We start from the raw sequence: 121,896 nt of genomic DNA, 5'->3' as shown, positions 1-121,896 counted from the left end.
ATAAACTGTTCACACAGCAGGCAAAACAAACAGCTATTTGAATTCCTGGCAAAGCCTTACGTGAAATAAATTCTCATTCATACAATATGGTAAAGGTTTTATTATTCCTTTTTGTCTGATTCTTCTTTAGAACACCCACCTCACGTATGAGAAAGTGACACCAGTCTCGGTTTGGAATCTCAAATTGTTGAGTTGTGTATAAAAAGTTAATAGTTTTCAGAACGGAAGATCTGTCTATTTCTGTTAGTCATTTAAAAAATGTTATATGTCACTATGAGCATACTGCAATTTGCTAAAAATACAAACAAAAGCAGGGTTGTATTGCACTTTATCATAACAGCACTCTTTTATATTGTGCCAGATTCAAAAGCATCGATTTGCCTGCTTATACTCTATCAGGACTGTGACAAACAATGTTGTGGTAGTTAAATCCTAAACCACACAACAAGTTACTACAGTTTGCAGATTTATAACGTTATTTTGATTAAGCACTACTTCATCCATGCACAATTCAATGCTCATTTAATTAAAATACCTACACCCATTTATCTCTATAAGAGCTTCTTGTTAATTGCTATACATTTTTTGTATTTATTCTATACAATCATTAGCCAAATACATGATTCCAACACAAACTCATTCACACCCTCCAGGACTTCCCACTACTAGTCTAAACAATTATACTTTGATCTGAAATGTAGATAATGCCAGTAGTTACAGTATCTTGAACATAATTGTTGTTCACACAATCTCCTAACTTCATCAAGTATGAGATTATAATTAAAGAATAAAAACATAAGAAAATAACAATTTTACAGTTCTCATGTGACCCTTGTCGATGTCATTCAATTTGAAAAATATATTTAAAGATCTGGTGATTTCTTTTCAGCCCACCTACACAAGGATGGTTCTATGTGGGCATGCAGTCCCAGAACTCATGACAAATGCACTGACAGAAGCCGTAGACCATGATCAAAACAAGGCTAGTGGGGACTAGGCTAACCAAGAGCACCCCTAGAATTGTCTTCTGCATAATGAGCAAGTAGACTCCCATTGGCAGGGAGCTGAAGTAGAGCAGTCCTAAGACCCACACCAGCGCCCTTGCCGAGGTCTGACACAGGAGGGCAGCGCAGTTCCACACAGTGCACCTCTGGGTGACGGACGCCATGGAGTCCAAGCTGGCGGAACGGTAATCCCTGCCCTGGATTGTAGCCACTCCTGGGGGGTGAGAGAGGGGCAGGTGATGTACATGATCTTGGGGCGATGGAGGAGGGTGCTCCATGATGGTGATGACCACAAAGTTAGGCGAGCCACGGATTGAAGAATAAGTAGTCGAGGTAGACAAGGAGGGGGATGCACTGGGACTGCTTCCCATCAGCGAGCTCAGTTGCCTGGGGCTGAGGACCAGCTCAGTGGGGCTATCATGGTGGTAGTGGATGTTCCTCTGGTTCCGGTTCTGGAGGGAAAGTGCTGCTACCAGGTTGCAGTCATCCGGTAGACTGCTCACCACCTCCCCAGGCAAACCGGTGATGTAGCGACAAAATGGGCACACCACAGCATTCGGGGGTGACTCACCAAGGTCTAAAATCTTGGTCAGACACTTGGCGCACAGACGATGGCAACACTCAAGTACCTTGGGCCGCCTCCCCCAAGGCTATAGGCACAGTAGCAGATCTTACACTCTAACTCTTCTGCATTGAACCCTTCCACTATACCCCCATCCTCTGTATTCCGTAACTGCCCCATCATCCTTTCTCTCTCTTGGTCGGTGTCTTCTTGTTCGTCTACACGTTTTGGTCAACAGAAAGCCAGATCCCAGGTCCATGAAATTCAACATTGAGAAACATAATGAGCAGGAAGCAGCAGTAGATTCCTGTCGATTGAGGTAAAAATAGCATTCCACCTCAGAGAAAGTTCTAGTTTCAAACTGTATGTCCAGGCTCCTCCGGGTGTGACTGTGTGTCAGAGAAAGTTATGTGGGAATTTGTGTATGTGTAGGGGGGCCCTAGTGAGTTCTATCCATGGGGGTGCGCGCATTGGAACATTTGGGCAAACAGTGTTTCGTGCTGGGCCGAAAGCCTTTCATAAATCGCATGGTGAGAGAGAGAGGGAGAGGTAGAGATAGAACGGAGAGGCAGAAAGAGAGAGGGAGAGGCAGAGATAGAGGGGAGAGGCAGAGAGAAAGAGGGAGAGGCAGAGAGAGCGAGAGAGAGGGAGAGGCCGAGACAGAGAGGCAGAGAGAGAGAGAGGGAGAGGCAGAGAGAGAGAGGCAGAGAGAGAGAGAGAGAGAGAGAGAGGGAGAGGCCGAGACAGAGAGGCAGAGAGAGAGAGAGGGAGAGGCAGAGAGAGAGAGGCCAATGGTGAAAAACAGATAACTGTGAACACAGCATTAGAAGAGAACAAATACAGGCAATGGGACAACAAAGCAGAGCTTGTACAGACCAGGGCTGGAATTTTCGAGCCTGGCCTTTTGTTGCCCACTGAAATTCAGTCCAATTAGTGAGCCCCTCCCCTCCATTTCATTTTTGTGCTTTTTTCTGGTCTGTTAATGGTGTGTGTGTGTGTAGTGTGAGTGAGTAAGTGAGTGAGTATGTGTGTATATGTGCGTGTGTGTGTGTGTACAGTAGATGCAAGTCGTTTTTGTGTATTTGTGTGTGGCAGCGTATAATACTTGTGTAAATTGCAGTCTGTATGCATTTCTAGAGTGCAATTAAAAAGTGGAACAGGTTATTGTTTAGGGATCATAATTTGGCATTAAACTGTGCTTTTGATTAAAGGCCAAAGCAATGGGTTCACAGTTTAATGGGAAAAATGGGTCATTGTGTCATCCTTATTCAGTCTCTTTTATGTCTTTCAAAAGCCCATCATGAAAAGCCCCAACGGTATACATTGCCTTGACACTGTCATTTTAGATTAGAATAATTGATTATAATATTATTAATTATTATAATAAGATAATCATGTATTCATTATTACTGTTAATGGTGAAAATACAAATATTCAAAATAGGAATTGATAGACATTTAGTTAATTGTAGTAAAGTTAGGCTAATAGATTACCGATTGATTTGTGGTAATGATTGACCCACACCATTCCAAAAATGCATCCATAGTGTCATTTTGCAATGCCACCCACTGGTGAGAACTGGTACTTAATTCACTCTCAGGACATACTGAATCTCCTGGGGAACGACAGACCTAGGAGAAGGAGCCAGAAGGAATCCAATTTGAGAGCTCACGGGAAGCCTATATTGTCTGTGCCACAGCACTTTTTAACCTCTGGTATTGAGAACATATATAACCAAAATAGTATGAAGAGCAACAGTTGGATAGCTGGGAAAAACTAATGTTATTACTAGATTCCGAATGCCAAATGTAGCTTAACTGTATTCTATGCAAATAATATGCACCTTCAATTGAAACCTACAGTAACGTGGTGCTGCTTCAACAAAGCCTCGAGGGCGTCTGCTCCCGTCTCTGTACCTTTACAGCAGTGACGTCATTGCCCCTTACGACCCCGGCAGTCTGTCAATGACGTCGAAGACAGAACAACAACAAAACAAGCAGCTGGACTGCCGACAAGGAGCAAGCAATAGGGGTACGTTCATATTCCATGGCGAGTAAGGTTGGAAACGACACTGAAGATGTTCTGACTGCGGTGCCGTCGGCGGGCGTATGTGCATCGGTCCGGTCTAGTGACTCAGGTGGGGCGATGGCGGCGGGGCAAGGGGATGAGCCAGCCACAGTAAAGCACTGTCCATATGCCGGTTGTTCAGTGTCTGGTTGCATCCTTAACATTGTCAACTGGAAAAGGCCATTCAGAACAACGGCACTTTTTGCTGCCATCAATTCTTTATTCTGGTGAGTATGACGCAGCGATTTTCTTCTTACTTTCAAAAACCTGTATCGTAAAAATGTTGTCGAATAATTCCATCATTAAAAATATAATAAATAATTGCTAATATTTTGTAAGTGACATACAAGAATCCAATATGACTAAAGAAAATCTGACCAATTGCATGCTCATTTTATGGATTTCGGTAGGCTTTAGGCTGTATATGTGTGTGTGCGTGTGTGTGCGCGTGCATGCGTGTGGGTGAGTGTGTGTGTGCTTAATAGCAAAGAAACTATACAGCATTACTTTTTTCAATGTAAACATTGAAGTCCTGTGTTTCCACTCAAATAGGCTTAAAATGTCCTGGATTTGAGTGAGATTAGACGCTGGGTTATGATTACTGCAATTAAGCTCACAAACTGTAAACAATGTGACAATGTGAAAACAGAATGCCAGGAAAATGTGACAGAAATGTGTTGGAAATAATTTGGAGAGGAAAACTGTTAAATACAGACAGACTTAAAAGCTGTCTGAACTGATGTTCATGTTCATGTTGGAACTAAAATTGAATCTAATGTCCAATCATTTTATTGTACTACTGTACCTAAAACAATATGGAAATGTGCACACATTCCAACAACGTAGGCCTATGTAAAAGAATGACATGCATCAAAGTATGCAGGAGGGTACTGCTCCAAAGGACATGCACGACACTATGTGACACACAAATACTGTTTCACCCTACAGGTTTGCAGCCCTAAGTTCCTACAGAGCTTACTGTCTTCTTGCCCTATTCATAGTCCTGATGGTGACAATAGTGACAGTCAAAGGCGTAGCTCTCTCCAGATCTAAAGGTGAGTCCATATCTGGTTGAATACAATATATCATACAATTTTATAAATGACTTGCGTGAGTGGACATCAACAACAAGATGGTGATATAAGCTCCAATTCAGCTGGCTACTGTACTCCCCACTATTTACATATTAGTTCAGCTGGTAAGTAGACAGCCTGTTATTCAGTAGCAGAATCCAGTACTAGCTACCTGAGAATAACAACCAGTTTGAGAAGTAAGCCCTTTGTCCAAACATTTGGCTGTCGCCCCATATCACATACTTTGGTAATCTCTCCCAGGTGATCACCTTTAAGCCTGCCATTGCTATTGTAACACAATTGGTTTGAGTCATGCTTATGTACTGAATTATCAAATCAATGCCTACTCATTAAACAGTAGGCTATAGCTCTATGGGCTGGTGACCAAAATAAACCAAACCGATGGGTCTGTTTTGGTGTGTACCACTTGAAAAACAACATTGGAGAACTGTGTGTCACTTTCTCTTTAGTAAGCAATTACAAGATCATTGTGACTATACCATTTTTCTGTGTGCCACATTTCATGTTGAATCAGTCTGATTCCAGCCAATATGCGACCAGGCGCAGGCAGAACCAGTCAGATGACTGTCTTAACAGACTTAGTTAATTGATAGCTCAGTGGACCAAAGTTTGACTAATAAAATTTTTTCTTTCTTTCGTAGGGGCCCACTTATGGCATAGTATGACTGGAAGGTAAGACAAGACGGGGCAGGGCATGTTTGTAAGCATGTGTGTGGATAAGTGTGACAAGAAATGGCTCTTGTTTTCTAGAGAACACGTTAAACCCTAACCCTTATCAAATGTAAATGTTTTTATGATTTCCCACCAAAAGATTATAAGAGATAATTTATGTGCAAAGGTTATTTCTTGCTATGCACCAGCAAATTATGGCCCTAGTTTGTTTTTTACCAGATTGAACAGCCAAACTGAATATTAATTGCAACCACAAATGTCTCCATACTAGCCCTTGTGGAAACCATCATCCATCACCGTTAAAGTCAAGCAATCAGCTATCAAGTAATATGTCCTTACTTATGCCCACAATTCACACAAGTCACATATCATGACGTGGCTTCAGCCTTAATGGGACATGTGTTTACCTTATCCTCTTTGTTCAGCTGCCAGGCAAAGCACTTGTTGCTCCTTATAGGTCTTTGTTGATGTGAGTATCAAACCCATCGGTCTGCTATCATATGCTGGTGCTTCAGCGGTTGTAGGTCTAGTGGTGCCTGACACATCACACACAAACCCTGTTCTAGGTGACGGGGGCTGGGTTGACAGCCATTTTCCTTGCTCGTTGTCAGCAGTATGCTTGGCTGACATATCCCATTGGTTGTGGAACATAGCAATGTTGCTGTCAAACTGAGGAAGCACCTCATGGCCTGAACATCAGAAAGCAGTAGATTTTAGAATGTGGGTATGATAGTTGGGACATGGTAAACATTTTACTAGAACATTTTGATGGGTTATTTCAGATGTTATTTTAGGATATTTTATATTCTTATATATGTATATACAGTATATACAGTAGACTATACAGTAGAAAATGTCGGCACTAAACGATACATGCTGTGTAAGCAGTCATGTGTTTTAAAGTGCTGAGAATGAGCAATAGAAAAGAAAGAAGTGCACCTGCTGTTTTTTTATTTGATTATTTTGCCATGTGTTTTATATGTGAATGTAACTGTTGTTTGTATTTCGTTTATTGTAGGTTATGGTAATCATAACTTCCTGTGTTTTAAAAATGTTGTCATCCCCAAACTCTTTACATAAATTATAGTGAAATTACATCAAAATGTCTTCTACAACGTCAGTTTATTCTTTCCAGTGGCATTTCTGGGGCACCATTCCACCAGCCTAATAAGAGGAAGAATCTCAGATCCCCCATGTGAGATCACATGACCACAACATGGGGTTGATCCACCATGTGAGGTCACATGACCACAACATGGGGTTGATTGAAGACATACACTGTACTAATCCAGTCAGAGAGCCAATAATCCAACATTTGGGTGTTGGTATGCCAGGCAGGGCATTGTAATTTACTGTTTAGTGTCTATACTGTATTTATATATTTATAAATTTATAGAAGCAGAATATTGAAAAATATATAAATAGGTTAAACAATATTTAAATAAAACCTTGCATAGAAAACACAAGCAAAAGTTACTAAGCAAGTTCATTTCAAGCAAGCTTGGAAAGACTGTTGTTCAACAGAGAATAGCATTGACCAGTGCCCCAAGGGACAGCTGATTATCTTTCATTTAGCATTTTACCACCTACTTGCCATGCCTGGATCTGTCAGATTCCTTCTTAATGCATGATCCACGTGATTACGTATCATGAGACTGTCATGTAATTAGACAACTATTACATCCATAAAAATTTAATAACGTGGCCCATTCAACCTTTGTCCTCAGGCACTCTTATACCATCTAATATTAAGCCAACTTTAGTTTACCCTAACTAATAATAGTTAATATTGTAATTAAATAACATGAATACTAATATACTGTATGTGTAGTCTACTAAGAAGTTTCAGTCTACATTCAACCCTATAGACAAAATGCCACAGCTGGCATAATGTTTGTGCCAAACTGGATGCGGTTCAAAAGCATTGTCTAACTTAAGCAAACTGAGATTAGTATAAAATATGTACTAAACTAGGACAAGGTCGGTCAAGGTGGCACATCACTCATGAGATTAGTTATCATTTGTTTTATTATGTTACTATGAAGATTGTGATATAGGATCAAATATGATTTCAGTGAAAATAATGGGATCAGGAACTGATTCCAATGAATGCTTTATGAATTTGGAGTTGAAGCCAATTCTCACCAACTGTAGCAGATTCAATATAACAGCAATAATCACAATGCATTGCCTCGTCTGTAGTCCAGACTGTCTGTATCTCTGATGATTGCTGCCCTCTGGGCTTTCATCTCTGTGACTCTCCCTTCCATGTGGTTTCTGGGCTGGAGACAGGGAGAGGGATTGTGTTGTTGTCATCTGCTGTTGTCTGTCAGGAGTGTCTTGTGGGTAATTGTGAGGCTGACTCCAGGTCTGGCAAGGGCTTGCAAGGGAGATTAGCCGACCCAGAATGTGTGGTGACAGCTGGGTGTCTGAGCCGACAAGGGGACAAGGAGGATCCAAAACAGACCGGCCTGGGATCAGCTTTCCCTTTGTAAATCACCTACTAACACACCTTTGTTAATACACATTGGTGAACTGGTTGTTCGAGTTAGCTCTGTTAGATGTTTGCCAAACTTGATTGACTATATTAAAGCATTCTCTTTATGCTTTCCTTGCTAGTCTGATCCCAGATATGTACAGTATAGTTATTTATCTCTCGACACAAGACTTCAGTGCTACAATGATGAGGCACCTTTTTCTATTTCCGTTTAAGTTGTCATTAGTGGTTTTGTAATCATGTCCAGTAGTCTTGTGATTCACAGGTATGTTATTTCTGAGTTGGATGGATTGGTTATGTCTTTCTAATGAACCTTTAGCCCTCTCGACAATCTCAGTGAGACTAACTGGCATGAATAAAGTGTGATCAATCTTATAAAAAAATGTAAGTTAAGGATGAGACTATACTTAATTTAAAAATGTCTCAGAATTCGCTGTATTAATTTGACAACAATAAATCTAGCTACTTCAAAATACATTCATGTATAGTTACAGATACCTAGCTCTATTACAACCTTTGAGGAATATTATGTATGCCACACTGTAATTTAAGCTTATGGAGCAAACATGCTGTTATGAGCCTTAATAGAGCTAACATTTTCAAAACGTTTCTAGCAACCTAGAAATGACCTGAGGTGGCGTCCACACAGCAGAGACAATGATGATAGACAAGAGATACAATCATCAAATACTTGGTATCTATTTGGTATCAAGAAAAATTTGTCATATTATTATTACTGGTTGGCCAGTTGGCCCTTTAGAAAGGACACACGTGTTGTTTGTTTTCACGACAACAGAGACGTTATGCTATGGGGTTGTGAAACAGGTTCTGTGTGGGGAAGAGTGTGTGTAATAGATAGGATGACACAGCATTTCTATGGTTCCGGAACTGATCCCAAACCAGCAAACCTTACAGTTACTCACAATCTCAGACATGCTGGCAAGAACCAATCAGATTACTTGACGCAGAGAAACAGGGGTGTGCTTCTGAAGAAAACTTCTCATTGGACGAGGTCCTACTAAAGTGGGCAACAGAGATGCTTCTTCAGTTTGCACACCAATAAACTAGTTATGTGACTTCTTCGTCACAGTCAACTGATTGTTATGTCATTTGTCTTAAAATAAAAATGAAGTGACTTTGACTACTGCTTTATTTACTGATTTATAACACCTAAATCTTTTAATTGGAATACAGGTTCGATTAATTGAATATATATAAAAAGAGATTTTAATATATTTTAATATACATTAAAAGGCTAATTTAAGCCTAGCAACCACAATCATTCTAGCTCTAACAATTACGTAACTTCTGAGAAAGAAAGTATCATATAATTTGTCTAATATGTCATCACATGGTAAGGATAACAGTAATATGTACTTGTTTTTTGACACTTACACACGTAAGAGATACAACCTTAGGAACACCCCCTGGTTACTGTGTGTAGTAATGAAATGAGTGTCAACAATACTGTCAAAGTGTGCGTGTGTGTGTGTGTGTGTGTGTGTGTGTGTGTGTGTGAAAGAGGGTTGTGGGTGGGAGTCAGAAGTGTGAGGGCTGACACCAGAAGGGTGTTCCTACATCTGTTGTATTGACATGTCCCCACCTCCACCACCACCTAGCCCCCTCCCACCCCTCACCACCCCTTAGCCCCTCCACCCCCGCCTCTGTCCCCTCTATAGTTGCCTGATGGAATGCTTCATGACCTGGTTATTTTTAGATGGGCCTGGTTGAAATAGCCAAGCTCAGGCCTCATGGAAGATAAACACACGCTGGTCTCTGCTGAGTTTGTATCTCAACGCAAGCATTGGCATTAGATTTTTTTTTCTGTGAAAGATTAAGTCCTCATCTGAAATCATATAATACTGTAGTGCTAGAACTGAACTGACAGAACCAACTGAACAAACCAAGATGTCGCCTGAAGACCGTGGAGCAGGACTGAGGTACTAAAGAGTCTGTCATTAGATGGTTCCCTTTGAACGACTTAATGCCAATTATTTGATTTGATATGATCTTTACTTTATTGGTTGTATATGTTTTTTGTTTCTAGTAACCAGTCCATGTTTTTTCATGTAACTATGAAGATCTTCCATTTTGTTATATAATCATTCAACAGACCTATAATTTTAGCAGAACAGGCCTTGTAACAAAAGCTAAAAAAAAGCTGTAAGGTTTAACTGTGTACTGCGGTAAAGACAATGCTTGAAAGCTGGTTTGTAATGGAAGTCACATGTTATAGTCTAGACTGGGGCTCAGTGTGGCACCTTGCATATATACAGAACATATTTTTCTGCTTGAAACTCAATAGTTACGATTGTACACTCGGAGCAGAAACACATATTTACTCTCTTTGTTTAAGAGTATTTAAATTACCTGGATGTTTTTGATGCCATCCCACACATTGTTTGCCTATTTATAAATACGTTGTCACTGGCCTGGTTAAAGGCTCAAACATGTATCTCCCTATGTTGTTGTAGAGATTACCAATTAGAAATGCCATGTCGCCCATACAGCTGCTTTGTGTGTCCAGCTGTCCTGGTCTTTAGTATGATTGTTGTCATTGAAGGAGTCTCTTGCCTTGTTTTTAAGAAGTGTGAATAACCAACAAATAGCAGCTTGGTTCTGTTATGAATATGTTCCTGTCTCTTTAGTAGATTTAGGGAGGTAGCTGAATGTGGTCAGAAAGTAAGAAAAACAAGTGTCAGGATCAGGTTTGAGCTAGAGATGAATATTGGATATGACATGTGTATACTCTGTGTAGGTACCAGATCCAATATACAAGCAGTGTAAGTAAGACTGTAATGTGTGATGGCATGACAGTCACAAGGGAACTTCAAAGAGTCTGAGAGATCATGTGACGAAACCGGTGTGATCCAATGTCTGTTAAGCGGAATGGAGTCAGATGTTACCTCTTGGATTTTACCCCGAGATGGAAACCTGTCCCATGCCCTGATATTTCTTAAGGGCAATGTTACTTGCTTTCCCTCATTGTATGTTATCACTAATACCAAGAACCAGAACTTTTGCCAAGGCCTTTACACTTAGCACTGTCCTATGAACCAAATTGGCACACAAGGAAAAGTACTTGTTTCTTTAATACGCGTATTGCTGAAGGCTATTCTGAAGAGCAGCAAAACTTGATCTGTCACCCTATTTTGGCCCTTTGTATTTACTGTTGATTGAACACCCTTTCCCTGTAACTTTCAAATACCAATATGTTTTGTTTTCTGTTTTCCCTTATGTAAAGTTGTCACCCAAGGAGATTGCTGACTTTAGAACTTTTACCAGGAATTTACCAGACCTCATATTATAGGACTGCCTTATTAACCAATGGCACACCTGTCTTGCGTTAGTCTCAATTTGGAACTCTTGATGCTTTCCAATGGAGCAGCATGGGTGGTCAACAAGGAATGAAGAAACCCTCATCTGAGTCGATTGGCTCACAGATACAGTGTCACACGCCAACCAACACCTTTCCCATCTCCTTGGAAAGCTTTTGCCTGTAATATGAGAAGGGAATGGCAAGCTGATATTTTGTCACGTGGGGGGTGACGGAGGAATATTGGCCCATGTCTGGAAATGGTAGGGGAGCCTATTCAGTGGATATCTTGTTGTAGTGTTAAACTCCAGTCTAGAGGCCCCAAATGGGATGAATGAAAGGGGATTGAACAACGCCTAAACGGGTAGTTGGCAAGTCTAAGGGAAACTAGATCAAACAGCTGTGTGTTTGGAAAGGGGGCAAAGCGAGGTAACAATGTGGGGAAGGCCACCATTTGAGACAACTTCCGTTAATAGATGCCTCTGACCTGCAAAATAATTCAGAGTTTTCCCATACTGAAAGCCAAACCTTTTCCTTGAGGCTGAGGAGTAGCAGGTAATGCATTCATCAAAGGTATATAATGTTTAAGGCAGAGAAAATGCATTCTAGGTACAGTAGACTTTGATTCCAATTTTAACCCCCCTCGTCTCTATTTATTGGAATGGGCTCAACACAAATACAGTGCAATACAGTTGTCAGCCCTTGCAAGGTCACATGAGATTTAGTTTCAAGCACCTCATAAAGTTTGACCTACTTGCATGTCATTTGAAAAAGGCAATTAAACGGATTGAGTGTTGTTTCAAGCCAGATTGTGCTTCCTAAGCTCATCTGTCAACACAGTAGGTGTTTAAGGATATGGCATTGGTGTTAATGGGAACAAATCAGATTACTACCAGTTATGTTACTCCCATGATATTCATTTTTAATTTGGAAGTCAGAATGAAAGCAAAAGTTAATTAAATTAATTGTGGATTTTTTACTTTGAACTTTTTTTAACTATAAATGATTGGGGTCAGCTGTTTCAGCACCGTATGGCAACATTGCAAGGAACTGAAAGGTCTTAGGGATTGTACAGTGAGGCAGTGGTAGTGGCAGAAGGACTTCATAGCTACATTGTTCGTAGCTATTAACTTCATAGCTTTGTCCCATTGTACAGTGGGAGTGGCAGAAGTAATTCATAGCTACATTAATATTGTATGTGAAAGAGATGACTGCACACAGTTGGTTTTGTTGTACTCTCTTGAATTATTCCACAACCTCATTTTGATAGAAATGTTTGAACTGTATCAACTGTTCACTTTCTGCCTCCGTTTTGCAGCTGGGAGATAGTGGACTCTGGACAGGACAGCAGGGCTGGGACTCAGTTCACCGACTCCTGGATGAGCTTCAAGCTCTTTATACAGGAGACGTCCTCTTTCAAGCAGCAGAACCCAGGCAAGGTAATACAACAAAAACAACTTTTGGGTAATCATGCTAAATCGTGTTTTTATATAGTTACCTGTTTTAATGGACAGAATACCTTTACAATCCATTCGCAGAATCTATTTGAATGAATGGATTTTACAAGTTAAAGAAAGATTGACTGTTTCACTTTATTTTTGTGATTTGTGCCATTAAGGCTATTTGTTCAAATGTTTTCTATGTTAATAAGTTATTTTGTTTGTTCTCCATTTTAGTTTTGCTTGCTGGTTTGCAGTTTATGCACCTTCTTGGCTGTCTTAGGACGTTACATTCCAGGGGTAATCATATCATATGGTTTAGGTGAGTTTCTCTTTTGTTTGCCTTTGTAACATGAATAAATCAGAAGGGAAGTTCTGATTTTGACACATGAAATGAAGCGTGTTTACACTACCTCTCTTAAAGCCCCTTAAAAGGCAACCAAGGTGTGGAGCTGATTTGGGTCATCTGAATTACAAGCATGTGACCAGCAACCAAAACAATAGCTTGGCAATTTAAACAAAAGCTAGCAAGTTAATGCAATGATCGGCAAACCAGACTGTAAGCCTACTGCTGGTGCAGTAATTACTCAAAACTAATTTCACAAAATATTTGTATAAAAAATATATGATAATGCAGTGTTAGCACAATTCAATTGGTCAGTCTTTGTCATAGAATGTATCATGAGTGCTTGGCCATAGTGTTGCGTAATCACAATGCTGCCATCAAAGTGTTCCCGCCAAACAGAAAAGACTAAGGTTCCAGAGTCAGAATTTCCCAGGAGTCACATGATTGTGGGTTCCTGGAAATGCTTAACCCTAAATAATTTGTAGCCTCCGGTTGCACTTGTTGCCCATCACTTAACAAGACACAATATGGGAACACACTGGCACAGACATGTTAATGGTAAACAATGAGTCAGTTGAGTTATTACCACCGCATCCTGTTATCTTTCTTCCTTTCCCCAATTCTGCTCCTCAGTACTTGCCATTTTCCTGTGGCCTCTGATGTCATCACATGAGTTTGGGTTGTGGCTGGAGCCAGTTCTGCAGAAGCTGGACTTCGGAGTCGGCGAGTTACTTCAGAAAATCAAAGTGAATCATGGTAACTAACTACATAGTGGCTGACTACAAACATCTAAACACTACTTGCATGGGTTTTACCATGGGAGGCCTGGCATGTGAAATCAATCCATTACAGATTTTTGATTATACACTAAATGTTGTCATCAGTAACATCTGTTGACCAACTCTATTTAGATGATCTGATGTACTTTTGGAGTATTTCACCATTAAATGATACAAAAGGATATCTGTTTCCATTCTAAGATAAACATGCAAACACCCAATTGTACAAGTATCAAACATACTACATAAACAATCACATTCAGGGCTGTCATTAATTGGTGGTGTAGTCAATTGTATACAGACACCATGTACAAACACATGCATCAAACCTAACCTAATCCAGTCTCTAAATATGTGTGTGGAAAGGTATTCAGAGCCATAGCTACACTACAAATGATGCACAACTGATCTTACATGCTCCCTGCATGGTTCAGTGCATGGTCAACTACATGTATGGCTATGACAGAGGCTATTTGCAAAAGTAACTTGATTCTGGTTTACATTATAGAAAAAAGACTTCTTGAGGCCCAAACTGAGAGAGAGAACATCGAGGCTGACCTCTCCTCCCTGTTCCCCAAGGTTAGTTTGAATCTAATTAAGTTGATTGGCCCTTTGCTTGAAATTCAAAGCTCATGACCTGCATCTGCATTCTTGCTCAGGCCAGATTGTTAGGATGTTTGTAAAAAGTATCAGTTTTCCCCTTAAACACTGATTATGTTACAAATTTAGTTTGCAGTGATTTTCTGAGATGTTCTTCACGCAGGTCATCATGTTCTGCCAGTTTTTTGAGGGCCCGCATCCAGTCACCAAATTGATTTTAACCAAGCATCGTTCCTAACCAAAACAAAACAACAAAAAAGAGAATGCCACATAAACAGACAAGAAATGCATGTAGTGTTCGCAGGCTCTGGGTGGTTATGATGGTCGCTATCCACACAAAGTATTTAAATGACTGCTAATAAGATGTACTGTTAAATTATCCAGGACACAATGTTTAATGGAGAGGGAGAACTGTTATTTTTGTGCGAAAGTTTAGTAGGTAATTAAATGGCTTAATAATGCATTAATATTTACAGGAAAACTCAATTTCCAAGAGTCCCTTTTTGAATGTTAAAGTTTTTTTGTTTTTTTTACTTATAATACACCTTCCACCTTTCTGTTTATCCATTTATAAAAGATGGATTCTACTGTGTGTAAGGAGATGTCAGTATCAGACACAGATGTGTCAGACATCACATGGACGGAGAATGGAACTTTCAATCTGTCAGAAGGACACACACCCCAGACAGAAAACTCAGAGGGTAATTTGCTACTGTGATGCCACTGTAATCAGTACCTCACCTCACATACACACAAGAAGTGTCATAAGTACTTAAGATTCATTGTAAAAGAGAACACTTTAAAGTTGTTCTGTTTTTTCATAGAAGATGTCAAAAGTGATCTCACATACATCATTATCTCAATAGATAAAAAGGAAATTCTCTCATTTTTCACCACATGTGCAGACCTTGACCGGGAAGAAGTGTTTATTGGAGGCCTCCCAGAATTCCCCTCTGTTGACAATGGCATGGGGACAAATGGTGAAGATGATGATGATCTCAGCATTGGTCTCCCCACCCCTCCCCCACATCCTCAGTATCCAATCAGTTCCAAAGGGGAAATGCTGGTACAGCCAGTTGATGCTTCGACCCAAGCGTTGAAACTTGTTAACAAAATGGCCAGCGATGCCATCACTGCTGCTGTTACTGCCGCGATCCAGGAGAGAATAGAAGCTGCCATGGGTGTAACTGCTGTGGAGCCAGTGCGGCCAAGAATGCCTGACCCTGTGACCTTGGCACCCCTAGACCTGGCAGAGGACTCAGAGAGTGAAGTAGAGGACTTTGAGCTGCTTGACCAATCAGAGCTGGAGCAACTGGAAGGGGAGTTGGGTCTAGGGCAGAAAAGCCAGACCAAAGTTGAAGCCAATCCCAAACCTAGCAAGCCAACCTCATCTGGGGGATTCTTCTCAAAGCTCCTTGGGCGCCGTTGATTGGAGGAGCCGGAGGGGTTGTTATTGGCCATACTTATTGAGGACTGTGGGGTTTGGGGAAAAATATGACAGTATTTCCAGATAACCTTTTCAAGTTGAACTGCTGTAGGAACACTCCTTCTACATATAATGTATAGAAAACGATCCATCTGTATGAGAATCATTAACGTGGGATGATGGTCAGAGTTATGCACTGTGGTTGCATGGTAAGGCAATGTTTAGGTCTGTAGTGTTATGTGGGCAGGAAATAAGTGGGTCTTCCAGATTTTGCTGCCAAAGTATTTTTTTTTCTTCAGATTTGTCCCATTCACTAATCTGTCATATTTATACAGCCTTATTTGACCAGACCCAAAGATAACATGACAATCACCTGTGCTTTCAGTGTAGCTTATTGTACTGTATGTCTACGTGTAATATTAGTTGTCATGCACATTTAAGTCAGGCAGTAGTAGGAAATAGTTAACCAGAACATGCAACAAAAGATTACACATAATTGCTATAGTCAACATATTTTGTATCCTTTTTTTCTAATTTTGTATATTTTTTCATGAAAGACATACATAGTTGATGGACTTGATCTTTTGTTATGACATGCAGACAAGCAATATTATGCATGGATATCTCAGTTTAGAACATTTTAGAGGTCATGTTTTACTTATAGTGCATTGACATGAATGCTGACATAAGATTGTTACTGGCAAAAATACCTCTTATAACACACAACTGCTGTTCACGATAAACCCATTTTGAAATTGTGACATGTACCATAGTGATGCTTCTGTTGTTATTAAAGGGATAGTTCAACATGTTCAGCGTTTAGTTTTATCTTGATCTAGAAATCATCTGATAAACTTGAAGTAAAATTCCCAAAAAAACTAAATCAAGAACTAAAATTGGTTTCATTTGATCCATTGTTAAAGTAGTTGTTTCAAATAGGCTTGCAGCTGCCACAGCTTGGTTATTCACAGATTAATTGATTGTGCACCGATATTTGACAACAAGTTAAGTTTTGTCTTAACTGTCTTGAACTTTAGCAAACAATTATTAGCATGACACTTTTTGTAGGCCAACTATATTTCAAACATTCAAGCCAGCTAACCAGAAAGTTAGTTATTTTCTAGGCTTATATATTTGATTAAAAAGCTGACTTAAATGAAAGAACATAGTTAACTATCCAAATCCTTAATATTGGTTGCTTGAGACATAATTCAGAAAACAAATAAAACAAATTCAGCTTCTAGATGTTAGTTAAACCGAGCTAAATGTTAAAGATGTTTCAATCTCTTTAACACATTTTATTGTTTTCTTTCAGCTATTCAGTGGGATGGCTTTTTGTATTTGTTATTACAGTATCCTTCACGGTGTTGATAAATGTTTTATTTGAATTTGCACCGTAATTGTTAATAAACAACTAGACACTTGAAAACATGAAATAATAACCTAAATGTATCTACTCGAATAAACGATGTGTATTATTACATTTGATTTTCTTTATAAATAAGAATAATAATAATGGCACAAAGGTTATTAGGTTAATGAAAAGCTTTAAATATACATATTATTTTAAAAAAGGTCAGAACTACAAAATCTAGGAACAATTTGTTTTGTTTTGGAATGGGTTTGTTCAGGGGGAAGAAACTACTGATAGAAATACAGTATTTCCTAAGGGACATACATTTTGCTTTGCAACAAAAAGGCTTTTATTTCAGCCTTGCAACAATCTAGACTTTAACCCTGTTTTAATCCCAGTAATCCCAGTAAACAGAAACTCATTGTAAACTTGTTGGTGAAACTGGCTCTTACCAAATCCAGTCAACCAAATCATTAAAACAACATGTAAAAATCTAGAAATGTCAGACTTAATTCTAGCCAATGCACGGTGAAGTCAATATATTGAAATGCTTTAATATATGGAACATTATAAAACAATACCAATTTAATATAAAGATTTCAATAAATCTGAACTCCTGTCCTTACAATAATGACTGGTAGTGTACTATCCCCACCTAATGATTATCAGGGGTTATAACCATTTGGCTGAAATTTGACATATTAACATGTAAATAAAGGTGTGATATAGTTATAATAAAAAGTATTATTGCATTGCATTAGTGATACACTGTTATTAAAAAGACTGACATTCATTACAAAAGTACTTTTTAACTGGCATGAAACCTTACGCTACAAAGCTGTGTGACAAAAGTCAAAGAGTGTCATATTACCCTCAAAATCTGGGATTTAAATTCACTTCAGTACTATCATTTCTTTTTTTTCTTTTTTCTTTACACAAATTAAGAAGAAAAAGTCACTAACATGATGCAAAATAATTAAAAAAAAGAAAAGGTGAAACAATGAGATCTGCACGGATGGAGTGTAATACGTTTTTCATAAGCTTCATTTAATTCACAACTTAACAGTTGAATTATCAATTTAATGGCTGTCTTCACAATTTGCTATCATTGTTAGACTACACCAATGAATGAAAAATCACAGTTCACCCAAACATGTATGATACATATTTGTCCTCTACTTGTAGTGCTATGTGTCCATTTAGATGGATACATGATGTTGTGAGTTGTTATGGAGATGTTTTTTAACTCAACAGAAATGTATTTTTCTGGTTTCTCAAGATAATCCACAGGCTTTGGGTGATCAGTTTCATGCAGTAAATTAATTTGAAATAAAATAAAGCCTACGTGAAACTGCTCAAATTAAGGTAATTGGATTATCTTGAATAACCGTTTTGGGTCAACTGTCCCTTTAAGATGATTATTGATTATTACGCAGATGATTATTATTTGTAAGTTTACGGTGTAAGAGGGTTTCATGTAAGTGTGCACTATGCAGAGTATACCGACTTGTGTCTGGTGAACAATAATATAGCTCAAATGTAGAACAATCTGGTATGTTATGAATGTATGCTAAAAATTGTATGTGAACTCACTTCAGTCCAGAAAGATGTGAGTCTGAGGCTGGTGCTGGGTCTTCTGATGTAGGATTGATGCACTGTTGTATTGGAGGGAACTTGTTGCCATGGTCACCAGTAGCCACTGATTTTTGGATCTGCATCTTGTTATGAATCCTGAATTGTGTAAAATCTCTGAAAGAGTCATGGGAGCCTGTAACATTTGTTGTGCCTGTGACATTTGACTTTAACGGCAACAGTAAAATCAAATAAAGTCCTTATAATACAATGTTGTTCTTAACTCTTTTCAAGAAACACAAACCAGTGTTGTAATCTGAAAAAACCCATCACTTGTTAACACCACAATCCATCCATTTGAGGTTGAGCAGTATGAGTGTGCGCCTGTGCAGGAGAGAAGAGTTACAAGTTATCTGTCTACACCACATAAAACCACAGGGTGGCGTTTGTTTGACATTTACACTTTAAACGCATCAGCCAATGGGCCAGAAACTACAACTATACAAAAGGAGTGCTCCCAGATATTTAATATATCACCTCAATGAAAAAATAATTTATGAATAATTCCATTATTAATCTGCTAAATCAACAACACACTCATTATAAAATTTCCGTCTTTGTTTATTTAAAGTTCAAAATGATGACAGAAAATCCAGTAGTGTTTATGGGCTCGATCTCTGATGTCAAGGACCTCCAATTCAGTAGGTGGCGGTAATGTGAATTTCATGTAACCTTCTGCCCTGAAACTTTAATAAAGAAGGAGAGATAACCCAAGAACTAAACCTCGTGTACAACCATCCTGTATTTGCAAATAATTTGTGAAACAGGGATTGGGCTGGTGAGTTAACTCATTTTTGATGCACACCATGATAGCCAGCTAAATTTGAGAAGTAACAAGCCAGCGCAACGTTTATCATATAGCTAGCTTCTTGCTGTCATTCGTTTGCTTACCACCACCAATACCACTACCACCAGGCTGATGCGCTGAAGTTAGCTAGAGCTAGCTTGGTAGCTAACTGTTAGACTATTTGAGGAGATACAGAATGGCAAATATTGTCGCTACCACTTTTCTGTCTCACGATTGTTTGATAAACATAGCTAACGTAGTCCACACTATGCCAAATATTGCCCTTTATTCCCATAATATACTTAGATGTTTTGAAACATATACACCACACTGTATGCTCGCGACCCACGAATCGAACTTACTCTAAATAACTAGGTAGCTTGCTAAGGTACATTCACCCACAGCCAGTTGTAAACAAGCACATTCTCATGTTTCACTGTAATACATGTAGGATTTGACTTTCGTTCGGGTAATACTAAGGAAAATGAACAGACCAAACCACCAGAAGAAAACTTTAGGTCTACTTGATGAATTTCCTTAAGCACAACAATATTTGGAAAGTATGTATAATATCTCAAAACAACCAGAAAAAAGGAATTAACATGTGTCAGTAAGGCTGTTGTGATAACAAATATTTTTTGTGTCTATTGGCTCTAACTGTTTATCCTATTTGGAATATTGTGGTGACAGTCATTTGCCTGGCATTGGAGTGACAGGGCCATAACAAATAATTTAAGGTGTAGATCAAACTGTGGAAGACTAGCCACTTGATCTCATGAACCTAAAGACCTTTCATGTGTGATCTTTGCCAAACATATCCTAATAAGTAAATGGTGCGTTTCCATTTCTCAAGTGCTAGGGTAAAAACACATTTTCAAAATTAATCTCTCTTGGCCCTTATAAAAAGTGAAAATGTGCAAATTATGTAGGGTTTTTCCACATTTGCATTCAATTAGACAGATGTTGCTATGGTATTTCATTGTTGCTAATATCAGCCCCTATCCCTATGATCACATCCATTTGACCATGTGGTTCATGTGGTTGATCATGTTCCCTACAGCCATGTCGTCCTACACCTGCATCAGTTGCCGCGTGGCGTTTTCAGATGGTGAGGTGCAGCGTGCCCACTACAAAACAGACTGGCACCGCTACAACCTCAAACGCAAAGTGGCGGAAATGCCACCTGTGACCGCAGAGAACTTCCAGGAGCGCGTTTTGGCCCAACGGGCCGCCGCCGAACAGCAGGTGAACGGGGCAGCGGTTAGCGAAGGCTGTACCACGTGCAACAAGAAGTTCTCCACTGCTAATGCCTACCAGAACCATCTGCAGTCACACAAGCATCAACAGGCGGAGAAGCAAGCTTTGTTAGTGGCTCAGAGGAAAGTGCAGAAAATGAACGAGAAGAACCTGGAGAAGGGACTGGGAGAAGATGGGAAGGTGGACCACAATGCCAGGAACGAGGCTCTCCAGCAGGCCCTGAAGGAGCAGAACAGAGCCAGTCCTGCCGTGGCTGGAAAGGCCCAGGCCGTGGGACAGGAGGAGGCAGCGGAAAGGCCCAGGGCAGAGAAACCAGAGAAACCACCCAGGCTTCAGTGGTTTGAGGAGCAGGCAAAGAAGATCGAAAGAGAGGAGGGGGCTGAACCAGAGGAAGGTACGCTACCAAAACCAAAGTCATGTATCAGTGTAGGACTTGTGTATGCAACCTGCTCGATTTGACTGAAAATTCTAAGAGGGGATACCCTGTGATGTGTGATTGATTGCTCTTCCTGTTTTCAATGTCGACTGGGTTGAAATGCATTGTTTGGATGTGACCCCATGACTTCAGACTAAATGTAGGGTCCATACTTCCGAATCTCCCTTGCAGAGGACTGGGAAGACGTGGATGACGACGACATGGAGGAGGACGACGAGGAGGATGAAGAGGAGACGATGGAGCAGGAGGAGGGGGGGGGCGGCACGGCATCAGCACCCCCCCACCACGCCCCTCCCCCCGGGGCCATCCCAACCACAGACTGTCTGTTCTGTCCTCACCATTCCCACTCGCTCATGAAGAACATGGCGCACATGACCCACGTCCACAGTTTCTTCGTCCCCGACCTGGAGTACCTGATAGACCTCAAGGGACTCATTCGTTACCTGGGTGTGTAATGGTGTCGTTGGGAAAAGCCCAGCACAGATCTTTTAATTGTGTTACTTTTTGGAGGAGTATTTGTGCTACAGTTTTGTCCTGTTTATGTTGATAAAAAGTCTGAATGCTCCATGACGAAGCTTTGATTTACATGAGTTGAAACTTTAAAAGACCCTTCATGCATTTATTCAGGTTCAGACAGATGCTACATATCAAGAGTCCGTTAAGGGGGCGGAAAGGGAATGCTAATCCTTGTACTGCTTTTCACAGGAGAGAAGGTTGGCACAGGTAATGTGTGTTTATGGTGTAATGAGAAGGGGCGGTCGTTCTACTCCACGGAGGCGGTGCAGGGTCACATGACAGACAAAAGCCACTGTAAGCTCTTCACCGACGGAGACGCTTCGTTGGAGTTTGCAGACTTTTACGACTTCAGGTAACGGACAATAAAGCAGAACTCCCAACAACCTACAAAATCTGCTCAACATTCAAGAAACGGAGTAAACTGCCATTGCCACATCATCAGCTTGGTTACCAACATTTGGTAATGTCTCGCCCTGCTCAACCAAATGTTCTTGTCTCCATTGACTACACAGGAGTAGTTACCCAGACCAGGTGGGAGAGGGGGCTGAGGCGGAGGACAAAGAGTTGCCCGACGATAAGAACCTAGAGTTTGATGACGATACGCTGGAGCTCACCCTCCCCTCAGGTAACAGGACCCAGTGATGACATTGTGCCTTGGTCAAAGAAACGAAATGCTTGTAGAAATAGTCTGGGTGTCTAGGCTGCATCCTGGGCACGAGCCATACAAAGTACACGGTGCACAAAAGGTGGCGTATGAACAGATATGTGTATTGTCGTCTTTACACGCTGACCTCCCCCATATCTCTGTCCCCCAGGTGCTACGATTGGCCACCGGTCGCTCATGCGGTACTACAAGCAGCGTTTCGGCGCACCCAGGGCGGTGGTGCTGGCCCACAACAGGCACGCTGTGGGCCGGGTGCTCCGGCAGTACAAAGCCCTGGGCTGGGGCGGAGACATCGGTAAGGCTCGGCCAGGGACAGGCGTTTGATTCATTGTCACGATGCATTCCCTTTTCCTTCACTCCATAGTTTGTCTACACTGACATGCTAGCTCTGACTTGAATGCACCTGTACATCGACAGATTTGAATTATCCTAGCCCTGATCTGCTATTGGCACGAGACATTAGATTGTGGTACTGTAGCAACATTACCTTTTAAAAGACAGCAGCATTATTGGTTTTAGTTCGATTTCTTGAGGATTTTTGGCAGAGAATATAGGAATACAGTTTTAGGTGATTGTTCAAGGTGTTTGGTCCAAAGACAAAGCTGTGTTAGCTTTCTCACTCATCACCAATACCTCCACCTGGCAATTTGTACCTCCACCAAGCCACTCAAAGCTAAATTGGTGGTTCAAATGCTTGTTTTGGGATTAATGTATACATTCACAACCACTTACCATCATGTTCCACTCCTCTCCCCTCCCAGGAAAGCCTGCCTTCCATCAGACCCAGAAGGACATGCAGTATGTCCAAAGGATGAAGTCCAAATGGATGATGAAGATGGGCATGAACCACAACGCTACCAAACAGCACCACTTTAGGTGCCAGGTTCTGTTCTAGTCCTGGCCCTTTTTGATTATGAATCATTAGCATTTTGAATCAGTGAACTGTTCCCACGGTCGCTTTTGAGCCAACCTCTCAACAAATAAAGCAGCCAGTTATCTTTGGCGGGTCGACCTTTAATTCAAAAGTATTTCAGTGCTATATAATTATGGTGTCTGAATATTGTTAGGGAAATACAGAGGTGTGTGTACTATTCTGCACTGTTCATGATCTGGATTTGAACAATGCAAAGGTAACAGTTTAGTATGTTCAACAAATATGTATATTTCACATGCAACTATTGAATTCGGATCGAGAAATCAGATTTCCGTATATTGAATCTCAACTTAAAATCAATTTATGAAAAATAAAATGTACTATATGATATGTAATAAACATTGTATGAATTACATTTTCTTGTGAGGAAGAAATGCAGACATTGCTTTAGTAGTATTGAAATACATTTTGATCAGTAACATTTTGCAGTAGCATATTTGATATGCTGCCTTGCTAATGAAGAGAATAACACCCTAATAGGTACCACAGGGTTCCATCTTTGAGAGCCAGTGTCAGAAATGATGAGCAACACATCTTTCTGTCACTCCTAGTACATGAAACATGCAACATTTACACAATCTTGGTGTTCCCCTCAAAACCTCACAACGTGTGTACACCACTCCACCTCCATTGTATTTTCGGTGGCTAATATGTGTTATTAATACACTTAAAAAGCAGGGTTACAGTAATATATCACATAAGCAATATACACTCCTAGGATGCCATGGCTAATATCGGCCAATACTGAGGGACCAATATACTGTGCACCCACTGTGTTATGAGTCTTTGAATTGTTCTTTCTGGTTCTGAAGCAATGATGTCATGAAAAGCCCTGCTGCAGAAAGAGAGAGGATGCACATCAGCCCCTGTAATGAGCTCACTGTCCATTTGTCTGTGGTCCTCTCTTGTCTTCTTGGCAGGCTTTCTACTTCCTTTATAAAAGATCCAGAGTGTGTTTGTGGCTGAATGGATTTAGGTTTGGGGCACTCTGTCTATAGCACTCGGTCCACTTGACAACTCACACGTAGGCAAGAGAGGAAGCCCAACAGACTAGCATGCAGGGGGGAAAAAGCTAATTGATTTCAAGGACATTAAGATAGTGGAGATGCCTGCAAGGCACCATATCCACAATTAAGTAATCAGAGGCGATTTTTATGTATGGCTCGAATGTATGGTCAACACAGAAGTATCTGGCCTATGACCTGTTGGTCCTCACTGTACCCATTCCATTGTACAACTTAATTATATTATAATTCAGTATTAGGAAAAGGGGTTTTGTCCCTAGTTGTTAAGCATAACACAGACAAGGCTAAGGTACTCTAATGTCTGGGAAACATTGCAACTGGCCAAACACATTTACAATAGGCCAAACAAGATCTCTCATATATCGGACTGACCTAACTTTATGGTAGGCCTGCCTTCCTGATTTTTAATGCCCTCTTGCATCATTCTTATTTGTGGGGGTCAATCTCTACTGTTATAATGGTCTTTAACCCCAGCAGCTATGCTAAAGCATAGTCTACTATCACCAATTCTGAAATGATTACATTGATAAGTTTATAGAAATGAAAGCTGCTAAATGAGTAGATGGTGAGAGTTAGCCTTTCCCTTTGACCAGATAGCAGTAATTACCTAACAAATCTCAAAGAGTGTAGCCTACGTGATATCAACGTCAATATTTATTCTGATTGTTGGAATCTTAGATGTTTGGGGTGACCCCAGTAACCCTCGCCCTGGGTCAAGCCTACAGTACATGCTAAAATACACATTGTTCAGCTTCATAGCTGGGGTTCTAATCTAATGATGGCTCTGTGTAAATCTGAAGAATTTAGAGACTATGGTAACCACAATATTTGACAGTTTGTTTTGTTTTTTACCAGAAACCCCCTTTACCCTCTTCCCTTTTAGGCCTTCCCCCAATCTCCCCCAGTGCCTCCGGAGCCTGGTATTGATCTGGGACTTGTAGGTAGTGATTGGACATGAGTGGTAATTTCCTTTGTTGCATTAGTATCCATTACTGCCACTCCTTGGAAGGCGCTACACATCCTCAAAAAATAGCAGATTCCGCTTGGAAAAACCAACCTCAGACAAATTGCTCTCAAAGGCTCTTACTTGTCATAGAAATACTTAGTTGGCATATTCTGGAGAGTATAAGTCAACTTAGTGAAGTATGCTGATGTTACTGTTTGTCTGTTTGGCATTTTGTTAGTAATGGGATTCACTTTGGTTTGTACCTGACCATTTCCTGAAATGTGTCACATTTCATTTATATATTTGTATTTCACCAATAGCTTACCTTGCATCTTAAGCAATTAATCAAACGCCACACTTTCATCATAGCAAATGGTAGCAATTCCATGGTGAGTAAGGGATTTATCTCATCTGTGCACATTGCCCTGTACCGCATACCCCAAAGCAACCGTTTATTCGTCCATTAATCATATTGCAACGTTTGCTTTTGGCGACAGTGCAATAAGGCATCATTTTCGATGCGTGGCTATTGCCCCATGTCTGTGACTCGAAAGTTTATCGTGCGTTTATCAAATTCTCAGTTTCCTTGGAAACGCCAAATAGGTAGGAGAACATTTACGTTTCAAGCTCTTTGGTGTCTTCGGGGAGTCTCTTCCATCACAACCAGACTGTCTGTTAGGGAATGCTATTTTCCGAGCGCAGCTAGCCTTCTTCACGACCTGCATCACGGGCAGAGATAACCGACAACTTTGTCAAACTGCCATCCTAACCTCATAATTTGGATTTACCGGTCAACACTGGATGTTTCTAGTTTCAGCTTGTTTTGTTTAATCATGCAAACACAAGCGTTCTAGGTCTAGTGCTAGACGGATTGTCTTTCCCCCGGCATTAGCTCTAGCTATCAGCTATATTTATGTCATTTTATTTCGACTTTATGTTATTATGACCGTAGAAGATGGAGAGGCGGGTCCAGTTTGCCAACAGACAGGGGGTGAACCACGGGGAGGCGCTGATACCGAAGGACGCAGCCAGTCCGCGGAGAAGATCCAGGAGAATACAGGACATACAAGTGACAAGTCTCAAGGTATTGTTATCGGAGGGACGCATAGCCAAAACAATGTGGCCAAGAATGGCGAAGAGGGCACGTCTGATGAAAAGAGTACGACCTGGGAAGAGAGGAAACAAACGATGCACTCAAACTGCAGCAGTGAGTGTAGTATCCTAACTCCAAGTTGCCGAATATGCTTCCAGGGTGCAGATCAGGTAGGTTAAGTTGCCTACTAGTCAAACTGGTTAGATGCAATAGCCTCTATGTAATTTGATGCGCGCAAGTTTGTTGGTCAGCACCACGGACAGCGGCTACAGACGTTGGAAGACCAATGAAAAACGGAGTAAAAATGTGCGTACTTCTACATACTACTGCTTTACTTGTAGTTTAAAGCAGCATTCTGTATGCAAGCCAATTACTTTATTGCCATGGAAAGTTGACGAGGCATTTAGCCTTGCTTGCAGCCTTTGGCATCTTGCTTTGTTCATGATTGTGGAATCTTTGAAATCCTCAAAGAAGCACGACGTCATACATTTTGCGGCAATGGACTATTCAACATGCAGGTGATAAAGAGGTGAAGGTGGTGTTTCAAACCTCACCACTCTGTTGTATCTAAACATATCTAAACAATGCCAATAAATAGCAATAATATTTAGTTTGTCACTTAACAATATCTTAAATCTGTAGCAATTATGCCCCACTCCCTACAGGCCAGGTGGTGCTGATGTAGCAAATGTTGCGAGCTACTTAATGTTTTGTCCAATGCAACACAAATAGCCTACCATATGTCATTCTTAAATGACTATAAATGACTATAAGTAAAGGCTTGTCTCTTGGGCCATATTGGCCAACAGAACATCACAGTTAGGCTACATGCAATTAAAAGTTGTTTCCTTTCAGAATTTCAGAACCCCTTAAGTACTATGGTGCAGTAGGTAGGGGCATAGGTTTGTTTTGAAATGTGTTTGGGGCAGCTTTTTAATAACTGAGGTAACATTACATATCATTTACTTAATAAAAAGTGGGCGTGTGTGTGTTTGGTGGGGAGGGGGGGGGGGGGGGGGGGGGCAGCTAGCTCAACAAGTAGGCTTAATAGCCGAGCTAGATTTGCTGATTGTAATATTTGCAACAACAAAAAAACGAAATACATGCTATAAATCTCAAACCTTTTGCTCTTTCTGTCTTGTGCAGTCTGTCGATTACCATATAGTTGTGACAGCTAAAGCCAAATATTTTGAGGGAGTCTATCCAGTATCCACTGCAGCAATACTGCTTTGCCATACTGTTCAGCAAATGTTGGAGCCCTAAGCTAACCCTAACCCTAACTTTAGCAAGCCATTAGAACAGCGACCCCTGGACACAGTTTTCAATAAGTCACTGATTTCTGTACAACACCCGAAACAAAGCAATTGAACTTGGAAAATCCCCCAATGAATCGTATCAGTTATCCCCAATGCCCCTCGCGTGAATTGACCTATTCAGTGAGCTTCCCAAACTTGAGAGATGGAGATAAATTGTTCAATTCCGCTTTTATAGATATTTACTCAGGCTTCAATCATGTTTTTTCTACCGTGTATGTGATACAGGCCTACCCACTCACTGCCTACTTCTTTGAGCCTTTGTCCTCCTGACCTTTGACACGTTTGCTTCAAGGGGGACCTTCTGAACCCCTGTCGCTGTGACGGCTCAGTCCGCTACACTCACCAGCAGTGCCTGTTCAAGTGGATCAGCGAGAGAGGCTGTTGGACCTGTGAGCTGTGTTCTTACCGCTTTGATGTCATCGCCATCCATATGAAGAGACCAGGGCAGGTATGCTGAAGGCCAGGGGTTCCACGCTTGGTTATTTTCAATATTCACTTAATTGAGATAAAAATAGCTGCTTTAAACATGTCTACTGTGCATGACCCTGTTTTAGGATCCATTTAAGATCAAAGGAAGTGTTAAATGTCATAGAAATGGGTGCAGCTGGGGCAGGATATTTAGATGTGTGTATGTGTGTCATCATAAAGGTAGCTGTGGTCAATGGTATTATGAATGCACTAGATATTCTGTCTTTGACTGCGGATTTCGTTGACTATGCACTGCTGCTTTCCAAACATATTAATATTGGTCTAATTATGTTGAAATCTATAAACTGGTTGATTATTGCAATGTATTCATGTCAAAACACACAACCTATGGTTGGGGTGCTGCTGCCTGATCTCATTCAGACCTAATGTCTCCCATAGTGGCAGGCCATTACTATCACACTGGTGGAGAAGGTCCAGATAGTTGCCGTGTTCCTGGGCTCTCTTTTCCTTGTGGCCAGTATCTCCTGGCTGCTATGGTCAGGCCTCAGCCCTCAGGCTGCGTGGCAGCGCAGGGACATCCTCTTCCAGATCTGCTACGCCATGTACGCCTTTATGGATCTCGTCTGTATAGGTGAGGATTAGCTCTGGACCTTTTCATTTAGACATGGGAGGCAGTCTCTGCACCCACCACTTGGGAAATGTGAGCTGGTCATTCTCACATTCTTTGGGGGCAATGTATGGGTGTTAAGTGGGGGGAGCATAGGTGGAATAGCATAGCCTCTGCATAGGTGGAATATGCATCATGTGGGAATCATAAAAGGTTATTTATTTTGGGGGGGTTAGGGTTCGCTATTCTCTCTGTGGACATGAGAAAGTGAAGATCATATGTGTAGTGGCATGTTCTGATCTGAGTAGAGCTTTTTTCTCGGGAAATGTATAGAGGAACTCAATGTATCAGCTTGAACAGATTCCACGTTTTTATAGATCCAATATCAAAATCGAATCTATCCATTTTGTGTTTGTGCGTGTACAGGTCTGATTGTCCACGAGGGCGCAGCGGTGCACAATGTCCTCATGCGCTGGCGAGCGCTCAACCTCCACTGGGACGTCCAGAACTACGACAAGGCAGCAGACATGGAGGAGGCTGCCAGGGCAGAGACCACATTGGTTCCCAGAACACTCTGGCTTCCCCTAACTATCATGGGGTCTGTAGGGCCTTTGCAACCCATTACCCAGCTCGGACCCCCACAGCTGTGGGCTTTTCTCTGTCTCCCCCCCTTGACCCTCTGCTGCCCTCCTCTGGCTTCCCGAGGCACTCTCAGCCAGGACAGGAACTCTGAGGTGGTCGTAACATCTGTGTGACGGTGTTGACACCCTTCCATCTTCCCAGATATACTCCAATGAGGCACTGCTGCATGCTGGGGCAAAGGGACGGTATACGTATGGCTCTGGACATGGGTCATTTGACTGTGTGTGCCTTTGGTGACGGATTGACTTGCGTCAATCTAAGTCGAGATCACAATTTAGAAGCTGTCTTGTCAGGTATCTATTTCTGTTAAATGGATATGTTGTAAATCAAGATAAATGACTAAACAAGACATGATGAGTAGCTATCTGGTTACAGAAGCTTTACCAGATGAATTTATACCAGAAATGATAAAGAAGCCAGGTGCATCACTCCTGACTGAGTTACATTCAGGGGTGTTGCTTAGTAGACTAGAAGGGGCTGTTAAAACATTAATGGTTGCTGGATTTGGCCATATACTGTATGCTTCATTTTAAATAAATATTGCACAGTACTTATTTGATTTGTAAAAGGTCAAGTCTAGGTGGTGGTGTGCATTTTGAGGCAAAAAAGTTAGAAATAAAGAAAAACCAGAACATTTGGAGAAAGAACAGGTGTGGTATTTCACAGTACAGCCTCATACTAGGCATTCAAAGTCAAACGTCAAATGTGAATGAGGACCTGTCAAAATATACTATTCGTGTTTGTATTTGCTTTGAATAAAAGTGTCTGCCCAATTAAATATGAATGTAAAAATGTACATACATGTGAAAATGGACCCTCATCTAATGGACAGTGCAATACACAGAAATGAGTCAACTATTTGATGACACCTGTTATAACATTAAGCCATTTTGGTGACTGGATACAATCCCTGAAGAAGGAATGACATGGAAGTCTTATGTCCTTTTATGGACAAAAATGGCTCAGGCGTCAATACATCACTGACCAGTGGACGTGTGAGCTCTCATAGCGCCACCTGGTGGACTCTGGAAAGGCAGTTTAGGCTGCAGATACATACCAACCTGGTAAATATGGTAAACACACATCTGACCCTTGATATCTAATGTGGTTTATACTGTTTCATAGAGGAATTCATCAATAAATACAGGATTTCATGTCATAATTCAACACAACTAATATGTTTATAGTTTTGTTTTCATGGTTTATTAACTATTTCTTTTATCACAAAGAATGTCTTTGAAATGCAGACTAGATTTTATGTATATAAACTGTACATAGAAGCAAGGCACTATACATTCAGATTCATCAAGTATCTCTCTTTCTCACCAACCATGCCTTTAAAATACATCCACAGTCATCACTTGGGGTGGGGGTGTGTCGTACTAACTGGTACCATCACTGAAGGCCAGTGAAAGAAAAGGTATATACTTTATGACCCCTTTGAGACACCATAGACACAAGGAAAACACATTTAAAAACATGATACACAACACTTTCAAGTGAACACAATGAACAAGTCATCCTACAAGTTTTGTTTTACATAAATAGAAATTCATACTTTACAAACACACACAGCATAATTGCACCACCAAATTATCGACACGTTTTTTTCTTCTCAAAATTCCACACTGTGACCAAGGACATAAGTGCTTGTAGTAGACTGTTACAGAACACACACAGTTAAACGACTGTAGGAAATCTGCGCAAATGAGATTCAGGTGTGCACCTGATCAAAGCAACTTGTATACAATGTCACGCACAGCCAATTTCCCTACGTTATGACACTGCTGAAAGGTAAACCGCAGTTCTGAAGCTTGTTCACCTTGGCAGACTATGGCCCCAGTCTCCCACCCGCCATCCCACTCAGAGTCAGTCCCTGAGCTGGTGGGTTCAATAAACCACACAACAAGGAACGATTGGGGGCTGGGGCCCCTTCCATCTTAAAGTCCAATCCACAAACCATCATCAACGTTTCCTAAAACAGTCCTTTGGCTTTCTTTAAGTTTACTTGCTTCCACCCTGGAAGTCCTTCGTATTCCTCTCTCTTCATTTCCAGCGCTTTCTGCAAGGAGGTCAAGAGGCATAGGAGTTAATTATCCTTAAAATCTTTTTTCGTTACGTAATCGACCCCATGACTATTTTGTTCATTAAGACAGGCAGTGTGGCATTCCATGGGAACATTGGGTACGCTTCATTTCAAATGCTCCTGTTATATTCAGTTCAGTGGGTGAAACCCTTAACCACAGTATGTAAAAGCTGAGATGATCTACTCTACTGGATACAATGCTGCAAAGAACGAGAGAGAGGGTGATTGGATGTTCTGCCAAGGTGTACAGAGAGGATTGGTGGAGAAGAAGTGGGCAAACAAGCAAGGCAATCCAGAGAGAAACTTATGGAACAGAGGGGATAGGTGAAGAGGACGTGTGCTGCAGAGGAGGTAAGTGACAGTGTTCATTCACCATAAACAAGACCAGGAGTTGAACAATCCTGACCAGAAGAAAAGTCAAAGCCTCATATAGTATCACTTACCTTACCTTAGTTTCCCTATAAACCAGTCTGTAATGTTAAAATGACGAGTTAGATTGGATTCATAACCCAGGTAACATTTACAAGTTCATGAAAGTAATGACAGCTCTGCCAGATCTTGGATGTTTAACAAAGAAAGGACGGCAGTGTACCGGCCCCTCGAGGGGCGTGGCCTCACCTCAAAATCCTGGTCTGATAGGTAGATCTCCAGTCGGAGGGGGTCGACGCCCTCAGGAAGTGGGCGTGCCAGCAGCACTGACAGGTCATAGTTGTTCTGGCACAGCCTGGCAAGCACATCCTCCACCAGGATGATCTGGTTACACACCTCTGCCTCCTGGACACACACACACACACACACTCACAAAAGTTACTTCCAGTGCACAAAATACATGAATTTAATCATTCATAAAAACTACGTGTGTGTGTATCCCTTTTTTATGTATGATGACTGTTTTCTTCAATGCGTGTGTCTGAGCATTGAGTGTGTATGTGTGTGGTTCTGTTTCTAAAAGGGAGCCATGAAGGGTTTGCGCGTGTTTGTTAGAAAGTGTGTGTGAACACGGCTCACCCTCTCGGTGATCTCAGCAATGTCCTCCCTGTGCTCCCAGCTGGGGAACATGTTGGTGAAGGTGAGGGGTTCCAGACCAGCATGAATCAGATAAGACTTCTGAGGCTTCTTCTCATTCTTCTCTGTCGGAGCAGAAAAACTAACACTCATCAGCGCTTTCTGTATCCAAACAGTCCACATGAGCCGCACAAGCAACTTGCTGACCAATCAAAGCAGACTGTGACCTCACCCCGCTGTGCCTTACCTCTGCAGTACTGTAACACGGTCTCCATTGCACACTTCCTGTCTGCATCCCAGCGGATGCGCGCCGAGCCGGGGCTCTCGCTGTCCTGAGGCCACCAGCCCTGCCACAGGTACACCTCCTGGAAGTTGTCCACCAAGAACAGAGCTAGCAAAGGCAAGAGGAAGTGATGTCACATAAGGAAGGTTCCCCGTCCGTTTCCCTTTTAAAAACGTCAAGGTTTCTAGGTGAGGCTTTGGAGCCGGTCGATGAGCGTTAGAGGAAGATGGTGTAGGATCTGCAGCGTCCAGTAGTTGTTCCTCACCAGGCTGCGGGGTGTTGTAGAGGTCCTCCTGGAGGAAGGGCAGGGAGCTGACCAGGTCGGGCGCTCGGTAGAGGTGGAAGAACTCTGTCGCTACAAACTCCCCTGAGGTGCTGCTCAGCTGGAACAGCCGGGGGGTGAAGTTGAACTTGCCCGGATCTGAAAAAACAAAACAAAAGACGCCGCCTTGGAAAATGGGACATTTTCGAAGGTCCCTGCGTGGCTATGTCAACCTTCGTTTCCATCAGGAGATATGAAAACGACATGGACCTGCAGCTGCATATCCACAGGTGCGTTGAAAGCTCGCGTTGAGCCTTGTTACAACAGATCATCTGTTTCCACTCAAAACTCCAATGTTGCCTACGTGAGGGATCTGATGACTCTGTGTCAATGCGCTGCCTCTGGGTGGGTCGGTGTACAGTACCTTGCAGCATGCAGTCGTACGCCTTCCTGTCCTTCCTCCCAAGCGCTTCCCAGAAGCCCACAGGCTCCGCCCCCTCTTCACACTCGTGGATGGTCACCTTGCTGCTGCTGTGGAGCCCCGCCTCGAGCGGACATCTTGGGAAGGACAGACATAAATCAGACCCCCTCCTTTTAGGCGGTGGCATTCTCTAACGTAAACAAATAAAAGATCATGCTCAAAGCTATGTAAAGGATGCTTTGCAGCTTAACAAAGACTGCTTCCATCCACCCCCTTCCTAAACAAACGGTGTGGTGTGACTTGATTTGGGACGGCGTGGTCGCGGAACACGCATGCATGTTTCCAACCGGAACCGAAATCTGTGATGCGTGCGGGAGAGGAAGATGCATCTCTTGATGATTCCTCCTGAACTCACTGTTCCTTGATCCTCTGCGCGGCAGTGCGTCCCACGGCGTGCGTGTGCGGCTGAGACTTGCAGCCGTGCCACAGGTACAGGATGGCCTTGGTGACGTTCAGGAGGATCATGGAGGTCCGAGAACGCAGGCTGCTGCAGTGACACGCCACCTCCAGCAGGTGGCCCTCGACGGGGACCTCCCCGCGGACGCAGTACAGGCGCCACTCACCTAAAAAGCACACGAGGAACAATCAACATGAAAACAGGTGGTCGTCACACGTAGCTTTGGAGCTGGATCCCCCCTGTTGGAAGATCGTCTAGTTTACGGGACATCATCCTCATCCTGGACCGTTTCTCAGTTGTGCTACTGAGCAGATAGACGGTATCCAAGCCCTGTAACGTGCACCTGGGTGGGTGAGGCAGCTGTGTCGAGAGTGTTACTTACTCTGGGCATTCTCCTCTTCCTCCTCTCTCTTCCCAGAATGAATGATCATCCCCCCGTTGAAACTCTGCAGGAAACACGGAGGCTCCTTCCCTTGCTGGACCTGCACCTGTTACCACAAACAGGGTTGCACTCCAGCTGAGGTAAGTGGATCAGCATTTTGCATTTTGTTTACGTGGCAGACGCCCTTCTCCAAAGGGACATATATGGTGCATGCTGGATAGAGCAGGACATCCAGGAAGTGCATAGTTCTAACAGTGTGTCAGTGGTCAGAGACTAGGAATGGTCTGTATTCATCAGACACGGTATACAAACTATAACAGAGTGTCTACTTGTTAGCATTGATCAATGAGTATAACTGTGTTTATAGTTTATAGCTGTGGTAAAATTATTTTAGAACAGAGTATAGATTTTTTGTCCAGTTTTTATCGCTTCAATAAAACGGAATTGTTTTATAAATGAGATGAGAAATGAAGGAACTCTAGCTATACAATGGAATCATTTGATAGCAGGACCTGTAGCTGTGTATGTGTACCTGTGCGCCTCTCTCCTCATCCAGCTCCACGGTCATCAGCGCTGACGTTCCTTTCTCGCTAACCGTGGAGTTCCTGCCTTGCCAGAAGAAGTAGGAGCACTTCTCTTTACCGGGACCTGCGCTTCTCGCCTCAGGGTTCTGCCTCCTTCCAACTGTGTTAGACACACACGCATGCTCACATATTCAAGAAACTGCCGTTGTTTTCGATCCAGATGTTTATTTATAGCGCTCGAGTGGACGTGGAGAAAATGTGACGTAGACCAGGGTGAGAAACTGCTTCCACGGTAGCAAACTGCACCTTGGAAGTCGTGCCGCATTTATTTACGTTCGTGGACTGTATGTCGTGAAGGCATGTGCTGACCGGATCCATACTGACCTGCGGCGCTCACCATGTACTTCCACTTGACCACGTAGGCGTCGCCCTCGTGGAACTGGCCGATGCTCTGGCGCGGCAGGCGGCTGTAGTCAAACTCCAGGATGTGCCACACGTCCACGGAGACCGTGCTGACCTCCAGCGTTCTGAGGCTGTCCTCGCCGCCCTCCACCTGCCCGTGGCCCCGCCCCACGTTGACACCGTCCAGCACGGTGCTGACAGCCGTCTGCAGCACGGGTAGCATGAGGGAGGCGTCGTACGGACGGCACTCCCGCCCGCCTGGCTCCTGAGGGAGGGAGGAGAGGGAGGAGAGGGAGGGAGGGGAGGGAGGGAGGGAGGGAGGGAGGGGAGGGAGGGAGGGAGGGAGGGAGGGAGGGAGGGAGGGAGGGAGGGAGGGAGGGAGGGAGGGAGGGAGGGAGGGAGGGAGGGAGGGAGGGAGGGAGGGAGGGAGGGAGGGAGGGAGGGAGGGAGGGAGGGAGGGAGGGAGGGGAAACATCACGTATGGAAACATACTGTGGAGTTTGCTGTGAGAGACAAAGGTATAAGATGTCAACTATGCGTTTGTAGAGAGAGGAAGACATACTTTCTGTTCACTGTCTTGTTCGTTGCCATTCTTTGGTGTTGGCTTCTGAGTGTCTGTCCAGTCCAGAAACTTCTCTTTGAACAGGGTTGTCTCATTGTGCTCAGTTAGCCTGCCAAATATTGCCCAGTCAGGACGGCCCTGACCCTTCCTAAACACAAAAACACACATTCATACAAAGTTTGGGCATTGAAAGAACAAGACAAACATTCAAAGAACAAAATTGAATGAACCTGAAAGGAAATAGTCCTTCAATAAACATTGCATACTGTAGGCGTTTTGTAAATGTACTGTTAAGATGATCCTTCCATATTTTGAAATGAGAGTGCAATGTGAGCTTGTGCATGGGCCTACTTAAAATAAGTTTATTCCACATAAAATATTGTGGCATACAGTGTGTTTGGATAAACTATTTAATATGCTATGCAATAGCCTTGCTACTGTATACTGTACATTGATACTGTACATTGTGTGTCTGCATTTGTGTGTCTGTGTGCTAACTTGTAGCCCATATGTATGTCTGTCTGTGTGCTAGCTTGCCTAGGAATGAGTGTATTGCACCCTCCCGGGTCCAGGGGGTTGATGTCGCAGCAGGTGTAGTCGAAGGTGCCGTTCCACAGGTGCTTGGCCAGCTGGAAGGCCACCTTCCTCTGTGCCAGTGTCACCTCCTTGCCGTGCCACACGTACACCTCGCTGCCAAAGTCAAACACCAGCACCTGCAGGGCGGCACAACGTTCGTTCGTGTGCTGAGTTTCGTACCAACTGAGCTAGCTCGGAGAGTCAGGTGGCTGAGCGGTTAGAGAGTTGGTCTAGTAATCAGAAGGTTGCCGGATCGATTCCCGGCTGTGCCAAATGACGTTGTGTCCATGGGCAAGGCACTTCACCCTACTTGACTCGGGGGGAATGTCAATGTACTTACTGTAAGTCGCTCTGGATAAGAGCGTCTGCTAAATGATTAAATATAAATGTAAGCTCAAGCGTCAGTTGCGGCGCAATGATGTATTCACCAGAAGCGTTTTCAAATCATACATAGCGGTCTTCCATGGGAATATTGAGCATTTGGACATTTCCATGAGTACCTGACTATAGGTAAGTGCTTGAAAAAGAATGCTGCTTGTATCCAAAATTATATTCATGGTCAATTCAGGTAGCTAGAAATTGTCCAACTTATTTTTACATATGCATGTACATATTCAGAAACAAATGAGATAGTCTAACTGTGTGGGGTAACCCAACAACCAACCTCTTTTGGCTCCAGCAGAGTGCAGCGAGGGACCTTCCCCCACTCGTCGTCGTCGGGGACGAGCTTGTCATCCAGCAGGCGGAAGATACAGTTGGTCTCCACAATGGCGCTCTCAAACTGTTCATCCTCCTCTGGAGGGCCCGCCGCTGTGGGGGTACGCACACAAACAAGCACACGCACGTGTGAACACAAACACGTGACACACGTGCACAGATACCGCATGCACACATAAACACACAGTAAGTATGCAAAGACTTATGGTCTAAAGCACATTTAATGACAACTTTGGATATGAATTCCCAAGTCTCTTACACTGGTAGGTGGCCTGTCCCCCTAGAATCTTCCAGAACTCCTGGGCAGCAGGACCCTGGGGGTTGACCCCCTCCTCGATGGTCTGGATCTGGCTTGCTCTGCAACCCAGGTCCCTCTTAGTCTGGATAAACGCTGCCAGCTCTGAGGCCTGGGACACACAAACACACACACAGACATAAATCTGGTGTTAAATCTTGTCTTGAGTCTTGTTAAAGCACCAGTATTTATGAGTTTTATTTTTATATAAATGTGTATTGTGTGATATAGAAAATAACCTATTTTTCTATGTCAGGACAAGCTGCTCTCCAAAAAAGACTGCAGGCAAGTGTGTGTTTGCTTCAGGAAGAGATACCACTCTCTATGACAACAAACGAAGCAGTTTGTGAGCATGTGGGTCTTGGTTTAATTGGTATGTTTGCATACTAGTTCTTAGATGTTCATGTGTTTGTCTGTCTTAATGTTCTTTCGTTTTCAGTTAGTTTCTGAAGCTTTCGTCACATAAATGATCCAAAGTCCCAACTTGGAAATCTTCTCCCCAAATGTTAATATCAACTCTTCCAGCTTGATCCCCTTGATCTCGTAAACCCAAATTACAGCAAATATCGTCAATCGGGGAGATTAAAACACAGGGGACTTAATCCAGGAAGTACTGAATGAACATACTGTGCCAGCAGAGGTCACTCACTTTGGCTCTCTCGATGACGTTGGAGAACTCTCCCATCCAGACAAAGCAGTGCTGGGGAGTGACCAGGAGGAAACAGTCTCCACTGTTCAGGGACGAGACTCTTGGCTCCACTAGTCTGGTCTGGACGTGTCGGCGACCTGGCAGAACCAGTTTTTGATTAGACATGGGCTCAATTCGTTCACAAGAAAACAGCAAACAAGGTCACAACAGTGAGGTTTGGCAATAAGTTCAGCAATAGAATAGCTGTTGATATGATGGCTCAGAGAACTGTAGCCTTCAACTCACATGTACTCTAACGCTAAATGCAGTTGTCCTGAAAAAATACTAGGGTTTCACAATGGAGAGATGATTTTAAAACTAAATGTGAAATGTTGCAAAAAAAATGTTTACTATAATGTGTGCATCTACAATTAAATCACTATGTTTAAGTGTGCTGTACGTGATTGTGTGTATACTGCATGTGTTGCTTTGTGTATTCCCAGTTCTCTGAGTGCTGTGAAGGATATCTGTGAGTTCTCAGGTTCACAGTGCCCCCCCCCTCCTCCTACGCATGGCCGACCGTATTATACATGTTAAATCAGATTTTGCCAAGTAAACATGATTAAGCTCGGTAAACTGGACTTATTAACCACATTCCTTTTTTTTCTGACTGGTAATCAACTTCCGTATCCATCTTTACCACGTGGCTGTCCTTAATCTTTCGTGCTCTCTAGCAGAGAGACTGAATGACAGTCGGAAAGAGACAAGACCTTCATTCAACACAAACACACACACACAAACCAGACTGCTACAGTATCTGATGGATAATTCATCTCTTCCTCAGCAAAGCCTAGTCGATGACTGACATTTGAAACTGAAATTATAAAACAAATCTACCACAAAGGTGCATGCCTTCCTTTAAAAACACAACCTGTTCTAATCTCAAAAATGACTTGTGACATAATACTTTCATACAACTCTGTTGGGACATCTGCTTGTTATTTAAAAGTCCACCCTTCGCCTAGTCCCTGACTTATCAAAGTTATATTCACGGGCTATATATTGTCCAGTACAGTTTGATACGGTTTAATGTGGCATGGTATGAAACTGAACAGTTTAGTGTGTCATTATAAAGTATGGTATTGCACCATATGGTACAATTTAGTAAAATATATAATACATTTTGATAGGGTTTAGTGTACTGGGACTGCAAATTCTCTTCCACCCTGATACCTTTTTAATGCAGTATAGCCTAATAGTTTGGTACAGTGTGGTATGTTATAGTACAGGTCCGTAGGTGTTAGGGTTATACATTGGAGCCATGCAGTGGGACTAACCTTTGACCTGCATCAGCATGAGGTTCTTGTAGGGCACGGCGCTGTTGTTGGACATCTGCTCTGAGATGTTGACACTACGCAGACTCACGTTGCTGAAGTTCTCCTGACTGGCCAGACCTGCGAGGGCCGCGTCTGAGAACTCTGACGTCTTACTCACTGAGACACAGGAGGGGCACACGGGAACAACATCAAGCAAACAGTCATGACCCTCGTCACCACGCAGCACTAGTTCTACACTGTACACATCGCTTGGTAAACTGCATTGGCAAGTCAGTTTGCCATGCTTGATACATGTGTGCAAGCCTTTGTATTATTTGCATGGTGTATGATATGACAGTGTGAAGGTAGGGCTTGCAGGGCTAGAGTCATCTCCTGTATGTGGAGCCAGGTGGTTGGCTCACTCTTCTCTGCCTTCATCCTCTTGCTCTCCAGCAGGCCCACGTTGAGCCTCTGCTCCGTGTACTCGTGGCGGATGTCCTGCCGGGCCGCCAGCATCTTCACAGGGTTCTTAGAGGACTGGACGTTCCTGGACGGACGGACTGCACGCCTGTGCTGCACCATGGCCGAGGTTAACCTGGGAGGGGGGGGGGGGGGGGGGGAGAGAGGGAGGTAGAGGGTGTAAAGAGTGAAGAGGTCTTTCAATGAACAAATGCTGTGAAGTGGAGAGGAAATGTTTGTAAAGAAGGAATATATTTGGGGCATTATGTCATCTGGAGAAGGCATAAGTTAGCTGTTGTTCCATAACCAAATACAAATTTGGGAAATTGTTTATTCACAGCAAACGTATCTTCGGGGTTGGGTAGTGTTGGGTAGTGGTTATTCCACCCTAAGACATCAAATAGGTTTACTGTAAGTCTTCTGCTTACTTGGGTGCCTGAGTGCCAAAGATGGCGTCAAAGTCCTGGTCCATGTCGATCCTGCTGGGCATACGGGGGAAATCTGCCACGTGACGGTAGAACTTGGAGAAGATCTCATCGTCCAGCTTCATGACCTCTTTCACCGCCTTCTCTGTCACCGTCAGAGTTGTCTCCTGAAGACCTGCCACTGAAACAAGACAAGAATGGCAATATTTAGTTGATATAAAACGGTCACTGAGTCAGAAAGAGGCACTATTTCAGATATACTGTATGTACAAGTATGTACAACTGTGTTTTTATTTGTTGTGTTACAATATATATTTTTTTACCATCATTTATCAAATGAGGATAAGATGGGATTTAATATAGTATAAGATAAGGTAAGATAATATCCATAGGAAAACAGGATTATGAAGTGTGAAGAACCGCCAATGAAGTGGAGAAAACTTGTTAACACCAACCTTTGCTGTTCAGACGTCCTAAGAAGCTCTCCAACTTATCCAGCTTTTTATCAGACTCCATCTCTGGTTTGGCTTCAATTTCTAGTTAGAAAATCACAATCAATAACAACAACAAGACATTGTAAGAAAGCAGCTTTATTATCAGCCCTTTGGCACTCGCCAACAAACTGCACTGAACATAGTTGCTTAGACCATGGTTGCAATGATCAATGACTGGACAGTATTTTTCCCACAGATAACATACACTATATATGGGATTTGTTTCTGTTCACTGGAGTAACATGTGAATCTCACCATCCTGGGGTTTGTTGATGGCGGTTACACTGCTCCTGAGCTTGGTGGTGACAGGAGACAGGATAGGACTGATAACTGAGGAGGAGGCAGCCAGCCCTGAGGTCGCACACACACAAGCACACACACACAGGGTCATGACACTAACTGTTTCTTCTGCCACTGTGTGAAAAGCAGATCATGTGAGAGGACCATAACAGTCCCGGAAGGATCCGGGTCCTGACCTTTCTTGACCATGCGCGCTGCCACAGTGTACTGATTGGAATCGTTGGCCACTCCTTTGCCTTTGGAAATCCAGGCCTCCTCTCTGGTGGAGATCATCTGCTTCCTCTCCTCGATGGACATCTGGGCCTCAATCTCCCCTCCCATCCTCTGGGCATACACACCCACACACAAACACACAGAGGAAAACCATCCACAAAAAAGAACGTTGTTTTTGCGAAAATGTAATTGTGTTGTAAAAGGTATCCAACCAATCTGTGGTATTGTATGTTGAACATAGGCACAGTACTGCACTGTCAGTAATGTCACTGTAATGCAGCAGTAATCCCCAGACTGCTTTTTAATACCAACACACCACACACACACCGAGGAAGAATCCCTCGAGCAGAAACGGAGCACTGCATGTGGCCAACTCACATATTCTACTTGAGAACACCAACCGACAAAATCAGTTGCACACACATTGCAATTAGACAAAACCAGAAAGAAACTGGACATCCCCAGTACAACCAGTGGGTGGGCACCAAGGGGGTTTGAGGGCATCAAACCAGATTATACAGAAAGAACATTCCCGCACGCAGGTTTACATCCTTACCTGACTATGAGGGTCAATATACTGACACTTATGACCAAGGGAGATAGGAGGAGCATAGGTGGAGGAGAAGACAGGCTCCTGGGAACAGAGTGACTGGATAAGTGGAAGGATGGGAGGTGGAGAGGAAGACGGGATGAGCATGCAAGTAGAGGACGAGAGGGGAATGAGGAAAGGGGGGGCGGGGGGGCTGCGCGGGGGGGGGGGGGGGCAGCAATACAATCTCAAACCAGATCAAACAAGACGATGGACTGGGGCTGTTTAATGCAACCCACTTAGTTTTGTATCCAGCTTGATACAAATCACATTTTGCATGGGCTGCAGAACATTACGACATCATATTTTGTTCCCTTATCTGACAGAAAAGGTTCATTTTGAAGTTTAAGTACACAGCAAAATAAAAGCGACATTCTTCCAGTTCACAAGGGAAAACAGATAAACTCTGTTTCTCCCATAGTTCATTCACACAAAATGCAAAGGCATGCGGTCAAGCTTTTAGTTCTGTCTGATACTTGCACTAATGGTAAAGCAAGAGCTAATGGATGATGCTAATGCTAGTGTAAAGAGTACATGCACTGTGGTTGTGGACTGCTCTCTAATTCAGGTAAATCCTGTATCCCAATGTTGGATTGTATACTTACAAATAAGAGCACTTCCTGTAGATATTGTTGCTTATGGCTTAGCTACCATTATCTTATGCTTTAGATTCCATAACATATTTATTACATCCTTATAATTTCAAAACCACTTAAAGGACAGGTTTTGTACACAAAGGCAAGTAGTGGCACAAAATGCATCCCATACAATTGTGTACATGTTGACTTCCAAACCAGCCAAAGTGTGAGAAACCTAAGAAAACAAGCAAAGCACCGCCAAAGCATCCACCAGCCACCAAACATCAGTACAGTGCACAACCAGTACGAAGAAGTGACCAGTAGTCTGGTCGAGGCAGAAAGCCCCACACAAACGACAAGGTACGACATGTCTCATTCAAAGCCATTAGGACGACTGTTGGTGTGGGAACATATCGTCAGGGCTTACCCACAGTTGGTCAGACACAGCGGTGTACTCATGAATGACCACCGCTTCCTCCTATACAGGTCCAAACAGAGGGAAGAGGGGCACCAGACCGTCAGTGGCCAGTACCACCCAGACGTACCACATTTACACAACGGTGTAGGCTACATGCACCATTTTATCACGTGTCTGACATTACAGCTGCTCTCTATATAGGCTGATATGACCCAGATTATAGAATCAATCGTGTGCACATAAAGTATAGTATGTTGAAATGATAACTTAATCAATTTGAAATCAAAAAAAAAAATCTTCCAAAGAGTATTTTCTGCTTTTGGACAAAGTGCTGATGCAATGTTGAAATATTTCTTACAGAACAGACTGCTTTGACAAAAATTCCCTGGACATTGTACATCAAACAATACTGCTACGATTTTGTAAATTGAACTTTCCATGAGTCAATATATTTTAGTTTGCGGTGAAACCTAATCTGCTGAGTGTACAGTTTGCATTTATAACAGCCTAAAGTAGATTTCTCCAAAAACCCCAGACTGCTAATTCCTCTGGGAGACCGGCCCATATGCTGCTGCAACCTATGTTTGCATGGATCTGGGGGGGGACAAGACTGAAAGAGCACTTAGCAAGAGGGCTGAATACCAAACCCCAACAAGGCCAGAGATCACAAGATGACTTTCTGGACACTTTAGTCAGTGTATTATTTCAATTGTAATAAAATAAATGAAATAGATAGAATTTGTAAAATAAAGTTACAAAGTATGTAACAAATTATACATTCTTATGTATTTTTAATATGATATGTGACTATCTATTCATCTTAAGTATATATACTATCTAGGTTGGTTTGGTCCGTCACGATTTGTTAGAGGCCCCTTATCAGACATGCAGTTCTTGGTTGGGTAATTGGTGGTGATGTCACAAGTCATATGTCATGTTCAGTTGAAGCATGCCACCCTACTGTTAGGCATTGGAGCTCAACAGCACTAATCATGGGTTGAGGATGAGGGTTTGAAGTTGGACGGTGCTCATAATACAGAGCAGCACAGTCTCTGTCTTTGGACCATTGCAAGCATGTTAGCGCATCCAGCTAGCAGTCCTGGAGGTGCACGGTGTGGGTGAGGCTCACCTTCTTCTTGTAGGACTGCTCCACTTCCCAGACCTGGGTGTGCTGCTCGGCCCCTGCCTCCTGCACCACCTCCTGCTTCTTATTGATCCTGTTCCTCCAGTCCTCCTCGCCACTCTTCTTCAGCAAAGCCAGTCTGATACAACGGACACACACATTCTTAGTTCTACACACAAGTCATATAACGTAATACAAATTACGAGGGTAATAGCGCAGACTTTTGATGGAGGAATAGAACAACGTGCAGGACCAAGTAAAGTATTATAAACTATAATTAATTATTATGAAAGTGGTATAAACTGGATTTATAGGCTGGATTCATGTAAATTCAAGCATGGTGGGGAAAAAACATGTCCGGCATTAAAGCTAACAGCCGAAATGAGAGCAACATCTTTTAAACCTCCAAAATCTCTCAGGATTTCTGGAGACAGCTGCTCTCCTTCCACCTCGTCGTAGGGCTGAGGGAAAATGCACCATGTCTTGAAATAACTCCCCTTCACCTAAATAAAGGTAAGTGGGTGAAACAAGACCTATATTCCACAAGGACACGCGAAAGGAGTCTCAGTCACCAGGCCTTATACAATGCACACATGATTCCTCATAAGCCATGATAAAACATCAGTATAACCACTTACAGAAGAAGCCAGACATCAAACTCAACAAATCAACATGAAAACATCTCATGCAACTTTTGTTTATGCCTTAGAAAGACTGTATTGTGAGATGAATTTGTTTCAGATGAAAATGTTGAGGAAATTTTGGAAGGGTCTAAGACTGTCATCCTTTATCAAATACCACACCATACAGCTATTTTCGATAGTTCTAAGCTTCTGCAGACTGACCTCTCTTTGATAGACATCTGTTTGGCCGACATGCTATCTGATAATTCGTCCCCAGAGTCAGTAGGCGACAGCAAATCAGTGTGGAATCTTGGTCTGGCAAAGTCTTCACTGTGTTCCAAGGGCAAGGACTGGGACTTAACCAGGGACTGGGGAAAGGACTGGGGCTTGGGCAGGGTCTGTGGGGGAGCTGGAGGGTGGTTTGAAGGTTTGGGCTGGCTTTGAGGGGCAGTATGGGAGTACGGCTTGGGCAGAGGCTGGATGAAGGTTTGGGATTTTGGTTGAGTTTGAGGATAAGACTGGGTGAATGGTTGGGACTGGGGTTTTGGCTGGGTCTGGGGCGGAGGCTGGGTCTGAGGCCTGGGCTGGGGTGGTGTGAGGGGCTGGGAGGGTTGCGGAGGAGGGAGAGGCTTGGGCAGGGTCTGAGGGGGCTGGCTGAACGACTGAGGCTGCTGCTGATGCTGCTGTTGCTGGGTGCTGGAGGCGTGTGACACACTTCTGGACGACACGGTCGCTGTCGTAGCCCTCAGAGTACCAGGATGATCTGGAGGATCTGAAGAGACATTGGCACACACACACAGACACGCACACACGCAAACACACACACACACACACACACAAATACATTTCAAGTTCCATGTGTGCTATAAATGAATGCCCATATTGCACTGAGAAACACACACGCACACAGGCACACACTTTATCCAGATGTTTCACACGACTCAAGGCTTTAATGGTCGGCACATCCACGCTCCCACGGCGTACCGTGGGCTCTCTCCCTCTTCCTGCACCAGTAAATAAAAGCCCGGAGCTGCAGACAAGCCTCCCATTGTGTCCTCCCTGCCCTCTACCTCGCCCGTTCACGCACGGCCAATTGTTCTCCTGTCCCTCTCCTGAATGTTTCCTTCATCCCTGTTGTACCGAGTTCCAACACGCACAGGAGAACGACCCCCCCCCCCCCCCCCCAGACACACTGTGTTGTCGTTAACACTTTCACCCGGCATGTTGCCGGTCAAGCCCGTAATCTGCTGCTGTACGATCACGGCACATTGTGTTTGAATCCCATAGCTCCTCTTTGACATTTTTATCGAACACACACACCCTCCCACGCACACACACGGTTGTAAAATGTTGATTTGTTGTTGCTCGCAGACAGCGTGTCAGGGAGAGGGCTCCCCCTCAGCAGACAAAGAGAGCCCAGGGGGTAAATGCATGGAAAAACATGCTAATTAGATTCAGCGGAAGCCGTCTCTCTCTCTCTCTCTCTCTCTCTCTCTCTCTCTCTCTCTCTCTCCCCCTCTCTCTCTCTCTCTCTCACTCACTCTGTCTTTCACTCTCTTTCTTTCTGTCAGTCTGTCTCCCTCTGTGATAAACCCAGACCGGGCATTAACCCTAATGTGCAGACAGTCAAAAGCGTGCCAAAACACATGCTTCATGAGACAATAAGATTTCCCTTTGAACACATCTTTACACTCTCTCTCTTATTTTCTTTCTGTCTCTCTCTTATTTCTTCTCTCTGTCTGCATCTCTCCCTCTGTGTCTCTACTCCTTGCCTTATGGTCTTTCTCTTTCTCCCTCTCTCTTGTCTAATCTTTCCTATCTCTCTTGTTCTCTCTCTTTCTCTCTCTCTCACTTTCACTCTCTCTCTCTCTATGTCACTCTCCATCCCTCTCATATACCTGAGACCAGCTCCCGGCTCCTGCTGCTTCTTTCCCGGTCTGCAGTATCCTCTCCCGGTCTGTCTCTCAGGTAGCCCCCTCCTCCACGCTGAGCCCTCCTCTCCTGAATGCAATCTTTCTCTCGGTCTCCCTCCTCGTCTCTGTCGAGCTCTCTGCCGCTCCTCCAGTCCACCGCCTCGCCCCTCCCTTGTCTTCCAGAGGAGGGGGGATTTCCGTCTCCCGCTGGCCACTGTCTGGGGCCCTCAGCTGGGCTTGGGGGAGAGGCTGGGGGGCGGGTGGGGGCTGGTGCAGCTGTCTGCTCTCCCTGTCCCTTTCGGGGGAGTGCAGCTTTGCCTTGCCGCTGCGAATCTCCTCTCTGGCGCCTCCCCACAGCCTGTCTCCCTCCTCCAGCCCCTCCTCCTCCCGCTGCTCTGCCTGCAGCCTGGAGTGGGCGGGAGGGGCCTGATGCTGCTGCTCTGATAGGGGAGGGGGGGAAACCAGCTCCAGCTCAGGGGCAGAGGAGTCTCCGCCCTGGGTCATGGCAAAGTACCTCACCCCCTTCTCCTGGTTGGAGCTGGTTGATGCTGGTTGCTGCGCGGGACTGTAAGGAACAGTAGTGGATTTCTCCTGGTGGAGGTTACTGTGACTGGACACAGCTGTCCCAGTTACTGTGGAGACAGATGCCTGGGAGGTGACAGCCGCTACGGAGCGGACCAATGATGCTGACAGAGGCTCCAGTTTGACCACGCCTCCATTCTGCACCTGCAGGGATTAAAAGGAAGGAAGGAAGGAGAAGATGGAGAGATAGCAATATGATAGAATAGAAGAGGTAAAGAGATGGAAGAATCAATGGAAGAAAGGATGTGGAAAAAAGTGAAAATGGGTCAGCTGAGGAAACAAGATGCCAGGTGTCCAAGTTTAAGAAATCAAAGACTTATCCACAGCCTGTGTCAAACTACTAAAGTTTAGCTAATACTTTACAAGTGTTTACATTTCTACCACTCAGCATTCACCCTACTGCCTACAGTCTACAGTACACAAGTATTGCCATTGTCCATGAAGTGCCAGTGTTGTTTGCAAAAAACCTACTACAGCAAGCACTATGTCGAAACCATGGCAAGCTGATGAAACCTGATTACATTGAGGGTCAGCATTAACGAAGATATAATAAGAGGGTGCATTTCTGCAGGATCATTTGCAGAAATGACCGTTTTAATAACCGAGGATCTTCAAATCAACAGTCCAATATCAGCATATCAACAGCATCCAGCCATGTAGAAGTGCTTCTAGAGAGACATTACAAGCCTTAAACAAACCTTAAACAAGCCCACAAGCGCATGAGTCTCCATTAACCAATCAGAGCCCGTGCAGCAGCTAACAACCTATCAGTAGCTCTGCAGATGTTGCAGGTGCGCTTACTTGTTCTGTGTGACTGAGCTCTAAGGCCCCATTTGCCACAGGAGAGGCATCCACAGGACCAACATCCTGTGTGGACACCAACATTTACAACAACTCACAGGAAGGGGAATGGTTGAGGCTAATATGATTTTTTAGTTTGATGCAGTTTTTCGGAATAATAGCTGACAACAAAAGGGGGATGCTGCAGTCTAAAAGTATAGACATGAATAGGAAACAAAGTCTGTAGAGTTGTGGGGCACATGCCGTGTTTACAAACTGGAGAAGGCAACTTCTTTGACCCCTTGATCAACTGAGACAGAAACTGGTCGTTGTGAATAAAATGGTGGTTCATTTGCAGCAAAGTGAGGAAAGGGGACTGAAACTGAGAGTCTATTTTTTTGGTGGCGATGCAATAATCTAAAAAATATTGCATTGGTGTGTAGTCTGTGACCCGTGTGACCTTATGGGTTCATCATTCGGGGCGTGGCCGCCTACCTTTTCCACCTCTCCTTGCGTGATAGGCTGGGTCTGAAAGCGGGCGTTGGCCCTGCGTTGACGCGTGTCCCCCTTGACCCCTGACCCTGACCCCGCTCCGTCCCCGTCCCCGCCTTCAGCAGGCTTGGCCGAGGACTGGGCCAGACGGTTGAACAGCGCCATCTTCTCTGCCAGGCTGAGGGTGGAGAGGTCAGGCTCGTCTGGGCCAGCCTGCTCTCCTCCTCCACCCGCCAGCTCTCCCCCAGGCGCAGGCTCCTGGCCTGCCTGCTGCTGGGGCACCCTCTCTGGCTCCTGCTGCTCTGGGGCAGGATGCGAGGACACCTGCAGGCTGGGAGGGGAATAGCACACAGGGGACAGATTAGCGGTTGGGATGTGTGCCGTTTAAACAGTACACAGTTTGAGTAAAATCAGGGAACTGGGCTTTGCTAGGCTTGCTGGGCCATAATCTTATGCTAAGAATATACAGCTTCTATAACGTGCATGAAGCAAAGCACATAATGTTTGTATTATTAACTTTTTTTTTACAATGTCATATACTATGTGTACAAATGTTGGGTCGGTTCTGGATCACAGTTGAAGTTCAACTCAGTTCACCATTTTGGACAATTATGTCACTTATGCAAATGCACTAAATTAGTTAAATTAGACTGTCTACTGTACAAGCACAAATTCAGTAGGTTGGTACCCCTGTACTTGTAATAGTCTTTGTTCTAGTAATTTTAACATTGACTATTTAAGGTGAGATTTATACTAATGGCAAATGACTGGTGTTATCATTCCAAGGGACTGCATCCAAGTTGTAAGTGAATGTGTGTGTACAAGTGTTGCAGATAATAGTTTTCACATTCAGCTGCCTCCACTGTGCCATCAAGTTTCTCGTCTGTAAACAAATTAAGAGTACACATGACCAATCAGAGAGCTTAACTGGGTTGACCTTTGACCTGCCTATATGTTTAGCTGTAAGAAAGTGCAAAGCTTTTGAGTAAAGACTCATGACATGTCCGTAGATGGTACAGTGCCTCACAGCTAATCCTGTAAAGCAAGCAGCAGCAGCAGCAGCATAAAAAAAACATGGTAATGTCAGTCGAACTACAGAGGGCACTGTGGAGCACAAGTCTCCATGTATCTACATACAGCATCAGAGAGCTAGGAAACAAACAAGTTGCAAGTACACTCAAAATTCTGTGCAATATCACGAGTCAGTTCCAAATTAAAGATAAATATGAAATAGAGTTCTCGTAAAAGAATAGGGAGAGGTGGCATGCAAGCTGTAGTTACGTAAGCGCAAATCTATATTTCTGTCAAATGCTAGCACATGCATGCATGTATCACAGTGTGTACCTGGAGCTAGTCATGGTAGTTCTGACTATCGTGGGACTGGGGACAAGGGCAGCTGTGGAGCTGACCGTCACAGCTTGTGAGGACACAGCAGGGACACTTGAGTGTGCAGGGGACAGATCACATGTGCCACACCACGGGAGTCACAGAGAGAGCAGAGTCAAAGAGAAAAAGGTGTCAAAGGGCCCATGGGGTCAAGAGGTACTGTCAGACTTGAGAAGGGAGGCATTCGTGACATCACTTCTGCCCGAGAATATTAGAGCTACATGATACTGAAAGGAATGCGGAAGTTAAGCCCTGTCTTAAATCAAACAGCCTTGAGGGAAATGGACGTACGTGGTGGCGATGTCAACTTCCTCGCTGGTGATAGGTTGCGTGTGCGCGCGATCCAGGGCTCTCCTTAGACGCCTCTCCACGGCGGCGTTCCGCGAGCGAGGCTTGGGAACGCCTCCTTCCGTAGTCCTCTCCAGCTCCTGAGAGAGAAGATCGCACAGTCAGTTAGAAGGAGGTAGACAGGTGATATGGACCACACTGAGATATATTTTAAAAAATAGATCACTGACAGCATTTCAGTGCCAGAACAAGTGACATTAGGTAGTGTGATTCTGTACCCTGAAGAGGGACCTTTTGGCCGCCACACTCATCTTTGCCCTCTCATCCAGCTTTTCTTCGTCCCCTGGAACATAGAAGGATAGAGAATACAGGTTGGAGCCTAGAAAACTTTTATCTTCAAGTTCTATAACTGTGCGGTATGACAATGTATTTATACAATGCAAAAAACAAATTGGTATTTCAAGACAGAGAAGAACTAAACTACAAATTGTACTCCTCACTCGTGTCCTACTGTATATTAGAGGTCACAAGGTCAGGGCTAAAAGTGTATTTTTCCTGCTTAACTCAAATGTGGTTGCATGGCCCTGGCTAATCTGTGACACTAACCACTGTTAGATGTTGCAAAACTGTTAGAGCACCTTCAAGTCCTTGACGGTCTGTTGCACATATTATATTCTCAATTTAAATGCTGCTTTGTACAGAAGTGTCTGCTAAATAAATACATGAATACATGTATTGTATTCATGTATTGTATTATTGATTCTATAGACACATAATCACGATTCACCAAACATATTCCTTTAATCCTTCAATTTTGTCCATTGGGAAACAACCAAAAACAATAGCATGTTCATACAAACAGAGTTATACTGTATTCTTAGCATTCTCTGTAGGAAACCTGTATTGATAGATAAAGAACAGTTTGTTTTTATTTTAGTTTAGTAGTGGGGATGCAGGGTACTTGCCTTCAGGGTTTACTAGCTCTGTTGGACTCAGATGCCTGAGAGAGAAGAACAAAAATAGAAATCCATCAAAATACTTTATCAAAACACACTACAAATAATAATTTGGGAAGGATTTGAAAAGAACACTTCATTGTTTAATATGTGTAAAATTACCGTGATCTCGTAAAAACCAGCAAAGAATATGAACCACCAGCACAGCGCTCCATTGTGATATTAAAAACCAGCCAGTCGTAAGAGATATACAAATATGTTCAGTAAAACTTTTGTTCCTTTTTTGAAAACCCGGGTCTCGTCAGTACCTATCGGACTCCAGCCGCTCTGCAGAGGTGATGGGCTGGGTCCTAAACCTCTCGGAGGACTTGCGGTTGTCCCCTGGGGTGATGTAGCGCCGCGGCCGCCGAGCCCCCTTGTCCCGCTCCACGCCCCCTGCTGGGTCCACTTCCACCGCCTCTACTTTAGTCTCCCTTTGAAGGGTCGCGTATCGGAGGAGGAGCGCCAAAACAACACAACACAGAGAGGGACAGCTTGAGATGACCTCATACGGCCTTTCGCTTTCCATTTTAGCGGGTTACGTCTTGTGCGGCAGGGTTGGTGTTAGAAAGGTTGGTGGCTCACACATTCAAAATCACGCCAAACAAGCACATCCCAACACTGAACGGAAGGCCAAAGTGACTTCCACTGCAATCAGTGTGTTTTCCACTGCAATCCATTTGTGGAGCCACACAATGTCACCTACCACATGCAGCCACAAACCATTCAAGTTTATCTGCAGAAAGGCAACATTGCCCATAGCTTGTGACTAAAAAGCAATACAATTCCAACATGCCCACCAAATCAGATTAACGCCACCATCTTCGCATTAAAACACCAATATTACTGCATTACCGATTGCGCCAAACAAACTTATTAAGCCGTAATATTACATTCTTTAGTATTAGAATCAAAACAGGCGGACGGCAAGGTTAGAAGGTAGAGTATCTGGCGGTAGGCAAAAATGATAGCCATGCCCGTCCACCTACGGCTCTGGCTTCCTGTTGGCGTTCTCCAGGTACGAGTGCCTCAGCTGAGCCACGGAGACCCTGGTGTCCAAGCCCCCCACCTCCCCGTTGGCCAGCCCTCCATCCCTGGCATGGAGACCGGCCATGGCCGTGTCCCTGCTGGCCTGCCGCTCCATGGACCGGTACATGGAGGACCGCTGGCTCACGCCGATGTCCGACATGGAGCGGGTGCGGATCTTGAGTTTTGGAGCTCCAGAGGCTACCTCCGCGCTCCCGTGTCTGGCCTGGGGCAAGGGCACGCCGCTCTGGAGGTAGACGGCCGTGTCGCTCCTTTGTTGTCCGCGGAAGAGGTGAGCCTCTTGGGGTGGAGGTGGTTGGGGCGCCTGGGTGTCTGGCTGGTGCTCTTGGGGCCTTTGCTGGTACTGCTGTGGTTGATGGCGTCTTTGCGGCTGCTGAAGGTACTGATGCGGAGCCTCTGAGCCTTGGTGGTGTCTGGGTTGGTGGTACTGGTGCTGGGGGGGTTGTGATGCTTGGAGGGGACCCATGGACCTGGCCATCTCATCTTTCTGGATGTCCTGGCCTGACCAGCGTTGCTCTCTTTCCCTTTCTCGGCTCTCTCTTTCACGCTCTCTCTCCCTCTCCCTGCTCTCCCGCTCTCTCTCCCTCTCCCTGCTCTCCCGCTCTCTCTCCTTCTCTCGGCTCTCTCTCTCCCGCTCTCTGATCGTTGTTTCCCTCTCCGCATCCCTGGTCTCCCTTTCCCTGCTCTCTCGTTCCCTCTCTGTGCTCCTTTCTCGGCTCTCTCTCTCGCTCTCTCGACCTCGCCCCCTTTCGCTGACTTCTCTTCCCCGTTCCACCCCCCGGTCCCGCGACCTCTCCCGTTCCTCCTGGGGGCGGTGGGTTCTCCTCCCTGCTCCTCCCCCTCCTCCGCCTCCTTCCCCCCACCACCTCCTCCGCAGCTCTCCCACTCCGTGTCCTCCTGACGCCCCCTCTGCGGGTCGTCCACGCTCTTCTCGCGTCGGCGGATCTCGGACGGGAGCACGGCCTTCCTGCTCTTCAGCAGGCCCACCGTGTGGACCTCCTCCCTCAGCGCCTGGCGGCCCTCCCTCTGGGGGGCCTGGGTCAGCTCCCCGCTGACCCTCCTCCGTGGCTGCACCTCAGGCGGAACGCTCCCCAGCTTGGATGTCGTCGGAGCGGGCATGGCGAGGTAGGCTTGGGGCTCTGCGGGGAGACCGGGGTGGGGGGCTGTGGCAGGGTACGCCACGTGGCTGTGCCCGTAGCTTGGCTGGCGAGGGGGCGGGTTGGGCTGCTGGGAGTTGGGGGCAGTTCTTGGGTAAGCCGGGGGGTCGGCGCGCTGGGGCATGTAGTGAGGTGAGTTGACCTGAGGACGATGCCTGCTGGTGGGGGAGGGGTCAGGCCCACGCTCGGGGGCTCTGGGGGTGCTCTCGTCTCTCGACATTCTCTCTCGTACTCTGATTCTTAGAAAGGGAAGAAGAGATTCGAGAGCTCTTAGACTGAGGAGGACCAGCTTGGATCAACGTGACTCAGAGTCTTCAGAGGGATTCAAAGCAATACAGCATGCAAAAAGACACTGGGGCCAATATACAGTATAGGTCGAGTAGCGCCCTCCATGTTTCAGATGAACCCTAAAGCAGTTTAAGAGCAGTCCAACTGTGTGTTGTCTGCGTGCCACGAAATCAATCTAAATCTAGTTCTAATCATGGACCTTTCCACCCCTGTAATCTCATTGTGATTCACTAAGCCTATCCTAATTGACTGACTGTTGATTCATTCAACATGACATGGCATGAATGGTTTAAATAGCTCACACGCTACCTGAGACCATGCATTTTCATTGTTCCTCAATGCTAAGTGCACATGGGTTCTGCACTCACAGTAGGAGGGAGATCCACACCTGTTGGGCCAGCTACTGTACATCGCCTAAGTAAAGTCAAGAGTAAATAAGGAGCCATGCATCAAACCATTCTATAAAAAGTGACCCAGATAACGAGGTGCGCTAATGAAACAATCATGTTTGACAAGCTTTGCAGGTTTGGGCTAGGTAGGCTGTGGCTGATTCACCTGTCCACAGCACTCACACGGTCTGGCTACGGGCCTACCCACTCTCTCAACCCTCTCGGCTGACCAGCTATGCAGCCTATTTGGGACAAGCTTCAGTCCAAAAATATACCCGGCCAAGTCCTAACCTTTTTCACTCCAGGGAGGCAATGGTAAGATCTAATAGCCCTGATGTGGGAGTTCTCAGCGTTGCTCAGTTGTGAAGATATAGGATAGATATGACACTAAAGAGAGTTTTGTTTCTGTGACAAGAACACACTCGGCCCCTTAAGTCATTTCTTCAGATGCATTTTGGGTACAGCCATGAAAAATGTGCAGATCATTCATTCATTCGATGTTAGGTTAGAGCAGGTGATTGGATGGGTTGTATGCAGAAGGCAGCGTGTGGAGGCGAGATAGCTAAGATAGATACTGTATGAGACTTGGCTGACAAGTGCTGAGTCAGGGGACATGGCCTTCCTGGGGTCAGGGCATGGACTTGACAAATGTTCTCACTGAGACACCTCCTCTCCTTAACACACTCCGGGTCAGACACACACACACACACACACAAGTGTACACTTCCGCACACAAGCACATACAGCACTGTATGTGGATACAATCCCTCTCACTTTCAGGTAGACCTATAAATAGTTGACATCATCCATAACCTCAATGCACGACCAAAGATGTCAACATCTCTCATCCAGGGTCACTCATCCAGGATGAAGCACCCGGAACTCTGACTGCAACATTAGGAGGGTGGGAGGGCAAGCATGTCAGGGAAACAACTGCAAATCAAATCTCACTCTGAGGATTTTAGGAACGCAAAACACCTGTTAATCGGGGATGACAGAATTAGCAACAGGAAGTGTTACTCACTCGGTCCACAAAGGGACCTGGAAATGGGAGATATTACTGAATAATGATGAGGTGTCTGTTGGGGGGAGGGGTTACATCTTCGGTTAGGGAGTTGTCTACAAGTTGGACACACCCACATCCACTACATCCAGCCAATTGTGACCGTACCTGGAGGGCCAGCTGATGACAGACTGGGTGTCACCTTCTGAGTCTGCCTGGAGAGACCAGTCGCTTTTGGACAAGGCCACCAGGCTACAGGACAATATGGTGGAAATGACAACGTTTGAGTTACTCTGACTCTGATTATGAGTTGTGTCTCATAAATAACAGCTAAGTAATATCGTTTGATGTTTTAGTAGCTTGATTTTTGTTCTCCCACCAATTAACTTTTGATTATTGTACTGTTGCTGTAGAAACCTCATAGAAATCAAATATGTATCACACGGAAGTCATCAATATTCACTGGACTCATTTGTACGATGTCTGCAAACCTAAACGATTATCTAGACTCGGCGCCCTTGCATGCTCAGAGGAGATGAGAAACCACACAGCCACGTTCTCAGCACCCATCCCCACCCCCACCGCCATCCCCACCCCCACCCCCCAGCCCCATCTCCCTTAGACCCCTAATGAGATCTCCAGAAGCTTCTCTCTCTAGGCGAAACCAGACTGGTTCTAGCGTGACTGAGACCCGACCCGGAATCTAGAGAGAAGCGTCCCCAGCGTACTGTTACTGAAAGCAGAACCCATGGGCATCTGTGGGCCAGAAGGAGAGACAGATCCAGGCTTTACAGCTCTGTGCTATATGTCACCCTGTTAACAGTCTGAAGAGTCTGTGTATGTAGGTTGGAACTGTGTGACCGGAGCAAATGCAATGTTGATGGAAGTGTTACCTAAAACCTCTGTATTTATAGATGGTGGATGTGTTAACCAGGGGGCACTGGACACTAGGCTTTGATCATTTCAAAATAGCAGGTTTCACTTGGTTCTTGCAATGGAGCATGTTTTATTGGGTCGTTTGGTCCCAACACCAACAGACTCCGCTCCAAAGCAGCTGTCACGCAACAACCAGAACATGAGCTCCACTCACCCCTGTCTGCTGAGGATGTTCTGGGCTTGCTGCTCGATGAACAGGTCCCCTGGAGAGATGCCGTAGCGCGTGGAGGGCAGTGAGGCCCGGCGGGCTGTCCTGGGCGAGCTGGGGACTGCCGCCACGCTGTAGTCCCTGATGGACGAGGCCCTGGAGGAGGGAGGGCTGGACTCCTGGGGCCCAGCCTGCTGCTGGGGGGGCTGTGGGTGGTGGTGTGCAGCCTGCTCCTGAGGCCTGGTTCTGGGCCCGCCCCCTCGCTCGGAGCCCCCCCTGCGGTAGTTCTCCACGTTCAACATCCTCTCCCGTTCTGAGAACGTACTGGCCCTCTCTCGGGTGGGGGGCGGGGCTTGGGCCGGGCCAGGGGCCTGGGCGGAGCCGGGCTCGGGGTGCGCTTGCATGTAGACCCGCCCCACCCCGGAGCTGTAGGGCGCCCTCCGCCCTTCCCGCCCCACCTCCTCTGCATCCTGCCGCTCGGCCCGCCGCTCTGCAGCCGGGGCCTGCCTGTCCGACGAGTCCGACTCCCGGCGGGAGCGCGAGTGACGTGGCGTGTAATCCAAGTCCACTTCCTGGTCCAGCAGGATGCCGTAGCGCTCGGAGAGCTGGCGACGGCGTTCGGCCTTGTAGCGGGCGATGCGTTCGGCCTTGGAGCTGAGGCTGGCGGGGTCGCTGGGGCCCGTGGTGGAGGAGGCGGAGGCGGTGGGGGTGGAGGGCAGCTCTGGTCGGCCCCTGCCCCTGGAGGACCTGTCTGGAGATGACACCTGCATCTGGGCGGGGTCCATTTCTTCTCTGCTGTAACGTCTCACTGCGCGAGGCCACGGGAAACATAAAGTCACATCAAGTTCCAAACCATTGTTGCTGACATATAATATGTTGCTTTAAATACAATACAATATGTTTCATGCATGACCAGCAGAGGCTAGACTGGTCAAGCAAGCTCACAAACTCCTTAAGTAACACTGATACACTACTTAATCACTAGTTTACGAGGGTCCAGCAAGCTGTACATTGTCCTGTAGGCCTGCTCGTATATGGAGTGAAACACAGTATAGATCACTATTCCTGAATAGATTCCACATTACTGAATCACCAGTGCACACTATAGTATACTATCACGTGCTGTAGTTCTACTGTGAGCATACTAGCCCCATGCCAGTGTACAGTGTGTGTGATGCCTACTGTACCATGCAGTGCTATGCTTACCCATGACACATGGCTCACGAGGGTCCGAAGCGCGGGTGTAGCGTGGGGAGTCTTCCTCCAGCATACGGTTGGCCACCAGGCCTGGGATGAGGCTGGGCATCAAGGCAGGGGGCGCGTCACTCTCCATGCCCTCCAGGCGGCGGGCTATTCTATCCTTTCTGCTCAGAGCAGGGGTGAAAGGTCAAAGGATCACTGAGATTTGGTCTTTCAGATAGGGTTTTTTCTAATTGTCTACAACAGCCCAAAATTAGTTTTTTTTTCTGCACAGTGAGATTTTATCATTTGCTATTTTAGAAAATTAAGTAATGAGAGGGAATGGGGCAGCAATCATCCCGTTTGAAAATGATATGTGAAACTAAATCAGAGGCGTTGTTAGACTTAAACTCTACTGGGGCATAGGCCCCTATTCACATCCCTTTTTTCTTTCAAGCTTGCTGCGCACAATGCACTACTAGGCTATAGAAACTTCCCTTGCTTAACCCATGATACAACAGTATACAATGCAAGTTTGATTTCAGCTTTGGCAGGGACATCAATAGTTAATGCGAGCGCGCAATTTTTTTTCGCATTCATCTGAGCGCAAATACTGTTATTTTGAGCTTCACGTCACAATGTTTTTATGTTTCAGTCAAAATAAGATGATCGGTAGGCCTCTCATTTAGAAACTATCTGTAGTTCTGTCGTGGTTTCTCAGCCTCCCTCAATTCTGTGTGCCGAGTCACCTGGACTTCTGTGAGCGAAGAACGCGCTGACATGGAATTCTGCGTGCATCAGTTTGGGTTTCTAAACTAAATGAATGCACTGACTAATAAAGTAAATTGTTAAAACTCAAACTTTTCCTTTCCTTTCTACATTTTACTGGGGCACAGCAGATTTATACTGGGGCACGTGTCCCAGTAAAAAGGGTCTAACGACTCCCATGCATAAAATGTACACCCTCACATGTTGGTTTTAAAGGACACACAGTTTACCTGTTCATTTCAAAATCACTTTGGACAACTCTCTCAAACTGCTTCTTCAACTCTGAAACTGGAGGCATGAAATACATACATTTTTAAACAGTCTGACATTAACAAATGAATACATTTTTACAATCATTTTCAATACCAGTTATGGGAGACCTCACCCTTGGGTAGCACTGCCAGTAGATTGGCATCGATATCTGTGGCACTTTTGACCAAGCCGGTCTTTTCCCCCAATGAAAAGTCACTCTGGAAGCTGAAATGGAATACACTTCATGAAGACAGTTTGGAATTTGTGACATTTTCAATCAACAATTCAACCCTGTACATTAAGGTTACATTTACATTGACATTTTCTTACCATAACAAAGCAGCATCAGCAAGATAAAGCTGAATGTCAGTTTCTGCACATTACGTCACTGTTACATTCATGCATAATGCACATCATTTCTTTCCAATGCAGGTTAACAGCATGCTGTATGGTGCTCAAGATCATTTGAGGATCACCATGCCTCACTGGATTTAGCAGGAATCAATGTCTCCCACTGGACCAAGTTAAGCAGGCCTGTCCTGACCCAGCCTGCAGTTAACCCCACTGCTGTGAAATAGAACTGTCCTGTGGCCTGCATACTTCAATCTTAGAAATGGTCACATTGTGTCCAGCTCCACTGGATACTGTTTCCTAGCAGCTGCTTTGATACGTGTTATTCCTTTCATATCACACATTAAAACTGGGGATCGTTTTTCAACGGGACAAATGACGCCAAATAACAACCAAAATAAGATTCATTAAAAAGCAACTCTAAGTATTTAGGATAACGCTTACCAGGCAAGATGACTTAAGCCTGTCTCAGATATTGTACCTTTATCCTTATATATCCCCTTCTTGATGATGTGGCAAATACAATAGGCTACTGTGTGTCTATCACAGACAGACACACACATACACATACACAAACATGATGGCATTAGTTACCTCAAGGTTTCTGTCGGGAGAGAAGCTGATGTGTAGAGCTTGGTTGGAGGCTCAGTTCCAAAGCCTACACAGAAACCACAGAAAATGAACAGAGTACTACATACACAAATGAAATGTACAACTAATTTGTTTATATTTCTTCACACTTTAAGGTATCTACACTGCATACAGTTGAATAAAAATGACAATATCATGGAAAATATTAGGAACAAGACTTGGTCAAGAAGATCTGAGTAAAACTGTCACTTGTCACACATCCAAAGGTAAACCAACAATAAAATGTTCCCTTATTGCAATGTAAATAATATAGCAATACCAGTGATAGCAACATTTGAAGTACAAAAACTGGTGTAGTTAGTCACTACATAAGTAGTGGCCAAAGCATTTACATAGCGGTCCTATGTAAAAATGTAACAATGTTGTTACTGCAAGTATTCATGCGTAGTAACAGTAATTCATGGACACTTAAGTTGTGCAAACTATCAGTACGTAAAGAGTGGGTCAACTTGGGTGTTTTGAGCAGTCCAACAGAGTCCGTGTTCTGGGTAACTAACACCATGGTAAAGCTTTTAGACCTACAGCTGGAGAGTGTTGTAAAGTTGTACCCTAGGATAGAGCCTGATCGTGTTACTGACTCCTCAGACTCCAGCCTACAGGGGCCTCCAGGTTATTTTGGCCCTTAAAGATGGAGCACGATGACTGGGTTGGGATGATACAGGAGAGAGGGTGTGGGGAATGGATTAGGGCTAGGATGTGTGTAGCTGTGACTGTACGTTGTGTGTGTTTGTGCGCTTGTGTGCATGTCGGTGCGTGCGTGGATGCGTGCGGACGCTGTTTTCAAAGAGGTAAGAGTCGGTCCTGTTGGTAAATCCACCTAGCAGTTCTATCCTAGGAGCGTCCGGGTTGCCAGGTTGGTTGGGGATGTCTATGGATGGAGGTGGGGGAAGGACGTGTCAGAGAGCAGCTTAGGATGCTGACTGTCAAAACTGCACAGGGTAAAGAGAGGGATTTTCTATAAATACACAGAGGGAAGGACAAGGTGGAAAATAGACTCTGCTAAACAGCCCCTCGCCCACATATTGGAAACACACAAAGTGGAAAAAGAGAGTGAGAGAAAGAATGATTTGTTCAGGAAGGTAAATCAATAATGATCTCTCCCTCCACAATCAGTGCATGGTATTTGCACGTATGTGCAGACTCATGCCCTCAACCGAAGGGCCATGACAGAGGTGACCATGTAAAGAAGAGATTTGCCTATTCGGCTGCCCTTGCCCTAGTCTTTAGCCTTTTAGCCCCCTATCCCTCCAACTACCCCCACACCCCACCTCACACACACACACACACACACACACCGGGCTAGTCACCGAGCCCCTTCTCCCACTGGCCCCGTCTGTCCTTACCTTGCGCACAGTATTGGACATGGCTCAGGTAGTTAGTGATCCATGGGTTCCGGTACATGTTTGTGGTGAGCCGACAGACAGACGTTAGCAGACCAGGCCCAGCAAGATGAGCTAAAGCAGGGGGGCAGCAGTGGAAGAGGTGGAGTCCCCCCCCCCCCACACACACACACACACACAAAGTCGGACACTCGGGTCTGACTGCCAGCAACACACACACACACAGCAGGAGAAGATTCCCAGAGCACGCAGAAAGAAGCAGTCCTGAGGAGACTCCTAGCGTGTGGTCAGCAGGGAGCTCAGCTGGGAGAGAGAGACAATGTCTGAATGAAAGAGAGAGAGAACAAGACAGAATGAGAGACAGAGAAAATGAGAGAGAGACAAAGAGAGAGAGAGAGAGAGAGAGAGACGGAGAGAGAGAAAGAGAGAGAGCCTGCGGGGTGCTAAAGCAGCTCAGCGCTCCTAATCAGATTACAGGCAGAAATTAGCCCCAATGATAAAAACGTCGGATGGGGATTGGAGGAGGAGTGTGGCAGCAGGCAGAGGGGTGGAGGAGGGAGGGGCCTCAGGTCTGTCTGTGCATCCAGGAAGTCAGATCGTAACCTGCCCTCACCACCCCACCCCACCCCACCCCACCACCCACAAACACATACACACAGTACACATGAGAACACTTTCTCACACCAAAACACACACACTCCACTTAGTGCACAATATAGTGTAGCACAGACAGGGTGCATCTCCTCTACTGGAGGAGAAATATGACTTGTACAATGTGTGTGTGTGTGTGTCTAAGTGTGAACAAAGTAGATTAAACGGGCTCTCTGAACTGTAACGTCCACTGTCCACTACCACCACGTCTATCTGTCTTCAGTAGTAGAAAAAGGAGAAGGCCTTCAAGCCTTGTATGTGAGTACTCAAAACAAAGAAAGGTTTCGATGCCATGCTCACTCACCACGCATATTGTCCAGCATACAGTATCTACGTTTTTAACACATGACCCAGTAATGTTATAATGTGCAAACAGAGGGTCCTTCAGCTGCTTATGGTATAGGAATGCAACTGCCACACATAACTTGAATAAGGGTTAATAGGTTAAGCAGACATGCAGTGTGCTTTCTGAGTGCCCTGCTGACACGCACACACACACACAGTACACCATGCTGTTGTTAGCCTAGAGTCTATTAGCTTGTCTACCTTGTACAATATGCAGACTTTATGATGAGGCAATTGTTTCGGTGTCTATCCACTCAATCTGGTAATCTGCTTTATCCACTGTTGTCAAAGCAGTTGCGTTGTTGGCTTACTTTTGACACTGACACACACACACACATACACACAGGCATCCATTATCTGCAACACCATGCTGAACATCTCTTGTTCAGTGTCAGTGAGGGTTGGCGGTCGGCCTAAACCCCAGTGTTAGTGGCCAACTGAGAAAGATATTGTTAAGTTGACTGAGAACTGATGCGATAGCAGCAGTGCTGAGGGAGGCTTTACACTGTGACACACTGACAACAGGAAACAATTGCTCAGATAACACATAAGTACACAAGTACAGTACCTAACACACAACCCTAACCCTAAACCCTGACCCATCTTTATAACAATAAACTAAACAAAGATGTACAGTACCTAGTGCAGAGGCAGAAGACAGTATTGTATACTGTCCCCTTTCTTCTCTGTGATTTGTATTGACAGTATTTACTTCACATAACTACATCTCTCAATCAACACTCAAGCTCACACACACACACTCGGCACTCTTGGCCCTACCCTAGTCCGCCTCTACTCCCTGCAGACATTCCTAATAAGGCAACGTGTTAGCTGAGTGGCTGCCTGAGGGATAGGAGCCCCAGCCAGACAGACAGCTAGTGTTTACCAGGGTCCTGGCTTCTGACGCGAGTGCTGCTCTCTCACTCTCTTTCTTTCTTTCTTTCTCTCTTTCTCTCTTTCTCTCTTTCTCTCTTTCTCTCTTTCTCTCTCTCTCTCTTTCTCTCTCTCTCTCTCTCTCTCTTTCACTCTCTCTCTCTCTCTTTCACTCTCTCTCTCTCTCTTTCACGCTCTCTCTCTCTCTCTCTCTTTACTCTTATTCTCTCCCCAATTACTATTCCACACATCTATCTATCTACAGCATCTATGTATCTTTCTATATATATATATCTATCCATCTATCTGTATATCTACTTATCTATCTACATGTATCGAGATATACATATCTATTACTATCTGTTCATCTATCTTTCTCATTTATTGATCTTTCACACAACCACTTGCTTTGTTTCTCTCTGAGCCCCAACACTGACAGACACCCCCCCATCAATGTACAATTTCAAAACTTTGCAGTCTTTGCAGGCCAAGCAGTTGGTGAAGTTATTCTTAAAAATCAATCACCCAAATGTAACCCCTGTGTCTTATTTTTTCACCTCACAAGACCAGTTGGCCCCCAAAGGAAAACACAAGGAGAATACTCAGCACCAAGTGTGTGTGTGAAGACCCTGAGCTTGGTTAACAGTACTGCTTGCCTATTCCAGCATGGGTGTATGTGCATCTGCTAACTGTCTGCAGTGAGACAGGTATAGAATACAGACTGACATACCGAAGACTGACCAGAATAATAAGACCAAATCATGTCAAAGTAAAAAGCTGAATTCATTTGTCCAACCAGTCAAGGGTTAAGCCTTGGGAACCAGCTGCAAGATGTGAAAGTTGAAGTGTTGTCCTTCATCTACAACTGGGCCTCTTCAGATGGGTCTTTGTACGTGTGAATCACAGGCGACCCCAACATCTCGATTGCAGTATCATAACGTCAACCTCCGGTCTCAGGGAAACACAACTTAGGTTCCTCCAATCCAACTTTTCTTTCAGAAAGCTAGACGTCACTACATCAAGCTGATGTCAAAGCGATCCCACTGCCACGTCATGCAGACCCACACACTGCACTGGTGATGGACCATGTGCTCTGGGCTCTGTATGCCTGTTGATCACTTGCACCGAGTTTCAATGTCAATGGCCTCGAAAGGTCTAGATAAGACACTGAAGTGGGATACGGAGAGGTATGAAGACAGTTCATCTACAGTAAACATGATGTATCACACAGTAAACGTGGGCTACAAAGGTGTCATGTTGTTGATATAGGGCACAGCTTATTCCCTCAGCTACAGTGCAGTGTGGACAGGCACTTACTCAGCTCCATATGACTCGTCAGAGAATATGGGGCAGCCCCTTGTCTGGGAATACACTCTGTTGTCACAGGCTGAAACAACAAATGAATGAAAAATGGAAAGAGGATCTAGTTTGCACTTGCTTCATTTCCATGAACTGTTCTTTGAAATGAGATTGTGTTGAGAGTGCCACCTGCACCTGGCCCCTCCTTCACTGCACTCAGTAGCAGAAGGTCCAGAAGGCTGGAAGACAGCAACCCCTCCCAGTCCTGCCTTTATTAGGAGACAGTGGACGACCTGCTTCGACCTCGCTCCGGTTCTGACCTCTGTTTGGGTTATCTTGCACAAGTGCGCACTCACGCACACACGTGAGCACTTTCCGGCTTGCACACAGACCCGTCCAGAAGCGCATGCTGCACCTACACAGGCAACACACGCGAGTCCCGGGTTAGGTTGGCCTGGGCCTGTCACGGTCCATCCTCCTCCGGAGTCCTCCTCCCTGGAGATGTTTACTCTGGCCTCCACAAACACAGTTCCAGAGCCAGGTCCCAGCGCCTCCTCTGGCTTACGTCAAGCGCAGACTAAAGCATACAGCCTGTCGGCGTGCAGGTCTGCTTGTGCCGTGCTCTTATATGGGTATTGATGAGTGAAGAAGGGTTAGGCTGGCGCTGCAGATGGACTGACGAGCTAGTGTGGGCAGCGAAATCCGGCCTCGCCGTGTCAATCAGGCCTCGCTGAGGCAACATCAGGACAGACACACAGACAGGCAGGCTGGCAGACAGAAGAAGCAGACTGACAGAGCTCTATGAGCTCCTCTTGGTATCCCTGCCCTCCACATCCACACAGTCTGTCATGGTCTGAAGATCGTGGCTAATTAAGATTGCACGCCATTCCACTAATTGAAGCAGTGTGTGATAATGTGGTGTCCTGTCATGTACAGCTTGACCAAGCGAGAACAGCAGTCCCCAAGGGCTCTTGACAAACCCTGGGAAGCTGCTAGGAGACTGGTGAAAGCTCGCCTCTCAGACACGCTTGGTGGCCCCGGTGCTGATGGTGTTGGCGGAGTGTGTGTGTGTGTGCTACAGATATCAGAGAGAGTGCTGAGTGCAGGACATGGGCTAATTAGCGGGCATGGATGAGATCAGAGCTGTAAGCGGCTGGTAATGGGGGGAAAGTCAGGGTGGACTACGAACACACACACAAGCACACGCACACATGAGAGGCGAGGTACAGAGGGCTTCTGGGAGTTAGAGTAAACTAGACCAGGCAGTACACAAATTACGGTAATACAAGAGAAAAACATCAGTGACCCCCATTACAAAGAGAAGGACAAGGTGTTAACTTTCTCACCAACATATTCTTCCTAATATGGCTTCACAAGCCACGACACCGCTGACGAGAGCTTGTGCATTGTGTGTCCAGTTGCTTGTGGCCTGATAGTGATTCGGGTGACGTTTTGAGCACACTTGGTATGGTTTAATTCATAAAAATGTCCTACGTCTCACAAATGTCAAAGAAAGACGTTGTCACTGTCTGACACACTGTCTGACACACACTTGGAGAGTCTGCGGAGGAGGAACTGTCTGGACTTCATGTTTCAGTATGTATGAGCTGATACCTTTAGCAACCCACAGATATGCCTGTGTGTGTTTGTGACGAAGCATGTGCCTTATCATGTGCACAGAGAGTGGTCATGTCATGCAGTGTGTTTATTGCATGTTATTGCATGGGTGGCAGATGTGGAACACCAAACAGCTGTAAAACGCAGCCTGGCACAGCCCCTCACACTCACCATCCTAACCAAGCTGAGTGGACATGACACCGGCGTTCTACTTCTCTCAACCAACAGGCTACTACAGAACAACACGCCACTCAAACGTGGTACTGAAACCTGGGCTTTGCTAAGAACTCCACAACTCCAACCCCATTTTAGCATTTCATAAACCCCAAGCATCTTACTTGAAGGAGTCCAAGGTAGAGGGGAATCTAATCTCCTCACCTTTAACCACTTCACTTACAGTGGTGACACTGAGGCCTACATTTCCTGCAGGTTTCCAGTGTGCCCCAGTGATTCACTTACAGTTTCTGTGTGTTCTGTTTGATTTGGTACTGTGGTTGTACGTTTAGGAGAATGCTCTGCACATATAGAGGTGTCAGTGGGATAGATGTAAAAATGGAAATGAAAAAAGCACTTGCCACACATGAATGATCTGAAGTCCACAGACATGTAAGCCTGACCCCTGACTCGAAGCATGTGAGCTGGTTGAGGTTTTAGCTCTGTATTTATTCAGAATGAGTCTGAAAGGTTAGAACCCTTGTCATCACAGAAGAGCCTGGGATGGTAATGCTACTATGAGACATTTCGAACATCGTATTATTTTATACAACCTTTTTATCATGGCTCCTCACGTGTATATGCACAACTTGAAATATACCACTCCAATGGTATCAGTGTGGGCCATGGGATTCAACTCATACAACTGTGTATGGCAGGTGTTCATCCAAATGATCTGATGATCATGCACTCTACCAATGAATGACTAACGCACAGTCAGACTGTCAACAGAGAAAGACACAAGGGGGGGTGGGGGTTAAGGTTGTGGACTTACTTATTTTTTCGTTGGTTCCAACTACGGTCAAAAGCTATTTGAGTCCAACAGTACTATGCAGAAGTCCATCCATCCTGAGAAACTGGAAAGCTGGTGAGGCTTTCAAAACTGGAAAACAAGATATTTGACTGGTCCTGGAACGGCAGATGCAGGTGTGCGTTTGAGAAACCAACACCTTCCCAGAGGAGAATCCAGCTTGAACCCCGAGACAAAGACTCAGCTTCAGGAGCTGACGGATATAAACGGGTGCTTTCCCTCATGCTCTGCTAGCACAGAGCCAAATAAATCAGTCGAGGAATGAAAGGGAGAGAAAGAACGAGAAGAGGGGTAAGGAAAGGGACAGGGGTTAGGGAGAGGAGAGGAGGGTGGGAGGGAGGGAGGGAGGGAGCGAGGGAGAGGAGAGGAGGAGGTAGCAGGAATAAAAAAGTAAAACAACCCAACAAAAAAAAAAGAAACAAAAACAAAAAACACTCCAGGTGGCTCAGTCGAGCTATTCCAAAAGTTGAGTTCCAGGGACTTGGTCTAAAAAGAGTCTGACTTGTCATAAACCTGTCGCACCTCCTGGGACCTCCAAAAGTCCATTCTGGCTAACATTGTTGGGCCCCTCAGGTCCTGACAGCTCACACTGACAGTAAGAGGCGTGTGTGCGTGTTGCCGCAACTGGGCCAAAAGTGTCGGGGGTAACCTCATCCAGCAGCAACCATGTATGGGCTGAGGAGAGCAGCCTTGATAGAGGGGAATCTGCCATAAATAGCCAGGGAAAGAGAGACAGAGAGAGAGAGAGAGAGAGAGAGAGAGAGAGAGAGAGAGAGAGAGAGAGAGAGAGAGAGAGAGAGACGGAGAGGGAGAGAGAGACGGAGAGGGAGAGGGAGAGGGATAGAGATGGAGAGAAAGAGAGGCAGAGAGAAAGAGAGGGAGAGAGAAAGGAGAGGGAAAGAGAGAGGGGGAAAGGAAGCGAGGGGGGATCTAATCAGCTGTTAGGACAACAATCCAATGCTGCATTCGTGGAACCAGTCAATGCAAGGTCCCTTGTGCCACCAAACAAGAACCGGGTGCCTCAAGCCCCTAAGAGGTGAAGAGGACATGGTGGTACAGAGACTTTTCATCCAAACTATTTTTGGAGTTGGAGTAATTTTAACTATTTAATATTTTGTGGTCTTCATAAATATTTGAGTAGGTTGTATTTTTCTTGCAGGTCTGGATGTTTTGCAACCAAACTACCAACTACATGTTACTCCCACTCGGATCTTTATAAAATTGTTGACAAACTTGTTGTTGGTTTGTTATGGCTGCAGACCGCAGTAGATATGTGAGATGCACATGACAGGATCTGGGTGTGGGTGTTTTACAAGGGCTTTGATTACACACGTTCCAATGTGCTGGATAAATGTTTATGAAAAGCCCCTGCCAAAATAAATATTTTCTCTATTAAAATGGCATGAGTGGACATTTTGACTTGAAACCTTGGTTTTACAAATGTTGGTTTATCAGGCTTGACGCAGCCTTCCAAAACGGTTGTATATTTCAATATAGCATATCTTGCCATATTTACAAAATATGTAAACGCTCACTCACTGATATGTGTGTTTGTGCAATGCAGACATGCATACCTGCTGTGACGATTGAATGAGCATGTTTTTGTGTTTACATGCTTGTCTGCATGCATCTGTGTATAGGAGTCAGAGCAGGACATCAGATATGGCAGCAGAGACAGACTCAACCAACAGACAGGCAGACAGGCAGACAGGCAGACAGGCAGACAGGCAGGCATGCAGGCAGGCAGGCAGGCAGGCAGGCAGGCAGGCAGACAGACAGACAGACAGACAGACAGACAGACAGACAGACAGGCAGACAGGCAGACAGACAGACAGACAGACAGACAGACAGACAGACAGACAGGCAGACAGACAGGCAGACAGGTAGACAGACAGACAGGCAGACAGGCAGACAGGCAGACAGGCAGACAGGCAGACAGACAGACAGACAGACAGACAGACAGGCAGACAGGCAGACAGGCAGACAGAGAGACAGACCGACAGGCCTCTAATGAACCATTCCCTGTATTTTGAGTAACTGACTCGTCAGGATAAACAACAACATGTGCTCTCCAAGTCATCTGATGGTGAGAAGTAGAGTCAGGTTTATATGGCAGGACAGGGTTTTAGGTTCCCCCCTCACGCAGTGAGTGTGTGTACCCTGTTACAAATGGATGGGATTTACGAGGATACTTGCCACCTAGTGGCGAAGAGCAGCTACAACATGACATGCACGCAGTAACGACCAATGTAACACCGCTGTCATCACTTAAAGTTAGTACTTTGTTGACATGGAGCTTCTCACTGCAGACGGTGTCGACACATCGATATCACAACAAAGCAATCAGTAGCAATTCGCTTGAATAACACACACTTTGCAGAGAAGCCCACTTTTTGGACTTGAAACCAGGGCACAATGAATGAGAGAGGGAGTGAAAGGGAGGTATAGGGGCACAACTGTCACATAGACAGAATGCCTAGATTCCCAGGCACTACGGAGCTGGCAACAGGTGCGTAACCACAACTAGCGTGCTGTTTACTCACTGGTGGTGGGTCGTCGAGACGGCAGCTGACAGCTTGAGGACGAGGTCCAGGGAGAAGGCTGTAGGGACGTGCTTCAACAGGAGCACGGGGATATCACAGGGTTCCAGTAGAAGTTATTGCAAGTATTCAGGTCCTCCAGCAACAACTGCTGAAACTGCTTCAGTTATGTCTGAAGTCCATCTGCCTTGACGACCCAGGATTCAGTATCCATGTGGGGGAATTCTGTATCTCTTGGCAGCCTGCATCAAGTGTCTTACCGATATGCAGAGCAAGAGAAACAGAGAACTAATTAAAAGTGTGACAGAAAAAAAACAGTCGGGGCTAAAACCAGTTGCACAATACGTCCATTCTGGTGGATTTCCAGATTTGTCACAGCCCAAGAAGATTTAAAATCAGCTGCACCAAGCGCCTTACACCCAACCGGCCATACCATGAGCAGCACAAATCCTAGTTTACATAGTAGGACTCAGGCCTCTGTGGTTGCCACGGTGCAGATTTAAGTAATGAACACTGGTCTTTTATTCTGTACATTCTTTGCAGTGAGCATAGAAGGCAAATCAACCTAATGAAATGCTTCTATATCATTTACATATATAGGTGTTGGAGCAGACACACTCTTAGCCAAATATTTTGTTAGTAAGGTTGCAAGTTGGTCTTTTGCAGGCTGGGTAGGCTGTTGGGACCACAACAGCCTACCCAGATGCTGGCCAATGCGACCCAGAACCGATACCCATAAGTGACTGATTTACAAAAACTGACTGATTTAATTTAGTTTGTTGACTGCATCATTTAATAAGTAAGCAAGCCAATCAAATTATCCATCTATTGTCCATTGAGAGAAATGTATGGCATATAGCTAGTAGCATCTGTGTTTACCTCAGTTACTCCCAGTCTGTGTTAGACAGACTAACTTGGTAACGGCACATTTTAGCAGAAAAGAAAGAGGGATGAGTGGATGTCCTCCAAGCCACAGAGAAGCATGCTGTGAGGGTTTTTTTTGCGAGGTTTCATTCTCAAGCAATGTGCCAACACTTTCATCGAACAGGCAGAGCCCAGTGTGACAGTCTGGCAGGGTAATGGAGCTGAAATTACCAGCAAGTTTTCTCCACAAGTGTGCATTAAGTGTGCATTTAGAACCAGGCTGTTATTCTGAAATACCTCAATACATCTGTATTGACCACAAACACAAACTTCATGCAAATAGTTTATTTATGAATCAGACTGCAGTATCTTACAACAATAGCACAATCATATGACTATGTATTATGCTCATATTCATCAATACAAAGGTAAAAGTATGCCTAAACTGAAAAGAAATGAATGAGTTCCCTTTTGCTTTACTCTAAAAATAGCTTTTAAATACTTGGCATAGTTCCACAACCTTAAATTGTGAAAGATCATGTTTGCCCACTGATTAGACTACTGGAGTACCAAATGCAAATATACTGTATGCAAAAACCAGGTCTCCTCCTCTCTCCTGCAATTCATGCAAGGAAGAAAAAACTGATGCCAGTGAGTACAAAAAGCACTTAAATCTCATATGAAAATAGAAAATATTACAAGTGTGCATAATTATTCATGTTGCACATAACCTGCAGTACAAAAAGTCAAATGACACCAAGTTACAATGTACCTGGCATGCCAATTGGTGGGATTTATGTTCCAAACTAGACTGTTTCAAACCGGTTTTATTGTGGCTACGGGCAGTTGACTTCTTTAGACTGAGGCCTCCATCAATCATGTCAAGCAAGATTTAAGAAATTACAGTGAAGTAGTAAATTTGTCATTTGCAACAGGTTGTCCTGTATGTGACTTTTGGGTTCCTCTGAATTTGAACTTTTTCTTTGTCTTTTCACCTTTTGAGGTGGACAGAATGTTGTTTGTAAAACAATGTCCTTCTGACTCAGCTCTGACCGTACATACTAGAGAGGGAATGGGAGCATTACTGCCATACGTCTGTTTTGGGGGATGGCAGAATGATAAGTTGGTTCTAGAAACTACAGTAAAAAATGGAACAGTGCTTAGTAAGTAATTATTTGGCATTGCCTAAGTATAATGTAATGCACACATAATAAGGCGACATGATTCATTATTTCAAATTTACAGTAAATATGTCAGTAAGAAATACTCAGCTTAAGACTAAGTCCATTAAATGCTACAACTGTAATAATGCTACATTACAGTTAAAGTGATAAACGATGATTGAACAGTGCTATGTTCACCTTGAGCAAATAACAGAACAAACACGCTGTAGATGTTTACATTTATGAACGCATTACATCCCCAACAACTGTACCATTGAAAGTAATTGACTTACTGCGGAAAGAAAAGTTTGGCTGCATGAATAAAATAATACATTTTCAGATTTTATTTCTAAACATTGACTTGGGTTAGCAACAAAACAGTACATGATTTGCCTTGGAAGACATACAAAGACAAAACGATCTCAGGTCACATGACCTCTAATTTGAGAATGCAATTTGTAGGGATCCATGTATCAAATGTCACGACAAGCACCCGACAATTACTTTTTCTTCAGACGGCATGTTAAAAGCACTATAAAATAGAAGCTTATACCACATTCTGAATTTTTCCATCAAGTCGAGGAACTTGCCTTGATAAACCCTAAATCTCCCGAAACCGAATTGTGTGGTCAAGGCACACCACATGGTCATCCTTTCATACTAAAAGCTCTAGAAAATTATACTCTCATCATGGTACTGTACAGACATATGGTATTTTCAACTTGTGTGGAGAAATAAAATGTTATGGTTAAATACAAAATATCTCTTAAAATATTTAAAATATACTTTATTTTGTACATATGCAAACTGATTAACAATTCAATGATAAAAATAAATAAATATTCAGTGAAATGTAGTCTCTTTGATACACAAGTATGGACATTGATAATAGCTATAATGAAAAAAGCACCCATCCACACTCATACCCTGAAACCTTACCCACTTTACTATGGGATGATTCAAATGAAGACAGATTCACAATGAAATTCCCGACAATGGCTCCCAGCTCTAGTAACCTATTGAGCTGTTTGTAGGCTTCTACAATATTGCTCTATCTTTTAGGCCTAATGTCCATGTAGCTCACCTTAATAGTAGCAACTCATACTATACACTCCATACCATTATTGCTTCCCCTGGAATTTCCTGGAAAATGGAGCTATACATCAGATTTACATTAAACTATCCCAATTCTGAACCAACCTACTATATATGTGCACATCTGGAAACAGAAGGCAGCGTCCACCCAATTAAGGTAGAACCATTATGTCTTTGAATAAATTATTTAACTGTCATCATGCCATATATATTATAGTCACTCTTCACTGAAGAGCTCTGTGGGTGATGATTACCAATGAGAAAGGACAAAATGTATCAAATAATAGACTGATATATCAATCGATTGATCTGAATATGAAAACAGTTCTTGAGCCAAAAGACATTAACTTCCAGTTTGATACATTTCTCACCTCACTACAACAATCAAAATGCAATTATTTTGGTGTTATCGACTTTGAATGAAACAGAACAGTTTTCTTTAATGACAAATACTCTCTTATGTCTGCTTAGTGTCAGACATAAGTGCTTACATTCATATCCCATCTGCTCGCTGTAAACAAACAGGATCATACAGTATGTGCATAATGACTGGACTGTATTCACCATGGACATTTTGAAGTTTTATACGCAAGACAGAATTGCATAATATCTGCCGATGAAAAAAAGCATTTGGGAGGATAGGGTAGAAAGGACAAGCCGCTACAAGAAGACTGACTAGTAATAATCCAATTTGAGGATGGGTCAGGGAAGGTGGAGTGGCGGAGTGAAAGAAGGGAGGTTAGAAGTTGGATCGTTGGTTAGGGGGGTGGGGGGGGGGGGGTATTGGAAGCTGCCCCTAGGTGTGGGGGGGGGACGCCTCCCTTTTGGCAGTGGAACAGCACTCTTAGTACTCAACGGCGCAGAGGGTGAGGGTGTTGTACACAATGCTCTTGTCGGACAAGAAGGCCATTTCTGTGTTGGGATGAGATGAAGGCAATCTAGTGGGCAGCCAGGTCACAGTGTTGGAGCTAAAACCTCCAATGGAGATGATGGGCGTGGTCTCTCTACACTTTCTTCGTCCGGCTCGAGTCGAAGACCTCTGGGACACAGCGGTGGGGATACTAATTTTAAAAAGAGGAAAAATATGTTAATAACCATTTGTTTATATTCATGAAGGGCTTGAGGGCAATTCCTGTATTGTGACACCCTCTTGTGGAAATATGAATAACAGCTGAAGGCTCAGTGTGATGGTGCAGTAAATGTTTGTGGTCTGTCTTCGCTGTGGTGATACTGTAGTGGTCGGTTTGGAACACAAATTAAATAGAAATGTTCAACAATGCAACGGCAAAAAAATAGTAACATAGTATTCACTGTATAAATATACTGTACATTATATTTGTTATGAACTTATGAACATACCTGAAACAGACAGTGCCTTTTCTTGGTCTTGCAACACCGTCTCCATAGAGACGGTTGCAGTCTGGGAAACCTCTCCATCATCCACTTTATTTCTGTGAGGAGTGGGGAGAGCCTCCTCTTCCTGGCCACCGCTGGCTTCCCCCTCCCCAGAGTCTGCGCTTCTGATGCTGAGTCTCCTCATGCGAGAGACAGAGTCCACCTCCTTCATCCGTGCCAGGCGTTCTACCGCTACCCGGCTAGGGGAGGCGGCCAGTTTGTCCTGCAGGGCTTCAATCCTCTGTGAGGGGCCCCAGCTCCTCCTCTCTCCCTCCACACTGAGAGACAGCCTGTGGTCGGGGTTGAGGGGGACCGAGAGAGGCAGTCTGTCTGGTGGGAACTCTGGTATTCCTGGGTGGTCTCGACCCAGGTGGGCACGCAAAACAATCCTGGGTTCTAGGACGGCCTGCTGCTTCTTCTCTTGTTCCCGCCCGTCAACAGACCCCGCAGACTGGGAGTCCTGGGCATCCAGCTTCTCTTTCTCACCAGATGTTAGTTTGTCCCCACTGCTCTCAGGCACATGTCGAATCGTATCATTCTCGGCAGATTCCATTTCTCCTGTCGCTGACTCGCGTGCGCTGTTCTCCTCTGTGACCAAGGACTCTGCAGGCACATTGATCCCTAATATCCTAGCTGCCCTCTCCTCTATAGATTCACTCTCTGACGTGCCCTCGGCTAATTTGACCCTTGAATCCTTCAAGTTCTTGGTTGGAATGGCGCGGGCGGTCTCAGCGCCGTTTTCATCTGTTGGTGACGGCTGTTCCTCCCCATCGGGGCACACGTTTGGCTCGGACTGATTTGAGCCCAAATCCGTGCGTTCCGGTGTCTCTCCACCCTCCACCCTGTTTTCTGTGGCGGGACACTGCGCAGCACCGGTGTCCTCAGGTGCGCCGTTTTGGTTGGTCAGCTCCGAGCAGTCCTCCTCGTGGAGCGGAGGCATGGGTAGCTGTCTCATCTGGCTCTCGCTCTCTCTCCTACAAATGGGGCATTCCTCTTCAGAGTCCACACCCTCGTCCTGGGGGGGGTCCGAGTCACCGGCCCCGGGTTTCGATCTGCACGTCTTGGCCTCCGTGGTGTCTCTCGACTGGCGCAGGGTCTGACAAATGTCCTCGTAATCTGGCGGGCTCGTCAGGGTGGAGGCGTCTTGCATGGGCTGTCGGTCCGCCCAGGGGACCTCGGCTGCTGTGGCGCGTGTCGTTGGGCTGAAGTCACATAATGGCGTCTCGATTGGCTCGTCCGGGAGGTCGAGTTTGACCGTCCTGCCGTCGCTGTTCCTCTTGTGGGAGAGGTTTGGGATGACCCTGTATTCTCGGAAGCCTGTTTCCCGTGGCGGGACAGGCAGCTCCTCTCTAAGCTGCTTGCTGAAGGTCACCGATTTGGCCGCCGGTCGGGAAAAAGCGCTCTTGACCTCCCTGTACTCTGGGTCGACGGACGCGGACCAGCTGTCCATGCTGCGCCGCAGGCTGCTCGGCTTGTTCAGGGGCTCCCCCGACATCCTGATCTTGATCCGCTCCGGGATCTGCACGTTAGAGTCGCTGGAGACTTTATTGCTGGCAGTGCCTAGCTCCAGGATGTCTTTGTAAGCTTCGTTCAGGTCCTCGATGCACTGGTCCACGCTGGGCCGCTTACTGCTCTGCTGATTCTGGAGCTCCTTGTTGATGGTCTCCAGCTCCTCGATGGCGTCCCATGGGCGTCGGCTGACGGGTTTGAGCAGGAACTGTCCGAAGGCTTCCTGCCCGCCGCCGCCACCGCTGGCTGCTGCGGCGGCGGCCGCTGCTGGTTTCTCCGCCTCCTCCTCCTCCGCGTTTCCTGAGGGTGGTGCTGGCGTCGGAGCTGTGCTCTTGTTCAGCTGGCTGGAGAAAGTGGACGTCCGGGAAAAGGCGCTGTTGCTGGACGGTTTGAGGCTCTTCACGCCTTTTATGGGGTAGCTGAACGCAGCGCCGCCCACGCCGCTGTCGGGGGCGACGTCCGAGCCTTGGGGAACAGGCTCTTGTGCTTCCTTGTTTTCAGGTCCTGGAGGGGCAGGCTTTCGGGCCTCTGGGCTCGTTTGCGTCTCCTGGTCCCGGTACTGGTTGGCAGGCCAGGAACCCGATAACTTCAGCTCCTTGTAATGGTTTATCTTAGGGGGTCTACAGGGGACTCTTCTCACTACTTTGCTACTCGCTCTGCTGCTCGTTAAGCTGCTTGCTATGCTACCAGTTAGTGCTTGCAGCTCGGCCTCAGCTGAAGATGTGCTTTGGAGACTTTGGTTTGTTAAGTGGCCGGTTTTGTTCTCGCTGGGACTGTCCACCTGGTCGGGCGGCTTCTCGTCGTTGTTGTTCTGATCGCGGGTCGTCCCACTGGGCGCCACCGGGGGAGCAGGAACCGACACCAAACAAAAGATCGTCTCGTTGAGTTTCTTCCGTATGCTTTTAGGTCTCTCCTTCTCTGGTTCCGGCTCGCTCTTTTTCACAGTTTGGGCCACGCCCTGGTCCACAGGCTTGCTCTGTGGGGGGGAGGCGGAGGTTGGCGGACCTGAAAAGCCGCGGGGTGGCTCCCGCTGCTTTGTTCACAAGCTACACTGTCACTTCCTTTGCTTATGCCCCTGTTGCACCACCGATTACTGCTGTCATTGTCGTTGATGGATGCCTTGCGTCCGTCAGTATTAACAGATGGCCCCTGGGGGGGTGAAAAGGCACTATCATTTGTAGATTGTCCTAAAACCTTAGCGCAGGGAATCTCTTTGTTGACGTTCCGGATCTTGTCCGAGTCCGTGAGAGAATTTCCACCAGGCCCTCCTGAGTTATGTCTCACTCGCGGGTCATCGAAGGGTAAATAACGCACGTGTCCCAGGTGCTCCTCACTGTATCCGGGATGCACGTGTCTTCGATAGGGCGCGCCGCGATCCCCGTAATGTTCGAGCCATGATCCTCCTGCCTGTCGGGAGAACCACCTGGCCGCCTCCGAACTGACAGGCACCTGCAGAACCTCCCCCCTCCACCTGTAGTTGGTCAGCTCGTTGCGATTGATCGGGCCTCCCCTTGGCAGTGGGGCTCTTTTATAAGACGGGGGCGGGATGTAACCTGGGGGCTCTACACCAAAGATGGCAGAGTGTTGTGCGAAATAGTCCTGTCTCTGCAGTTCCCCGCCCCTCGGGTAATAATAGATGGGTCTGTCTTTCTGTTTGAGCCCCTGATCGGCAGCGAGCGTCTCCGAACTACCCCTAGTCTGCTGGTGAATCTCATACGACGGAGGCTTGACAGGCCTACTGAACCTGGGCTTTGGTAAAAGTGCAACAGGGCCGCTTGGCCAGCCCCTGCCCCAGCGGTCCCGACCGATGGCGGCGCTGTAGTAATACCTACTGTAAGGCCCGGAGAAGACAGTGCTGTTTACTCTTTGTCTGTCGAGCTGGCCCTGTCTGGACAGCACCATGTCAGTGTGCTCCGTTCCGTCCGGCGATAGCACTCTGGGGAGGGACTGGGACTTCCCTCGGGTTCTGGGGAGGGCCGCGCCCTCCGTCATCCTCAAGCGGTGCTGCTGCTCCTGCGCCCAGCGTTCGCCCTCGCCGTCCGACAGCTGCCTCCCCAGCCCCACGGCGGGCTTCCACTCCTCCGTCCCCAAGCTCTGGCACTTCCTCTCCCCGGTCACCCTCAGCTGCCCCGGGGCCGAGTCAGGGTCCCTCAGCCAGGAGAGGTCCTCCCACAGCTGCTGCTGCCTCTCCCGATGCTCCCCGGCCGCCACCAGGGCCTGGGGCCTCCATGACCCCGCCGACGCCCTCAGCTCCCTGCCGTCGGCGTAGTCGAGGAGGACGCTGAAGTCCTGGCCCCGCCTCCTCCAGTAGGAGACGTCCCTCTCATCGTGGCTCAGCAGCTGCTCGGAATAACTCAGGCTGGGAGCGTCGTAGAAGCTGAAAGGTAAACAACATGAAGTTTGGATGATTACAGATGCAGAGCTGCATGGATTTTGAAACATTCAGTTGTGGAATTGTGCCCCTTCATGTATCCTAAAATGAAAGTAGCAAAACAAGGAATAGAACTGAAACGTTGGACATAGATGAGATGTTTGCATGCACACAGTAGTGAAACTGTGTTTGATTTATTGTGTGACAACCGCTTTGGCGCATTTTAGGTTTGTGAGCCTTTAAGTTTATAAAGTCCGTTGAACCCTCTTATTCGTCATTGGATAAAAAAAAACTTCTAGTGACCTTCAAGTGACCTCAGGCTGCCACCTCTTTGGAGACAAAAAAGATTAATTTTGCAGCCATGTGCTCAAGGAAAAAAAAAGAGGAGAAGGTTTTTATCTGGGACCCTCTCAGAACTGTTTCAGCGTAATTACATACTGCTGACCAGCGAGTTAGGATTTGATGAAATCGGGATATTGATAATTGTGATATTATAAATGCAGTATGTCTGGCAAGCATCCAAGACAATGTTTGGGCTTTGGTAATGGAGAAGGAGTGTCCTTCTCCTTGCAAACCCCCTGAGGAGGGTGGGAACAAAGTGGGGAGGGAGTGGGGGGGGGCGCTACAGGGAGGGGCAACACATATCTGATGGAAATGCTTGAGTCAGCGGCTCCCAACTCCCTTGAAGATACCATGAAATTGTGTGGCTGCTGCAATATGATCTGCATATTAAGACACACACTGACCTTAATTCTGAAAGCTGGTTACGCGCTCTGCCACTCCCGCTCTCTAAGTCTGAGCGGCAGTATGTGTACGCCCCTTGTTTATGAGCTCCACATCCCCTCACATGAACGGACTTGCACCCCCTGCACTTTCCTAGCCATTGCAGACCAAGAAAATACATTTTGCAGACTTGGCAACATGGCAACGGAATCCAAGCAGCTATGATCAATTGTAATCAAGGATTCAATCTATTCCCAATCAGGGTTGATTGTTTTATTGTCTAGAAGACATGAACAAAAATAGTTTAGGGAATAGAATTCTCACACCACCACTGAAGGGCGTAAATCAAATTTTCCAGCTAAACACCTATCCAAGAATAACAAAAGCCAATGCTTGTTCCAATGTGTTTTAACTTCCATAGCTTACAATCATGAAGATGAGTAAATATACATTGGTAGAATTTTACAACTACTTCACAGAATAAATCATTTGCAGCATTACTGTTTCTGATATAACTATTGTATCACTTTTAAACATTTTAACTTTTAACTATGCATAAACAGAAGGTCTTTGTCATGCACTTATACACACCTACAAATGCCAGATTTAAAAAAAATTAAATAACAAATTAAATAAGAATTATTACATTACAAATGTGTAGTTTTTGTTGAGTGCTTCCCATGAACTAACATGTTTGAAAAACCCTGTGAAAATAATAATGAAAACAATTATGACTGCAAGCTGAAATTCATGTTCACGACGCAAATCTTTGGACATGAACATCTGATTTGAGAAACGGTGTCAGTTTGTATCAGTTTACATTCTGAGGTGTTCAAGTGGATATTCATCAAACTGAACTTGGGAATGGATATGGGGCTCTCGGAATGTTTGCCCAGCAACACGCTTACATTAAGGATTGAGCAAAGGGCATGTGCGATTCAGTGAGCCTGCCTTTCTGTTTACAGTGTGTGTGTGATTATACTCCTGTCTTGAGGCTGATGGAGACTCTGGAGGTGGTGGTTCTGCAGGTGGTGGTGGAGGCGTGGGCTGAATTGAGAGAGGTGTAATCTCTTTAAGCACGGATTCACATTGTGATGTAAACAAGTCGACAGCATAGACGGCACCTTTCCATGATTCCCTGATATTGCAGCATAAGACAGTGGTTGCTGCTGCAGCCACAGTGGGTCTGCAGCTTTGGAAGGGAAAGGAGGGGGGGGGGGGGGCGGGGCTGGGGGGAGGGGGGGGGGGCAAGGAGGAAAGAAGAAAAAAAAAACATGCGCAGTGCAGGCAGAGTGGCTCGGCTTTGCATGCAACGCTGAGGGGCCGGGAAGGTACCGAGATCTCAAAAGGGAGGGTGGGGTGGGGAGGGACAACTCACCCACTATCCGTGGCGAGAGAATCGCCCAGGGGCTGCGCGTCACCTAGGTTACCGCTGCCAGCTTCTTTTCTCCTCTGGTGCTCACTGTCGGCGGGGTAGCCCTTCGCCAGAACCAGCGCCTGCCTGCTGCCGTAGACACACGCCCCCCGGTCTGCCTCATAGCCATTCAGCGCTCCGCGAGTGGGCCTGTTCTCGCCGGTGGTTTCACGGTGGCAGTCAGCGTAGCGCTTGTCGTAAGGTGCGGCGGCGGCAGCGGAAGCGGTGGCAACTGATGAGGACGAGGAGGTGGAGACGGTCTTGGGCAGTTTGTATCCATGCGAAATGAGGAGGTCCTCGACGCTGTACATGGTGGTGTCTCTCTTTCTCTCCCTCCCTCCCTCTCTCCTTCTCTCTCCTGCTCTCCCTCTCTCTTGTCTCTTTCTCTGGTCTTGGCAGGAGGGTGAAGAGGTGTGTGTCTCCTTATGCGCAGTGCTGGTGGAACCTGGAGCACAGCTGCACAGCAGAGGCCATCACTGACAGAAGAAGAACGAGAGGGAAAGAAAGAGATGGAGAGGAAAGGTAATGTTTGGTTTAGAACACACCTTCCCAGTTCAGTGTACATGCACCTATAGGTTGCAGGAGAGTGAAATAACCACACTGACTATTATTTCCAATATTCTCCAATCTTTCTTCTGATTGGCCCATATCCATCCCTATTTGACTGAAAAAAAACTCATTTTTGTTCCAGATTCTTCACTCACTGTATAAAAACTAGACTTTGCTGTGGGCTGATAACATCAGAGGGGTCAATATCAGTGTTTGGTATTTATTACTAAGCCTCTATAGAGTGGAGCCTGGATTTGGTTGTGACAGACTCTTGTTCTCATATTTTCTATCTACAAAAACTCTTAACATACAGTTAGAATCAACTGTATTTAACTTTCAGGGTTCACGCCAAGTTATGGTTAATAACATCTCATCATTCACTTTTTAAGCATTCCATGCAAAACTGTCCAAAACTTAGAATGATATATATTAATATATACACACATGTAGACATTTTTGTTTTCATTGACATCATTGTTTCATGTAATTGCGTTTCAAATTAATTTTGGGGATGTAATGATTCCAGTGAGTGCACCATCACACATTCTTTTCAATATTTCTTGAATGGACGTACATTTCTGTGGCTGATTCATTACATGCCAACATCAATCCATTACCACAGCAGGGTTAGCAATAAACAGATGCTGTTCAACAGCAAAGTATCAAACTATCTTTTATGACTTGAATACTTGTTGCCTCTTCTATCTGACTGTGCTTCTCAATGCCATTTACTTTTTCACTATAACTTAATGATCAATGTGTTACATCTATTCTAATTGTTGTCATTGAATATTTTGAGTGTGTGTGTTTTAGTTTGTTTACCAAGAGAGAATACGTAATAAATTAAATGTGTATTTGTATGTGTGTGTATGTGGTGTGTGTGTGAAAAGCTGAACTTCTCTGATATATTCATTAGTGACAGTGCAGCTATTAAAGATGTTGCAGAAGTTAGCATTCTGCTGATTAACTAAGGATTTGAATGATAGCTATTGGAACATTTTAATTCAAGGAAATTATTTGAGTAAAATGCAGTATTAAAAAAGGTTTTCGTTGTCTGATGTGGAGGTTTTGCATTTACTCTTTAAACAAACATTGCTGACTCTTTCACAAACAAATTTTCCATCTATGTTTATTCAGAGAAATGGCCGTGTAAGATTAACATTGGTTGAAATAAAGGCGCAAGTACTAAGAACTGGTTATCAAATACAATATTTCTCTTTGTCGCCCCCTATTTTCAAACAACTGTAAAATCCTCGCTCTATAACATACATATCCTGCATGACAACAGGTCTACAATATTTCACCCAACCACACCCAGCTCAGTAAAACTTTTGATTGTAAACATATTTTTTCAGATATAGTTGTTAGCTGGTTTTAGCTTGCCTTTTATGCAAAAAGTTTAGTGTAAAGCATTTTAAAAGAGGTTTACATTACTGTACATGCAATGAGAGGCCACGATGTAAAGCCAGCTCACTTGTGCTGCATATAGAATATCCACTGCCTCAGAAAAGTGTTTAGTGAAGAGAACAGGAAAGTAGTAATAGTATGCAAAACTTGAGCAAAGATTCCTTGTCTCCTGCTTGCAGAACCACAGTCCAGTTACGAATGGTCCAGTTTGCAGTTACCAATGCCGCATTCACATGCTCACATTTTCAAATTGTAATAGTTTGAGCAGTAAGTCTGTCACAGATGTGGATATCCAACCAAAAGCACTTTGTAATGATAAGAAGAAAACAATTCTGGATGTAAAGAGAAAATATTTAGTATGTTTCCAAATTAATTTAAAAAGAATAGATTGATCAACTTATCTGCTCGATATATATCTCCATATATTCATGAAGATAGTTGATGATATCAAGACGATGAAACCAAAACTATGATCAGGTGAATGACAATACATATTCTATGTAAGCATGAACAACATCATGTACATTGTTAACACACAGGGTGACTCTACATAGTATGTTGATACATCTGTCTGTATCTGTATAAGTGTATAAAGGGACATATAGATCTATAGTGCAGTGAACTTGAATTGTCTGTGATAAGAACTTAACATGGTACCAAACATCCAATCACTTGGGCTGGATGAAAATACACAGCCTTAAAGACAAGAGACCTCATTTTTCAGTGTCTCACAATCATAATTAAATAATACATCTGTTATTTGTATAATACATGTAATTAATTCTAACATTATATGCTCTTCATCAATTCAACCAAATTCTCTTGACCTCCAGTTGACCTTAATGCTTTTTGCTTTATAATCATGTATGTTTTGCCGATCATTAATGTTAATGTAATTATATATTGAAATGTCCATGGCTTGTATGACCTCAGTCACCAGTAAATAAAAATGCCCAGTAGACCAGGCTAGCCTGTATGACTAAACAGCTGTATGGAGCTCAAATAGAAAACAACTCAGTTTCACGTCAGTACACCCTCATTTCAAGTTGCAATCACAAGTATGTCATACATACAGTCTCTCCAATTCAAGCACACATATGTCTGAACATTGGAGTGCAGCAAGTCATCACTAACCCTTTAGCAAACTTTCCATTTACAGTAAAAGTCCAATCCTTTGAAACAATTTGAAACTGTGAGCCCACAAGTTAAGCCATTCAGTGCAATCTCTAACAACCCACCACATACATAACAGGCCTATCATTCACAAGGGATTTGTCAGACAATCAGGAGAATGATGGGTATTATAGAATATTTTCACAGATAACAACACTTCAGAGAGTATTGGCACCAGTAAGACTCTATTTCATGACTTAGGAATACAAACTAACCAGATAAGAGGTCAAGCAGGAAACTGTTATGCAAGGTCATCACTGGAAGGACTTCTAAAATAACTTATTCCTACATGACAGCAACAACTGATTAACTGTTGATAAAACAGAACACTTATAATGTTTATATAGAATAGGTAAAGAAACAAAAAGCTTATTTCCAGTCAGGGGCAATTCCATTCAAGTAAAGTGATGAATAACCAATTCCAAAAGTAATAATATGAATCTTATGATGGTGACTCAATTGAATGAAGGGAAATTAAAATGACCCCAACCATGCAGCTGTTGACCCTACACATCCTCTCCTCTTTTCTCTCCTCCTCTCCTCTCCTCTTCTCTCCTCTTCTCTCCTCTCCTTGGCTGAGAGAGAAGAAGGTCTCCCCCTGCTCAGGCCTCTGAGCCTGCATGTACAGGTAGTGGGCACTGTAACACACTAGCAGCAGCACCACCCCTATAGGCAGCTGAGCCAGTACTTGGCTGTTGATGGGCAGAACATGGCATTTCATGGGAGAGATGTAGGTGACTCCTCTATGCTGTTGCACTTGCTATTTCAGCTCAGTTGTGAGTTGATATGTTTGTGTGGACCTTTCATCCAATTAATCTTATCCAAATTAGAGCATTCAGTTCTATGAATGTTTGATCATTTGATACACAGATTTTTGCATCCTAAGCATCTTTAAGAGATCATTTATGTTGACTAGCTGCATATAGATTCAGTATGTGGTATGACCTACTATATCAACCTATACTGCAGTGTTATATGGCACAGCCTACATAAAATTGTCTGTTAGGAATGCTTTTTTTTTCAAATCAGGTTTTGCACACCATACACACGTTGCTTTACGCAGCTGCCTACTGCAGGTAGGATTAATAAAAAATATTTTTGCACACACTGTAAGTTCAAAATTGGGTGATATTTGGATGAACGGTAGATCAAATCATAACCATATTGAAATATTACGTCTCCCAGAAAAAGCACCGATCATGTCATCAATATCAAATACATATTCATATCTCGTCAGAAACAGCGGATCAGCGTTGATCAGTCGAACGGTAAAATATGTTGGTACACAAGTTTAAGCACCTTTAATTATTAGGTTTTGCAGTTGCGTCTTAGCTGACTGTGAATGTTTACCAAGACCCACTGCCCTGCGCTACCTTACCCTATTAGCTACGTGATGCAAAAATAAGCAACCCCTCCCTTCAAATGCATGTTGTCGGAAAAGGGCAAAATCTTGATACGGGGATGTCTGATTTTTGGAAATCGCTATAAAGGCGTTGCATGAGAGACATACCTGTGAAGATGCTTGGCGCGGCCGTCGCAGTTCCCCTGCGCCCAGCTTCAGTTGCTGAGAGCACTGCACAGACCTTCTGCTGAGCATGCCTATTGCGATAGGGAGAGACGCGCTGGTGGAGTGGGTTCTTGTCACTAGGCTGTGGGCTTGACGGAGGGGATTTCAGAATGGTTTCTTCCAAACTGTGATAGAAGTTTGTTTTTCTAAGGCAGCAAGGATGTTTTTTTAAAAGCCTGCTTCAAATATGTACTTCCACGCACCCACACGCCCACACATATACATAAGGTAAGTTATCTTTCATGTCATAAATCCCGTCAGGTCACCATCAGAAAGGTTCTGTAAATGAAAACGTTTCATATCTCACCATTTATGTTTCTTACTACTCTGCTGAATATTGTGTGAAAGTGTATTCCAGTGTCTGGGCTGTGTGTACATTAGGTCTGTGTGAATGTTCTTTGAAATAAATGAATTTGGTCAGGTATCAAGCGTTAACATGTCAGCTTGGTCTGTCATGTCCATTTTTTAATTTTAAACGGTCTGTTTTAATTCTGAAAATCCATAGGAAACATTTCAACAAAACCAAGCTAAAGGCCCAGTTGGTTGAGAAATGGCACCTATAACTTTGTGAATCCGTATAAAGAATAAACTAATAACCACAAACACATGTAAGTCATTCATATTGCTCAGTTAGAGCAATTGCATCTATTTATGCCACTTTTCAGTCTTCAGTAGTTTGATTGCTTGACATTTAAGACTTATCAAATAAGCATAAGTTTGTCCTTCCAGAATACAAATAACATATATCCAATGCTAACTCTATTGAACACTTGTAGTGAAAGTTTGTCTCCCAGACAGGAGCACTTGTACTCAGTATTAAATGTATGTCAGAGAGCTGAGACTTGCCCTTGGTGATGACGATGACTCGTCATTCCCCTCCAAACCAATGCAGAGACAGCTTGGCTAATTGAATGTGCTCCGCTCAGCTGTTCCCGTGCCAACTGTGACATGCTGCGCTGGGAGGAATCCCGAGGCGTGAGCCCCTGAGTGACCGTGGAACACACGATTCACACTGGTGTATATGCGTGTGCAAGTGTGTGGGTGGAAAGTCCATGTGTGTTCATTGGCAGGATGGGACATACATATATGAATCACATTACACTAATGCTTAAAACAGGCTTCATCAGCTAAAGTAGGGATTTCAGACAAGCCCATCAGAACAACACATTTTGCTGCTTAAAACTGATGACAGTCTCTTCAGTCCCCCCCCCCCCCTCCCCGTGTTCTGTGAAACGTCCAGACTGTTCACTGCCAGTCCCATAAACTAGCACTCAGGATTAACACTTTTGTCCTGTATCATATCTTTGGGGCAGAAAGGTACATTGACAAAATAGCTATATTAATTTGCTTTCAGCTTCCACCACCTCAAAGGGGTTCAATATGTACACAACACAATGCTAAGTGATTTCAACTGATATTTTCTCAATTTGTATGTTACTGTACCAGCACTGGCCCACCACATTTTTTATTAATTTCAAATAGAAAAACTAAGGCTGAAATCTAGAAATCACCTACATTTTGTTTTGTATATACACCACAGTGAATCAAGTCTAAAGTATGTCCTAAACCAGTCAACGCAGTTAAAGGCAAAAATAGGATCTGACCTCCATCTCCCAATGACTGGGCTGGTCTTCAGACTTCACTGTGTCTTTGATCTTTTCCCTGGTCTAGCTCCACAATCCCTCTTCCCTACCCATGTCCATGACCCCTGTTGCCTAGGAGACAGAGGGGACCCCTCACTATGGGCACTGTGCGTTGCTGTATGGTGGTACAATCAATCTGTGTAAATCATTGCCACCTAGTGGACAAAACATGCACACGGTAGGAAATGATTGGCCTTTGATGGACTGATGGTCCAACATTTCTATTATCCATAAATTAATGTCATGAATGTCTTGTAAACGTGGACTTTAACATTTTTTAAACAACATTGTTTTTATGTTTTATGTCCTGTGCTGGTGAAAACCCACATAGTATTATCTTAGTAATTACTTTGCAATAATGCTAAAGCATTTACAACGACAAGTTACAAATAACGTGAATAATATAGTTTAATATCCTAATAGTAGCCTATGTAATATGAAATATTAAAAACATCAAGTAAAAATGTGTACCTTATGCACACAGCAGCAGAAGCAGGAAAGTGGAATCAACAGATAAACAAAAATATAACAATTGAATGACATGATTGTACTAAAGACTTTCTGTGTGTGAAACAGTCGAGCATACATTTCCAAGAGAGCAAATTCTTGCTTATCTCCAAGATTTCACCACCACCTTGTGTAAGTGTAGTGTTGGTGGAGGTGGGGGCAGGGTGCCACAAAGTACTCAGTCAAAGATGTCAATTAATCTTCATTTTTGATAACACTTAAATGAACATAATTACAACAACTACATGGATTACATAAACTAGGTCTTATGCCTGCTTGATGGTCATTTTAATTCTTGAGATCTTTTTTTCAATAAAGCTTAGAGGTAATACCAATTAAATTCCTCTCTATCTATATTCATGCTCAATTGAAAGAAAACACTGAAGTCCTAAAACTGATTCTATACCTCTGTAATTTTTCACATTCTTCTTCCACTTAACATTCATCAAACATACTCGCTTCCCTCTTACTTTCTCTGGGCACTTCTTAAATACTTTAACATTTTCAATAAATATTTTCTGACCAAGAAATGTCTACACATGTAAATCTGTCATTGGATATATTTAGACAAATGTGACTTTAACAATACCAATAGAAGGTTGAACATACACACATTAATCTGTACATCCGTTCAATCTGTTCAAATTATTTCTTAAATCAACCAAAGCAAAAAAGTGAAGTATGAAACTAGATAAACAATTTATTTCTTCTTTGAGATAGATATTCTGCTATAAAGTACAGTAACTATCCTGTAGTTTGTATGACATGATACACTGTATGATATTCCCCTGCTGGCATGATATGCATTCTGCAGTTTAGGCCACTGATTCTGACTGGTCAGTGGTGACACAGCCGTTCAACTCCCCTGGTCCTGATTGCTCTTCAATTCCCGTGATTTCCCCAACAATAAAGGTTGGCCCCACCCCTCCTTTTCCATTGGCTGAGCCGCTGTCTAGCTGCTTCCCTGACTGGCTTGTCAGAGCAGGTTCTTCGTCCAATCTACTGGAGATGGACCAATAAAGGTGAGCCTCCAAGCGTGCTGCAGCCAATGAGAGCTCGTGTGCTGAGCAGGTAGGTGTGGCTACCTGAAAAGAAGACAAGAACATGGGATCAGAGTTTCTGGACAAAATCCACATGTTCTGCATTCCAACTATATAAATGATTATAGAAGAAAAGCATGGTTGGATATCCCAGGGGGGTGGGGGGGGGACATAAAGAAGAATAAAATGACTTGACAATATATACAAAATTCTGGAAACATGTAGGTCAGTGTTTTACCTCAAATGTGTGATGGAAGGCACCGTAGTCAATGTCAAAGAAGCCTTCGGCCAAAGACATCATAGGGCTGAACCTGTGACCCCACTGTACCTCATCAGCTAAGTAGGAGCTCCGTGCTTGGCAGGTCATCCCTGGACACACGCACACATATTAAAGATCAAATTAACACCTAAAGCCAAGCCACTTTGGTCAAACATGCGAAGCAAGCAGTGCACTTCTGCATCCCATGTGTTATACTGTGAAAAGGCCACACATACCACAACCAAAAGTAACTCTTCAACAAACCATGACAGATGCCAAGCAAATGTCTAGACACACATCATGAACCCACCATTCCCAATTCAAGACAGGCAGAGTTATGCTGGGTCTCACAACATGGAGTCTGAAGGTACTTAACACTTGACTAACCTGTGGCTTCCACCATGCCCTCCAGGATGACCACAATCTCAAAGTCGTCTTTCTGCAGCTGGCCCTGGGACATGTCCCAAAAGGGGGAGTGGACGTCAATCTCGTGGGAGATGACCAAAGGCGATACAAGGAACAGCCGGTCGTCGCCTGTCTCAAAACCCACACTGATATCTGTCTGGTCCAGAGGGATAAACTCACCTTGTAGAGGGGCAAGAAAGGAGAAGGTCGTAAATAATACAGGGAGTTAGACAATTAAAAAATCCAAGAGATGAGATACATCAAGATACCTTGGCACACTAGAGGGTAATTGCTTTCACACATACAGTACTAGCCCTTATATTAGTTTGATATGCTGAATAGTACAGCAGCCAAAGACAATGTGTGTTTCTGTGTGTGTATGTGCACTGCAGGTGCAATACCTTCCTGAGTCTGTTTGGACTTGATGAGCTTGGCCCTCATGTTGGCGCCCACAATGTGGGAGCTGCGGAGGTCGCCCACTCGGAACATGAGGCACATACGGTCGTCCCTCAGGGAGATGACGGCGTGCTTGGAGAAGACCAGCGTCTCCGCACGCTTATTGGGCTGGGAGATCTTCACAAACATGCAGCCCACCTTGACGGAAAGGGGTGAGATGGGGGGTTAAGGAAGGATATAAATAATAACAAGTATGTGTGAGAGAGAGAGAGATAATTTAGTATTGTATGCTCAGTGGTGCCTAATTAATCCTATAATTAAAGTGCATCTTTCACACAACATGCACTATAAAAGCCTGTCTAACATCAGCTAGTCTCACCATAAAGGCATTGACCATGGATCCCAGTATGGCCTGCAGCAGTAACAGCATGGTGCCTACTGGACACTGGTCGGTGATGACGCGGTGGCCGTAGCCGATGGTGGTCTCGGTCTCAATGGAGAAAAGGAAGGCAGAGATGAAGCCGTTGACGTTGTTGACGCAGGGGGTCCACGTCTCGTCCTCCAGGTGCTCCAGGTCGCCCCTGGGGAAGGAGCAGTGGGGAGGCAGTGAATCAGTGAATACTGAGAGAGAGACAGAGACGTGGAAAAGCAATGGAAAAAGAGAACAAATTAAAGGGTGTCCAGAATAGTCCAAATAGTCCAGCCATGCTTCTGCTTCTCCAAACAATAAACCAGCAGCTTATCCTGCCAACCTTCCACTCATCTCGGGTCAACACGACCTGACTTACAGTCGTTTTCGACATCATTATAAGGTGGCTGAACACCTTTTTGGGGCAGTTGTATAAGCAAGGCTGTCTCTAAGGTAAAGACCAGGGGAAAAGATTCACAGGGCACATTTTCCATGAATGAAAAGTGTCCATTTGTAAAATAAATAAATAAATAAAAAGTTTTATTCCACTGCAGTATTCCTTTCAATCCATCTGTGTATTATCTAAAACCTTGAATCGATATAAAATTCTGATTCACACTTCCTCACTGACCCCACCTGTTGGGGACACCGTCCTCCAATAGTGCTTACCTAACATACGCTATCAGGTACCATATGGCACCAAAGAAGAGCCAGGTGGTGGCGTAGGCCATGACGAAGACAAACAGTGAGCAGCGCCAGTTGAGGTCCACCAGAGTGGTGAAGATGTCAGTCAGGTAGCGGTAGGTTTCACGCATGTTCCCGTGCTGCACGTTACATCGGCCGTTCTTCTCCACGTAGCGCTGGCGCTTGCGCCTGTTGCGGCCTGTGGAGGAGAGGAGAGAAGAAGGGGGAGGGGGGGAGTAAAAAGAAGAAAGGGGAGGAGGAGATAAGAGAGGAGAGGTCAAGAATTAGGCAACAAAGAAAGAAATAACATAAAAAGCGAAGGGGTGGATGTGGGAGAGAAATGATTTAGGATCCTCCCAGAGAGAGATCATAAGTAAAGGGGAAAAAGAGGGGACTGTGTGAATGTCCGAGCCAGTGAGGAGAAACTCCAGTAACAGAGTGGTATCACTCTGTCAATCAGGGACAGACTACAGGAGGAAGTTAGGTGTCGGAGAATGTCCTCATGTCAGGTCAATACACAATGCACACGTGTGGAGGAGGGAGGGGAACATTTTAGTCGCCAGTCAATGACTCGATATCTTTAGAGAGGTGGACTATTTATGGTCAGAGTTCATTATTTAAACATTGTCCAAGCTTTAAAGCATTTGGCTCCTTTCTTCCTTTGGTAGCTTGGCGGTTACACCCTAGAACTCATGATATAGACTGTAACTGTGTTTTGTCCAAGGAATTATTAAGGCCAAGACAGTGTTGGAGAAAGAGTAAGGTTCTTTACTCACCCCAGCCAAATCGGCCCCTTTCTTTCTCTGGCACCTGAGTCTTTGCTGTGTGCTGATTGGCTGTGGCCTCCCTCTCTGCCAGCTTGGACTGAAATGATCGGTTGACCTTAATGGGGGGCTCGGAGGGTGGGGCTGTCTCCGTAGTGACCACATGTCCCAGTTCTTCGGACACGTTGAACACCCCAGTGACCGTGGTTACCTCCTTAGTCTCATCCACAGGCTCCTCCCCCTTCTCCGTCGCGGGCAGAGAAAGGGACTCCGGGCGTGAGGTGAAGGCGGAGTTCTCAAGGGCCATCGGATCGTCCGTGTGTGTATGTTTGTAAGAGTGTTTATTACAGTGTTGCTGATATGCTCCCTTTTGCAGACTGTCTGATGGCTATTGATTATATCATCTGCTTCTCTATGCACAGGTCCTGGAAGAGAATTTTATTTTTAATTAGGAAATGATGGTATTGAATGTTCTGTATACAACTTTGCAAATATCAAATATCACTTAAATAAACATAATCCATTCCAAGGGTTTCTGTCTACTAAAACTTATCTATTCTGGCTTCATAAAGAAATATATACAGTGGCCAAGTGGATATCCAATCCATTTAGTTCCAACCAATTATGAGGCACCTCAGGCATAATGTTGACTTTAAGGTTTTGTGGGATATCTAGTCTAACCCTGACTATCCATTTCACAATTACACCTTCACTGTTCTCACCCGTCAAATCTTGTTCCATACTAATCAAATGATACATGTTTTCCATGCAACGAGGATGTCAAGATGGAGAGCAGAGCTACGTACTTGTGAATCTGATACTGGAAAGTAGTGTGTGTGACATGCATATAACTGCCAAAAGACACGCTCCAATTAGTCAGATGTCCATGTCTGGAGGAGGTGTTTTAAAGGAGTGTGTGTGTGTGTGGCTATTTGAGTGTGTGTGTGTCTGTTGTCTATTCCATCATTAGTTTGTTGTTATGCATTCTGTCTCTAATTATAGAAAACATGCAAAGGCCTATCGTGTGTAATAGCCCCCACACAAAAGTAATTACATTCTAAATACATGTTTAATTTAAAATGTAAACAAATCAAGCCAAACGAATAAGTAAATTACTTTCAAAATTATGCAAGGATGGTCTGTAAATGACTATAGCCTAAGCACCGTATAGCTTGTGTGAAATTACAAAATAAAAATAAATAAAAAATACCTGTGGGTTTGCCTCTCGCAGTTTAAATATCCTTAATAGGCTATCTTATCTTGTGCAGCAGCTCATTCATACAAATGCGTGCACTAAGGAAATGTTCCAACAGAGAACTACTATCCGACCCATTTCTGCTGTTTACCAGGGCTCCGATCCGGTAGGCGTGCGACGCAACATCAGTTTAGTTCATTCTGGTATTCTCCAGGAAACAAAGGCAATTAGAATCATCCAGTCGGAAAACCATATGCGTGAAAATCCACACTGAACAAACAAGAAAACAATGCAACAGCCTCTTTCAAATGACAATTCAAGTGTTTCCCGTCGTATTTGAAATGAAAAGATGGTGGCAATTCAAAAGACGACAGTATGGCACACCATCTCTGTGCATCTGACGGAGTGAATCACCGGCAGTTGCGCAGGTGTGGGAGCAACAGTGGCCGATAGGATGCTGTCATCAACCCACTCCGATATTTCAGACGAAATGCTGTATCAATAGTAAAACGTGAGCAAACTATGAATGGATTTAGATGTGACGGCCTTTTCAGAGAATATATTTTTTCCGTTAATAGGCCTAAATAAAATACCATATTTTTTATATAGTGCTAGTTAATATACATTTGGGATTAAAGCTGAATTGTAGTCTAGCCTAGCCTACTTGAAAATGAACATCTGGATGTTTTGTTGTGTTTGTGTATAGGTTACTAATATTTAAGATTACACATTATTTGGATATTGAGTTCCATTCATTAATAATTATCTTAGTTAAATAGCTGCTCAAATCAGTCATTTGGTTGCAATATATTCACATGTAGATATGCCTTTTGAAGCCTCAACATATGAGTACTTGCATCCATGTGCCCACTCCACTCCATTGCTGAGTGTGGCAGTAGAGAGCTTCCACTTGTTGTCATTCAACCAATTAACAAACCCGAGACGAAGACATTTTCCTTTTCCAACATGTCGGTGTACGGGCCAGTGGTGAAAATCCATCCTGTCGTTCTTGCCTCAATTGGTGACTCGTACGAACGTAGGAATGAGGGCGCTAGTCGTGTGATTGGAACATTGCTAGGTAATTCAAAATTAATATAGGCTAACTTATTTACTTCATGAGTGGCATGGGACAGTAATGTATCCGCTTTCCGCGCTCGGTTGCTTGTCAGCAAGCTAAAGGTATCCCATTTTAGCATACCCTATTCAACATGAGGAGTTAGCTAGCTAGCAGTTTGCCTAGATTACGCAATCGTGCAAACTAGCCTGGCTAAATAGCCCAGTCAAGCGTCACTCTAAAAAGCCCTTGTTAGTCGGATAAAGTATTTAGCTAGCTAAATGAATGGGTAGTCAAGTTCAACTTCACATAGCTAGCAATTAGCAGGCAAGAGTCTGCCTGTATCCATGCTCATAGGCCCATCTGTTTTCCCCAGGTACCATTGAAAAGCACTCTGTTGAGGTGACCAACTGCTTTTCTGTCCCGCACAATGAATCCGAGGATGAGGTGTGTATTTAGTTTACATGTCTTTTGTCATTTAATTGAAAAAGTATATCAGCTTTATCGGAATTATAATTCCCATACGTGTTTAAGTATGTATCATCCTCGAATGAAATGTATGGGGGGGGGGGATAGAAACGTATAGCTAAAGTAAATTACCATTACCCCTCACGGGAGCCACCCCTGGTATGTATATACATTGTTGTTGTAGCCAGCTGGCCTCTGTAAATTGTGGTATTTAACTTGTTTTATTGTAGGTTGCAGTGGACATGGAGTTTGCTAAAAACATGTATGAGCTCCATAAGAGGGTATCTCCCACTGAGGTCATCATTGGTTGGTGAGTGTATCCCTCATTCAGAGGAATTAACAAATACAATTGCATCAGATTGTTCCTATGTAATGTAAATGAATTGTTTATTGAAACAGGTACGCCACAGGGTTTGACATCACAGAGCACTCTGTCTTAATCCATGAGTACTACAGCCGGGAGGCCCAGAATCCCATTCACCTGACTGTGGACACAGCTCTGCAGAGCGGCAAGATGAACATCCGGGCCTACGTCAGGTGGCCTTCTTGTTTCTCATTCCTTCTCTCTCAATATTCCCTTTGATCTGCTTACTGAAGAGCTGTGGAGTAATGTGAATGTTTTTTTGGGCGATCCTGACAGTGCTCAGATGGGTGTTCCAGGGAAAACGGTTGGCGTGATGTTCACCCCACTCAGTGTGAAGTACATCTACTATGACACAGAGAGGATAGGCGGTAAGAACTGTCATCAACTGTCATTGGTAAAACAAAGACTGTGTTGTAGATGGTTGGAGTATTGTTGGGGCTATGTTCAAGCACCTCAAGTCATACTTGGCTAAAAGCTTATAAATGGCATATACAATTCAGGGCTGTGTTTCTTGGCTTATGGTTATTGTTGGTGAACATGTTGAATACATGTTGGTTGGACCAGTGAGTAGTCGGTTTGGTGTGCACTCATTTCCAATATCAATAAAGCGTTTCCCTTGGTGACGTAGCTCACCTTCCAAGAACTATCTGAAAAGGTGTCCTCCAATATTGTCACTAGAGCATTGATGGTTTGTGATGGTAAGGATGGTCATTATTGGAAATTTATTTTGGCCTCTGACAAGGTATTGATATAATATTGGGCTCGGTGACCCAAACACACTACTTTTGTTTAACCAACAAAAACAAAAATCTGTTGTTTATGTTGTAGCATTTTATCAGCATTGTCTTGGTGAGCACTGTTTCACTGTCCCCCTTTTGTCATTTTCTCTAGTGGACCTTCTCCAGAGAACGAGAGATTCTCCCAGCCACAGCAAGGGCCTGACCTCTGACCTCTCTCAGGTGGGAGGGTCTGCTGCCAGAGTACAGGACATGCTGACAACTGTGTTAGCCTACATAGATGATGTGCTTGTGAGTATTCATGACATAGTAGTCCCTGCTACCAGGTACTACTAACTATTGGGCTGTTATCAACTTTCTCCAGAATGCCGTTTGTAGGGTATGGTTTACCTGGCTCCTTTCTACCTGAATTACTCCTGATGCATACGACTTCTTGATAAATACCCGTTAACCTGTCCCTCAGTCTGGAAAAGTGACGGCAGACAACAGCGTGGGACGTTACCTGATGGACCTGGTCAACAAGGTGCCCAAGATCTCAGCCGAGGACTTTGAGACCATGCTCAATTCCAACATCAACGTGAGTACTGCCTTAGTTAACACGGGCATGCAAGATGAATTTGTGTAGTTTTAGATAAAGTTGGACATGTCTGTCTGTCCTGTTTCCCTAGGAAAGGTTGTTGTTGAGTGGTGTAGTTGTCAACCAATTGTATCTCAAGCGAAGGATTTATCTTTTGGTCCCATGTTTTCCTTGGTCTATATTTAATGATAAATCCAACTTATTTGTCTCTCTATTCTCCCCTCTCCCCTCCCCTCTGGTAGTTGATTAATTCTCTTTATCTCTTGCAGGATTTGTTGATGGTGACCTATCTGTCCAACCTCACACAAGCACAGATCGCCCTGAATGAGAAGCTGGTGGTACTCTGAGTAGAGATTTGGACAAATTTGGTCAATATTTAATTTTGTATACACTTTTTGGGAGGCCAGAAATGAATAAAAGGTGTTAATAGCTCACTTCCTGCTTATACTTATTGCCTAATGCATCTCACTACCTCATATTGGCATTGAATAATATTTGTATTTGTAAGATGAAGGTCTAACAAACTGCCTGGGTTACATACAGTTGAAACCAGAAGTTAACATACACTGTACAAAAAGACACATTACACTTTTTTGTCACTGTCTGAAGTTAAATCAGACTAAACCTCTCTTGTTTGAGGTCCGTTAGGATTAACAAAATATTTAACTTGCTAAATGTCACAATAATGAGAAAGAGAATATTTTAGAGAATTTGTCATTTTTTCCAAGGTCAAAAGTTTACATACACCAAAAGTACTATGTATTTAAATAATGTGGGCAAGCCCAGATGATGATATCATGGCTTTTGAAGCTCCTGATAGGTTAACTGACAACATGTGAGTTAATTGAAGGCACACCTGGGGATGTGTTTCAAGTCTGGTTCATCCTTGGGTGCAATTTCCAGATGCTTGAACAATTCTACGCAAGTATAAACATGGGAATGTCCAGGCATCACACTGCTCAGGAAGGAGACGGGTTCTGTGTCCCAGAGATTAACCTGTTTTGGTCCGACGTGCAAATCAACCCCAGAACAAAAGCTAAAGACCTTATGAAGATGATGGCTGAAGCTGGTAAGAAAGTGTCATTATCCACAGTAAAATGAGTCCTGCACCGACATGGGCTGAAAGGCTACTCAGAAAGAAGGAAGCCATTACTCCTAAAGAAACTTTTAAAAAAAACAGATTACAGTTTGCAAAAAGACACCAAGACAAATACCTTAACTTCTGGAGACATGTCCTGTGGTCTGATGAAACTAAAGTGGAGCTGTTTGGCCATAATGACCACCATTACATTTGGAGGAAAAAGGGGGAAGCTTGTAGACCTGAAAACACCATCCCAACTGTGAAGCATGGAGGTGGCAGCATCGTGTTGTGGGGCTGTTTTGCTGCAGCAGGAACTGAAACTCTTCATAAAATAGACGGCATCATGAAGAAAGAACATTACCTGTAAATATTAAGGCAACATCACAAAAATACAATTAGCGTATTTAAGCTGAATAACCCTTTGTGGACATAATTTGAACCTTTATTTAAGAGGGTAGAAAGCATGCATTATTGGAAGACCAACTCCTATGCCTCCTAGTGGAATAAAGTGGTACATTTTTTCTGAAGACACGTGACTTCATAGAAATCTGGGTTTAGGTTAAAGCAGAGAATGTCTAATATAGAGAGAACTGCCACTCTCGGGAAAACTTCCGGGTTCTGAACTGGTTGAAGTTCAATGTGAGGGCGCTAACGAGCGAGTGCAGAATGAATGGAGGTCTATGGAGCGGTACCCCTCAAAATCCACTTTTCTCAGGATATAATTTTTTGTCTAGTAATTTGAATTCTGAATTCGAAAGGGGAGGCAAAAAAAATACACACTGCTGGCTGTTAGATTGTTTTAAAGTCGCCTTTCTCTTCTAAAAAGCTTTTGAAAATGTCAATGACGTCATACACATCGTACGACCAGAGCTACTGCTTGACGGCAAGCTCTGGTCACTTACTTTTTTCTCTCAGGGCATAGCTGACAGGTTAGGCTCTCCCTGTCAATACACATGCTTGAAAGAGTTTTGGCTTGCTAATGTTGTTGCTAATGTTGCTAATGCTCCGACATTCTGATTCCGCTTAGGATGCCATCAAGCTGGAACTCTGGTCGTATCAGTCCTTTACTAACCAATCAGCATTCAGTAGCAGAATGCTAGCGTGTTATGGGCAACAACGACTCACCATGTAAGAAATCAAAAGGACATAAGTACTCGTTCATTCAATTTTTGACCTATAATCCATGTTGAATAGCACAAACTACAATCAAATCGGAGATTTTTCAACGACAATCAGGCGAAAGAGACAAATTTAGCCGTTTAGCTCCATAGACTCCCATTCAACATGCACTCGCTCGCGATCACCCCCAGTGGAACTCTGGTGGAACTGCAGCCAAATTCGGTACAATGGGGTTTAATAGGGAGTGGCAAGGCTGTCCTTAAACAGGCTCTGGTTAAAGGTTGAAAAAATACGCTCTATATAAATCCAATCGGCTCGGGGAGTAGTTTAGTGAAGTTGTTTGACTCAGTTGCTGACCATATGCAAGAACATGGAATGCATTTGCACGAGTGAGTATCATATATATTTTTTAATACTGTGCTACTTGGCATATTGAATGCATGGCGATGTAAAATAGTTTTTGACATAATGGTGCAATAGGTGTCCAGATTGTTATGTAGTCGTGACCAGAGAAGTGAGTGTACTCCAATATAAAATTACATTACTGGTGCGGGTATACTCAATAGGCTACAATTATGACACCTAAACAATTTCTGACATTTTCTGATAGGCGTGTTCAGAGAAGGTAGTTTTAGTAGTTCTAAAACATTAATATCTACAAGATTGTTAAGTAGCTAGATTCCATAGGCCTACATCATGTTCTGTTAACTGACGGTGAGTTAACATCTTTTCTCAAGAATGTGGTGGCTGCAGAGGGGCGTGTCGATAAGGCGCCAGGTTTATTGTGCCAATATAATTGGGTGTGAGCTTGTAAAGTTAAATCTGTACTTTGGGTGCACGGCGGTAGCATGTACGTTTTTTTTAACGTGTCTTAGTAATGTTTGTATACTAGTATGGTATTCACCAAATGCAAAACTGTTGTTTGTAGCCTTGAAGGCGGTGCTGATTACAGCAATCTCGGGAAAGCTGATTGTCATTTTATCGGCTGTCTGTGTTTTGGGTAGCCCATGTGTTTGCCTATAATTATATTAAAATAATAATTCTGTATGTTTGTGATGTACATGCATGACCCCCCCGCGCGCCCCGCCCCGAGCTTTCACGTTTGCAGGGAGCACTTTGAGTACTAAACAGTGTATTATTGATTCTCAAATATTTACGGTAATAAAAACAGTTTTACTTTACCTCTTACTCAGTTCTCATGACTGCTGCATAGGACTGTGAAGTCAAAATGGAGGTAGGAAAAGCAATATTTTTTACATTACAGTAGATTAAAATTTTTAATGTTCTCCTTTTTAACCCTTGTGTTCTCCTCGGGTCATTCTGACCCATCAGTCATTGTGACCCACCTTCGTTTGCGACAATTTTACCGCATACAAAAACAAAGTGAAGCATTTTCTTTTAACCGTTGGGGTGTCTCAGACCCCCCACATTGCGAAGGTTAAAATAAATTATTTTTATTTGCCTTTGTATTGGGTAAAATTGGGTAAACACAACGATGGTTCGTTATGAACCTTTTGGTCATGTGACCCGAAGGCAGCACAAGGGTTAAAATAAAACAATCTGATTACACTTGATTAATAGAACATGTTTTGATCTTCGTAGAATAAACCTTTTGCGGTTGAGGCCAAAGTGAATGATGAAGAACATCATGACATGAATGATACTACGTCCAGGACCATGGGTAACTCAGGTTTCCCATTGAAAAGCTATATTGTATGTGAAGTTAACAAATTCTCACTCATGACACCCTCATTTCTGTTTTAGTGTCACCTCATCTGACAATTGCATTGGTTGGTGACATTGATGCAGTGACGATTGGAACAGAAAATCTGCTTCTTTACCAAGACGACCTCTATAGTGAAGTAGATGAATATTCACAGATTGCATCAAGAATTTATGACTTATCAGGACGAAACATCTCTATCATCAACATGTTGGGCTTAAACAGTGTAGACTTTGAAAAAGCCCTGCAACAACACTTTTGCAGTCAACTTAAGAGAAATAACCAGGAAGTCAATGCTTTCCTCTTACTTAAACCATCGGGTCAGCATACCAGTACTGACAGAACTGATCCAGAAAGACTTCAAGAAATACTTGGTGAAAGATACACTGAGTGTGCAATGAGTCTCTTCACATATGAGAATGTTAAAGAAGTAGAGACACTGATTGATGATCTGAAGGGGAAACGTGCTTTCATAGAGCTGATGGAAAAATGTGGAGGCCGGTATCACATCTGTAACAAGCTTATGAATGATCCAATGGAAATCTTGTCATTGATTGAGAAGATCGATTTGTTGGTATCTGAAAACAAACTGCATGGCTACACTGTAAAGATGTATGAGGACGAGATACGACGGAGACAAGAGCCTCTGAAAGTGAAACGCCACAAAGGACAAAGTCTTGAACAAACGGAATCAGGTTGGTTTATGTCATTTTTATACAAGGTTCTTAGTCACCAAGAAACAAAATCAATTCCTTTTAAGATTAATATTGTATGATGATTTTACTGAAGATGATTGACCTTTTATATCGATTAATATAGTTGAAAAGTAATTTATAGTATATATTAGTTGTAGTTATAAATACACATTTTATAGTAAATAATATACTACAGCAGATACAGGGATAGTTTTTACCCACATGCCATCAGGATGCTGAACTGTCTTTGAAATATCTTTTTGCACTACTTTTTTAAATGTATTTTTTACCCTTTTTCTCCATGCTCCAGTTTTTTTTTTTAAATATTCTCTAAGTTGAACGGACATTGAGCACAAATAATTTTATTACTGATAAATATGAGTATATGATAATAAACTTGAACTTGTAATAGTTTTTCAATTTCCTTTCTAGGTGACACAGAGTGTGTTGGTGAAAATGTGTGTGTGGTAAGTATTCAAGCATCAAAGTTGTATTTTCTTTAATAACGATGCTTTACTATAATCCCTATCTGCTTGGAATCAGCCATAAAACAAGTATAATGGTAAATGACTCTTCCATTTCCATCAGTCCACTGTAAAATTATTTTAATGTAAATTGTCATAATTTTGTGCTCTACAGTTGCACTTACACATCAATATAAAAATCTAGATGTTTTGCAATAAACAATTTGATGTTGGACTGTCTTGATAGGATACTGAATACTGACATTAAATGTGTTCAAATTTCAAGGGAGAAGACAAGAAGCAGCATTTTTTTGAAGGAAAACCACATACAGAAAATAAACCGTCAATTTGTGTTGAAGTAGAGAAGCTCCTGAGCAAGCTTAACCTTCTACATAGGTATGAAGACAAACTTACAATGGCAGATGTACTGGTCATCAACCCATCCTCACCCCGGCAACAAGAGACACTGACAGAAAAAGAACTTGTTTGTATTTTTCTTCTGAAGTTATTGGCAATGGACTACACATGTAGAAGTACTATGGTGAAAGAGTCTAGTGATCACACCCATGTAGAGGACAGTTCCTTTGATGACTTCTTTGAAGAAAACACAACCACTGCAGACAGCGGAAACCTGCAATCTCATGTTCATCCAATGGACCTGCAAATGGCAGTGTTTCATTGCTCAGATACCTTTCTACAGCAGTACATAGTTTCAAAGTTGTCACTGTGCCAGTATGCCTTGCCTTTTCTTGTGCCAAATCTGATTACCAAAGAAATCGAGTGCCCTTTATGGGCATTCAGGCAGATAAAAAAAAGTTGGAAGTCAACTGATGATTCAAACTCAACTACCTGCAAAAGTATGCCAATTTCCCAAGCAAAGACACCAATGGTGGCAGTCTTTCGACTTGGCTCCATCCCCACATCTAAATCTCAGCTGCTGAGCAACTTGATGAATCCTCGCCATAGTACTTTCTTCCATAGGAACTGCCCGGGCAGCACCAAAAGCAGTCTCCTGATGGATGGTGTTGTGGACATAGCGTGGTACTGCCCTTCTGGACAGCCCAATGATGCTTTTAATGACTGTGTTGCTTTCTGCAATCTCCATGGTGATGCTGTAGCTAATGAAAAGCAGCGTGATATTCTAACCGAGAGTGCCTCTGTCAACATTGTTCTCCTAACAAGTCCAGGGAAAGATGAAAAAACAAAGGTCGTTTTGCAGAAGCTTTTCAAGTCTAATAAACCTCTCATTTGTCTTTTCACTGAGAAAAACACTCCTGTCACTGCCATGAATGGAAAGTACAAAATGGGATTGAGAGACCTAAGTCAGGCTGATATATCTGAGGTGCTGCAGAAGATTATAAGAGAAAGTGTATCTGGATCTTCATGTACCTTCCAACTTCAGGAAATCGTGAAGAACACTGAAGTCCAAGTGAATGAGAACTATGAGGACTGCCTAAAAGGGAAGAATGCTGCACTGAGTATGAAAATACTTCTCAAAGGAATCAAGCTCTCATCCATCAAACAAAATACCTTGCCATGTCAAGGAGAACTCTGGCACAAGTGGTGTAACAAAAATAAAGAGCTTTACCGCCTTACAGGGAACCTTGAGATAGAAAAAAGCAGGATACAAAACGAAATTAAGCAAATTCGAAAAGACCAAAAGAAGTGTGATTTCAGTGAATATCTGCAGATGTTTGTTGCTAACTTGAGGTCTCTGAATCAGAGAGAAAGATTGTTTTTTCTCAAGTGGGTAGGGATGCAGTTGGATGAACTCTCAGCAAATGAGCTTTCACATATTCATCATAAATATAATGAAAAGTGGTCTGAAGTCCTGAATTTGAAGAAGAAACATGATAAAACAGAACAACTGGGAAACCAACAAAAGGAACTGGAAAAGATTTCAGTGGAACTGCTTGCAGCAACTTTCGGCCTTGAGCACCTCTTCAGGGAGATAGGGCAGATTTACGAGGCCTATGCATCCTTAGGGAATGTTGATGAGGTATGTTACCTTCCTGAACTGGCTGCAGAACTTATGATATCAGGACATCCAGTTGAGCTGATGGATGGTGATGCTGCTCATGTACCCCTAACATGGATCAAAAGTGTTCTGGATCAGATCATCAAAAAACTGGGTGATCAGAGAGTCTTTGTTCTATCTGTGTTAGGCATTCAAAGCACTGGTAAATCTACCATGCTGAATGCTATGTTTGGACTACAGTTTGCTGTCAGTGCTGGAAGGTGTACCAGAGGGGCATTCATGCAGCTGATCAAAGTAGCTGATGATAAAAGAGCAGAGTTGAAAATTGACTTTGTTGTTGTGATCGACACAGAGGGACTTCGAGCTCTTGAGCTGGCGGGCAAGGCAACCCTCCACCATGACAATGAGCTGGCCACTTTTGTCATTGGCCTTGGAAACATGACCTTGATTAACATCTTTGGGGAGAATCCTGCTGAGATGCAGGATATTATTCAGATAGCTGTCCAGGCCTTCATGAGGATGAAGAAGGTGAATTTATCTCCCAGTTGTGTGTTTGTACATCAGAATGTTGGAGATATAGCCGCAGGGGAGCAAAACATGGAGGGGAAAAGGCGCCTACAAGAGAAACTGGATGAAATGACTCAGCTAGCAGCCAAAGAGGAGGTATGTAATGTCGAGTGCTTCAGTGACGTCATTGCATTCGACATTCAAAGAGATGTAAAATACTTTGCCCAGCTTTGGGAGGGAAGCCCACCCATGGCCCCACCAAACCCTAGGTATAGTAGGGATGTTCTGGAGCTTAAGGACTTGATCATCTCAAAAGCATCACAATCCGGTGGCATAACCCTCTCACAGTTCCAAAGCAGCATCCAGGACTTGTGGGATGCACTGCTAAATGAGAAGTTTGTTTTTAGCTTTAAAAACACCAAAGAAATAGCAGTGCACAGGAAACTTGAGACAGAATATGGAAAATGGACCTGGGAACTCAGATGTGCCGTGCTGGAAGTTGAAAAAACAATATGCCAAAAGATTGAAAATGGGAAATTGACCACGGTTGAGGAAACTATCGTTGCTGCTTTGGACAAGAATAAAAAAAATGTGAGTTTAGCAATGGAAAAGTACTTCAGTGAAGACATTGACAAAGAGATCCTAATACAATGGAAAGGGAGATTTGAAGAACATATCAAGTCACTTATCAAAGACCTTGTTAAAGTGACAACAAAAAAGCTAGAGGGAGTTATAGAACAGAAGAAAGCTTTGAAAATGCTAGAGGAGAAGAAGATAGACTATGAAGACAAACTTTTTCAAAAGAGCAAAGAGCTTGCCTTGGATATAAAAGGAAAGGAAATGGGAAAACAACAGCAAGAAACTGCATTTGATGCATTATGGGAAAGATGGGTAAAAGATTTAACCAAAGACACACAGCCCATTCAAGAGATTGACATGTCAAAGGAAGTGACCAAAATCCTCAATGAAATCCATGAACCTTCATTAGTATATGACCGTAAAGTTGCTCAAGAGTTTTTTCACCTTCAAAGCTTGGATGACTACACCCACTACTTGCAAACATTTCAAAGCAAAACACATAGTGCGAAGATCGACCAATTCATTGAAACGGTGAAAGCAACTATATTCTTATCATCAGAAGATCAAGATGCTGTTAGAGTAATGATCCAAAGAATTATGAACGCTTCTGCAAAAAATGTCCTTAGCAAGCCAATTAGGTCAAATGGCTACAGCAGCAGTTACATGCAAGAAATTGTGCGTCACGTCCGAGATAAAGTTTTGGATTTTCAATCAACTGTTAAGAAATATGTCTTCAGAAAGGAATTTATTGTGGATCTATCACTCTTGGTGTGTGAACAAGTCGGGGGAAGATTTGCTGCACTGCACAGAGAATTCATAAATCGTAATGCTGCTCATGTTCAACTGCAGGCCAAGAAATCAGAATACTATAATGTTTTTCAGAAATACCTGCAAGGTGCAAATTCAACAACTGTGCTTAGCGAGCTCATTTGTAATAAACTGAAAGTATCAATTTCCCATGCTATCTATGAACAAGCTACCATTGATTTGGCATCAGGTATGGGGACCTATGTACCAGAACTGTGTGGAAACAGATCTAACTTGGAAAAACACATCCTGAAGTCACTTGCAAAGGAAGAAAACTTTGATATGTTCATGGAATATGTGCACTATCCAAGGGAGCATTTTGAAAAGTTTATCAAAGAAACAGTTGAGAAGCATGTCAACACACAAAATCATGCCCAAGTAATAACCCTGATCAAGAAGAATTTTGACCAAAAAAAGAAAGACGTAGTATGTGCAATGGCATCTGCCACCACAGAAGTACAAGAAAACAAATGTAAAGAACAAGTTAAACAATGGATCACAAGCTTGTCAAATGAACTCTCCGATAAACTTACGTTTACAGACACTTTCCCAAATGAGGCTAAAACCAAAGACATCACTGATTTTGATTTCCTAGAGCATCTCATTCAGAAAGGTCTCGCTACCATCACTAAAGAGTTTGAAGCAAGCCTTGAAGATACAAGTCTTCTAAAGATGGAGTTACTTAAAAGGAGACCTGAGGAGAGTCTCATTGAACAACTTTGTCACTGCTGCTGGGTCAAGTGTCCTTTCTGTAATGCCTGCTGTACAAATACTGTTGAGGGACATTCAACAGATCATAGTATCCCTTTCCATCGTGCCAGTGGAGTATGTGGGGTAGCGTTTTATCAGACAAATGACCTTGCTGTTGATTTTTGTCAGACTGTTGTGGCAAGTGATCGGACTTTTCACAGTTATCTCTTTGATAAATCAATCATATACAAAGAATATCGCACAGGTGGTCCACATATGTCTTGCTGGAGCATTACACCTGATTTATCTGAGCTGCCTTACTGGAAGTGGTTCATCTGCAGATTTAAAAGTGACTTGGAGACATATTACAAAAAGAAGTTCCAAGGTTCAGGAAAAATTCCTCAGGAATGGTTCAAATTTGAAAAAATAGATGCACTTGCAGCCCTTGAAAAATACATGTGAAAACAAGTAGATTGTCCATGACGAATGAAGCATCTTGTTCCTCTAAAAGCTTGTTACAAAGTTTCATTCATTTAATTGATTATTTCCTTTTATGTTGGTTTAAGTACTACATTATGCCTTTCTATAACCAAAACTTTTAATTTTGTGGGATTATAATAAACCAATAAGAACATGTAATATGTTGTTAGTTTGAATCTAGTTTATTTCCTGGTCATGTAATTAACATAAATAATTAGCAGATCAATATAACTCATGAATAAATGTTATGTATCATGGTTAAACTTTGTAAATTGCTTGTCTTTAATAAAGCATGAACAATATCTGATCAGTGTATTGCTATGTTGATCTGTACAAATAAGGTGGTACAGTCGGAAGAGTGAGCGTGGAGAAACATACCTAAAGACAGTTATTAGCTGGTAGTTTAGCCTGAGAAAAACGCCTCCTGTAGGGTGTCAGTTCCAGGGAGATGGAACTGAAGACAGACAAGGACAGAATGCAGTAGTAGCAGGGGCAGAGCAAGGGTTGTGTCTCAGGGGGGTGGGGGCGGAAACTGATTGGGGGGGCCCCCTGTTATTAATAATTTGCAGTGCAATAAAATATAACAATAACAAGTAACCAATGGCAACCTCTATTGTGAACAGCACATATTAGCCTATAATAAATGTGTTCAGTCATCATAGCCCATAACGTGCAAACAAAATATAGGCCAGTATAGGCTCGCATTCAGCATTCATTAGAATCTCTCACATACTGTAGGCCTACACAAATCCATGCATACGATGCGTTTAATTATCTCTCCATATACCAAATACATTATATTCAAATTCAACAAAGAGGTCATAAGCCCCCCAAAATGAAGTTAAAGACAGTAGCAGTGACAACTAGTTTGTCCTCCTGTTGTACTTACGTTGCCTGCTTTGTTTTCTCCTGCCTGTATCCTTTGTTCATACTTGCCAGTGTCAGTCTATGTCTTTATTGTGGTTGTTGTAAATAATATATGTCTTGCTTTTTGCTTTTAACATTTGTATCCCCCCTGACTCACTATGTTCTTAATGCCCTGCTTGGTGTAACCTGCTTGTTTTTTGTTGTTTTTTTCTGTATGTCTGTATTGCTTTGATTGTGTGTCATTGTGCTTTTAACCTGATTTTTTATTCTATAGCCCCCTTCCCCTCTCCTTCAAAAAACTTTTGCTTTTTGCCAGGCCATCTTTGGAAATAAGAATGTTGTTCTTAAATTATTCTGCCTGGTTAAATAAAGGTTAAATAAAAAAAATAAAAAAATATATAATCATAAACATAAGCCTATATAACAATTATTTCAGCAACAATACGCGCGAACCAAGCTCCCATGACGTGTGACGCGCACTGGAGTAGGCCACCTACAGCCGGCATGCTACAATTGAACAAAAATTATATTAGACTATAATCATTTTATTTCTTTCATAGTAGCCCACGACATTTTACAAATTCGTCAACCACATCATCGGCCTTTAATTTCCTTGAATTCATACATCATAAAGTGGCATAAATCGGACACATGATTGTTTCTGCAGTAGCCTATGTATACGCAACCAGTATCACAAAAATAAAATCCTGGGACAGAAAATTGTTTCCAATTATGACACAATAGAGCAAAATAAAATATGAATCCATGTTACGCTGGTGGGGCCACAGAAATGAACCCAATTCTGTAGCCACACACCCACTTTGAAAATAATATGACGTCGGTTTCCATGGCAGCAAAAAAGCTAAGCGTATCCTGGAAACAGCCGCAAAACACTGACCCTGTCACATGGTATTGTGAGTAAATTCTTCATTGGGTTATTTAACGTCAACAAATCAGCAGTTTAAGTTAATCTATATAATATTTTTGCATCGTGTATTATTCCTTTTGAAGAAGTGTACAAATCGTTCCAGTGCTCAGAATGGATCTGTCATCGTTCCAGAACTTGCAGGCGCTCTCTGCCTTGCTAACGACGCAGGACGATAACGATGACTGCAAAGTAAGTTTTCTGCAGTGGGAAAACAACTGAAGACAATCTTCCTCTTCTGCATAATTTTAACCAGATACAGCTACAGATACATAATTCTAACCAGATACAGCAGATTGTAGTGGTGAAAGGAAACCGTGTTTTTCTTCTTCTACAGAGTGCAAAACCAATTGCCAAAATGGGCCCAGGACATATTGGGCACTGTACCTCATCCAAAACTACAAAAGAACGTAATAAGAGAGTTTACATACATCTGCATATCCGCCTTGATTATGTCGCTGTTTACTAACACTTTGTTTATTTAGCAACAACACCTTATGCTCAGAGGAACAGCAAGGATATTTGGAGTGAGGAAGAAGTGTCAGAGGGGGGGCAGTATGATGACGTCGCTGACCCACGTCTCCAGCCAGAGTAAGTCAATAACGTTCTGATTTTTATTAACCTTACAGCATAGTATTCTCCCACATAAATGAGATAAACTTAGTTGTTTATCCAACTTGTTGATATATGATACATTAGACCCAACCAATAGGTTAATTACATTTTATTGACATATTATTCATTTAGCAGACACTTCTATCACTGTTCAACAGACCGTTAATTACTTTTCAGTCTTAAAGATATTAAAGACCGGTCATGATCATCATCAGTTCCACAACAACCTTAATATGTGTTGCATGCGTCATACCCTTGTAATTGTATGAGACTCTCAGCCTTGTTTGCATGTTGTGTGTGTGTATGTGTGTGTGTGTGTGTGTGTGTGTGTGTGTGTGTGTGTGTGTGTGTGTGTGTGTGTGTGTGTGTGTGTGTGTGTGTGAATGTGTGCAGATATGAAGTAATACTGAGGCAGAATGTTGGGACAGAGGATCTGTTTCTGGGGATGAGCAGGAAAGACCCCTCCTCCATGTGCTGTGAGGGCATGCTGGTAACCATGGAGACACATTATTATCTTCCATAAGGTAAATTGCATATTATATTCTGGTTCTATTCCATAACTGAAAATGTTCACTTTGACCTCTTAGGTGAAAATCAAGCTGCCTGATACAAAAGCAACTGATGTTGTTTTGGATGTAAAGGAGAAATTTCTTGATCTTCGAACACCAAAATAGTAAGACCCCTTAGTATGCTGGGATTTTAATATCAGTGCCTCTATTTGTACCTCGGTATTTGCATGTCATGTGAATCATTTGGCATTGAGGCTACTGTCACTATTGATATCAACAGATTTCATGTCTCTCTGTATCTATTGTTTTCCACCCATGAACCTTCTCGTCTCTCTTACAGTCGACTTGGTTTACATCTTCCACACCCGGTCCACAGCCAGGAGGCAAAGGCCAAGTTCTTCAGCGAACAGGAGACACTGGAGGTCACCCTACTCATGAACCGCCTTATGGATTCTATTAACCTGTCATGAGAGAGGATGAGGGAATGTTCAAGTACTCTGTGACTTGTTCAGTGACCTGCTTTGGGAACATGTATTTAGACAGGAGGTTAACAAGTGAAGAAAATGTAAAACATACCATCAAAACTTAGTTTGATGGGATATGACAAGTTAGTCTTGTGCATTGTATGTGGAGCATACTGTATTTTGTTTAATAAAGCCTGTTCTTACTACCTTGCTCAGTCCCCTGTCTTTAATATAGCCTACATGATTCTGGTTACTGTTGCTGGTTGCGGTCATAGCACAATATATGCTTTTTTATTGAGCAAAAAATATTTGGGAGTTGGTGAGGGGCGTGGATTACCGCAGCATCGAATGATCATGTGACGCATGCGTTTCCGACACAACAATACACAGCGGACTCCATAACAGTACATTGCACGGTCCAACTCCCTCGCGCCTTGCTTACGGTATGGCGGACGGCGAGAGGTCCCCGTTACTGTCAGATCTTGGAGATGGTGCTCCTGGCAGCGGTAACGGTGGAGTGTCTCCTGGTGCACCTCCTTATGGTTTGCCAGATAAACCACCAAGTGAGTATCCATAGGGCTAGCATAGGTTAGCGACAAGCTAATGTTAGCTATTACAGTAGTCTAGATAGATAGATAGCTACTTCGCAAGCTAGCTGACAAAGAATTGGCCTTGTGTGATGATAGCAAGCTAGAAGAATGTAAAACATTTATTGTGGATGTCTGGCTGTCGAATACTTAAAGCGTACACTAAAATATATCGTTATAGTAGATGCACTCGTAGTATGCACTGGGGGATGCTCAAGGGGAAATTCATGGTTGCTAGCTACACCAAGTACTGCACTGTTACAGTACCTAGCAAGCTCACTGAAGTCAGCCCAGCACTGGTACTGTAGCTAGCTAACTGGAAATTGTCTGATGCCAGCATCATGCCCGCCTATTAGCCAAATCTAAAATAGCTCGCATGTTTTTGTATATTACCAATTCTACATGATGCTCTTCGCTGCATTTGTGATATTCAACTCAAACATTGTGTTAGGGAGATTAATTTGTCATCTTCCCACCTGCTGGCTGTAGACAGCGTCACGCTACGTCTGTTAGCCAGAAGCCTAGCCACCCCATTCAGCAAAACATCTGATTTGATCGGCCTTGGAATGGCCATCCGCATGCTTATAGTTACAGGAGATAAACGCCAGAATGTAGTGACTGTTGTGTCCAAATATAGCAACAACTTTGTAACATTAAGATTCCAATGCCACAGTAGTAGGCCTAGCTGGGCTTGCTTAATGCATCAATCAAATGCCTGCATCTCATGCATGTATAAGGTCAGGTCGTATAATACAAAGCTTGCACACCCAAGTAATCTCGGTCATACATTCCTGCCGTCTGTTTACAAAGCCCTTTTTATAGCCCTCAATTCCTAATCTCATTGTTTTGTTAATCCTAATTCAAAGGAGGTTTTTTTGTGTGTGCCTTTTTAAGCCTTTATTCCACAACTCGTGTCACTAATACAGACTGATGTATTGTACACTTAATTGCCATCCACCACCTTATTCTCTGTCTTGGTCTCTCTCTCTCTCTCTCCCCTTGTTCTCCCTAGGCTTCCCCCCATTCCCCAGTCCCACCCAGCCCTCTGTGCTCCTGGGGGAGGACCCCCCTCCGTACTCCCCCCTCACCTCCCCTGAGAGCGGCAGCGCTCCTGTCATCAGTTGCAGAGTATGCCAAAGCCTTATCTCAGTAGAGGGCAAGACCCACCAGCATGTGGTCAAGTGTGGGATCTGCAACGAGGCTACGGTGGGTCCCATGCACTTCACTCACTCACCTGTTCGCTTAGGGACACAGGTGTTCCAATCACATTGTCCTGTACTGTTCAAATACTGTGGTTGCGCAAAAAGTAGCCTTTGTCATTGTGCTTTGTGTTTGCTGTTCAAATTTGTGTTGGTGCAGAGCGTGGTTGCTTATTCAATGACTTAGGAGTGGTCACTCCCGGATGATTCATGAAATGGAAGGTGCCAGACACTCTTAATGTAACTTTTCCTGGATGGGTCGTGATCGGCAAATAGTTAATTGTATTTATTAATTAACTAGACGTTTGTGCTTGCCGAGACAAACCGTGTCAGAAATTGTAATTCCTTCAATGTGTAATTTTTTATAAATGTTCCTGTGAAAATGTTTATTTGGTGTGTGTCTTCCTCGGCTGTTGCACACTGGTATCATTGACACAATCAAAACAAATACCCTTATTAATGCTGTGGGCATAATGGCTAGAACATCACACTCAACAACATCTTATTTTACTGTCATTTACCTCCTTCTTTTAACTGAGAAAAGATCATCAGATAAGGTCTGTAACTTTGAATATTTAGTCCTTAGTCCTCTATTTGTTGTCCAGGGTTGTTCTCTATTATGTATAGAGAACGGGTAAGTGTATTACATGTTGCACAGATATGCTCATATCAATAATCAGTATGTCTTTTGATCATTATGATCCGAGAAATATTGAAACGTTGTAACTGATAGAGGGTAGGGAGAAAAAGCAATGTCAACATGAATTATTTATTGTCATGGTGTTGCTTCCTAATTACTGAGCAGCAGACGCCTGGTGAGACCCACCTGGACCGGCGTTCATGACGCACTGCCATGTCTTGTCTTGTTTTGACAGAAGAGACAACACAGTTTCTTATTTGGTCTTTAATGGTACTAAATGTTAGAATGCAAAACATAATTCCTGTGAGTGCTCACAGTTCCCTGTCAAACATGATCTTGGATATTTGTGGATTTTTTTTTTTTTTGGGGGGGGGGGGGGCGGTAAATAGGTAATGGGTAAATAGTGGACTTGTTGGATTGAATTATCAAAGTAAATACTTTTACACACTTTGTCTTAAACACACTTTGTGTTGTTTCCTTTGGCTCCCCCTACAGCCAATAAAGAATGCTCCAGCCGGCAAGAAGTACGTCCGCTGCCCCTGCAACTGCCTGCTCATCTGCAAAGTCACCTCCCAGAGGATCGCCTGTCCCCGGCCATACTGGTGAGAGGAAAGGAGAGAGGGAGCGAGAGAGGGAGGGAGAGAGAGAAAGTTGAGTGTCGGTAAGGGAGGTGTGTATTTACAGTGTGAGAGGAGGCTGGAAAGAGAGTGACAAGGCAGAAACTGAAATGAGGAAGAAGGGGAGTGAAGGCATGGGGGAGGACAGATGTAGAAGCGCTATGGTTCAGAGGAGATGATGATCTGGCCCGAGGTAGGATTCCTCAGAGCAGATTCTGCCCTGAGGCTGGATACGGCTCAGACAAATTGCAGCTCTGAGTCACCATGTGGATGTGATGGTGTAATTACAGCCACTGACGGCCACAACAGCAGTGCTTTACACAACATATGTAAAGAAATAGAATGAACTTGTCTGGATGTGTGCTGTTTCCCCCGCCATTCTCTGGATGTCATCAAAAGTGGCCTTACTTGGACCTTTCTGAGACCTTATTGTAAGGATAAAAAAAAAGAAATCGGAGTAAAATATATTGCGTGCAGTTCACATGGTGTCCTCCCTACTTAAGTTGCTGCTGTTTGGGAATCAGTGAGTTATTCTGTGTGTCACCCACTGTATTGTAAACTAAAGAATTGTGACTGAAGTGTGTCTTTCCCTCTCAGTAAGAGGATAATCAACCTGGGTCCAGTCCACCCTGGGCCAGCTAGTCCAGACCCCCAGCCTGCTGGAGCCAGGGTCTCTTGTGGACACTGCAGCAACACTTTCCTGGTAGGACCTATCTACACACATACAAATATATTGTGTACGTAAGATGAATCTACCAATGTCCCAGTACCAATGTATAACCACTGGATGACTAAGATCTCTCTTGAGTACCATGCCCCAGTAGTTTGTATGTTTGTAATACAGATTGAGCACTTCCAATTTGTATTTTGCCTCATCACTTTAAGTTGTATACATTTATATGTCCTGCAGTAAGCTTTTGGAAAGGCAGTTTTAATGATGTTGAAAAATTGGTGAGCCTGGAAGTATTTTGTCTGTCCAGCTAGTGTATGTTGTTGGAAAACCTTCCATCAGTACTAGGTATGTCATTTTTTCACCAGAAGTCCTTTTCATTGTTTCAGTGGACAGAATTTACTGACAGGACACTGGCCAGGTGCCCTCACTGCAGGAAAGTGTAAGTATCTTTAGGTTTGTGTTGACTGCCTCTACAGTTATCTGTCTTCCCCCAGTAGCTCACTGTCAATATCAAGTTGAGTGGCCCATCAAAGTGGTTTTCGCACATTTGTAAGGAAAATGATGAGGTCTAGACCCTCTCTCCGCAAAGATGTCAGTTTGAGTGCCCGCAAGGCAATTCTTTGAACTCTCGCTTTGTGTTAGCTTCCCATACCTTGAGCTTGCTCCCTGTTCAGGGGGTAAGCTCCTTAACTCCTGCATGCAGCAGCCACAATCTCAGCTCAGCCTGGAGTGCTTACACAACAGCTTGTGTCCGTTCCATGTTTTAAACAACAACTATCTCTTCCCCTTATCTTACCCCCCAACCCCCCACACACACACACACACACACACACACACACCACCACCAAGATCTTCTATTGGTCAAAGGTATCCCCGGAGGCGGAGCTTGTGGTGTTTTCTACTCTGCTTGCTCTTCAGCATCTCTACTGCTGGGCTGATAGTGAGTACACTATAAACTGAAAGATGAACAATTATTTGACATGTTTTTAAATCAAGAAGTTGGTGTGAATATTTATTTAAAAATGTTTGTTTTTACATTTGCATGTACCTCAGCAATGGCACTAGGAGGCGACCAAGTGCAGCAGTAACCATAGCAGGATACTCTTACATGTGACTTTTTACACATTCTAATTTTGGGTCTTTTTATGTCTTTCTCTTCAGGCCGGCACATGGCTCCAGGCCCAGGACTACAAGGGTATCTATGCCTCATGGGCTGTCCTGGTCTTGCTGGTTCTGCTCACCCTAGGCCGGGCTTTCTACTGGGCCTGCATGCGTGTTAGTGAGCCCCTGCAGAACTTCACATAGACCGCCCTCCCAACGCACACACATACACACACACACACACACACAGGACCCGAGATGAAGGAGGAGAGGAAGGAGGAGAGACGTCTTTTCAGATAAAAGAAAGAAAAAAAAGAATATTTATTTAGCTGAAAATCCCAAGTTCTCCTTTTCCTTTTCCCTCCTTTTTCTCTTTTAGCTATTGTTCAGTGTGTTTCTAAACTGGGGTGGAGATGTGTGTGTGTGTGTGTATGTGTGTGTTTATGTGTGTATATATATATATATATATATATATATATATCTTCTGGCCAGAGGGAGTTCATTTAACATTTTTAAGTAATGTTTCCCCTTTGCTTTCATTGTGGCTCAGACCTAGCCATGTCAAAACCGCATTAGGGCATGGCTCGTTATGTAAGTCTTAACAGTTGACATAGTCCTAATCCTGATTTTAAATTAATTTTATCCGGGCATTTTGACATAACCAAAAATAGATATATTTTGGTGAGCATTATGAACTGAAGTCAGATCAAACTAAAAACTTGGCCATTGTGAAATGATGAACGCAGCCTTCCCCTGTTTGGCTGAACCTCAACTAGGGCCTATACAGTAGGGTGTCTTCAAAGTGAAACTAGTCAGTCTGTTTTTAAATTGTGTTGATGCTGCATATCTGTGGGACTATCTTTGATCCAAAGCAGCTTGGAAGCCTTAAAAAAGAGAGTAACAAGATCATATTTTAACATTCTCATTGCCACACACACAACAAAACACTCACTTCAACATACCAAAAACTGGATTATAAGTTTGTGAAAGGAGCCTTTTGGCAGTCTGAAATCGTTTTGATATTGTGTTCGTACTCTTGGGGATTTCACTTGATTCAAGTGTTGTTCCTGGAAATACCCCCTCCCCCCCTCCCCCCCCATGTGAGAAATGTTTGACTTGTAGGTCTACAATACTGTACACTAATTAACATGAAGTGAAACTACTGTCTGTGTGGTTGAGGTCAGAAGATCTTTTCTTGTGGATGAACTATAGAAGAAAACTCCAGCACTCTATGACCTTGCTGGAGTGTCATTTTGAAGGGGGGGTCAAGGAACAGTTGCAGAGGAAGGAGAAAAAGATGGCAGTTTGGACCATGGCAGCAGAGAGAGAGCGTCAGGAGCGAAGGCTTACACAGCACACGCATATTAAAACACTAACCAAACAACCAGTAACTTGTCAGTGGTTCTGAATGTGGTAATAGTTTTTTATGGCTTTCTGTTTAATTGTAAATATATTTGTGGTCTGTGTAAGGTGCGTTAAGCACCCTAAACAGATATTTTGCACTGTGGTGCTTAACACTATGGGATTCCTGGAGAAACTATTTGTTTATGTTGGTGGCTGAAAAGGGTTATTTTTGTGACCTGGCTTAATGAGTTTATTAATACTAACCTATCTAGCCTTTGGATGAGAGATCATCCAAATCATAACCTACAACCAACACATGCGCGCATACACATACACACACACACACACTTTACTATCTGAACACATTTCAGCCATGTTACAATAAATGTCATTCAACGCTAATGATGACATTACACACACACACCGCTACGGATCATCATGCTCTACACATACTGCTATATGAGAAGGTCGACCTGCTTGACAGGACGGCAGTAGCAGACAGCGACAGTTCTTTTGAAAATGTTATTTATTACAATGATGATCATGTTTTATCCATGACTGTACATTATTGATCATGTTAATGCCAACAATCGAAACACCTGGCTGATTCTCTGAACAGAGTTTGTTTACACTCGAATAAAGACATGATGTATGATGATGTGAACATGGGCTTCATCTGTTTATTCAGGAAGAATAAAGTTAAAGTATACATTTTTGAGTTCTTTTTCCCCCACTATGACCTCCTTCAGAGACACACACACACAGACCACTTGGCTCCATTTGGCCTCTTGAGTTTCACGCGGATATATTTTTTCCTTGACACAAAGAGATGGAAGGATTAGGAGCATTGAGAAACCTTTCAAAAACCACAGCTCCCCCGAGAGAGAACGGGGGGAGCAGGGAGAGCAGAGTCAGCAAAAAAGAAAAAAGAAACAAACCCCGGACGACTAGAGGGAAAAGGAGAGGAAAGACAATTGCTTCTGTAACCTTCTAGGTTTAAGTGGCTTTAGCTCAGAGGGCATTAGTGTTAGCTCGCTGGCCCCTTTACGAAATATAGCTGGGCATTAATCTGGTCCTTTTAACACACACACACAGTCTCTGTCTCAGGCACTTACCCGCCGAGGGAAAGGATTCCTATTAAACTCTGTGTCATTGCAAACTGGGCCTTGACAAAACACACCGCCTTCATCCCTCTTATTTATAACTGGATTTGACCCGTAAGACCCAGAGCGTCGCCCTCTTTTGACTCAATAACATTATCCTGTCTAACACACCAATTATGATCCTCCTGTGATAAGCATGCACACACCTCATCCAGCATCATGCATTCAGACATGAATCATATTGTGTCACGTAAGCCTCTTTTTCCTGCGTAGAAAAATAAATGATGGTGTGGGGCAGAAGAAGTGGAGACAGAGGATGAGAGGATGAAGGGAGGGGATGAGAAGATGGGGAGAAGGGTAAAGAGATTGAACAGTGGCTAAGAAGCCAGATTAAGCATGTGGGTCATCAGTTTCTGTAAAACAAACAGTCCTTTTAGAAGCCTAATCCAGATTTACCCCCTTCACACACACACATCCAGAGTACGCACAAACTTTCCTTTACATTGCTTTGTCATGGTGGAGATAATGCTGTTGGAGAAGGGTTAGATGTTTTGTGGAAACGGATTTCCATTTGTTGGGCCATTTGTGTGTGTTGTTCTCTCTGGCTGGCTAGGATGGGTCCAACATCTCACAAAGGCACAGTGTATTTACACAGTAGGAAATAACAACCAAGGATATATCACCCCATACAGAAACATCTCTGAACAAACCCTCAAGCTGAAGCATAAACTTCAATCCAATTTATTTTTTAAACCTGTACATGGCCCTTGTATCTGTCTACAATAGCTATATGTGTGTGTGTGTTTGTGTGGGCAAACACCTGCATGTGTGTGTCTGCTTTCAGGTTATCTGCACGTGACCCAAGATCCCTGCACTGCAAAAAGCACAACATTTAACTCAATTAGCAGCATGCATAATTGATGGCTGTCTGGAGGAGTATTTGTATTTACACTGGAATTAAAAGCCTCCGGTGTCAGTTATCACTTCTGAGGGCACAGAGCGTGGGTGGGGGCGAGAGAGACAGAGAATGAAAAAGAGTTTACACTCATTTTGTCCCATTCTTTTCTGATAGAAAATGACCATTTCTGCACTGTGAATTAACTGAATGTAATCTTCTGGAAGTGTTTCTGTAAAGGTGATTGTCACAGCTATGTATTTTGTAATTTAGAGTGTCAATGTAACAAATGTGTGTCTCCCTTGTAGCAGCTTGTTCACTGCAATTGTACGCTGACTTGTTGACCTTCACAAAAGAACATGTCAAAGAAGTGTGACCAGCAGGTGAGGAAGTGTTTATCATGTTCTGCTGTACTTTGTTGTATGTTGTTGTCGTCTTCAAAGTTGTTATCCGTTTTTTTTCTCCATATTTTCACTCAAACAAATCCTGTAATTGTTTGTAATTGTTTACAGATTACATACCTACTTTCAGATCTAGGTCTTGGAAAAGGAGATGTAGGAAAAGGAGAGAGAGGGAGTGAGAGAAGGAGAGAGAAGCAGGGTAAGGTAGGGAGGGGGATAAGAGAGAAAGGTGGATGGGATGGGGGTCTAAGCTTGATTCTAACAGGCTGTCCCTCATCCTTCTCAGACTTCAGGAGGACTAACAGACAAACTGATCGTTGTGGGGCACTCGAGGAAGCCACAGCTTCAGCTTTGCAGAACTACAGTGGCAACAGAGGTAACAATAACATGTTCTCGTTTACAGTTGTAGAAGTCTATGCTACGCAAAGACCAAAACAATTTTTTTTCCACACTAATGGGAGTACTGCATACCAACTGTATCTTTTGCTGAGATGCATCCTTGAAACTCATTTTATATGTTTAAATATTTACGGGTTTATTGTTTATATGGTTTATATAATTAAGACAAATGTGGAGGTTATGTTCGAATTAGTCCAATTATCAAGTGTATGTTTTATCACAGCTTTGATGATGAACATTTTTAATTGTGGGTTATGAATTGTGATTGAAGTCCTTTTTGGTTTGCAACAAAGATAAATACGCTACAGGCCTAAAGGAAGTTTTGATTATATTAATAAAGGAGAAAGAAAAACGTTATCTTGCCTTTGTTTTCACAGAAAAATGTAGATTAAGTAAAACAAATCACCTAATGCAGAATTATATTTTTAGGGGGGTTATTAGCAATTCGAAAACATCTATATTTCGTATGAATGTTGCAAAATTATTCTCAACCACTTTGTCATCTATAGTGAATGTATAAGATGTTATAAAAGTTTTAAGCACTGCTGAGAAATGTGATACAATTTCAATTTTATTACAATGTATATTTTTACTGATCAAACGATGACATGTTTCAGATGCAGTGTAACTGTAACTCTTCGACGGGATCCCTCTCATCCCCATATTGGAGCAGAAGTAAGTATGTTTTCTCGCTCGCGTCTTTAGCTGTATCTACAACCACCTTCCCCTATCTGTTCCCTGATCCTACCCAACTGTCTCCCCAGCAGTGCTGTTCCCTGATTGGGCGTACAAGCCCGCGTGGTCCCCAGGCTCCAGGCAGGTGCAGCTGTGGCACTTCCTGCTTGAGCTCCTGGGGAGGGGCGAGGGCGGGGCCATCGGATGGGGCGGGGAGTGGGGCGAGTTTGTCATCCGTGACCCGGAGAAACTGGCCCGACTGTGGGGGGAAAGGAAGGGCAAACCTCACATGAACTATGACAAACTGAGCAGGGCACTGAGGTACAACAAGGCATGGGGAAACACACAGACACACTACAGGGCATGGACAACATGACATGCATACTAGCGTGCTTCGAAATCATAAACCTTTTGTCCTTCAGATACTACTACAATAAAAGGATCCTCCATAAGACCAAAGGAAAGAGATTCACCTACAAGTTCAACTTCAGCAAACTGATTCTGGTTAACTACCCAGGATACCCGCCTTGCCAGCAGGTCAGTATTATATTGAGTTGAGAAGACTCGACAGTTTTAGCATCATAATGAAATCATGCACAAAATAAATCGTTTTTTTTTCAAGCTTTAAGCATTCATCATCATGAATCAAAACGGTAATCACTATTAAATGCCGTCATCTCCTTGGTTGCCATCCTTTGCTTGACTCCAGCTGGTCCAGAGAGACCCTCTCCCGTTCCCCCTGTTTCCCTCCAAGGGCGGGGTCCCTCTGTGTGGAGGGGGAGGCCCTGCGATGGACAGAGGTGAGAGCCCCCCCCATCCCCATGATTGTGAACATAACTGTAGCTCTACCATGACTATGTTCATTATCAATACTCTTTTATCGTATCATCGTCGTTTATAATGTGTGACCACATCACTGCTACTCTCGTATCCGACTGAAAGTTGTCAGTCTAATGTCAAAGACCCTAACCCTAACACTATGGTGAGATTAAACTTTCGGTCCAACCCTAAGCTTGATCGATATATAGCCATGAAACTAACAACTGTTTTGTGTTTTTGTGTATGTTTGTGTGTCTTTTGATTGACAGCTATCCAGCCACTTCCCCACCCTCTCCTGCTGCCATACTGCCTCCCAAAACCAATCCCATTTCCACAGTCACATCCTCTACCAGGACACTTCCCCTTCCTATCAGTCCCGCCTCCTCCTGGTACTAACATAAGGGAGATATCAGGTCACCCCCCAGCCACTGCTCCCCTCCATGTCAATCAAAATAGCTGGCCAATCAAGACTGGAATAGAGTGGAGCTTCAACAATGTAAACAGAAGTTTGTTTGTTGGAGGGAAGGAGAAAGGCGCTGGAAGTAAAGCATGCAGAGGAAAGACTGAAATATTGTAGAATAAGTGACTCGTGAGAACTGAACATTAAAATGTCATATGCCTCTGGTAATAGCTACAGTATTGGAAGTAGTTTGTGGTGTGGTTCTACTTGGAACATAGTATATTATAATTGTCTGAGTGGTTGTACTAAAGAAAAATCTGAAGGCTTAAATATTGCATTGTTTGGTCACTACAAGCTTAATTGTTTTGTGTATGCACTTCAAATAATGAAGAAAAGGCGCCGGATTGATATTAGTTCTATTCATACAATATCAATTTACATGCACTTACTTGTATGATAATAAATATCCCATGCTCAACTTTCTGTGTAATTGCAATATTTTTTCACATTTCATTAGCGATAGTTAATTATGAAACACATACTTGTAAAACAGCCAAGACAGCAGAAACAGCATGTGAGCTGAGCTGCTCATTCATCAGCACAACCTTTTTTCTAGCATCAGCACCAGTTTATGGCAAAGTGTGACCTCCGGTCCAAAAGGGGGCAGTAGATTCTGAAAATGTAACTCATCACACAACAAATGAAATTTTCGGAAAAACACGGATGTCAGTTTGGCGCCGAATATCAGATTATTCAGATGAGCACTTCGTAGCGCGGGATATTTGTGCATGTTTTGTTGAAATTTGGTCTGGCGCCGATAATTGACATAAGTTACTGCAAAATAATTGACCACGACGAGCTTCAGGAAAACAACATGCAACGAAGCATTGCGTAAGTAGCAGTGACATACAGTTCAAGCTAGAGTCTGAGCATTATTGTCTGCCAAGCCATAGAGATGGTAGAGCTAACAACATTACGACCGAGCTAGCTAGCAAAATGCAATAACAAATGCCTGTGTGTGTGTGTGTACAGTAATCACTTTCCCATGGTATAATCAGTACTGGCTAGTTACAGTAAAGGTAATAATGACAATATATTCTTTCCAGCGACATGAAGGAATGTGTTTTCTATGTAGGCTACCTGGCAGTGTCAGCATTAGTCAGCTAGTTATTAAGTGTGTAGGCAAAATGAGATAGATGGGTAGTTGTGTACACTTTTAGGTATTTGCTAGTTAGCAAGGCTATAGCCCTTTTTTTCCTGAGTCTTCCAATGCCTTCTCCCCCAGATCGTTCTTCCAGCCCAAAGCAGGCAAGGGGAAGCAGAGCACTAAGACTGATGGACCAGTGAAAGAGTAAGTTGCATAATAGCGAGGAGGATTTTGGCTTTAACTATCTATCTACATTATTTCGAGCAATTCAAACACCTCATACATACATCATGTATAACTGTCAAACATAAATCGTTTTACCACTTTGATGATTGAATTGGCCTTTTTTAACGTATCCTGTCTAGACAAGTCAAAAGTCCTCTTAAAGTCCAGAATGGGCTCCAAAATGAATCTGATTCACCTATCAAGAAAGTTCACAAGCGCAGCCGGCAGATCTTAGACAGTGATGAGGAGGAGACCTCAACTGTCAAAGCACCAGCAGCCAACCAGGGAAAAGGGGACAAACCCAAAGAGGAAAAGGTAGCACATCTCATTATCGTCCCACAAGGAAGAATAAAATCAGCATTTGAACTGTTTGTTTCTAAATTAAATACCCCATTTAGATAGGAATATGCATCAGTATCTTAATCTCGCTTGTTCCTTGTCTTTCTACAAAGGAGAAGGTATTCAAGGCGGTCCCAACTCCTCTCTCCCCTCCAGCCACTCCAGTAACACCGGTAACTCCAGCCACCCCTGGAACCCCTGCCCCCTCTGGAACACCAGACACCCCCAGCTCCATCTCTCCTACAGGGATCCCTAAACGCAGGACAGGTCAGTGGCCAAGGGATGTACACAGTTTACCATACGCATCTGGTTATACCATGTATGATCCAGCGATTAACCAGTTCCAGCTACTCATTACTAACAGTTGTATACCAGCCAAGGACCTCTAACATGGACGTTTTTGATAAAATCCTGTTGCTTTGTATGTTCTGCATGTTCCGCCTGTCAGTGAACTCTTATTGAGTGTTTTCAATGTAAGTATCTCTCTCTTACTCTCTCTCTCTCTCACACACACGCACACACACTTTCTGTCTCTTTCTCTCCCTCCTGCAGCCAGGAAGCAGTTTCCAAAGAGGAAGCTCGACAGTGGCAGTGACAAAGAGAAGGAAGAAGGAGAGCCGGACGAGGAGAAACGGGAACAGCAACAACAGAAGAAGAAAAGAGCCAGGGTAGACAAAGGAGAGGATGGCCCAGGTAGGCCGGGGGAGTTGGCTGAACACCGGGGTTTGCCATCATATTTTCTCTCCATTGTCTCATCCCTCCTTTTCTTTGTCTCCGCAGAGGATGAGGGAGAGGCCATGGAGGAAGGCACGGAGGATGAGAGGGGGAACGCGTCGGAGGCTGAAAAGGGCAAACCCGAGACGAAGGTGTCGGACGTAGAGAACACACCAGGCGGGCGGGAGAAGGCGGAGGACAAGGGGGACAGGGTGGAGGAAGTCGAGGCTGACGGGGTTGAAGGGAAGACACTTGAAAAGAACAGCAGCCCCAAGCGTCGGGCAAAGGAGGAGGAGGTGGTGGTGGAGGAGAAGCATGCTAAAGAGGAGAGAGATAAGCAGCTGGTGAAGGAGCCAGCTGCTAAAGCGCCTATCAGCAGTTTCTTCAGTGAGTTTAAACTCTTCTTCTTTTTTTTTTTTTTTTTCTTGCTTTTTCAGCCCACTGTTGGGAGGAAACTATACTGTTCTGGTGACAACGCATTGTCATAAATGGCATTATGCCATGTTGATCC

At 43.8% G+C, this 121,896-nt stretch overlaps 13 protein-coding genes and 1 long non-coding RNA gene across 19 annotated transcripts in view; 10 read left to right on the top strand and 4 right to left on the bottom strand.

The window, feature by feature from the left end:
* Positions 1 to 910: 910 nt before the first annotated feature.
* Positions 911 to 1,746, bottom strand: rnf182 (ring finger protein 182). The gene is given in 2 exon segments (XM_084708283.1): positions 911 to 1,650; positions 1,653 to 1,746. Coding segments are annotated over 2 exon segments (834 nt in total).
* A 1,851-nt stretch (positions 1,747 to 3,597) lies between these two features.
* Positions 3,598 to 16,613, top strand: retreg1 (reticulophagy regulator 1). Its single transcript, XM_084707617.1, has 9 exons — positions 3,598 to 3,860; positions 4,582 to 4,688; positions 5,369 to 5,399; positions 12,531 to 12,651; positions 12,889 to 12,973; positions 13,631 to 13,753; positions 14,285 to 14,355; positions 14,954 to 15,077; positions 15,282 to 16,613. Exons 1-9 carry the CDS (start codon positions 3,613 to 3,615, stop codon positions 15,803 to 15,805), a joined length of 1,434 nt encoding a protein of 477 aa, XP_084563743.1. The 5' UTR covers positions 3,598 to 3,612; the 3' UTR covers positions 15,806 to 16,613.
* A 2,813-nt stretch (positions 16,614 to 19,426) lies between these two features.
* On the top strand, positions 19,427 to 23,735 carry znf622 (zinc finger protein 622). The gene is made up of 7 exons (XM_084708513.1): positions 19,427 to 19,566; positions 20,636 to 21,226; positions 21,440 to 21,715; positions 21,974 to 22,136; positions 22,297 to 22,409; positions 22,600 to 22,743; positions 23,210 to 23,735. The coding sequence occupies exons 2-7, from the start codon at positions 20,638 to 20,640 to the stop codon at positions 23,341 to 23,343; spliced, it is 1,419 nt and encodes a 472-aa protein (XP_084564639.1). The 5' UTR covers positions 19,427 to 19,566; positions 20,636 to 20,637; the 3' UTR covers positions 23,344 to 23,735.
* A 2,180-nt stretch (positions 23,736 to 25,915) lies between these two features.
* marchf11 (membrane-associated ring finger (C3HC4) 11) lies at positions 25,916 to 29,980 on the top strand. Of its 2 annotated transcripts, none has more exons than XM_084708463.1 (4): positions 25,916 to 26,437; positions 28,055 to 28,210; positions 28,630 to 28,822; positions 29,225 to 29,980. In XM_084708463.1, exons 1-4 carry the CDS (start codon positions 26,309 to 26,311, stop codon positions 29,551 to 29,553), a joined length of 807 nt encoding a protein of 268 aa, XP_084564589.1. In that variant the 5' UTR covers positions 25,916 to 26,308; the 3' UTR covers positions 29,554 to 29,980. The 2 variants fall into 2 exon arrangements, with proteins under 2 accessions (XP_084564589.1, XP_084564588.1); XM_084708462.1 differs by having other exon boundaries at positions 25,926 to 26,616.
* Positions 29,981 to 30,620: 640 nt separating this feature from the next.
* Positions 30,621 to 72,904, bottom strand: LOC146271497 (supervillin-like). Its single transcript, XM_084707577.1, is given in 43 exon segments — positions 30,621 to 31,502; positions 32,145 to 32,300; positions 32,535 to 32,656; positions 32,779 to 32,922; positions 33,080 to 33,235; positions 33,501 to 33,634; positions 33,913 to 34,120; positions 34,337 to 34,442; positions 34,869 to 35,020; positions 35,245 to 35,527; positions 35,825 to 35,972; positions 36,362 to 36,537; positions 37,065 to 37,210; positions 37,377 to 37,524; positions 38,062 to 38,198; positions 39,378 to 39,533; positions 39,779 to 39,951; positions 40,244 to 40,421; positions 40,696 to 40,776; positions 40,990 to 41,085; positions 41,211 to 41,358; positions 41,804 to 41,881; positions 42,842 to 42,892; positions 43,962 to 44,094; positions 44,801 to 45,350; positions 46,477 to 46,729; positions 46,732 to 47,217; positions 47,875 to 47,940; positions 48,349 to 48,676; positions 49,690 to 49,785; positions 50,023 to 50,159; positions 50,298 to 50,362; positions 50,985 to 51,019; positions 51,284 to 51,448; positions 52,004 to 52,668; positions 52,671 to 53,457; positions 55,989 to 56,790; positions 57,189 to 57,346; positions 58,160 to 58,217; positions 58,315 to 58,406; positions 59,127 to 59,190; positions 68,876 to 68,946; positions 72,846 to 72,904. Coding segments are annotated over 43 exon segments (8,334 nt in total). The 3' UTR covers positions 30,621 to 31,415.
* Positions 67,098 to 67,730, top strand: LOC146271498 (uncharacterized). Its single transcript, XR_014767201.1, has 2 exons — positions 67,098 to 67,385; positions 67,492 to 67,730. It is a non-coding gene; the product is annotated as an uncharacterized LOC146271498 (long non-coding RNA).
* Positions 72,905 to 72,998: 94 nt separating the features above from the next.
* On the bottom strand, positions 72,999 to 79,760 carry LOC146271496 (junctional cadherin 5-associated protein-like). Its single transcript, XM_084707575.1, is given in 4 exon segments — positions 72,999 to 73,033; positions 73,354 to 75,877; positions 75,880 to 77,275; positions 79,371 to 79,760. Coding segments are annotated over 4 exon segments (4,302 nt in total). The 5' UTR covers positions 79,718 to 79,760.
* Positions 79,761 to 86,251: 6,491 nt separating this feature from the next.
* On the bottom strand, positions 86,252 to 90,615 carry kcnj9 (potassium inwardly rectifying channel subfamily J member 9). The gene is made up of 7 exons (XM_084706750.1): positions 90,222 to 90,615; positions 89,431 to 89,644; positions 88,732 to 88,933; positions 88,358 to 88,550; positions 87,939 to 88,136; positions 87,531 to 87,661; positions 86,252 to 87,337 (listed from the first exon to the last, which is right to left on the bottom strand). Exons 1-7 carry the CDS (start codon positions 90,514 to 90,516, stop codon positions 87,068 to 87,070), a joined length of 1,503 nt encoding a protein of 500 aa, XP_084562876.1. The 5' UTR covers positions 90,517 to 90,615; the 3' UTR covers positions 86,252 to 87,067.
* A 1,711-nt stretch (positions 90,616 to 92,326) lies between these two features.
* Positions 92,327 to 95,038, top strand: eif3f (eukaryotic translation initiation factor 3, subunit F). The gene is made up of 8 exons (XM_084707651.1): positions 92,327 to 92,482; positions 92,835 to 92,905; positions 93,157 to 93,236; positions 93,326 to 93,463; positions 93,567 to 93,658; positions 94,182 to 94,318; positions 94,491 to 94,604; positions 94,874 to 95,038. The coding sequence occupies exons 1-8, from the start codon at positions 92,371 to 92,373 to the stop codon at positions 94,949 to 94,951; spliced, it is 822 nt and encodes a 273-aa protein (XP_084563777.1). The 5' UTR covers positions 92,327 to 92,370; the 3' UTR covers positions 94,952 to 95,038.
* A 1,865-nt stretch (positions 95,039 to 96,903) lies between these two features.
* Positions 96,904 to 105,034, top strand: LOC146271493 (interferon-induced very large GTPase 1-like). The gene is made up of 6 exons (XM_084708367.1): positions 96,904 to 97,193; positions 97,998 to 98,038; positions 98,407 to 98,485; positions 98,569 to 99,222; positions 99,655 to 99,689; positions 99,973 to 105,034. Exons 2-6 carry the CDS (start codon positions 98,033 to 98,035, stop codon positions 104,707 to 104,709), a joined length of 5,511 nt encoding a protein of 1,836 aa, XP_084564493.1. The 5' UTR covers positions 96,904 to 97,193; positions 97,998 to 98,032; the 3' UTR covers positions 104,710 to 105,034.
* A 1,203-nt stretch (positions 105,035 to 106,237) lies between these two features.
* On the top strand, positions 106,238 to 108,317 carry dnaaf6 (dynein axonemal assembly factor 6). 4 transcript variants are annotated; one of them, XM_084707933.1, is made up of 7 exons: positions 106,238 to 106,508; positions 106,626 to 106,711; positions 106,857 to 106,929; positions 107,005 to 107,110; positions 107,528 to 107,624; positions 107,722 to 107,807; positions 107,984 to 108,317. In XM_084707933.1, exons 1-7 carry the CDS (start codon positions 106,427 to 106,429, stop codon positions 108,111 to 108,113), a joined length of 660 nt encoding a protein of 219 aa, XP_084564059.1. In that variant the 5' UTR covers positions 106,238 to 106,426; the 3' UTR covers positions 108,114 to 108,317. The 4 variants fall into 4 exon arrangements, with proteins under 4 accessions (XP_084564059.1, XP_084564060.1, XP_084564061.1 ...); XM_084707934.1 differs by having other exon boundaries at positions 106,371 to 106,508; positions 106,606 to 106,711; XM_084707935.1 differs by having other exon boundaries at positions 106,449 to 106,503; positions 106,606 to 106,711.
* A 184-nt stretch (positions 108,318 to 108,501) lies between these two features.
* pip4p1a (phosphatidylinositol-4,5-bisphosphate 4-phosphatase 1a) lies at positions 108,502 to 114,932 on the top strand. The gene is made up of 7 exons (XM_084708541.1): positions 108,502 to 108,670; positions 109,707 to 109,900; positions 111,029 to 111,135; positions 111,748 to 111,853; positions 112,210 to 112,262; positions 112,673 to 112,763; positions 112,985 to 114,932. Exons 1-7 carry the CDS (start codon positions 108,553 to 108,555, stop codon positions 113,126 to 113,128), a joined length of 813 nt encoding a protein of 270 aa, XP_084564667.1. The 5' UTR covers positions 108,502 to 108,552; the 3' UTR covers positions 113,129 to 114,932.
* Positions 114,933 to 117,683: 2,751 nt separating this feature from the next.
* Positions 117,684 to 119,221, top strand: LOC146271490 (ETS translocation variant 3-like protein). The gene is made up of 5 exons (XM_084706594.1): positions 117,684 to 117,741; positions 117,831 to 118,062; positions 118,164 to 118,278; positions 118,451 to 118,541; positions 118,830 to 119,221. The coding sequence occupies exons 1-5, from the start codon at positions 117,684 to 117,686 to the stop codon at positions 119,135 to 119,137; spliced, it is 804 nt and encodes a 267-aa protein (XP_084562720.1). The 3' UTR covers positions 119,138 to 119,221.
* Positions 119,222 to 119,669: 448 nt separating this feature from the next.
* The window catches only part of lig1 (ligase I, DNA, ATP-dependent), a 12,178-nt gene continuing 9,951 nt past the window's right edge, over positions 119,670 to 121,896 (top strand). For both annotated transcript variants that reach the window (XM_084708290.1, XM_084708291.1), the window contains exons 1-6: positions 119,670 to 119,851; positions 120,246 to 120,311; positions 120,473 to 120,647; positions 120,785 to 120,938; positions 121,224 to 121,364; positions 121,452 to 121,772. In XM_084708290.1, the coding sequence (XP_084564416.1) occupies positions 119,835 to 119,851; positions 120,246 to 120,311; positions 120,473 to 120,647; positions 120,785 to 120,938; positions 121,224 to 121,364; positions 121,452 to 121,772 (874 nt within the window). In that variant the 5' untranslated portion in view covers positions 119,670 to 119,834. The remainder of the gene's footprint in view (positions 119,852 to 120,245; positions 120,312 to 120,472; positions 120,648 to 120,784; positions 120,939 to 121,223; positions 121,365 to 121,451; positions 121,773 to 121,896) is intronic.

Source organism: Hypomesus nipponensis, chromosome 10, assembly GCF_054491055.1.
Source record: "Hypomesus nipponensis isolate SF chromosome 10, ASM5449105v1, whole genome shotgun sequence".
NCBI lineage: Eukaryota > Metazoa > Chordata > Actinopteri > Osmeriformes > Osmeridae > Hypomesus > Hypomesus nipponensis.
The sequence above is the reverse complement of the archived record's forward strand: the minus strand, read 5'-3'. Positions and strand labels throughout refer to the sequence as shown.

Excerpts from the sequence above, each read along its gene's own strand:
- LOC146271493 (XM_084708367.1), top strand. Across the intron at positions 99,223-99,654 it reads TCTTGAACAAACGGAATCAG|GTGACACAGAGTGTGTTGGT; the intron begins GTTGGTTTATGT and ends TTTCCTTTCTAG. Across the intron at positions 99,690-99,972 it reads TTGGTGAAAATGTGTGTGTG|GGAGAAGACAAGAAGCAGCA; the intron begins GTAAGTATTCAA and ends TCAAATTTCAAG.
- dnaaf6 (XM_084707933.1), top strand. The coding sequence starts at position 106,427 with ATGACGTCGGTTTCCATGGCAGCAAAAAAGCTAAGCGTATCCTGGAAA. Across the intron at positions 107,111-107,527 it reads GACCCACGTCTCCAGCCAGA|ATATGAAGTAATACTGAGGC; the intron begins GTAAGTCAATAA and ends GAATGTGTGCAG. Across the intron at positions 107,625-107,721 it reads TGTGCTGTGAGGGCATGCTG|GTGAAAATCAAGCTGCCTGA; the intron begins GTAACCATGGAG and ends TTGACCTCTTAG.
- LOC146271490 (XM_084706594.1), top strand. The coding sequence starts at position 117,684 with ATGCAGTGTAACTGTAACTCTTCGACGGGATCCCTCTCATCCCCATAT. Across the intron at positions 117,742-117,830 it reads ATCCCCATATTGGAGCAGAA|CAGTGCTGTTCCCTGATTGG; the intron begins GTAAGTATGTTT and ends CTGTCTCCCCAG. Across the intron at positions 118,542-118,829 it reads AGGCCCTGCGATGGACAGAG|CTATCCAGCCACTTCCCCAC; the intron begins GTGAGAGCCCCC and ends TTTGATTGACAG.
- kcnj9 (XM_084706750.1), bottom strand. The coding sequence starts at position 90,516 with ATGGCCCTTGAGAACTCCGCCTTCACCTCACGCCCGGAGTCCCTTTCT. Across the intron at positions 88,137-88,357 it reads GTCCAAACAGACTCAGGAAG|GTGAGTTTATCCCTCTGGAC; the intron begins GTATTGCACCTG and ends CCCCTCTACAAG. Across the intron at positions 87,662-87,938 it reads GGGCATGGTGGAAGCCACAG|GGATGACCTGCCAAGCACGG; the intron begins GTTAGTCAAGTG and ends GCGTGTGTCCAG.
- retreg1 (XM_084707617.1), top strand. The coding sequence starts at position 3,613 with ATGGCGAGTAAGGTTGGAAACGACACTGAAGATGTTCTGACTGCGGTG. Across the intron at positions 5,400-12,530 it reads TGGCATAGTATGACTGGAAG|CTGGGAGATAGTGGACTCTG; the intron begins GTAAGACAAGAC and ends TCCGTTTTGCAG. Across the intron at positions 13,754-14,284 it reads GAAAATCAAAGTGAATCATG|AAAAAAGACTTCTTGAGGCC; the intron begins GTAACTAACTAC and ends TTTACATTATAG.
- marchf11 (XM_084708462.1), top strand. The coding sequence starts at position 26,296 with ATGACCGTAGAAGATGGAGAGGCGGGTCCAGTTTGCCAACAGACAGGG. Across the intron at positions 28,211-28,629 it reads ATATGAAGAGACCAGGGCAG|TGGCAGGCCATTACTATCAC; the intron begins GTATGCTGAAGG and ends TGTCTCCCATAG. Across the intron at positions 28,823-29,224 it reads TATGGATCTCGTCTGTATAG|GTCTGATTGTCCACGAGGGC; the intron begins GTGAGGATTAGC and ends GTGCGTGTACAG.
- eif3f (XM_084707651.1), top strand. The coding sequence starts at position 92,371 with ATGTCGGTGTACGGGCCAGTGGTGAAAATCCATCCTGTCGTTCTTGCC. Across the intron at positions 92,483-92,834 it reads TGTGATTGGAACATTGCTAG|GTACCATTGAAAAGCACTCT; the intron begins GTAATTCAAAAT and ends TGTTTTCCCCAG. Across the intron at positions 93,237-93,325 it reads ACTGAGGTCATCATTGGTTG|GTACGCCACAGGGTTTGACA; the intron begins GTGAGTGTATCC and ends TTATTGAAACAG.
- znf622 (XM_084708513.1), top strand. The coding sequence starts at position 20,638 with ATGTCGTCCTACACCTGCATCAGTTGCCGCGTGGCGTTTTCAGATGGT. Across the intron at positions 21,716-21,973 it reads GGGACTCATTCGTTACCTGG|GAGAGAAGGTTGGCACAGGT; the intron begins GTGTGTAATGGT and ends TGCTTTTCACAG. Across the intron at positions 22,744-23,209 it reads GGGCTGGGGCGGAGACATCG|GAAAGCCTGCCTTCCATCAG; the intron begins GTAAGGCTCGGC and ends CTCCCCTCCCAG.
- pip4p1a (XM_084708541.1), top strand. The coding sequence starts at position 108,553 with ATGGCGGACGGCGAGAGGTCCCCGTTACTGTCAGATCTTGGAGATGGT. Across the intron at positions 111,854-112,209 it reads ACTGCAGCAACACTTTCCTG|TGGACAGAATTTACTGACAG; the intron begins GTAGGACCTATC and ends TCATTGTTTCAG. Across the intron at positions 112,764-112,984 it reads TCTCTACTGCTGGGCTGATA|GCCGGCACATGGCTCCAGGC; the intron begins GTGAGTACACTA and ends CTTTCTCTTCAG.